The sequence below is a fragment of the Lithobates pipiens genome, unplaced genomic scaffold (assembly GCF_037356315.1).
Source record: "Lithobates pipiens isolate NorthernLeopardFrog02 unplaced genomic scaffold, aLitPip1_a1.2 Scaffold_8, whole genome shotgun sequence".
NCBI lineage: Eukaryota > Metazoa > Chordata > Amphibia > Anura > Ranidae > Lithobates > Lithobates pipiens.
This window is the reverse complement of record NW_027507903.1, coordinates 342,004,588-342,148,766: the sequence shown is the minus strand read 5'-3', so window position 1 is coordinate 342,148,766 and position 144,179 is coordinate 342,004,588. Positions and strand designations below refer to the sequence as shown.

Below are 144,179 nucleotides of genomic sequence, written 5' to 3'. Positions count from 1 at the left end.
ATTTGCACTAAACTGGAAGCGGTGTGGTGGCCTGGCTCCTGCTTATCATCCAGGATAATGTCGTCCTCTTCATTCTCCTCTCCCCATCCACGCACAACAACAGGGGTCCCAGAAAGGTTTAAAGCATGCTCTTCTTGCTCCTCCTCATCCGCCCCGGCACCATCCTCCTCTGACTCCTCTTCAGACTCCTGTTGTTGACTTGTCTCAGATAGAGTAGCCCCCCCTGGGAATTCATACAGCATTGCGACTTCCTCATCTTCCCGCTCCTGCTCCTCCACAGCTTGATCAATGACACGACACAATGCACGCTCCATAAAGAAGGCATAAGGTACCATGTCACTGATGGCGCCATGGCTGCGACTGACCAGTTTGGTGATCTCCTCAAATGGCCGCAGAAGTCTGCATGCGTCGCGCATGAGCAGCCACTGGCGCGGTGAAAAAAAACCCAGCTCCCCAGAACCTGTTCTGCCGCAGAGTTCATACAGGTAGACGTTAACTGCACGTTTCTGCTGGAGCAGCCCATCAAGCATATAGAAGGTTGAGTTCCATCGCGTCGGGCAATCGCAAATATGACGTCTGACCGGCAGATTGTGTCGCTGCTGAATGTCAGCAAGGCGAACCATGGCTGTGTAAGATCTTCTGAAATGGGCCGAGATTTTCCTTGCCTGCCGCAAGATGTCCTGGACCCCAGGGTATTTGACAACGAATCGCTGCACGACCAAGTTTAAGACGTGTGCCATGCAAGGCATGTGCGTGATTTTGCCCTGTTTCAATGCGCTAAGCAGATTGGCACCGTTGTCACACACCACTTTACCAACTGTCAAATTGAGCGGCGTTAGCCACTGATCTGCCTGTGAACGCAAAGCTGAAAGGAGTGCCGGGCCAGTGTGGCTCTTGGCTTCCAGGCACAACAGACGCAGCACGGCATGGCAACGACTCACCTGGCATGTCAAATAGGTTCTGGGGAGCTTGGGCGGGGCAGCGGAAGAGACGCTAGCACCGGAAAAGGAGGAGTCAGCCGAGGAGGAGAGGAGGATGGAGTAGGAGGAGGAGGAGAAGAAGAGCCAGGCCTGCATGCAATCCGTGGCGGTAAAACCAAATCTACACAGGTGCCACGGGTTACATGCTTGACGGCCGTCAGAAGGTTCACCCAGTGGGCAGTAAAAGTGATACACCTTCCCTGCCCGTGTTTGCTAGACCACGTGTCTGTGGTGAGATGTATCTTGGCACCGACACTGTGTGCCAGAGATACATTCAGTTGCCGCTGAACATTGCCATATAGCTCTGGGATGCCTTTCTCTGAGAAATACTTCTTTCCTGGGACCTTCCATTGTGGTGTTCCAATGGCCACAAATTTGCGAAAGGCCTCCGAGTCCACCAGTTTATATGGCAGTAGTTGGCGGGCTATGAGTTCTGACAAGCCAGCCGTCAACCGTTGGGCAAGAGGGTTATCCGGCATCATCATTTTTTTACGCTCGAACATTAGGCCCACGGAAGCCTGCCTTTTTGCAGAACAACGTGAGCTTGGCGTGATGGAAAGTGGAGTGGAGGACAATTGTGAGGAGAGAGGAGAAGGAGAAGTAGAAGACGAGGCTGGACGGTGAGAGCCTGGAGTGTGGCTTTGTGTGTTCCGTTGCTCCCACTGGGCTCGGTGATGGCTGCTCATGTGCCTTCTTAAGGCGGTCGTCCCTAGGTGAGTGTTGGGCTTACCGCGACTAATGCGTTGACTGCAAAGATTGCAGATGGCAACGCTATTGTCAGCAGCGGACACGTTAAAAAAAGCCCACACTGCGGAGCCATGTGCCGGTGTCCTGGGAGCGCCAGATGTGACCGTACATGGTCGATGACTCGCTCCTGATACATTTGCAGTCTGCTTTGTCCCTCCTGTGCAATGTAAGTTATTCCTGCTTCTCCTCCCTATCTTCTGTTCCATATATCCCTCTGAACTCCCCTCCTCTTCCTCTCTTGTGGGCACCCACGTGACATCACTAGACACGTCATCATCGACGTCACCTTCCCCACCGCTATAAGTAGAGATCTCGGAGTAGGCAGCAACCCCGGGGACCAACCTCCTCCTTGGGCTGATCTGGGTACTGTCGTCAGAGTAGCGGTTGTTGCTACCTCCTCTTCCTGATCCAATACCAAGAGTGGCTGCGCATCAGAAATGTCTTGATATGGATCAGAAAATAATTCCTGTGGAAGGTATGTGGTGGTGGTGGTTTTGTTGGTGGTAGTGTCTTTGGGGGTGCACATAGCAGAGAGTGAAGAAGAGGGTGCAGATCGACAGGATGAGGAGGGTGCAGAAGAGTAAGGCTGAGTGAGCCACTCAACCAAGTCTGGTGCGTCCTTTAAAGTAATTGAACGCACCTTCTGCAACTTCCCACTTTGGCTCAAGCCTGTTGCTCCTGCCCTACCCCTACCACCCCTGCAGAAGGGCCTGCCTCTTCCTCTGTCTGTCATTTTTTAAATGACCCTGTGACAAAACTCTCAGGCCGCGTACACACGCGGGGACTGTTCGCCCAACTTTGTCCGTCAAACAGTTTCGGCAAACAGTCCGCTCAAAATTAGCATGGACGGACATGGCCACACACGACGGACGAACAGTTTGCTGAAACCGTGCGCGATGACGTGAACGGCACGTACGACGGGACGAAAAATACGACGTCCTATACACTGCATTATAACTTTCGGCATGTAAATCCTTTCTGAGCATGCGCGGAACTTAGTTTGACGAACAAGCCTACACACGAGGGGACTGTTCGCTCAAACTTTGTTTCAGCGGACAGTTTTTCGGAATTTCCGAAAAACCTTGTTCAGCGGACTGTTCGCTGAAACTGTCCGCTGAAAGCCCACACACGAGCGGACTGTTTGCCGAAACACTGTTCAGCGGACAAAGTTGGGCGAACAGTCCCCGCGTGTGTACGCGGCCTCAGTCCCTATACCAATGAAGGACTGCTGCAGTATAGGGCAGCGGTCAGCAGTAGTGCACCTCAACCTTATGTATTGTGGACCTATACCAGTCCTTATAGAATAGCAGACTGTACCTCACTCAACCCTATGTACTGTAGTACCCTATACCTTACCAGTCCTTATAAGGACCTTTGTGGAACAAGTAGGTTGTGTGTGACTGATTAGCAGACTGTACGTCAGTCCCAATACCGATGAAGGACTGCTGCAGTATAGGGCAGCGGTCAACAGTAGTGCACCTCAACCCTATGTATTGTGGACCTATACCAGTCCTTATAGAATAGCAGACTGTACCTCACTCAACCCTATGTACTGTAGTACCCTATACCTTACCAGTCCTTATAAGGACCTTTGTGGAACAAGTAGGTTGTGTGTGACTGATTAGCAGACTGTATGTCAGTCCCTATACCTATGAAGGACTGCTGCAGTATAGGGCAGCGGTCAGCAGTAGTGCACCTCAACCCTATGCATTGTGGACCTATACCAGTCCTTATAGAATAGCAGACTGTACCTCACTCAACCCTATGTACTGTAGTACCCTATACCTTACCAGTCCTTATAAGGACCTTTGTGGAACAAGTAGGTTGTGTGTGACTGATTAGCAGACTGTATGTCAGTCCCTATACCTATGAAGGACTGCTGCAGTATAGGGCAGCGGTCAGCAGTAGTGCACCTCAACCCTATGCATTGTGGACCTATACCAGTCCTTATAGAATAGCAGACTGTACCTCACTCAACCCTATGTACTGTAGTACCCTATACCTTACCAGTCCTTATAAGGACCTTTGTGGAACAAGTAGGTTGTGTGTGACTGATTAGCAGACTGTACGTCAGTCCCTATACCGATGAAGGACTGCTGCAGTATAGGGCAGCGGTCAGCGGTAGTGCACCTCAACCCTATGTATTGTGGACCTATACCAGTCCTTATAGAATGGCAGACTGTACCTCACTCAACCCTATGTACTGTAGCACCCTATACCTTACCAGTCCTTATAAGGACCTTTGTGGAACAAGTAGGTTGTGTGTGACTGATTAGCAGACTGTATGTCAGTCCCTATACCGATGAAGGACTGCTGCAGTATAGGGCAGCGGTCAGCAGTAGTGCACCTCAACCCTATGTATTGTGGACCTATACCAGTCCTTATAGAATAGCAGACTGTACCTCACTCAACCCTATGTACTGTAGTACCCTATACGTTACCAGTCCTTATAAGGACCTTTGTGGAACAAGTAGGTTGTGTGTGACTGATTAGCAGACTGTAGGTCAGTCCCTATACCGATGAAGGACTGCTGCAGTATAGGGCAACGGTCAGCAGTAGTGCACCTCAACCCTATGTATTGTGGACCTATACCAGTCCTTATAGAATAGCAGACTGTACCTCACTCAACCCTATGTACTGTAGTACCCTATACCTTACCAGTCCTTATAAGGACCTTTGTGGAACAAGTAGGTTGTGTGTGACTGATTAGCAGACTGTACGTCAGTCCCTATACCGATGAAGGACTGCTGCAGTATAGGGCAGCGGTCAGCGGTAGTGCACCTCAACCCTATGTATTGTGGACCTATACCAGTCCTTATAGAATGGCAGACTGTACCTCACTCAACCCTATGTACTGTAGCACCCTATACCTTACCAGTCCTTATAAGGACCTTTGTGGAACAAGTAGGTTGTGTGTGACTGATTAGCAGACTGTATGTCAGTCCCTATACCGATGAAGGACTGCTGCAGTATAGGGCAGCGGTCAGCAGTAGTGCACCTCAACCCTATGTATTGTGGACCTATACCAGTCCTTATAGAATAGCAGACTGTACCTCACTCAACCCTATGTACTGTAGTACCCTATACGTTACCAGTCCTTATAAGGACCTTTGTGGAACAAGTAGGTTGTGTGTGACTGATTAGCAGACTGTAGGTCAGTCCCTATACCGATGAAGGACTGCTGCAGTATAGGGCAACGGTCAGCAGTAGTGCACCTCAACCCTATGTATTGTGGACCTATACCAGTCCTTATAGAATAGCAGACTGTACCTCACTCAACCCTATGTACTGTAGTACCCTATACCTTACCAGTCCTTATAAAGACCTTTGTGGAACAAGTAGGTTGTGTGTGACTGATTAGCAGACTGTACGTCAGTCCCTATACCGATGAAGGACTGCTGCAGTATAGGGCAGCGGTCAGCAGTAGTGCACCTCAACCCTATGTATTGTGGGCCTATACCAGTCCTTATAGAATGGCAGACTGTACCTCACTCAACCCTATGTACTGTAGTACCCTATACCTTACCAGTCCTTATAAGGACCTTTGTGGAACAAGTAGGTTGTGTGTGACTGATTAGCAGACTGTACGTCAGTCCCTATACCGATGAAGGACTGCTGCAGTATAGGGCAGTGGTCAGCAGTAGTGCACCTCAACCCTATGTATTGTGGACCTATACCAGTCCTTATAGAATAGCAGACTGTACCTCACTCAACCCTATGTACTTTAGTACCCTATACCTTACCAGTCCTTATAAGGACCTTTGTGGAACAAGTAGGTTGTGTGTGACTGATTAGCAGACTGTACGTCAGTCCCTATACCTATGAAGGACTGCTGCAGTATAGGGCAGCGGTCAGCAGTAGTGCACCTCAACCCTATGCATTGTGGACCTATACCAGTCCTTATAGAATAGCAGACTGTACCTCACTCAACCCTATGTACTGTAGTACCCTATACCTTACCAGTCCTTATAAGGACCTTTATGGAACAAGTAAGTTGTGTGTGACTGATTAGCAGACTGTACGTCAGTCCCTATACCGATGAAGGACTGCTGCAGTATAGGACAGCGGTCAGCAGTAGTGCACCTCAACCTTATGTATTGTGGACCTATACCAGTCCTTACAGAATGGCAGACTGTACCTCACTCAACCCTATGTACTGTAGCACCCTAGACAGACGAAGTTACCAGTCCTTATAAGGACCTTTGTGGAACAAGTAGGTTGTGTGTGACTGATTAGCAGACTGTACGTCAGTCCCTATACTGATGAAGGACTGCTGCAGTATAGGGCAGTGGTCAGCAGTAGTGCACCTCAACCCTATGTATTGTGGACCTATACCAGTCCTTATAGAATGGCAGACTGTACCTCACTCAACCCTATTTACTGTAGTACCCTATACCTTACCAGTCCTTATAAGGACCTTTGTGGAACACGTAGGTTGTGTGTGACTGATTAGCAGACTGTACGTCAGTCCCTATACCAATGAAGGACTGCTGCAGTATAGGGCAGTGGTCAGCAGTAGTGCACCTCAACCCTATGTATTGTGGACCTATACCAGTCCTTATAGAATAGCAGACTGTACCTCACTCAACCCTATGTACTGTAGCACCCTAGACAGACGAAGTTACCAGTCCTTATAAGGACCTTTGTGGAACAAGTAGGTTGTGTGTGACTGATTATCAGACTGTACGTCAGTCCCTATACCGATGAAGGACTGCTGCAGTATAGGGCAGTGGTCAGCAGTAGTGCACCTCAACCCTATGTTTTGTGGACCTATACCAGTCCTTATAGAATAGCAGACTGTACCTCACTCAACCCTATGTACTGTAGTACCCTATACCTTACCAGTCCTTATAAGGACCTTTGTGGAACAAGTAGGTTGTGTGTGACTGATTAGCAGACTGTACGTCAGTCCCTATACCTATGAAGGACTGCTGCAGTATAGGGCAGCGGTTAGCAGTAGTGCACCTCAACCCTATGTATTGTGGACCTATACCAGTCCTTATAGAATAGCAGACTGTACCTCACTCAACCCTATGTACTGTAGTACCCTATACCTTACCAGTCCTTATAAGGACCTTTGTGGAATAAGTAGGTTGTGTGTGACTGATTAGCAGACTGTACGTCAGTCCCTATACCGATGAAGGACTGCTGCAGTATAGGGCAGCATTCAGCAGTAGTGCACCTCAACCCTATGTATTGTGGACCTATACCAGTCTTTATAGAATGGCAGACTGTACCTCACTCAACCCTATGTTCTGTAGCACCCTAAACAGACGAAGTTACCAGTCCTTATAAGGACCTTTGTGGAACAAGTAGGTTGTGTGTGACTGATTAGCAGACTGTACGTCAGTCCCTATACCGATGAAGGACTGCTGCAGTATAGGGCAGCGGTCAGCAGTAGTGCACCTCAACCCTATGTATTGTGGACCTATACCAGTCCTTATAGAATGGCAGACTGTACCTCACTCAACCCTATGTACTGTAGCACCCTAGACAGACGAAGTTACCAGTCCTTATAAGGACCTTTGTGGAACAAGTAGGTTGTGTGTGACTGATTAGCAGACTGTACGTCAGTCCCTATACCGATGAAGGACTGCTGCAGTATAGGGCAGCGGTCAGCAGTAGTGCACCTCAACCCTATGTATTGTAGACCTATACCAGTCCTTATAGAATGGCAGACTGTACCTCACTCAACCCTATGTACTGTAGCACCCTAGACAGACAAAGTTACCAGTCCTTATAAGGACCTTTGTGGAACAAGTAGGTTGTGTGTGACTGATTAGCAGACTGTACGTCAGTCTCTATACCGATGAAGGACTGCTGCAGTATAGGGCAGCGGTCAGCGGTAGTGCACCTCAACCCTATGTATTGTGGACCTATACCAGTCCTTATAGAATGGCAGACTGTACCTCACTCAACCCTATGTACTGTAGCACCCTATACCTTACCAGTCCTTATAAGGACCTTTGTGGAATAAGTAGGTTGTGTGTGACTGATTAGCAGACTGTATGTCAGTCCCTATACCGATGAAGGACTGCTGCAGTATAGGGCAGCGGTCAGCAGTAGTGCACCTCAACCCTATGTATTGTGGACCTATACCAGTCCTTATAGAATAGCAGACTGTACCTCACTCAACCCTATGTACTGTAGTACCCTATACGTTACCAGTCCTTATAAGGACCTTTGTGGAACAAGTAGGTTGTGTGTGACTGATTAGCAGACTGTACGTCAGTCCCTATACTGATGAAGGACTGCTGCAGTATAGGGCAGCGGTCAGCAGTAGTGCACCTCAACCCTATGTATTATAGACCTATACCAGTCCTTATAGAATGGCAGACTGTACCTCACTCAACCCTATGTACTGTAGTACCCTATACCTTACCAGTCCTTATAAAGACCTTTGTGGAACAAGTAGGTTGTGTGTGACTGATTAGCAGACTGTACGTCAGTCCCTATACCGATGAAGGACTGCTGCAGTATAGGGCAGCGGTCAGCAGTAGTGCACCTCAACCCTATGTATTGTGGGCCTATACCAGTCCTTATAGAATGGCAGACTGTACCTCACTCAACCCTATGTACTGTAGTACCCTATACCTTACCAGTCCTTATAAGGACCTTTGTGGAACAAGTAGGTTGTGTGTGACTGATTAGCAGACTGTACGTCAGTCCCTATACCGATGAAGGACTGCTGCAGTATAGGGCAGTGGTCAGCAGTAGTGCACCTCAACCCTATGTATTGTGGACCTATACCAGTCCTTATAGAATAGCAGACTGTACCTCACTCAACCCTATGTACTTTAGTACCCTATACCTTACCAGTCCTTATAAGGACCTTTGTGGAACAAGTAGGTTGTGTGTGACTGATTAGCAGACTGTACGTCAGTCCCTATACCTATGAAGGACTGCTGCAGTATAGGGCATCGGTCAGCAGTAGTGCACCTCAACCCTATGCATTGTGGACCTATACCAGTCCTTATAGAATAGCAGACTGTACCTCACTCAACCCTATGTACTGTAGTACCCTATACCTTACCAGTCCTTATAAGGACCTTTATGGAACAAGTAGGTTGTGTGTGACTGATTAGCAGACTGTACGTCAGTCCCTATACCGATGAAGGACTGCTGCAGTATAGGGCAGCGGTCAGCAGTAGTGCACCTCAACCCTATGTATTGTGGACCTATACCAGTCCTTATAGAATGGCAGACTGTACCTCACTCAACCCTATGTACTGTAGCACCCTAGACAGATGAAGTTACCAGTCCTTATAAGGACCTTTGTGGAACAAGTAGGTTGTGTGTGACTGATTAGCAGACTGTACGTCAGTCCCTATACTGATGAAGGACTGCTGCAGTATAGGGCAGTGGTCAGCAGTAGTGCACCTCAACCCTATGTATTGTGGACCTATACCAGTCCTTATAGAATGGCAGACTGTACCTCACTCAACCCTATTTACTGTAGTACCCTATACCTTACCAGTCCTTATAAGGACCTTTGTGGAACAAGTAGGTTGTGTGTGACTGATTAGCAGACTGTACGTCAGTCCCTATACCTATGAAGGACTGCTGCAGTATAGGGCAGCGGTTAGCAGTAGTGCACCTCAACCCTATGTATTGTGGACCTATACCAGTCCTTATAGAATAGCAGACTGTACCTCACTCAACCCTATGTACTGTAGTACCCTATACCTTACCAGTCCTTATAAGGACCTTTGTGGAATAAGTAGGTTGTGTGTGACTGATTAGCAGACTGTACGTCAGTCCCTATACCGATGAAGGACTGCTGCAGTATAGGGCAGCAGTCAGCAGTAGGGCACCTCAACCCTATGTATTGTGGACCTTTACCAGTCCTTATAGAATGGCAGACTGTACCTCACTCAACCTTATGTACTGTAGCACCCTAGACAGACGAAGTTACCAGTCCTTATAAGGACCTTTGTGGAACAAGTAGGTTGTGTGTGACTGATTAGCAGACTGTACGTCAGTCCCTATACCGATGAAGGACTGCTGCAGTATAGGGCAGCGGTCAGCAGTAGTGCACCTCAACCCTATGTATTGTGGACCTATACCAGTCCTTATAGAATGGCAGACTGTACCTCACTCAACCCTATGTACTGTAGTACCCTATACCTTACCAGTCCTTATAAGGACCTTTGTGGAACAAGTAGGTTGTGTGTGACTGATTATCAGACTGTACGTCAGTCCCTATACCGATGAAGGACTGCTGCAGTATAGGGCAGCGGTCAGCAGTAGTGCACCTCAACCCTATGTATTGTGGACCTATACCAGTTCTTATAGAATAGCAGACTGTACCTCACTCAACCCTATGTACTATAGCACCCTACACCAGTTTATTACCAGTCCTTATAGGGACCTTTGTGGAACAAGTAGGTTGTGACTGATTAGCAGACTGTACGTCAGTCCCTATACCGATGTAGGACTGCTGCAGTATAGGGCAGCGGTCAGCAGTAGTGCACCTCAACCCTATGTATTGTGGACCGATACCAGTCCTTATAGAATAGCAGACTGTACCTCACTCAACCCTATGTACTATATCACCCTACACCAGGTTATTACCTTACCAATCCTTATAAGGACCTCTGTGGAACAAATAGGTTGTGAATGATTAGCAGACTGCAGCAGAAGGGCAGCAGTCAAGTATAATATTCTTTCTATATTTGGAAGAAAGAATATTATACGTGTACAAGCCTATTACCATACCACTGATACCAGTCCTGAAAAGAACCTTTGTGGACCTAATATAGTAACAGCTACTGATTAAACTGACCCTCACTGCCTCACACACTTCTTCCTGCCTGTCCCTATATAAACTGACAAAACAGAGGCTATTGGAACAATAACTGGAATAGCACTTTTGTGGACCTGATAGTAACAGCTAATGACTAAACTGACTGTCCCTACAGCAGACACACCGTCCTGTCCCTTTCTCTAAACTGACAAAAGACACTCAGGCTGCTGCAACAATCAGTATCACAGCAAACCTATATACACCTAACACCTATACCAGTCCTGAAAATAACTCTTGTGTACGAAATAGCTAGCGATTTGGGTCACTGCAATCTCTCCCTGCTCCACACAGCAACCTCTCCCTATAATGACAGAAGAAAGAATGTAAAATGGCCGCCGGATCAGGTGTATTTATAAGTTAGGGGGAATGTCCAAGTGTCCATGTGCTGTAATGTCTCAATTGGCTGTCCTGTACCCCATGATGGATGTGTCATTATAGGTCAAAGTTCTTTTACACAGAAAACACGGAAGTCCGCCGGGCGAATGGCGGCAATAGTCCGCCGATCGGGCAAATCACGAACAGCCGAAATTCGCCGCGAAACGACCGCCGGGCGAACCGTTCGCCCATCACTAGTCCAAAGCTCCATAGGTACTAGAGCGAGGTTGTGAGCACATTTAATACAGTATTTCAGATGACAATCCCCATAGATCCTTTATGTTGTGTACTGGGGGTCCTGGAGGATGTGATCTCTGAGGAAATAACCAGAATCACAATATCCAGAGCATTGTTTCAGGCCAGAAAGCTAATATTGATGGGGTGCAAGTCAACTTTACCACATAAAACCGCCACCTGGATAGCGCACATGGGGAAGACTCTCATTATGGAAAAGTACATATACAAGCACAGGGGAAGCCCGGGTAGGTTTGAGAGAATTTGGTCCCAATGGTTGGATACACCCAGTTTGAGCCCCAGAGAGCTAGTGATGTCTAGTATTTTACAAGGCCCATGAAAATAACTTGTATATGTGCACTAAACCTAGGAATGCAATATTGTGGTGCTACACTTAGGCGTTCATCTTGTGTAAACATGCTGAGTATAAGCTCTGAAAAGTTTTGTACAATGGAAACTGTTGTGATATATACAATGTCCAATAAAAACCTTTTTGATAAAAAAAAAAGCTCTCTGATGCCATCCTGGCCTCTCCAGTGTTTTTGTTAGGGCTTCTATGGCCCAAAATTGTAACCCCCTATGATCTATCTATTGTACAATAGTCATGCACCACTCAGAAAAGCGGAAGCACTGGGAGACACTTTTTTTGATTTTTTTTTTTTTTTTTAGATAGGAGGTAGGAGGGACCCACTGAGAACGACCTACAAATACCAAGAGGGGGTGCAGAGCAGGAAGAAGGATACAACAAAAAAAAGGGAAGATTAGGGGAAGGTATCTATAATATTAGTGGGATCCCTCTGAGCAAAGAGGAAATAGGGGTACTGGAAAAGGGGATCAAATTTGCACACAAGAAAGCAATGAATACATTTGATATGTATGTAGGGATTCATAGACTGGTAAGAAAATTAACTATTAAGAAGTTCCAAGCAGCTCCTCTCCACCACTGGAATCCACAGACTTGGCGGATTTGGTGTTTGGTGACGACTCGAGGAAATTGATTTCCTGTTTTTACCAGATTCTCATTACCCCCCAGTCCACGGCTAGAGCATACAGGTTGAAAACACGCTGGGAGGTTGATGTTGGGGCCTTGGAGGATGACCAGTGGAGTGATGTCCTGAATGTATCTAGGGTGGTGTCTCCGAGGCTGTCAGATAGGCTCACGCATCTATACATGCTTCACCGCACGTATCTTACCCCTCGCCGCATATCCAGGTTCAGGCCAGACTTTGACCCTGCTTGCCCCCGTTGTGGGGACACCAACAGTTCTTTCTACCACCTCATTTGGGCTTGCCCGCTTGTCCAGGGTTTCTGGGAGCAAGTAATTAAGTTCCTGCATGACCATATGGGCTCCCCCGTTGCCCTATGCCCACGGCAGTGTATCCTGGGTCTTCTTCCTCTTCCTGAGGAGGACAAGTACTTTAGGACATTTTTGCAGGAGGTCCTCTTCACTGCTCGTATGCAGATAGCCTGCTTGTGGCTTAGGCCTACTCCCCCTACGATACAGCAGTGGAGAGGGGCAGTGAACAGTGTCTTACCGTTTAAAAAAGTAATGTATGCCAACCGGGGGTGCCCAGACAAATTTGGTAAAGTGTGGGATGGCTGGATGGAGAATGCGGATAGCTGCTCTGGTTGAAGAACACCTACCATGCCATTGCGGGGCCCGGCCTCCCCTCTACTCCCCTATGCTACCATGGCCTCTTGGGGCATTTGTTCCTGATCACATCAGTTTAAAATGCTTATATGTGCAGCAGTCAAGATGTTTCACTTTTGTATGTCAGACGTAAGATGCTTATGTTATTGGGTACTATGTACATTGGTGCTTGTTGCACCAGGGTTTATAAATATGTATGATGACATTTTTTATTTCTATGCTCAATAAACTTGATTTTGGTTTAAAAGAAGTTCCAAGCAATTAACCCCATTGAGAGAAATACACAAAATAATGAAAATAGAAAATACACTATGCTAAAGAACAATTCTATGTTTAACCCTAATATTTCGAATAATAAATGTGTAGATTTTTTTTTTTTAACTTGTTTGTGAAATAGATAAGAACTACAATCTAGTTCAAGGTTATCTGCTGCTGTTTCTAATAAAAAAGTATAAATGTGCATGCACATTAGAAGTAAACACTCTCTTAGACACGTTCAGCTCGGTTACTTCTAACTTCTGGCTTATTTATGGGCGGTGTCAATATTTTATACAGAAATATACGTCATTGCTATGTCAGTCTAATAGGTACATATCATTGGTTAAAATACAAGAGAAATGGAGAAACTTGATGCTTGAAGTTTGGTTGAAGCTGGTTATGTTGTCACGCCTGCATTCTTCTAACGCATGAGGATGTAGGGTAATACCCTACATCCTCATGCGTTAGAAGAATGCAGGCGTGACAACATAACCAGCTTCAACCAAACTTCAAGCATCAAGTTTCTCCATTTCTCTTGTATTTTAACCAATGATATGTACCTATTAGACTGACATAGCAATGACGTATATTTCTGTATAAAATATTGAGGGTATAGATGCCATCTTTAGTTCCAAACAGAGAGGCAATCTGTATACTACATAATAAGTAAGGAGTTGTATAGAAACTTGTATACACATAAGTAAATAGACATTTTCTGATTAGCAGTATGTACATTACATTCCTTCACAGTCCCCCCTAAAATGGCTATTTTCTTCTGTCCCTCATCTAAAGGTCCTACTCACCTGGCCCATTCTCCTAAGCAAATCTTTTAGGCTGTATATAGAGTTGGGCAGCAACTAGTTCACTACCCCTCTCAATACAGCTGGAGAAGTGCAATCAGGTGCTATCTATCCCTATAACCCTATAGGATTGTGAGATTTTGGACAGAGAGTGACTGTAGAGGAGCGAAGGGCTTGTCATCTTCCATCATAAGAGGGTCCTCTTCTTCTTGGTGGAGAAATATAGGTGTGGTGTTGTCTACAGCAGTGTTTCTCAACTCCAGTCCTCAAGGCGCCGCAACAGGTCATGTTTTCAGGCTTCCCATTATTTTACACATGACGATTTGATCAGTTCCACTGCCTTAGTAATTACCATAGCTGTTTCTTCTGAGGGAAATCCTGAAACCATGACCTGTTGGGGCGCCTTGAGGACTGGAATTGAGAAACACTGGTCTACACCCTTGCTCATTAACTTCTTTACGAAAGGTAGAATACAGCATGCAATCAGGGCTAAAAGAACCAGGATTATTAGTACCGTTACCCCTATCTGGGCGAGCACCTTTTGCCACCCACTCATCCAGCTAAAATATTGATCCCATAGGTCTGTGATACCTGAGTTCGTTTTTTAACTCCAATGACAAATCTTCTAATTTCTTTATAGCTAGAGTAACCTCACCATTTGGGCCAGTATTATCAGGAATGTAGGTGCAACAGGTTCCCTTTTTTCTATAATTTTACAGACACCTCCTTTCTCAGCTAACACCATGTCTAAGGCCATCCGGTTCTGGAATGTCATGTAGGAAGTGGGGGCTAACTGGTCAGCAATTTCCTGGATGGCATCTTTAGTGTAATTCACAAATTTTTGTTGGTTGTAGTATATGTAGTTGATCCAATCTACATTCTTGTTGACAGTTATTATGGGGATCAAAGACTCAAAACCAGCTTTTACCTGATCCCTGGCTTTGAATTCATCAGGGACCCCCCTTGGAACTCCTATAACATGTACAAATGAGGGTCAAAGCTTCTAGGGAGAGCTGCTCGCTTCCTCCTCTGACTAGGTGCTGGGTCAGTGTATGTATCAGGAGTATCTTCTGCTAGGATATGGAGGGGCATAATAACCTTTGCAAGGGCACATTCACCGGTCCAGATTCCCTCTAATCTGGTCCTATGTTCCAAGGCCTTGCCAGCCAGGCATGGTTTTGAAGCCTGTGCCATGCGGCTTGAGCACTCATATAGAAGGGAAATGTCAGAACTGCGCAGAGATGTCACTAACAGGCTAAAAAAAGTCGAGCACATAGTGGAGGACACAATCACCATTGCTTCCCGTTTCATCTTTTTGCATCACATGATGAAAAAACGGCAACACTCTGCACTCTGGGAGATCTACCGAACTTCCTTGGTACCTTTGAACTTACACAAATTTCTATCCCTGAATGGCCATTAAACGCTGCCACCCAAGGCTTTCTTATCACCACAAGCTGGCAACAGCGATCCAAGAAAAATAAAAGCACCAGATCAAAAGCCTCTAAATCATCAGCTGCATGAGAGATTAACTCATACGCCTTGACCAATATTTTTTCTTTTTTCAGGTTCCAGACCTGTACGGTCCCATCTGTTCGTAGTTCGTAGTTATGTTGGGACGATGCTAACCTTCCTTTTTTCTTCCCCAAACAGGTTATTTTATAATGATAAGACTCTCCTCTTGTTAGATGCTGCTTCTTCATTCCCTGTTAAACTACCCCCCCCCCCCCCCCCACAGCATTACATAGATACATGTAGCATTGATAATGAGCCCTGTATATCAGTAATTGTAAGTTACCAGACCCTTGTTTTCGCCCTCAGATCTGTCGCCACCTGCCGCGTCATGTGACACCTCCCCCTGAGCTGCTGCCGGGCTCGCTCTGCTCTCCCTGGATCTGCCATGCTGCCCCTTCTTGCTGCTCATCCTTGGTCCGTCCGAACTGCTCTGCCCCTGCGCCTGTCACCCTGCCAAACACTGCGTGAAGGCCATCCACCATCGCTCGCTCCCCCTCTGGCGCTCCTCCTGGGGGTCTCACCCAAGTGCTGGGGACTGGGGGGCCTGTCGGCCGACTGGCCCCCCACCCGCTGAACCACGCTTTCTTGCTGATGGGCTGGGCTGACCTCCGTGCCCCCCTTGTCTCCACCGTCCGCCCCAAACACCTGCGCCTGGCCGGGGGTGCTGAGCCATGTGCTGCACTGCGTCCATCAACCGCTAAGGCCTGTCCTCTCCGTTTGCCCCCGCCGGTTGCCTTCCTCGCTCCAACCTGGGGTGACCCCCCCAGCCATGCACCGTTCTGCCCACCTGTCTGCCGGCTGCACCCCTTCTGTTAACCCCCGGGCCAGTATCAGGGCTGAAGCGTTCAGGTGGCCTGGAGTAGCTGACCCCCCCGCCATCGCTGCTGCCTCACCTTCCGCTGTAATGGCTGCCACCTGCTGCCTAACCCATTTAGCGCCCTGTGCCCTCATCGCCGCTCTAAGCTGGTCCAGGAGTTCTGTCGCCGCCACCATTTTGTTGGGGGAGAAGCAGAGCGGTAAGGGTGATGTGACCAAAAGCTTCCTCCTCCACTCTGTGACTGCATGTCACTTCCCCTAACCATCTCACTTCCCTAGCCCAGGCTCTGCCCCCTGTTCCTCACCTCTCCCTCTCTTAAAGTGTCCCAACCATTTAAAACGGCAACTGTGCAGTCCAGTACAGTCATGCCATCCCTGCGCCTATTTCTTCTGGCAATTTTGCTCCGGGACTCTCTGGATGGTTCCTCAATGCAGCCACATCTGGTCAGGGATGGCCTTGGTATACTATCAGGGAATTAGTAGATCAGACTGTGCAGACTGCACAGAGGAAACCCAAAACGCATGTAGGTGAAATAATATTAGTGTTTATTATAATAAGTGACAAGAAAGTGAAAACAAAACAGTGCACTAGCAACCACAAACCAAAAACAACAAATAATATATACAATGAATGGGGAATACCAGAATCGTAAACAAAAGCCAGGCCGAGGTCAAACACAGGGGGATCAGTAGATGGCTAAGAATGAGGAACCAGAGGGAAAGGACAGGTGGATGGGCTGCAGAGCTGGGATCCCAGGCAAACAGGAGACAGGAGGGACAGGTCCAGGGTGGGCTCAGGATCGGGAGTGATCAGGTCGGGTCGGATGCAGGCTCAAGGCCAGAGTACAAGCAACAAGGTCAGGGCACATGGAGAGAGCGATACCAAGGCAAGCATGTGTGGGCTTGCTGGGTATTTATAAGACTGCAGTAATTGTCCTCATGTAACACCTGAGTGCAGGAAGTGTTGTCTGCTCCATACTACCAGGATTCATCTGCTGGTGGACGCCAGTACTGTGGCCCAATGATGACATAACACCAGCCGGGAAAGTCTCTCATGACAGTTACCAACTGCCAGGAGACACCTGCTGGTGGACCTCAGTACTGCATGCCAAATGATGGATCTTACCAGCGGACGGACCCTTTCCTGACAATGGTTCCCCTGTGCAGCCACTTCTGGTCAGGGATGGCCCTGGTATTCTGTCATAAACGAGATGTGACCAGAATTGTTTGACTGCGACAGAGTGAACCAGACATAAATAGGTGAAAGTAAGTTTATTAAAGTAAATGAATATACAGTGGTGTGAAAAAGTGTTTGCCCCCTAATAACTGGTTGGGCCACCCTTAGCAGCAACAACTGCAACCAAGCGTTTGCGACAACGTGCAATGAGGCTTTTACAGCGTCCTGGAGGAATTTTGGCCCACTCATCTTTGCAGAATTGTCCTAATTCAGTTACATTAGAGGGTTTTCGAGCATGAACGGCCTTTTTAAGGTCATACCACAACATCTCAATAGGATTCAGGTCAGGACTTTGGCTAGGCCACTCCAAAGTCTCTTTTTTTTTTCTTCAGCCATTCAGTGGTGAACTTGCTGGTGTGTTTAGGATCATTGTCCTGCTGCAGAACCCAAGTTCGTTTCAGCTTGAGTACACAAACAAATGGTCGGACATTCTCCTTCAGGATCTCTTGGTAGACAGCAGAATTCATAGTTCCTTTTATCACGGCAAGTCTTCCAGGTCCTGAAGCAGCAAAACACCCCCAGACCATCACACTACCACCACCATATTTTACTGTTGGTATAATGTTCTTTTTATGAAATGCAGTGTTCCTTCTACGCCAGATATACTTGGACACACACCTTCCAAAGAGTTCCACTTTTGTCTCATCGGTCCACAGAATGTTGTCCCAAAAGTCTTGGGGATCATCAAGATGTGTTGTGGAGAAATTGAGACGAGCTTTGATGTTCTTTTTGCTCAGCAGTGGTTTTCTCCTTGGAACTCTGCCATGCAGGCCATTTTTGCCCAGTCTTTTCCTGATGGTGGAGGCATGAACGCTGACCTTAACTGAGGCAAGTGAGGCCTGCAGTTCCTTGGACGTTGTTATGGGGTCTTTTGTGACCTCTTGGATGAGTCATCGCTGCGCTCTTGGGGTAATTTTGGGCGGCCGGCCACTCCTGGGAAGGTTCACCACTGTTCCATGTCTTCGCCATTTGTGGATAATGGCTCTCACTGTGGTTCGCTGGATTCCCAAAGCTTTGGAAATGGCTTTATAACCCTTTCCAGACTGATAGATCTCAATTACTTTCTTTCTCAATTGTTCCTGAATTTCTTTGGGTCTCGGCATGATGTGTAGCCTTTAAGGATCTTCTGGTGGACCTTACTGTGTCAAGCAGCTCCTATTTAAGTGATGCCTTGATTGTGAACAGGTGTGGTAATAATCAGGCCTGGGTGTGGCTAGAGAAATTGAACTCAGGTGTGGACAACCACAGTTATAGTATGTTTTAACAAGGGGGGCAATCACTTTTTCACACAGGGCCATGATGGTTTGGATTTTTTTTCACCTTTAATAATAAACACCTTCATTTACAAATTGCATTTTGTGTTTACTTGTGTTGTCCTTGACTATTGTTTAAATTGGTTTGATGTTCCGAAACACGTAAGTGTGACAAACATGCAAAGGAACAGGAAATGAGGAAGGGGGCAAACACTTTTTCACACCACTGTAAATGTGAACACACCACCAATACAAACTGAGTGAACCAAACAAACAGTGATAATAAACCGTAGTCAAGCCAGGCCAGGGTCATAAACAGGAGATCAGTAGATGGGGGGGCCAGGAGTAAACAGACAGGGAACAAGATGGAGGGATCAGGCTGCAGGGCAAGGATCCAGGGATACAGGAACAGATACAAACAGGTCCAGGATACAGGAATCAGGGATCAGGGATCAGGATAAAGATCAGGCTAACAGATAAACAGGCTTTAGGTCAGGGCACAAGGACAATACCAGGACAAGCTGTGTGTGCACTTGTCGGGTATAGGGATGAGCCGAACACCCCCGGTTCGGTTCGTACCAGAACTTTCGAACGGACCCCACGTTCGTTACGAACATTAGAACCCCATTGAAGTCTATGGGACTCGAACGTTCGAAATGGAAAGTGCTAATTTTAACGGCTAATATGCAAGATACTGTCCTAAAAAGGGTTTGGGGACCTGCCTCCTGCCCCAGGGGACATGGGTCAATGCCTAAAATGTTTTTAAAAATGGCCGTTTCGGCGGGAGCACTGATTTTACTGACAATGAAAGTGAAAAAAAAAAGTGAAATATTCCTTTAAATATGGTGCCTGGGGGGTGTCTGTAGTATGCCTGTGAAGTGCCACGTGTTTCCCGTGTTTAGAACAGTCCCTGCACAAAATGACATTAAACGGAAATAACACCATTTAAAACTGCTTGCGGTTTTAATGTTATATCTGGTTCCTGCAATATGGTTGAAAATCATTGAGAAAAATGGCATGGGTAGCCCTCCCTGCCCATTACCAGCCTATTTGGGTCTTGTACGCATATTAAGGGGAACCTGTACCCATATTAAAAAAAGGAAATGCGTGTGGCCCCCAGGCCCTATATACTCAGAACAGCAGTATACAGGCGGTGCAAACAAGACAGGGACTGTGTAGGTTTGTTGTGTTAAGTTGAATCTGTTTGTAATTTTCAACTGGTACATTTTTAAAGTGTAGCTCCAGTCAAAAAAACTATTTTTAAGCTTTTTGGAAAACATAGGGAAGGGTTATCACCCATGTATAATTTGTTTTGTCGTCCATCTTTTTTCATCTCACTTGCTGCTGTCTCCTTGCGTTTGCAAGTAGGAGATGTTTGTAAGTTGGATGTTTGAAAGTAGGGGCCTGCCCTATATTCTCTGCAGAAATGGCGGAACAAGGTGTTGGTTTTGCCACAACATTGTAAGCCCTGAAAGTGACTCTTGGTGGGCGCTGGAGCGCCCTGCTGTGAACGATTATATCAAGAATTGTAATTACATGCCATTGTTGAACAGTGGTAGAAAAATTGACCTTTGGTGGTTGTGGTGCTGGTGCCACAACACTATAAGTCCTCACCGTTACTCTGGTGGGCACAGGAAGGGGCCCCCCTGTGAAATATTATATCAAGAATTGTAATTACATGTCCCTGTTAAACAGGGGCAGAAAAATTTGGCCTTAGGCACTGCTGCTGGTGCCACCACACTGCAACCTCTTCCATATACTCTAGTTTTTTTGCTGGAATTAGCCCTGCTGCAAAGCATTGCATCAAAAATTGTACTTAAACGCCCCTGTTAAACAGGGGCAGAAAAATTGGGCCTTAGGCTGAGGTGAATATCGCGGTGTATACAGCGGTCAGGGCACGCAGACAATAACCAGAAAACAGCAGAGATAAAGGGGTATATACAGATGTATACTGTGCTGTGCTGGAGGCACACACAACTTCCAATAACTCCTGCAGATGGCAATTGGGCTCAAATAGAGAACAGCTATGTAGGTGGATTATAGCGGTATGTACTGGGTACAGAGCACGCAGACAGCACGCACTATCTCCTAACACTACTGACTGCAAGCTCTATTATTAAAGATAGATCACTAGCTATATAGGTGAGGTGAATATAGTGGTGTATACTGCGGTCAGGGCACAGACAATAACCACTACACAAGAGAAAGATAGGAAATCAGCCAAAAACGATCGGTGTGTACTGTGTTGAAGGTACACAGAACACCCACTGCTTCAGATGCCAACACACTACACGAGGCCGCCTCAATGGCGGCCTTATATAGTGTGGGGCGTGTACTACACAGCCTGAGCTATGATTGGCCACAGGCATCCTGCCTGTGGCCAATCATGGCTCTCCTCGCTGCTGGCACTGCGATTGGCCAAGCATGCGGGGTCACAGTGCATGCTTGGCCAATCATGAGCCAGCAATGCACTGCGCCATCGCAGTGCATTGTGGGCCGTGAGCGCCACACGAATTTTGACGCGAACGGACCAAGAGTTCGGATTTCACCGAACGGACGAACAGCCAATGTTCGAGTCGAACGTACGTTCGACTCGAACACGAAGCTCATCCCTAGTCGGGTATTTATACTATAGCTGCTATAAAAGTCAGGTGATGCCTAATTGCAGAAGGTAATACCTGCTCCACACTGCCAGGATCCCTCTGCTGGTGGACACCAGTACTGCGGCCCAAAGATGTCATAATGCCAGCAGGGAAAAGCTCTTCTGACAGCTCCAAACTGCCAAGAAGCACCTGCTGGTGGACCTCAGTACTTCCATGCCAAATGATCGATATTGCCAGCAGAGGGAATCTTTCCTGACAGTACTCCCCCTCGAAGGAGCGACCTGCGGATGCTCTAACTAGCCGTTGCTTGGGAAAGTTCATGGCATCTAGCGGGGAAGCAGGCAAAGTCATACCAGGTTGGGCAATAAGTACGTCAAGCTGGATAGCAGACAGAGGAGCCTCAGGCTGAGTAGCAGGCACAAGGAGCTGGGCGGCAGGCATATCGAACTGGGCAACAGGCACATAAAGCTGGGCAGCCGGCATGGGCAGATCAAGGGAGACAGCAGGCACAGGCACATCAAGCGGGGCAGCAGGCACATCATGCAGGAGATGTGGCAGGAGGTAGTGGACACATATTTGGTGTCTGTCGTCTGCTCCACGGACAAAATTATTCAGTTTCATTACTTTCACCAACAGTATTATACACCGGCTAGACTTTATCGAATGCAGAGGAGGGAAGCGCCAATTTGCCACAAATGCAGGGGGGACTGAAGGCACTTTTATACATATGGTTTGGGACGCCGAAAAAGTGAGACCGCTATGGTCACAGGTGACTCCATTTCAGATCATTTCCATATGCCAAATATCTGCTCTCCTTTGAGATGTCTTCTTGGGATCTTTGAGGAAGAGGAGATTAATGTGCACACAAAACTTTTCCTCAGGATCCTGTTTTTTGGGGTGAGGAAACGCATTGCCAGAGGGTGGATACATGAGGAACGACTGACACTAGGGATGTGGAAGAAGCTCATAAATGTCGCATGTGCTGATGTATAAAATGACATATGAGGCTAGAGGGGCTCCTAAGAAATTTAGGAAGGTATGGTTTTGATTGGTTGACTCTGAACATACAGTGGCAGAAGAGGCTGTGTATACCGCCCTACTATGGACTTCAAGAAAATGGCGGAGTCGGATAGCATACAGCGTCTTGTTGGTCAATAGAAATCCCCCTCAGGAAGTCACATGACCCTGTGACGTAACATGTAGGGAAGGCGGATAGTGTGACAAGACGCTGAGACACTTATCGGAGCAGCACGGAGTTGTTGCAGTGCTTTGGATTTTAAAAACTCGCTGTATATAGTTGGTGCACTGAAGCACCCATCAAATGTGCCTGTCACACATATATCTTTTAATAACCATACGGTTTTAAAGGTTTAGGCACTATTTGGTGCTCCTTTTCTCTTGCATACAGTGCCTTGAAAAAGTATTCATACCCCTTACAATTTTCCACATTTTGTCATGTTACAACCAAAAACATAAATGTATTTTATTGGGATTTTTTGTGATAGATCAACACAAAGTGGCACATAATTGTGAAGTGGAGGGAAAACGATAAATAGTTTTCAAGGTTTTTTACTTTTTTTAGCTAAATATCTGAAAAGTGTGGTGTGTATTTGTATTCAGCCCCCCTGAATCAATACTTTGTAGAACCACCTTTCGCTGCAATTACAGCTGCAAGGCTTTTTGGGGATGTCTCTACCAGCTTTGCACATCTAGAGAGTGACATTATTTCCCATTCTTCTTTGCAAAATAGCTCAAGCTCTGTCAGATTGGACAGGGAGCATCTGTGAACAGCAATTTTCAAGTCTTGCAACAGATTCTCAATTGGATTTAGGTCTGGATTTTGACTGGCCCATTCTAAAACATTAATATGCTTTGTTCTAAACCATTCCATTGTAGCTCTGGCTGTATGTTTAGGGTCGTTGTCCTTCTGGAAGGTGAACCTCTGCCCCAGACTCAAGTCTTTTGCAGATTCTAACAGGTTTTCTTCTAAGATTGCCCTGTATTTGGCTCCATCCATCTTCCATTTAATTCTGACCAGCTTCCCTGTTCCTGCTGAAGAAAAGCATGCCCACAACATGATGTTGCTACCACTATGTTTCACGGTGGGGATGGTATGTTCAGGGTGATGTGTAGTGTTCATTTTCTGCCGCACATAGCGTCTTGCTTTAAGGCCAAAAAGTAAAATTGTGGTCTCATCTGACCAGAGCACCTTCTTCCCTATGTTTGCTGTGTCCCCCACATGGCTTCTCACAAACTGCAAATAGGACTTCTTATGGCTTTTTTTCTTGCCACTCTTCCATAAAGGCCAGATTTTTGGAGTACATGACTAATAGTTGACCTGTAGACAGATTCTCCCACCTGAGCTGTGGGTCTCTGCAGCTTCTCTAGAGTTACCATGGGCCTCTTGGCTGCTTCTCTGATTAATGCTCTCCTTTCCTGGCCTGTCAGGTTAGGTGGACAGCCATGTCTTGGTAGGTTTGCAGTTGTGCCATACTCTTTCCATTTTCAGATGATGGTTTGAACAGTGCTCCATGAGATGTTCAAAGTGTGGGATTTTTTTTATAACTTAACCCTGCATTAAACTTCTCCAATACTCATGTTTCTTGTGTTCATTGGCCTTCATGATGCTGTTTGTTCACTAAGGTTCTCTAACAAACCTACGAGGGCTTCACAGAACAGCTGTATTTATACTTATATTAAATTACACACAGGTGGACACTATTTACTAATCAGGTGGCTTCTTAAGGCAATTGGTTCCACTAGATTTTAGTTAGAGTTATTGGAGTAAAGGGGGCTGAATACAAATGCACGCCACACTTTTCAGAAATGCATTTGTATTTTGAAACCATTCATCATTTTCCTTCAAGTTCTTAATTATGTGTAATTTTGTGTTGGTCTATCACATAAAATCCCAATACTTTTTCAATGCACTGTACATACATCAAGCAAACGCTGCCCTTGGGGATACTGTATAAACTGATAGGACTGGAAGGAAAAAATACATTCAATTTATCCTGGGAGACTAAGCTTTGTTTGGCCTGAACTTAAGTGTGAAGTCACATTGTCTGTGGTGAGAACACACCTAATGGGGGAGCACTTGGGCGCATGGTTAGGCACATGCATGGAATGCAAGGAAGCTTAAAAAACGCCACTTTCACTGGAGCAAGTGATTGTAAAAGTTATTTTTTTTTTAAATAACAAACATGTTACACTTACCTCCTCCAATGGTTTTTCACAGAGAGGCCCTGATCCTGCTTTTATGCACCCCCCACACTGGCTCCTCCTCTTCTTGGGTGCACCCTGGGAGAGCCGCTTTCCAAGGGGGAGCGGTCCTGAGTCCTGCTGCTGCTGTGTCCATTGACACAGACAGCAGGACTAGGCCCGGCTCCCATGTCACTGGATTTGATTGACAGCAGCGGGTGCCAACAGCTTCTGCTGCTATCAATCTATCCAATGAGGATCCGAGACAGTGGCTGGAGCTGTTGTGCAGAGAGTGTATGCAGTCCCGCCTTATATGTTGCGGGATTTGAAGTGCTACGGTAATTTTCACTGGCGCTTTGTGCCTGAGCCATGGAGGCCTGATTAGACCTTTGATTTTTTGACATTTAGATGTCTAAGTTTATATTTATATAAATTTAATTTTTACATTTCATAGTGACATTCAGAATCTACCCACTAGGTGTCACTCCGCTTAGTTTCTGAGTGTGTCACCATTGTGGACATTAGACCCACTTCCATTGTATACACTTCGGAAGATGGTGTTGTCCCTGGGATCCTTGTCTCCTTTTTGTGTCTGGACCGTTGTAGTCTGGTTGCACGTTAGATGCCTGGTTATTTTGGCAGGTTTGTCTTGTTTTATTTATTTATTTTATTTATGCTGTTCGATTGTTTATATAAGGAAAGGTTAACATGATTAGGACCCGTCAGTGTGTTCTGTTAGGTCCCGCGAGTCTTTACATTTGATACCGCGCATGTCTGTTAGCAGACTGCGGCACAGAACGAGGCTTGGTCAGGCCACCACTGTATAAAGGGAGATGAAGCAGCGTGCCGCCCGTGCCCCTGGATGACGTAATTCTCTTACGAAACGCATAGGGAAGAGCGACGCGTTGATGTCACCTTGTGTTACTGTTCGTATACCTAGCTGGCACATCAGACTTCAGGCTTTTCACTGATGCAACATTTGTAAGTGCGATAATTTGTTTTTAATATTTTAATAAACCTAAAGGTTTTTACACTATTGGAGCATTTAGGTTTCTTACATGCCATGTATATGCACTCATGGGCTTGATCATCAATGAGGCGATCTGAAGAGTAGCGAATACATTCGGTGCGCTCTGGAGATAAGTTGTGCCTATACTACATGCCTACTTCCCTGATCCTCTGTAATGGGCGATGACGGACATCTTGTAAGTGATACTTTCTATAGTTGGTGGTGGATTCAGGGGTCAAGTCCGGGGGAAAAAAGTGTGGGAACTCCCACCCAAGATCCACTCCCCACCAAAAATAAATAAAAAATGATATGTTCATATGCACGAACACTTCAAAAGTGGTATTTTTCATCCAATTTTCGTATTGTGTGTATGAAGCTTAACTGTTAGTACATAAAAAGAAAAAACAATCCTCAATAAACATAAATACGGTAATTCTCTGAATAATCAGCATTCATTCAATTGTGCTTCCATGCAAATGTGAACATCATGTTCTGATCTTTATTGGGGAATGTTATTTTGTATATAGAGTGTTTATGTGGTGAGTTTACACTTTTCATTGAACAGAGAATGGATAACACAGGGTTAAACGGAATGGTCATAAATTAACTGCACATTATCTGGACAGAATGCGTGGGGAGATATATATTCGCTTTGGGGGCTGCAAACTCTGCAGGGCTCCAACACACACTCGCTGCTATTCCAACCCTTCACATATTTCCACATAAACTTCCCTCCTGGCATTAAACTTTGCCAGGTATTGTGCTCAGCTTACCACCCCAAACTGATGTTCCTCCCTCAGCTCACCTCTCTCCCTGCATGTCCTGTGAGCAAAATAGCTGTGCTCCTCCTCTGGGTTCTCTCGTCATATGGCACTGAAGATAGAGGAGGGGGAGATCCAGCAGGACACACAGAGCAAGTATGCAGGAGACGGGGGGGGGGGAGCGGCGGGAAGGAGCGCATCACGAGAGGTCTGACTAAATGCAATCTCAGCAGGGACCTGATCTACCCGTCAGCTAGCTGTGATTGACAGGTAGATCAAAGAGGAAGCTGTCATGGGGCCCCCTACACTGGCAATGCCTGAATGGTCAGTCCACCCCTGGTGTGCGGCACTTACTATTGCGAGCTGTGTCGGCGGCTGCGGGTGTAGCACCTGCCACACAGCTCGCATACTTCAAAGTCTTGCAGGACGCAGCTGCTAACGGGAACTGAGTGGAAAAAGTACAGGAACTCCGTTCCCATGCGTTCCCACGGGACTTGAGCCCTGGGTGGATTCAATATAGCTTTTTTTCATCAGCTATTGAAGATTCATCGGCATTTGTGGATGGACTTTATCTTTTAAGTTCTGCACGGGTGGATGTCATATTTACTAAAGCTATACACTTATAGACTTTTTGCCTTGTTTGGACATTGAATAATTATGAATTTTTAATTTTTTCATGGTTCACAGGTTTTTCATTTATGCTTCTCTAAAGGTTTATGTTTTGAAATCATACATATATACCGGTTTACTTAATTTATGATTGACACTGAACTATGGAGGTTTTACAATTGGTGTGTTTCACTTATTAATTTCTGGTTCATACCTGTTTAAATTCACAGGTTATGCGCGATTCTATTTTTCTTTTTATGTTTTTCCACTGTATTGGTGTTACACAGGAGAATTGCTGCTTCCATCATACAACAATTTCATTGTTTATAGGTGCATTTATACAGTGGTGTGAAAAAGTGCTTGCCCCCTTCCTCATTTCCTGTTCCTTTGCATGTTTGTCACACTTAAGTGTTTCGGAACATCAAACCAATTTAAACAATAGTCAAGGACAACACAAGTAAACACAAAATGCAATTTGTAAATGAAGGTGTTTATTATTAAAGGTGAAAAAAAATCCAAACCATCATGGCCCTGTGTGAAAAAGTGATTGCCCCCTAAACCTAATAACTGGTTGGGCCACCCTTAGCAGCAACAACTGCAACCAAGCGTTTGCGATAACGTGCAATGAGGCTTTTACAGCGTCCTGGAGGAATTTAGGCCCACTCATCTTTGCAGAATTGTCCTAATTCAGTTACATTAGAGGGTTTTCGAGCATGAACGGCCTTTTTAAGGTCATACCACAACATCTCAATAGGATTCAGGTCAGGACTTTGGCTAGGCCACTCCAAAGTCTTCATTTTGTTTTTCTTCAGCCATTCGGTGGTGGACTTGCTGGTGTGTTTAGGATCATTGTCCTGCTGCAGAACCCAAGTTCGTTTCAGCTTGAGTACACGAACAGATGGTCGGACATTCTCCTTCAGGATCTCTTGGTAGACAGCAGAATTCATAGTTCCTTTTATCACGGCAAGTCTTCCAGGTCCTGAAGCAGCAAAACAGCCCCAGACCATCACACTACCAACACCATATTTTACTGTTGGTATAATGTTCTTTTTATGAAATGCAGTGTTCCTTCTACGCCAGATATACTTGGACACACACCTTCCAACGAGTTCCACTTTTGTCTCATCGGTCCACAGAATGTTGTCCCAAAAGTCTTGGGGATCATCAAGATGTGTTGTGGAGAAATTGAGACGAGCTTTGATGTTCTTTTTGCTCAGCAGTGGTTTTCTCCTTGGAACTCTGCCATGCAGGCCATTTTTGCCCAGTCTTTTCCTGATGGTGGAGGCATGAACGCTGACCTTAACTGAGGCAAGTGAGGCCTGCAGTTCCTTGGACGTTGTTGTGGGGTCTTTTGTGACCTCTTGGATGAGTCGTCGCTGCGCTCTTGGGGTAATTTTGGGCGGCCGGCCACTCCTGGGAAGGTTCACCACTGTTCCATGTCTTCGCCATTTGTGGATAATGGCTCTCACCGTGGTTCGCTGGATTCCCAAAGCTTTGGAAATGGCTTTATAACCCTTTCCAGACTGATAGATCTCAATTACTTTCTTTCTCAATTGTTCCTGAATTTCTTTGGGTCTCGGCATGATGTGTAGCTTTTAAGGATCTTCTGGTGGACCTTACTGTGTCAAGCAGCTCCTATTTAAGTGATGCCTTGATTGTGAACAGGTGTGGCAATAATCAGGCCTGGGTGTGGCTAGAGAAATTGAACTCAGGAGTGGAAAACCACAGTTATAGTATGTTTTAACAAGGGGGGCAATCACTTTTTCACACAGGGCCATGATGGTTTGGATTTTTTTTCACCTTTAATAATAAACACCTTCATTTACAAATTGCATTTTGTGTTTACTTGTGTTGTCCTTGACTATTGTTTAAATTGGTTTGATGTTCCGAAACACTTAAGTGTGACAAACATGCAAAGGAACAGGAAATGAGGAAGGGGCAAACACTTTTTCACACCACTGTATATCATAGCGCAGTTTCTTTTCTTTTTTCTACACTGGGTCTGGGGGAGGGGGAGGTGGGGGGTGGTGCTGCAGCACAAAAGATTTTGCACCTTAATGCATAGAAGGCATTCAGGTGAAAAACCCTGGTTTTGCGCCAGCGTGACCAGTTCTCGCACATCCCTTTGCTCCGTGAGATCCGCGAGAATAATCCTGATGATTTCAGGAATTATCTCCGGATGACGGACCCTGTTTTTCACCGGCTGCTGGCTTTGCTGACCCCTTCTATCAGCAGGCAGGATACCTGCATGTGGCAAGCCATCACTCCGGAGCAGAGGCTCATCGCCACGTTGCGCTACTTGGCGACAGGGAGAAGCCTTCAGGACCTCAAGTTCTCTACAGGCATCTCCCCCCAGGCTCTGGGGATCATTATTCCAGAGACCTGTTCTGCCATCATTCAGGTCCTGCAGAAGGACTATATGAAGGTAAGTTTTATCCTTTAACATCACATTCTATGTATTTCATGATTGCTAATGTCTTGCATTTCTTTCCTCATTCCCTAATTACCATCATTGCAATATGCTCTAATTCATATAATCTGCCCCTTTGTCCTAATGCATATTTGCCTCACTAACTTCCCCACCATGCTCTTCTTGGCCCATAAAACTATAGTCTAGTCACTTACCAATGTCTTTTGACAGCTCCATAGTATTGGTTTCCCCTAAACACCCCCTATAATGTCTACAAATGTTATGTGTGTGCTTCAATTCATGCAGAGTCACTTTTTTAAATTTTTGGGGTTGTGCCAAACTCATTAGGAACCCCCCTCCCCCTAACTGCTAGCTCAGCTGTTAGCAATCCTCTATCTGATGACTTTACCAAACCAAATACACACTATACCTACCTTTTTGATGGTCACATTTATGGATGAATTCACCTAAGCATGTAGTGCAAGGGCCTGCCTCAATACTTTTAAATGCTATTTTTATTTTGTTTTTTCACCTATTAATTATCTTGATATGTAATAGCAGAATGTCAAAATCTGCTTCCATTTTGGTTTCTTTTTGGTATTATGACACTTCTTACCTGTCCGGTGGGCTGCCAATAGTGTAACTAAGGAGGGGCTTTCCAAAGTATCACACATTATTTAGGCATTCAGCTCTCAATCAAGTGGAGAGGGTTACCTGTCCAAAACATCCCCCCTCATTTTTTAGCAAGGGCCCATCAGATGGGTTGGATGGGGGGTGATGACTCTCATAAGGGGACCTTATACTTTAGGCTTTAAATACTCAGTTCCCAAAATGTTATACTAATTTTGAACAAAAATGTTGGTGTCTAATCTGCTTGCAATGTTTATTTGTCAAATTACTAATTTTGGTTCTTGTTTCACTCCACAGTGTCCTTCAACGCCACAGGAATGGCAGACTGTAGCCTCCCACTTTACCAGTCGTTGGGACTTTCCCAATTGTGGAGGAGCAATAGATGGGAAGCACGTCCGCATCGTCCCACCACCCAACTCGGGGTCGTACTATTTTAACTACAAGGGGTTTAATAGTATCGTGATGTTGGCAGTGGTGTCTGCGACATATGAGTTTTTGTATGTGGACGTGGGGCAAAATGGACGGATGTCAGATGGTGGAGTCTTCGCATGGACGGAGTTCTACTGGCGTCTCCAGAGTGGCAGTCTGGGCTTGCCACCCCCAGAGGAGAATCAGGAAGGACTCCCGTTTGTCTTCGTCACGGATGAAGCGTTTGCCCTGGCGAACCATCTGATGCGGCCTTTCCCGATGAGGACCCTCACCCCAGACCAGAGGATTTTTAATTTCCGCCTGTCCATAGCCCGCAGAGTGGTGGAGAACACTTTTGGTATGCTGGCAAGCCGGTTCCGCCTTTTTCTTACACCTAGTCACATGGCGGAATACAAACTGAATCACATAGTGCTGGCGTGCTGTGTTCTGCACAATTTTCTTTAAAAAGTTTCTGTGAACTAACAAGAAGCAGACTTGCTGGAAAATGAAGATAACCTCACGGGCCTTGAACCTGCTCATCCTGGCTTGCCCCCCCCCCCAAAGCGCCCGTGAGGTTAGAACACAATACATGGACTACTTTGTGGGTAGGGGGGCCATTGATATGCCAGACAATGTCTGAGAGGCATTTTCAAAATAAATTTTACTTTGAAACTCCTTCATTTACTGTTTGGCTTGCTTTTAGGTGTCTCCTAGGTAAATTTAGGTTTTTTCTTGTTGTGCCTTTTTCACCAACAGTGCAAACACAAATTATGAGCGAGATGAGGGGACAGTCTCTTCTTCATATAAGCTTATTATGTTGTGGGTCTGCTACACACACACCTTGTTTTTGGTAACTAATGTATGTAGTGCATTACTGACCAAAATCATGCTCATTTTCAGCACCATGGCAGGAAAATGGCATGATTGTCCAAATTTACACATCACTGTGGGTGTTTTTTACTAAAGGCACATCCACTATGCACTACGAGTGCACTGCAAAAGTACACCTGAAACTGCTTTTGGAGTGCAAAGTGGAGTTTCCTTTAGTAAATAACACCCATTCTCACCGCAAACTAAAATTTTACTCCAAATACATGTTTGGCACAATGAAAAAGGAAGCCACACATTGTTGATAATTTAACTTTTTAATACAAGCACATTCACATGTGCGTTTAGAAATGGTTTTTACAACAAACCAAGAAATTGTGTGTATCAAAAACAGACTTTCTGATAAATTTGGTTTACTTAGTGTTTTGGTGTAAACAGGCATGTATCAAAGCGTAAAATACATAACACAGGAACTTACAAAGTTCAACTTTGAAAAGTGAAGATAATATCAGACATGAGTATGTACAAACTGGGCTGATATTGCCTTCATCACATGCTGTGTCACCCCTGGAAAATCTAAATTTGGAAGATGCACACAGTGTGTCAGCATGTGCTATCTCCCATCATGGGGGATCAATGTACATGCTTTGGGGCTGCAACCCCTTCATCTCAGCCACTTTCCACAAAACACGTACATTGATCCCCCATGATGGGAGCTAGCGCATGTTTACACACTCTGTGCATCTTCCAAATTTGGATTTTCAAAAAATACAAAAGTTGTGTTTTAAAATATTAAAACTAAAACCCTAGCTATTTTTTGGTGTTTCACACTCTCCCCAAAACATCAGTGATGTTCTTCATTTTATTTTTAACATCATTGATGCTTTGCTGTATATTTTCCAAATCCCGATTGCATTATCTCCCCAATCAAGATCTGGGCACTTTCACTGGTAAAACGGGAATCTTCTTCCACATCACCTACAAAACAAATCAAAAAAACACACCATGTAATAAAAATATGGTGAGATACATTGATGAGCTTACCGGAAGCTGTGTTCTCCGACACTCACCTGTTGTGCTGACAATTTGCCTAACCTCAACGATCTCTCCTTCCTCCTCCTCCTCCTGCTCCTCTGCTTCTGGTTTTCGAGATTGCCCTTCTTTTGGAGGGGTGTGGTCCCTGGTGTCCTCATACTTGCCGAGTCTTCTCTCCCCTATGAGAATGTAAAAAAAGAATAATAAGCACACAGAGGGCAGAAATAGGAATATGAAACATTGCTTGGAAGTGTTGTACAATTGTGTTTTTTGGCCGAGTTTCAAGGTGAGAACATTATTGTAGACACTTTGTTAAGCTGGAATACTTACCTGCTGAACAATGTTTCTTACAAACGAATGAAACCATGAACTTGAAAGTGGCCCTTTTAAAATGCACAACATGAAATCAAAGCACATGGAGCAGTATGCAAGCAACAATAATCATATGAACACACGACAACTACTTACTTTTTTGAAGAACACGCTTGATCCTTCTGTACTGCTCATGCTCCCTCAGTTTCAGGTCTGACCAGCGTTTTCTCAGTTGATCCATGGATCGGCATACCCCAAAATTCTTCTGAAGACTCTTCACAACTTTATTCATGATCTTGGCCTTTCTGATATTTGGGTTTGGGTAAGGTCCATACTTCCCATCATAGTCGGTCCTGTTCAATATGTCCACCATCTCCAATATCTCTCCAAAAGACATATTTGAGGCCTTAAACCTTCTCTTCCAGGATCGGGACGTTTCAGGCTCCGGGCTTTCCTCACCCTCCTCCTCGTTAGTGGAACTGTGATTGCGCACCTGTGTTCTCTCCGCCATGTGCTCTCCCCACTGCGCCGAAAGCGAAAGGGCGGGGAATAGTCTAGAAAGAACATCAGGGGAGGGCGGAGTTTCACACATGCACACTGTATATAAAACGCAACACGTGTGTGTCGTACGTACGATCTGGGAACAGAGTGAGGCGCGAACACGACGATCGTGCAAACGAAGGTAAAATTTTTAACTTGGTGCATCAATAGACTAGACTGCTTCTATCTAGGCCGATGTTGGGACAAGATTAGGAGGGTTTTTCATGGCATTATTAGTATTTTAGGGTTTGTCTTGTGTTGTGTCTTGCTGACAAGATGGATCCAGTCGGAAACCCAAATTTTATGGGGCTATTCCTCGAACTGTACAAGGAGATGCCCTGCCTGTGGGAGATCAAGAACCAGTTTTATTACTACAGAATAAAGAGGAAGGCAGCGCTGGAGAAACTTCTTTCTTTGGTGCAGATCATGGTCCCCACAGCAGACATGGCCTATATGAATAGGAAAATTGGGGCCATAAAGATTACATATCTCAGGGAGAGAAAGAAGCACCTGGAGTCCTTGAGATCAGGAGATCCAGATGCCGTTTATTACCCCAGGATGGTTTACTTTGACAGGCTGCATTTTCTGGTAGACCAGGGGGTACCCAGGCCACCACTCGACCATCTTCCTTCAAGGCATCCTTCACCCCCAGCTGAGGCTTCCAACGTCCAAACCTGGGCCTTCCAGGCAGCAACATGTGGAGGGGCCCAGCTTGAGACAGGTATTGCATTGTTGAACATATTTCTTGTGGTACATTTAATGATGTTAACTAGATGTTCTTATTGATCAGTAAGTTGTGATTTAACAAAGTGGTTTACATCTCAATGGACAATAGTGTCCAAAAATGATTGGGACGGGAATGAAAAATGCTGGGCTCAGAATGATAGTCTGTTCTATTTGGTAACAATGGTGTGATTGATGAGCAAAAAAATAAAACTATGTCCCATTTCCATACACAGGAAGACCTCAGCCGGGGGGAGGCTGTGGCAAGTGGCAGCCAGGAGGTCGACCAATGCCCTCCTTCTCCTCCTGCCCCAACTACAGGAGCCCAGCCACAGCCTGGAAGGAAGCCTGGAGGGAAGTGGCCAAGGAAGACGAGAGAGTGATGGCCTGGGTTCAGTCTGGTCTGACAGAAGATGCATCCTCTTGAAGAAACACATCCTGGGGACATAAATGGCATCTGATTTTCCTGATCTCTAGGACTTCTGGACCAGACTTCTCTCCCAGAGATATGTACTCCTCAGGCCACCAATTTTTCTTATTCGAATTTGTTCATGTCTGCCCTAGGGGCCAAAGGCTGCACCAAAGTAACAAGTTTCTCCAGCGCTGCGTTCCTCTTTTTATTTTATTGCGACCAAAATAAAGGTTATTTTTGTTTGATGAAATACTTGCGTATGTGTTTTCCTTCCAAAAGGCCAGTTTATTTGTGAGTAGGCAGGTACATTTCCCAAAAAAGTGAAATGAATAACAAGGGGTACCAACACTAAACAACCTCCTGTAGATTAAAAAAGAAAATCTAAAAAATATAATAATGTTGTTGTGGTAAGTTTACACACAAAACACACCCCAAAAAATTGAGAAATTAGCAAACTGTCAAAAAAGGAGATGTTTAGGAAAAAAAAAAAAATGCATCCAAAAAAAAATTTCAAAACAAAAAATTGTGTAGATGTGTGTCCGATCGGAGCAGTTTGTCGGAAAATATTTCCGGCAAGTTGGAAAATTTGGTCCGACGGATACTCCGACGGAAACAGTCCGATGCATACCACACACAGTGGGAATATCCGACAAAATGTTCCGATCGGACACATTCCGTCGGAATCTCCGACCGTGTGTACAAGGGCTAAGGGTTTACAACCCCTTTAATGATTAATGAATTAGACTGTTCATATTTTTTAGAGAAATGTGTTATTAGTTTGTAGTACAATTATTTGCACTGTTAAGCACTTTACTTGCCAATTTGAGCACACATATATGTCAAGCACTTTATTACACCATTGTTTATGAAGGAATAATTATTCACAAAATAGATATTATGTTGATGTTACAATAAGGTTTAATATCAAATAGCGCAACATAATTTATTTTCAAAAAAACAATATACAGTATCTCACAAAAGTGAGCACACCCCTCACATTTTTGTAAATATTTTATTATATCTTTTCATGTGACAACACTGAAGAAATGACACTTTGCTACAATGTAAAATAGTGAGTGTACAGCTTGTATAACAGTGTACATTTGCCGCCCCCTCAAAATAACTCAACACACAGCCATTAAATCATTAACCTATGGCAACAAAAGTGAGTACACCCCTACAGTGCCTTGCAAAAGTATTCACCCACCTTGGCATTTTTCATGTTTTGTTGCCTCAAAACCTGGAATTAAAATGGATTGTTTGAGGATTTGCATCATTTAATTTACAGAACATGCCCACAACTTTGAAGTTTTTTTTTTTATTGTGAAGCAAACAACAAATAGGACAAAATAACAGAAAAGTCAATGAGCATAACTATTCACCCCCCTAAAGTCAATACTTTGTAGAGCCACCTTTTGAAGCTATCACAGCTCCAAGTCACTTTGGATAAGGCTCTATGAGCTTGCCACATCTTAGCACTGGGATTTTTTGCCCATTCCTCCTTGCAAAACTGCTCCAGCTCCTTCAAGTTGGATGGTTTGCGCTTGGAAACAGCAATCTTTAAGTCTGACCACAGATTTTCTATTGGATTGAGGTCTGGGCTTTGACTAGGCCATTCCAACACATTTGCATGTTTCCCCTTAAACCACTCAAGTGTTGCTTTAGCATTGTGTTTGGGGTCATTGTCCTGCTTGAAGGTGAAGAGTGGTATGGGTTTTGCTCAAGAATATCCCTGTATTTAACACCATTTATCTTTCCCTCAACTCCGACCAGTTTCCCAGTCCCGACTGCTAGAAAACATGGTGTTATTTGGTTGATGTGATGCGTTGGGTTTGCGACAGACATAGCGTTTTCTTTGATGGCCAAAAAGTTAAATTTTAGACTCATCAGACCAGAGCACCTTCCTCCATACATTTTGGAAGTCTCCCACATGCTTTTTTGCAAACTCAAAATGTGCCAAAATTTCTTTCTTCTGGCCACTCTGCCATAAAGCCCAACTCTATGGAGAGTACAGCTTATTGTCATCCTATGTACAGATACTCCAGTTGCTGCTGTGGAACTCTGCAGCTCCTCCAGGGTTACCTTAGGTCTCTGTGATGCCCTCCTTGGCTGGTCCATGAGTTTTGATGTGCGGCCGTCTCTTGGCAGGTTTGCTGTTGTGCCATGTTCTTTGTACTTCTCAACAACAATGTGCCTTACTTGTTTGGAGAGGCAGTGTTTGTTTAGTGGTGGCTCTTGCTTAGGTGTTGCAGGCTCTGGGGCCTTTCAAAAAGGTGTGTATATGTAATGACAGATCATGCGACACTTAGATTGCACACAAGTGGACATCATTTCACTAATCATGTGACTTCTGAAGGTAGTTGGTTGCACCAGAGCTTTTTATGGGCTTTATAATAAAGGTGAATACATACGCACATGCCAATTACCAGTTTTTTATTTCTGAAAAATAGATTTATGTATATATTTTTGTAATTTTACTTCACCAACTTAGACTGCTGTGTTCTGATCCATTACATATAATTCAGATTAAAAAAACATTTAACTAAAGGCTGTACTGTAACAAAATAGGTAAAAAGCCAAGGGGGTGAATATTTTTGCAAGGCACTGTAAATGTCTAAATTGTGTCCAAAGCGTCAATATTTTGTGTGGTCACAATTATTTTCCAGCACTGCCTTAACCCTTTTCGGCATGGGGTTCATCAGAGCTTCATTCACGGGTTGCCACTGGAGTCCTCTTCAACTCCTCCAGGATGACCACGGAGCTGGTGGATGTTAGAGACCTTGTGCTCCTCCACCTTCCGTTTGAGGATGCCCCACAGATGCTCAACACCGTGGGTGCAGTGCAGTGTACCTGCAGCTTTCCTGGGTTTGCTGCTTTAGCCATAGACTTCAATTCTATCCTGCAGGCTTGGTGTGCTTTCAGAACGTGTGCCACACCTTCAGGATATAATAGAAGTTTATTGTAAAGTGCAGCTAACACAGGAAAATTGAAGATGCGCTGCACCCAAGGTGCAGGTAAATGGCAGCACATCAGTGTGAAAGCAGCGTTATGGGGGGCTCAGAACAGTTAAAGGTTAATTTACATTTATAGTTTGGGGGATGGTAAAATCCCATAGTTAAGATGTGTTTTTACCCCCCCCCCCCCCCCCCGCCACCCCCTTTTAGCTGTAGTGGCCAGGGATGTACGCATGTTGGAGCCGCAGCAGGCGTTATATGCCCTGTCATGGTGGGTGGGTGTAGCAACTGCCATTGTTTTGCTTTCTCACCTCCTGCTTGGACCCTACAGAAGCATGCAGTTGCGGGGCGCTTGCGTAGTCGCCCTATTTACTTGAATAGGTCAAGATTGGCATGGTAGCACCCACCAAAAGCAACACGGTTTAATTCCAGTAATAATAAAAGATTATTCCTGCGCTACCACTGATAGAGACTAAATGAAGGAACCGCTGCGTCCACCAAGATGGATCAAACCATATCCACTTAGTACAAAAATAAAGGGTGTGTACACCGCACACTCAGGTGGGCAATGGCCCCTTACCTTATGGCAGTGTTTCTCAAATCCAGTCCTCAGGCCCCCCCAACAGGTCATGTTTTCAGGTTTTCCATTATTTTTCACAGGTGATTTGATCAGTTTCACTGCCTTAGCAATTACCACAGCCGTTTCATCTGAGGGAAATCCTGAAAACATGACCTGTTGGGGGGGCCTGAGGACTGGATTTGAGAAACACTGCCTTATGGTAAGGAGACAATCACATATAAGTAAGGGTCCCTTTAAGGCTCTTTTCTCCAGATCCGCAAGCTTAACTTCTCCTTTTATTTTCTTATAACTCCGTGGAACCCAATGAATCAATAAAGAGGAGGTACCATAGTGTAGTAATTTCACATATATCAAATTTATTAAAAAATAAACATAAGGTACTCACACACTATTTCATTAAAATCAGCCTGTATCCGACGAGCAGCGAACTCGTGTCTGTGCACAGCAACACTGAGCGTCCGTGAATTTTTAATGTATAGTCCTTCTACTATCTGAGACCATCTCCCCACTGAGTTAGGCAGATAAGGAAGGAAACTAGATATTCCCTTGATTAATAATTTTAGTAAGAACAGCGCAACGCCAACACACCCTTTATTACAGTTTAATTCCAGCTGCGGCGTGTGTACACCTTTGGCTGCTGCCTCAGCAGCTAAAGGCGGTAATGATTGGGGGAGGTAAAACAGCGACTCAACTGCAGGGCTTTACTGCCCCCCAACTTTATGTCTGAATGAGCCCTAAGGGCGCCGCTTCTGAATGCTACTAAGGCCTCATTCACAAGTGCAGTAGGTACTGCTGCTCTTCTGAAAAGCAATCCAAGTGTGTTTGACAGGTGGTGAGGAGGTGATATAGCCTCCGCACCACCTGATTTAAACCAATGATTGCCATGCAATGCACACGATTGGGGACATGGTAATACAGCAATTAGAGGTTTAAATCAGGAGTGAGTGAGTGGGTAACACTGTGCCCAGTGATCTTTCTTTCATAATCTGACTTCTCCCATGGTCATGTAGATCTCCACCTCTTTTAGCACTTCCTGCTTCCCGCCCGGCCTTTATTCAGCTATAGGTGGTTCAGTTATGCTGACTGGGCCTCATATAACGTCCAGAAGGATAACATGCCGGCGTGCGCAGTGTGGTGATCAGTGGTGCTGTGTGTCATCTCCGATTGTGGTAAGGAGCCTCTGATAGAGGCTCCTTACCACGTGATCAGCTGATCACAGCGTGAACCAGGAAGTGCCCGTAAGTGGCTTTCCTCAGTTCGCACTGATGGAGAGAGCCGATTGGTGACAGCTGCGCAGATAATTAGCACATTGATTATTAGCACAGCCCCCATGAGAGGTGCCACAACAATGCCAATCAGTGCCCATTAGCTGTCAGTCAGTGCCCATCAGGAACGCCTGTCAGGGCCCATCACAGTGCTCATCACAGTGCCAATCAGTGCCCATCAGTAATACCTGTCAGTACCTCATCATCAGTGCTGCCCATCAGTACCATCTATCAGTGTCCATCAGTGCTGCCTGTTAGTGCCACCTGTCAATGCCCATCAGTGCCACCTATCAGTGCTGCATATACGTGCCACCTATCAGTGTCCATCGATTCTACATATCAGTGCCACCTCATCAGTGCCTGTCAGTGAAGGAGAAAACAAAATGTTATAACAGAAATGAAGAAAACATTTTTTCCCCCAAAAATTTCTTTTTTCAGTTTGTTTATCGAAAAATAAAAACCCAGTGGTGATCAAATACCACCAAATAAAGTTCTATTTTAAAATTTAGTTTGTGTACAGTGTTGCATGACTGCAAAATTGTCATTCAAAGTGAGACAACGCTGAAAGCTGAAAATTGTTCTGGGCAGGAAGGGGGGAAAGTGTCTGGTATTGAACTGGTTAAGGTTGCCTACCCCTGCTTTAAAGCACTAAAAACACTATACATTCACTCAAGCTGGCCATGCACTAATCAAAATTTGCCCAGTCCAACATGGATCATTTGACTTCTGTTAACTACTTCAGCCCCGGAAGGATTTACCCTTTTAATGACCAGGCCATTTTTTGCGATATGGCACTGCGTTATTTTAGCTGATTTGCGTGGTTGTGCGATGTTATATCCAAAAAATTGTTTTCCCCCACAAATAGAGCTTTCTTTTGGTTGTATTTGATCACCTCTGCAGTTTTTATTTTTTGCGCTATAAATAAGAGCAACCATTTTGAAAAAAAAAAGCAATATTTTTTACTTTCTGCTATAAAACATATAAAATATAAAAATATGTAAAAAAAAATATTTCTTCATCAGTTTAGGCCAATTTGTATTTTGCTACATATTTTTGGTAAAAAATTTCTCAATTAGCGTATGTTGATTGGTTTGCTCGAAAGTTATACAAACTACAAACGTCTACAAACTAACGGTTAGATTTAGGGACTTTTTATTTTATTTATTTATTTTTTTAATAGCAATGGTGGCGATTTTTAGCAGGACTGCAACATTGAGGCAGGCAAATTGGACACTAAGTGTTACTTTTTGGGGACCAGTGACATCAATACAGTGCTCAGTGCTAAAAAAAAAAAATGCACTGATCACTGTATAAATTATACTGGCAGGGAAGGGGTTAACATCAAAGGCAATCAACGGGTTAAATGTGTCCCTAGGGAGTGCTTTCTAACTGCGGGTGATGAATGCACTAGACAAATAGAGAGATCTGTGTTCCTGATTAGTAGGAACACAAGATCTCCAAGATCTCTCTCTTTGTCTGTGACAGAATGACGGTCTGCCTTGTTTACATAGGCAGACCACCATTCCGTCATTTCCCTGAACTGGTGGGCCGCTGTGTCCAATCCCAGCGTGAGCAGGTCACCGGCGGTGCTCGCATGCGCACCAGACCAGGGAGCACAGACAACGTACAGGCACATTGTTTCATGCAGCTGGACCGCCCTGCCGCAGTATATGTGCGGTGGGCGATCCGGAACTGGTTAATCAGCAGCTGCAGGTATTAATCAGTGCATTCAGCTGAAGGATAATGTTTCCATACTGTGGAAAAGGTCACCTATATATACCTGCTTGATTTGTATTTCTCAGTTGACAAGTTGATACCAAGAGCTAGAGATTTAGCATCATTCTTCGGCTAATATGAATCAGTGAAATGGAGGAATGTGCCTATGTACATATCTTAATCCTACAGTAGAAAACACAGGCACCATATACCTTTGGAAGATTGGACACTGGAAAGCATTTGCGATAACTGGCATTGAGTCTTTCATATTGCTGTAGAGTAATTTTGGCCCATTCCTCTTTTCAGAATTGCTTTAATTCAGCCACATTGGAGGGTTTTCCAGAATGAACGGCCTGTGAAAGGTCATGGTACAGCATCTCAATTGAATTTAAGTCGGGGCTTTGACTAGGCCACTCCAAAACCCAAATTTTACTTTGTTTGAACCATTTGGAGGTGGACTTGCTGTTGTGTTTCTGATCAGTGTCCTGCTGCATAACCCAAGTGTACTTGAGCTTAAAGCAGTTGTATACCCGCTGACACTTTTTTATTTATACCCCGTAAGGCAAAAGGCATAATGATCTAGTATGCACCGCATACTAGCTCATTATGAAATACTTACCTTAGAACTAGGCGACAGCATCTCACCTGATCCATGCCGAGGGATCTCACCCGATCCACGCCAATGTCTTCCGGGTATCGTGGCCCCGGCCAGCACAGCGCATGTGTGTGGGAGACTTCTTTCCGCCAAGGTCCGGTGTCTGCCAGGCTTTCAGCCAAGAATTTCCTGTGTGCATGCGCCACTGCAGTCAGCGGCACATTGCGTGGGGAATATCTCCTAAACCATTAAACCATACAGGTTTAGGACATTTTTTTTTACCTACAGGTAATCCTTATTACAGGCTTACCTGTAGGTAAAAGTTACAAATTTGACTATACAACCACTTTAAAGCAGAGTTCCATCCAAAAATTTAACTTCCGCTTTAAGTGAAGCAGCATGTAATTTTTTTTGGGGGGGAGTGGATACTATTTTTAGGGTGAGCCAGCTCCCCCTTCCTCCTGGGCTGAAAGGAAGATCACCCCCCCCCCCCCCATGCAATCTCCTAGGACATGTTATAGGTCCCAGAAGATTGCCCGGCCAATCACAACCTGCAGCGCCGCTCACGCATGTGCAGTGCATGCTTGGCTGTGAAGCCACAGCTGGGCGCCCACAGTCCCAATGCCGGCGCTGAGGAGAGGAAGGGGAGAGGAGTGAGACCCGCATAGGCCCGCATAGCTGGACCATTGGACAAGCGAGTCTCTGATTATGAAAAGTCAGCAGCTACACTTTTTTTTATAATGTTGTTAAGTAAAGTAAAGTTCTGCTTTAAGGGGGCAATGCTACCGTGTTTCCCCGATAGTAAGACACCCCCGATTGTAAGACGTATCGGGAGTTTCAGAGGGGTCAGCTAATATAAGCCGTACCCCAAAACTTTCGGGGAAACACGGGGGTATTGCCGCCTCCAGTGGCGTACTAAGAGTGGGGCGGGGGGTGCGGGCCGCACCGGGTGCCACACCCTGGGGGGGGTGCCAGGCCAGCGCCCTCCCCCTCCGACTGAAGAGACAGCGCCGTTCTGATCAGTCTCGGGCAGCGGCTGTCACTCACAGCCGAGCAGAGTGAAGCCGCCTCCCCCTCCTCTTGTATGGCTACACAGTGCTGTCCATGAAGGAGAAGGAGGGGGAGGCGGCTTCACTGAAGCCGCCTCCCCCTCCTCCATACACAGCACTGTGTAGCCATACAAGAGGAGGGGGAGGTGGCTTCACTCTGCTCGGCTGCGAGTGACATCCGCTGCCCGAGACTGATCAGAACGGCGCGACGCAACCACAGAGAAGGGGATTATTGCGCCAGGTCCCGGATCACTGCCGACAGATGTCACTGGCTCTGTGTCCTCCCGGTACAGGTCAGTGCTGGTCATACAGAGAGAGACCAAGGAGGGGGAGGGGGAGGGGGGGTGTGAAGAGATTCTCTGCAGCTCTTATTATGTAACCGCAAGATGCAGCTGAGGAGGACTACAAGTCCCAACATACCGGGCTGTGTGGGCTTACAGTTCTCCTCTGCTGAGCATAGCAGCTTTGTATGCTTGGACTTGTAGTCCTCCATAGTGCACCCTTGCATCCTGGGACTTGTAGGCCTCCTCTGTAGTACAGTGCAGCCTTGCATGCTGGGACTTGTAGTCCTCTGTAATGCAGTGCAGCCTTGCTTGCTGGGACTTGTAGTCCTCTTCTGTAGCGCAGTGCAGCTCTGCATGCTGGGATTTTTTTCCAATATAAGACATACCCCGAAAGTAAGACATAGTGGGGCTTTTGGGGATAAAAAGAAAGTAAGACACTGTCTTACTTTCGGGGAAACACGGTATACACATTTTAAAGTGGTCATACTTTAAAAATACAAGTGGTAAAGTTCCCCTTTAAGTGGCTTGTCTTATCCATGAAATTGATACAATCTGTTAGAGAGCTGAAAAAGCTGTACTTTTGAAAAACAACAGACTTGCTGGCTGGTTCACCAAATAAAAAGAGAAGAAAGAGACCCTAAAAAAAAGAAAATCCAGCCACCACAGCTAAAAAGCTGCAATATAATATACAGTGTAGGTGATATGGTATAGAGAAGGAGCCCAACCCAAATTCTTAGGTGCTAACTCCACTTTCGTGGGGAAAAAAAATAGCATATAACAAAAAAAATATAGTGTATACAACTGTGACAAAGTCATATTGCAATTGGATGTTATTAAAAATGACCTTTTGATCTGCAGCCACTGTAATTTTCTGAAAATGTAATGCAATATGGCTACCTGGGGGTGTTCTGTACACAGAATGTCTGCACTAAGATACAAGCCAGGTTTCAGGCATCCCCTGCAACTAAAATGTAATTTTTGGTGAGATACTTCCAATATGAAATCACATCAAAAGGGATGCAGGTCCTTTCTCTCATTAGTGCCCTGCAGGTAGTGATAGATGAACTTTCGACGGGACATTTCAGGAACGTGAACCGAGAAAGTGGCCAAAAGTTCGCGAGCCGTAAGGTTCGTGGCAGGCCCCATTGACTTTAATGGCAGGCGAAACCTTAAAAACCTCCAGGTCATATTTTCAGCCACAAAATACTTACTAGCTGTGCACACATAGTCCCACAACATGGACACTGACAAAACAAAAGTATTAAGTGAATCTGGGATCGACAATGGCAAGCATTCTTTTTTTATCTGTGAAATTTTGACAATTCAGGAGCGCATGAAGGCCATGGAGGAGAGGCAAGGTCAGGGCAGGCTATGAAGGGGGTGCAGGAGATGATCAGTGCCACAGTCAGGGCAGTGCAGTCCTGTGCCAGTGTCCCAGTGTGCCAACCTGTGCTTGAGCCCCTCCCTCTGCCCGGCCCTTACCCCCACCTATGCAGGGCTCCACTGCAGTGGTCCGGAGATGCCAGTCCAGTGCTGATCCTCAGCCATGGTGCTGGCACTGGCTGCTGATTGGCTTCTCCGCTGCTATCTCCCTCACTGTCTGAAACCAGCACCATGATAGAGACTGAGCACTGACACCAGCACCGTGATAGAGAGCACTGACACCAGCACCGAGATAGAGAGCACTGACACCAGCACCGTGATAGAGAGCACTGAGACCACACCAGCACCGAGACAGAGAGCACTGAGACCACACCAGCACCGTGATAGAGAGCACTGAGACCACACCAGCACCGTGATAGGGAGCACTGAGACCACACCAGCACTGTGATAGAGAGCACTGAGACCACACCAGCACCGTGATAGAGAGCACTGACACCAGCACCATGATAGAGAGCACTGACACCAGCCCCGAGATAGAGAGCACTGACACCAGCACCGTGATAGAGAGCACTGACACTAGCACCGTGATAGAGAGCACTGAGACCACACCAGCACCGAGATAGAAAGCACTGACAGCACACCAAGTGAAGTGAGCCAAAGGTAGAAATAAAGGTAAGTGTGCTAGATTATATAAATCGTTTATAGAGTTATGCATATACATGGTCTACTTGTCACATGTGTTGAATTCCTCCGAGATCCATGCCTTTTTATAAATGTGAGGTAGTCAACGCTGTCGTGAGCTAGGCGAGTACGCTTATCGGTCACGATCCCCCCTGCTGCGATGAACGTCCTTTCGGACAGGACACTGGACGAGGGGCAAGCCAACAGTTCCATTGCAAATTGGGCAAGCTCTGGCCAGAGGTCAAGCCTGCCCACCCAGTAGTCCAGGGGTTCATCACTTCTCAGAGCATCCACATCGGCCGTTAACCCGATGTAGTGGGACACCTGTCGGTCTAGGCGTTCCCTGATGCTGGATCCGGATGAGACCTGTCGATGGGTCGGCTGAAAGAATGATCTCATATCAGAAGTGACCAACACATCTTCAAACCGCCCTCTTCTTGCAGGCGCTGTTGGATTGGTACCCGCAACTCTTTCTCTGGGAGTGGGAATTCCTCTGCCAGTGCACGCAAAAGCAGAATGCAGCATTTCTCGAAGCAAGGCCTTGAAGTGCTCCATTCTGACAGCCCTCTGTGATGGTGGTAACATTTCTGCCATTTTGTGTTTGTACCGGGGGTCTAAGTACGTTGCCATCCAGTACTGGTCCTTGACCTTTATACTTTTTATACGGGGGTCCCTGTTAAAACAGTGGAGCATGAAGGTCCCCATTTGCACTAAACTGGAAGCAGGGGTGGTGGCCTGGCTCCTGCTCATCATCTAGGATAATGTCGTCCTCCTCGTTCTCCTCTTCCCATCCATGCACAACAACAGGGATCTCAGAAAGGTTTAAAGCATGCTCTTCTTGCTCCTCCTCATCCGCCCCGGCACCATCCTCCTCTGACTCCTCTTCAGACTCCTGTTGTTGACTTGTCTCAGATAGAGTAGCCCCCTCCGGGAATTCATCCAGCATTGCAACTTCCTCATCTTCCTGCTCCTCCATGGCTTGATCAATGACACAACGCAATGCACGCTCCATAAAGAAGGCATAAGGTGACTGACCAATTTGGTGATCTCATCAAATGGCTGCAGAAGTCTGCATGCATCGCGCATAAGCAGCCACTGGCGCGGTGAAAAAAAAACAAGCTCCCCAGAACCTGTTCTGCCGCAGTGTTCGTACAGGTAGTCGTTAACTGCACGTTTCTGCTGGAGCAGCCTATCAAGCATATAGAAGGTTGAGTTACATTGCGTCAGGCAATCGCAAATAAGACATCTGACTGCCAGATTGTGTCACCGATGAATGTCAGCAAGGCGAGCCATGGCTGTGTAAGATCTTCTGAAATGGGCCAAGATTTTCCTTGCCTGCCGCAAGATGTCCTGGACCCCAGGGTATTTGACAACAAATTGCTGCACGACCAAGTTTAAGATGTGTGCCATGCATGGCACTTGTGTAATTTTGCCTTGTTTCAATGTGCTAAGCAGATTGGCACCCTTGTCACACACCACTTTACCAACTGTCAAATTGAGCGGTGTTAGCCCCTGATCTGCCTGTGAATGCAAAGCTGAAAGGAGTGCAGGACCAGTGTGGCTCTTGGCTTCCAGGCACAACAGACACAGCACAGTATAGCTCTGGGATGCCCTTCTGTGAGAAATACTTCCTTCCTGGGACCTTCCATTGTGGTGTTCCAATGGCCACAAATTTTCGAAAGACCTCCGAGTCCTCCAGTTTATATGGCAGTAGTTGGCGGGCTATCAGTTCTGACAAGCCAGCGGTCAACAGTTGGGCAAGAGGGTTATCTGGCGTCATAATTTTTTACGCTCGAACATTTGGAAGCCTTCCTTTTTCCAGAAAAACGTGAGGACGGCATGATGGAAGGTGGAGTGGAGGACAATTGTGAGGAGAGAAGAGAAGGAGAAGTAGAAGATGAGGCTGGATGGTGAGAGCCTGGAGTGTGGCTTTGTGGGTTCCGTTGCTCCCACTGGGTTCGGTGATGGCAGCTCATGTGCCTTCTTAAGGCGGTCGTCCCTAGGTGAGTGTTGGGCTTACCACGACTTATGCGTTGACTGCAAAGGCTGCAGATAGCAACACTATTTTCAGCAGCGGACACGTTAAAAAAAGCCCATACTGCGGAGCCATGTGCTGGCGTCCTGGGAGTACCAGATGTGACCGTACATGGTTGATGCCTCGCTCCTGCTACATTAGCAGTCTGGTTTGTCTCTCCTGTGCAATGTAAGTTCCACTTGTTTCTCCTCCCTATCTTGTGGGCACCCACGTGACATCACTAGACATCATCGACGTCACCTTCCCCACCGCTATAATTAGAGATCTCTGAGTAGGCAGCAACACAGGGGACCAACCTCCTCCTTGGGCTGAGCTGGGTACTGTTGTCAGACTGCTGAGTGGCGGTTGATGCTACCTCCTCTTCCTGATCCAATGCCAAGAGTGGCTGCGCATCGGCAATGTCTTGTGATGAATCGGAAAATAATTCCTGTGACTCAAGCGGAGGGTATATGGTGGAGGTGGTGTTGGTGGTAGTGTCTTTGGGGGTGCACACAGCAGAGAGTGAAGAAGAGGGTGCAGATCGAGAGGATGAGGAGGGTGCAGAAGAGTAAGGCTGAGTGAGCCACTCAACCATGTCTGGTGTGTCCTTAGACGTAATCGAACGCACCTTCTGCAATTTCCCACTTTGGCTCAAGCCTGTTGCTCCTGTCCTACCAGTACCACCCCTGCGGAAGGGCCTGCCTCGTCCTCTGCCTGTCATTTTTTAAATGACCCTGTGACAAAAGTCTCTAGAGAAGTGCAATATATGTGGAAGAAGGTATATAACACCCCGCTTCAATCTGTCATTTTGGGGGCCACTGGTCTATCACACCAGTTATAATACTTTTTTCTAATTGTGTTTGTCACGGTTTGTAGTATCGCTGCAGAACCGCTCAGCAGTCACAATGCTGCACAGTGGAAATGCACTATACTATGCTTTCCATATTTGAAAGTATTTTATACATGTATTACACCCCTATATACTGCACACCAAATAGTACACCTATACCAGTCCTTAAAAGGACCTTTGTGGACCTAGTAGTAGCTAGCTAGTAGCTAGTGAATTGCAGACTGTCCCTGCTCCAAACACCAAACTGTCCCTCCCTACACTGAGAAACGACAGCTTCAGAATCGGTCAGCAGCACAGCAGTGCAGTATAATATGCTTTCTATATTTGAAAGAAAGTATATTATACGTGTTTTACAACCCTATATACTGTACACCTATACCAGTCCTTAAAAGGACCTTTGTGGACCTAGTAGTAGCTAGCTAGTAGCTAGTGAATTGCAGACTGTCCCTGCTCCAAACACCAAACTGTCCCTCCCTACACTGAGAAATGACAGCTGCAGAATCGGTCAGCAGCACTGCATGCAGTGCACTATAATATGCTTTCTATATTTGAAAGAAAGTATATTATACGTGTATTACAACCCTATATACTGTACACCTATACCAGTCCTTAAAAGGACCTTTGTGGACCTAGTAGTAGCTAGCTAGTAGCTAGTGAATTGCAGACTGTCCCTGCTCCAAACACCAAACTGTCCTTCCCTACACTGAGAAATGACAGCTTCAGAATCGGTCAGCAGCATAGCAGTGCAGTATAATATGCTTTCTATATTTGAAAGAAAGTATATTATACGTGTTTTACAACTCTATATACTGTACACCTATACCAGTCCTTAAAAGGACTTTTGTGGACCTAGTAGCTAGTGAATTGCAGACTGTCCCTGCTCCAAACACTAAACTGTCCCTCCCTACACTGAGAAAAGACAGCTGCAGAATCGGTCAGCACTCAGCAGCACAGCAGTGCACCATAATATACTTCGTATATTTGAAAGAAAGTATATTCTAAGTGTATTACAACCCTATATACTGTACACCTCTACCAGTCCTTAAAAGGACCTTTGTGGACCTAATAGTAATAGCTAGTGATTAAACTGACTGTCCCTGCTCCACACAGCATCCTTTCCCTACACTGACAAAAGACAGAATGTAAAATGGCCACCAGATCAGGTCTATTGATAAGGTAGGGGGTATGTTGAATTGTCCATGTGCTGAAATGTCTCAATTGGCTGTCCTGTACCCCATGATGGATGTGTCATGGGTCAAAGTTCTTCACAATGTAAACGCATATGTCCGCCGTGCGAACAGCTCCAGAAGTCCGCCGGTTTGGCAAATCGCGAACAAAATTCGCCGCCAAACGACCGCCGGGCGAACCGCAAGGCCATCTCTACCTGCAGGTGCCCCAGCTGATTGATAATTATAAAACCACTCCAATTAGTTTTCATTTTCCCACATGGGCACAGAGAAACACACAGAAATTTCTTCAGAATAACAAAAGGAAGGAATCTGCAACAAAGGTCATTATAATCCTTGTAATGTACATAGATCACGGGGGGGGGGGGGGGTGTTTCTTCTCAACAATAGTGGCGTTATGCTTTAAGCACATCAGCCCCAGAAGGTTTTACCCCCTTATTGATTGGGCCATTTTTTGCGATACGGCACTGGGTTATTTTAACTGACAGTTGCGTGGTCGTGCAACGCTGTGCCCAAGTAAAAGTTATATCCTTTCTTCCCCACAAATAGAGAATTATTTTGGTGGTATTTGATTACCTCTGCGGCTTTTATTTTTTGCACTATAAACAAAAAAATGAGCGACAATTTTGAAAAAAAAACAATATTTTTTACTTTCTGCTATAATAACTATCCAATAAAAAAATATAAAAAATTGAATTTCTACATCAGTTTATGTCAATATGTATTCTGCTACATATTTTTGGTAAAAAAAAATCCCAATTAGCATATATTGATTGGTTTGCACAAAAATTTTTGTGCCTAAAAACTATGGGATACTTAGGATAATTTTATGCCATTTTATGATTTTTAGCGGGACTGCGACATTGAACACTAAGTGACACTTTTTGGGGACCAGCGACATGAATACAGTGATCAGTACTAAAAAAATGCACTGTCAGGGAAGGGGTTAACATCAGGGGCGAGCAAAGCGTTAAGTATGCTCCTGGGGAGTGATTTCTATCTGGGGGGGGGGGGGGGGGGTGGACTGGAGGAAGAGAGACATAGATTAGCAGGAACACAAGAGATCTTTCTCCCTCTGTGACAGAATGACAGTTTGCCTTGTTTACATAGGCAGACCGCCATTCTGCCTCTCCTACAAACGATCAGTGGGTCCCGGCAGCCATCGGACCTGCTGATTGGCTTCCACTGTGTCCAATTACAGCGGGAGCGTGGCTCACGTGCCCCCAGAGCCAACATCAAGAAACAACGTACAGGTATGTTGTTTCTTGCCCCTTAGGGTTGCCACCTTTTTTTCAAGTCAAACCCGAACACTTTTGTGGTGCACAGCAATTTTTAGTATAAACTATACATATATTTTGCTACTAAATAACATTTCTAATCATATGAAGTTAATAACAAGAGTCCCCCTTTACATCAGAATCCACAGAGTTCCCCTTTTACATCTGAACTTGCAGAGTTCCCTTTCACTGTAAGGGGGGGACTCTGCAGACTCTGATGTAAGGGAGACCTCTGGGGCTTCTAACATAAGGGATGCTCTGGGAACCCTGATTTAAAGCGGGAGTCCGCAGTTTTTTTTGTTTTGTTTTTTAAAAGCCAGCAGCTACAAATACTGCAGCTGCTGACTTTTAAAATAATGACACTTACCCGCCCAGCGCGCCCGCGATGTCGGCACCATCTTGGGTATGGGAATCAGGAAGTAGACCCTTGTGGCTTCAGTTCCCGGTTCCCTACTGCGCATGCGCGAGTCGCGCTGCGCAATAAGGATGGTCCCCGCTGTCTCTGGGATCCGTGTGTTTCCCATCAGGCAGCGGGGGACCTTCGGAAAGGGGCGTGGATTCTGCGGAAAGGGACGTAGCTTCTGCAGAATCTACGCGGGAAGTGGGTGCAGATACCTGTACTGTACAGATACCTGCACCTCCCTCCCCCCTGAAAGGTGCCAATTGTTGCGCCGGAGGGGGGGGGGTTCCAATGAGCGGAAGCTCCACTTTAGGGTGGACCTCCGCTTTAAGGGCGAACACTGAGAACTCTGATGTACGAAGAGGACTCTAATGTAAGGGGAAACACTACGGCCTCTGGTGTAAAGGGGAACTCTGATGTAAGGGTGCTCTGAGAACCCTAATTTGCCTTATTGTACTTACTCAGAGGCAAGAGAGAGAAGGGGGGAGACTTCAGTCACAGGCAGGGATGGATGGATGGTGAGCCCACTCACCCCTTGGCAGTCAGCACCAGATGGATCTGAGGCTGCTGGACTTCAAATTTCTGGCTCCCACTTTCCTTTTCTGAGGCACAGCGCTAGGGATTGGAGTGTGGGCAGACACAGAGAGGTAGGGGTGGGGTGGAAGAGATGCAGATCGAGCCCTCTCTCCTCTTCCATCTGTATGTGTTTGGGGGGGGGGGGGTGGTTTGTTAGTGCTGGCTTTAGGGACTGTGAAAGAGTGTAACAGACACTCGCAGCTGAGACAACCACTACCAGCAATCCTGCTGAAAAGCCATAGTCCAGTCTAAATAATGTGTCCGGGTTTCAGACAGTCTGAAACCCGGACACATGAACCCAAAGCCGAACTGTCCGGGTGAATCCTGGACAGGTGGCAACCCTATTGCCCCTGGGCCGCAGTATATGTGCGTTGGGAGGTCTGGAAGCGGTTAAACAACCTAATGTCGAGAGAACACCAACCCGGTAGTCAAAAAGCAGGAAAGTACATAAAAGGTGGGTGTTTGCCCGCGGTCTCTGGATATATATTCTAACATCAAATATACACAGATATATCAAAAATAGAAGTTTAACTGGTGCAAAAAAAGGTTGCTAAAACAAGAAATACATCCATAGGGCACCAAGAAGCCCACATATATAAAAACAAATATATGAGAAGCAGTCAGGTGTAACGTGGAGCTTTCCTACATGTTTTGTGGTACATGAAGAAGTGGCCTGTACCACGAAACATGTAGGCACGCTCCATGTTACACCTGTTTCTCATATATTTGTTTTTATATATGTGGGCTTCTTGATACCCTATGGGTGTCTTTCTTGTTTTTGCAACCTTATTTTGGACCAATTAATCTTCTATTTTTGATATATCTGTGTATATTTGATGGAATATATATCCAGAGACCGCCGTCAAACGCCCACCTTTTATGTACTTTCTTGCAATATAAAATATGTTTGCTTTTGGGTTTTATACAGCTTTATTAGTGCCATCGTACAACATGAGGCTTTCACACAAAGGCAATGTTCTGTTCCCACATGTAGCGGCTCCCTATCCCGGAATCAGGAGGAAACGCTGTGAGTCCTCTGGGCCGCTACATGGCGCTGTGGCCGGTTTGTATCAGATTGTAACTTCCTGATCTGCACGTTCCTGTGTGGCCGTGAAGATAGAGTGTCTGTTCCTGTCAGGTTGGTGCTCGATTAGTTGTCAGGCTGTGTGTGAGGATTGGTTTCTATAGAAGGGCTCAGGCAGAGTCCTGTGTGCTGGTATAGATAGGCTGGCTGTGTTATACCGGTGTCCCGGGGATAGCAGTGTGATGTGTAATGATTCCCTGTACTTCCTATAGGAGGTAGAGCCGGATTGTCCTGTGTGAGTCATTCCTGCTCTATACAGGAGCCCCAATACACACAGCTCTTCTAAATTCTATGATAACCATTGGCCATTCCTTCCCTCTTCTCTGAAACATTTAAATAAAACAAAATCCTAACTTTAGAATGCTACAAACAGCTTCTATTTTTAACCCCTTTTGGGCACCTAGGTCTGTACAAAAATGGCCCCGGGTGTCCCAGATCTTGTGTACCAACCTCCAGCACAAATCAACGACAGGCAGCGGCTCTATGCTGATCATCGCACAGCCCATCGTTTTGCATACAGGTGTGGTTGTGCCATGAACTTTGTGTCCAGGGTTGTTCATCTGTACCTGTATGTATGTATGTATGTAAACGATCGGATGTGCCACGAGCTTTGTGTCCAGGTTTTTTCATCTGTACCTGTATGTATGTAAACGATTGGATGTGCTATGAGCTTTGTGTCCAGGGTTGTTCATCCGTACCTGTATGTAAACAATAGGATGTGCCATGAACTTAGTGTCCAAGTTTGTGCATCTGTACCTGTATGTATGTAAACGATCAGATGTGCCATGAGCTTTGTGTCCAGGGTTGTTCATCCATACCTGTATGGACGTAAACGATCGGATGTGCCATGAGCTTTGTGTCCAGGGTTGTTCATCCATACCTGTATGGACGTAAACGATCGGATGTGCCATGAGCTTTGTGTCCAGGGTTGTTCATCCATACCTGTATGGACGTAAACGATCGGATGTGCCATGAACTTTGTGTCCAGGGTTGTTCATCCGTACCTGTATGTATGTATGTATGTATGTAAACGATCGGATGTGCCATGAGCTTTGTGTTCAGGGTTGTTCATCTGTACCTGTATGTATGTATGTATGTATGTATGTAAACGATCGGATGTGCCATGAGCTTTGTGTCCTGGGTTGTTTATCTGTACCTATGTGTGTAAACGATCAGATGTGCGATTACCAGCATAGATCATTTCCATTTTTATTAGTTTATTGCCATCAATTATTGATTTTAGAGCAGTGTTTCTCAATTAAAGTCCTCAGGTAACCCCAACAGGTCATATTTTCAGGCTGTCCATTATTTTGCACAGGCGATTTGATTGGTTTCTCTGCCTTTGTAATTACTATAGCTGTTTCATCTGAGGGAAATCCTGAAAACATCACCTGTTGGGGATACTCGGGGACTGTATTTGAGAAACATTGATATAGAGGACATGGTGCTGCACCTTTTCAACCACTTGCCCTCCAGAATGTTTACCCCCCCCCCCCCCCTTCATGATCAGGCCACTTTTTGCAATACGGAACTGCGTCCATTTAACTGACAATTGTGCGGTCATGCAATGTTTTACCCAAACAAAAATGATGTCCTTTTTTTACCCACAAATAGAGCTTTTGGTGGTATTTGAACACTCTGTGGTTTTTATTTTTTGCGTTATAAACAAAGCAACAATAAAAAAAAAAAAAAAAAAAAAAAAAAGCAATATTTCTTACTTTTTGCTTTAATAAATCTATCTCTCCCCCCCCCCCCCCCCAAAAAAAAATGTCTTCCTTAGTTTAGGCCGATATATATTCTGCTACATAGTTTTGGTTAAAAAAATCGCATTTAGCGTATATTGATTGGTTTATGCAAAAGTTATTGCGTCTACAAAATAAGGAATTGATTTCTGGCATTTTTATTATTATTATTATTTTCTTTACTAGTAATAGCGGTGATCTGCGATTTTTAGCGGGACTGTGACGTTTCGGCGGACAGATCGGACACCTAACTGACATTTGTGACACTTTTTTGGGAACCAGTGACATTATTTCAGTAATCAGTGCTAAAAATATGCGCTGACATTGTACTATGACACTGGCAGGGAAGGGGCTAACATCAGGGGCGATCAAGGGTTCCCTGCAGGTGTGTTCTAACTGTATGGGAGATGGGCTGCTTGGGGAAATGCACAGATCTAGCAGAAAGACAGGATCGGTGTGATCTCCCCTGTCAGAACAGATTTGCCTTGTTTACGATCACCACTGCAGTTTTTATTTTTTGCGCTATAAATGACAATTAAAAAAAAATATATATATTTATATATTCTACTTTCTGCTAGGTTCACACCTATGCGGCTGTGTTTTTTATGCATTTTTGCATGCAGTTTTCATGCATTTTGTGTTTTTTACATTTGTTTTCTCTTTAACCAATTGCCGACCGCCGCATGTACATTTACGTCGCCCTGCTGCGTGCTCCGTGATTTTGCCCGAGGGTCCAGCGGACTCGATGTTCTCCGGGTGCCCATGATCATTTCATAAAGAGGCAGAATGGGGAGATGCCTATGTAAACAAGGCATTCCCTGTTCTGCCTTCACAGGAAAGAGATCTACTGCTCCCTGTCGTGTCACTTGTAGCCCACCCCCCCCCGCAATTCGAATCACTCCCTAGGACACACTTAAAGTGGAGTTCTGCTTAAAAAAATAAAAATAAAAAGTCAGCAGCTACAAATATTACAGCTGCTGACTTTTAATAATCGGACACTTACCTGTCCCAGGGTCCCGCGATGCGGAGGAGCGAAGCTACGGTCGTCTCCCCCTCCTCTCTGCAGTTCCGGCATTGTAAGTGTGGGCGCCCGGCTGTGGCTTCACAGCCAGGCACCCACTGCACGAACCACGCCACACATACCATGACTGGCTGGGCAATCATCTGGGACCTCTGACGTGTCCCAGATGATTGCCGAGAGGGAGGGGGGAGATGTGTGCCAGGAGGAAGTGGGAGCTGGAACCCTCTGAAAAAGAGGGTATCAGTCCCCCCCCCCCCAAAAAAAATGACATGCCAAATGTGGCATGTCAAGGGGTCACCTTCCTTAAAGCGGAAGTTCAATTTTTTGGGTGGAACTCCGCTTTAACCCCTTCACACCCCCTAGTGGTTAACACCTTCCCTGTCAGTGTCATTTACACAGTAAGCAGTGCATTTTTATAGCACTGATTGCTGTATAAATGTCAACGGTCTCAAAAGTGTCTGATCTGTCTACCATAATGTCACAATCACGATAAAAATCGCAGATCGCCACCATTACTAATAAAAATGCCATAAAACTATCCCCTATTTTGTAGACGCTATAATTTTTGCGCAAACCAATCAATATACGCTTATTGCGATTTTCTTTGTTTCTTTTACCAAAAATATATAGAAGAATACATATTAGCATAAATTGAGGAAAAAAATAGCTTTTTTATATATTTTTGGGGGATATTTATTTATAGCAAAAAGGAAAAAAAAAAAAAAAAAAAAAAAAAAAATATATATATATATATATATATATATATATATATATATATATATATATATATATATACTTTTTTTTGTAAAAACCGCAGAGGTGATCAAATGCAACCGAGAGAAAGCTCTATTTGTGGGACAAAAACTTTTTTGGGTACAGCATCGCACGACCGGGTAATTGTCAGTTAAATTGACGCAGTGCCAAATCGCAAAAAATGGCCTGGTCGTTCAGCAGCCAAATCTCTCGGGGCTGAAGTGGTTAAACGCACTGTAAAGCACACTGTATAAAGCTGGTTGCTAAAGAGGGGGGGCAGGAAGCCAGCCGCCACGTCTCTAATAACCGATGAGTCATCAGCTGTCAGTGGGGGTCCCACTAAAAGCTGAATTGAAAAAAAGAAATAAAAATTGCAGGCAAAAAAATTTGCAAAAAACAAACAAACCACGGTGCTGTATGGATTCGGAGGGGATCCCCACGCCAAAATAAAAAAAAAAAACGGCGTGCCCCTCCCCAAGCTCAATACCAGACCCTTATCCAAGCATGCCGCATGGCAGGTCAGAAAAGGAGCATACCAGGTCGCATGCCCTCAACATGGGGGATGGTGCTTTGGGGCAGGGGTGGCCCCCCACCCCGAAGCACCTTGCCCTCACTCATGTTGATGAGGACAAAGGCCTCTTCCCAACATCCCTTGCCCGGTGGTTGTGGGCGGGGGGCTTATCGGAATCTGGAAGGACCCCCAGATCCCCACCCTCTATGTGAATGGGTATTGGGTACCCCTTTCCATTCACCAAAAAAGCAGTGAAAAGAAGAAAAAAGACAAGAGCTATTTTTTGACAATGCCTGTATTAGTAAAATAGCTCTGAGCTGCCGTCTCTCCCGCTGTCGTTGCCTTTTCTCTGCTGCTGTTTTCTCCCATGCTGTCATTGTCTCCTTCCTCCTCCTCATGTCATCACTGCCACCATCTTCTTCCTCACCGTCGCAGGTTTCCTGCTAAAAAAACAAACAAAAAAGCTGTTCTTGTTGCAAAGCTGTGTTCCTCCGTTGTTATGTTCCCCACTGTCCGGCTCCTCTTATATAGGCATGGGGAGTGCCCATTCAATGATGTTGCCCGGAGAGCCTACCCCTTCTGACATGTGACATCACAAGGCAAGTACAATTGCAGGAAAAGTAATTGGAAAATTGATTCCCCCATCAAGCCAGTTAGGGCTCTTTCACATGGGGTGGGCTCCACCAGTGGATTGGCCTGCTCAGCGGGGGATCTAGATCGAAATTCAGCTGGTTCTTGCTGAACTGGACACATTTTGATCTGTCTGTGGCCAACGTAAGATAACTGAATTGTTTTACACAATAAGACCCCTTTCACCCTGAGGCAGTTTTCAGGCATTTTAGCGCTAGAAATGTCGATTGTAAAGCGCCTGAAAACTACCTCCCATGCCACCCGAATGTAAAAGCCTGAGTGCTTTCATACTGGGGCGGTGCGCTTGTGGGAAGTTCAAAAAAGTCCTGCAAGCAGCATCTTTGGGGCGGTTTGGGAGCTCTGTATACAGTGCTCCCAATACGCCCTGCCCATTGAAATGAATGGGTAGCTCTTCGGAAGCACTGAAACACGGGTGTTTTTAACCCCTTTGACCGCTAGTGGGGGTTAAAAGTGCCCCGCTAGCCGCGAAAAGCGCCACTTAGCCACTTTCTGCCCGGCTTATAGCAAAATGACAGCTAGGCAGTGGTTCAGTTATCCTGACTGGGTGTCATGATGTCCAGCAGGATGATGGAGGCTCTTTAACACGTGATCAGCTGTTTCCAATCACAGCTGATCACAGTGTAAACAGGAGGAGCCGTTTATCATCTTTTCCTCACTCGCATCTGACAGTAGAGGAGATCCGATGGGGGGGGGGGGGGGTCTGTGCTGATAGTTTATTAGCGCAGCCCCTCTGCGAATGCCCACACTGGACCACCAGGGATGCCCACCACACACATGGATGACCAGATATGCCCCCCCATGGCGACCAGGAATATCACACAGTGTTCAAAATATGCCAGTCAGTGCCCACTACTAATGCCTGCCAGATGTCTCCTCAGTGATGCCTATCAGTGCCACCCATAAGTACCCATCAGTGCAGCCTTTCAGTGCCGCCTATAAATGCCCATCAGTGCTGCATATCAGGTGCCGCCTATTAGTGCCCATTAGTGAAGGAGAAAATGTATAACAGAAACAAAGAAAAGCGTTTTTTCTTCAAAATCTTCAGTGATCAAATACCATTAAAAGAAAGCTCTATTTGTGGGAACAAATTGATAAAAAAAATTGTTTGGGTAAAGTGTAGCATGACCGCGCAATTGTCATTCAAAGTACAACAGCGCTGTAAGCTGAAAATTGGCCTGGGCAGGAAGGGGGTATAAGTGCCCAGTAATGAAGTGGTTAAACAGCGCTAAAGCGCTGCTAAAACGGCCACGGCCCCAGTGTGAAACTGGCCTAAACAGGGATATGATTTGTTCATATTTCATGCCTGAGGTTTACAACCACTGCTAGAAATAAACACAGATATAGACAGAACACAAACTGCAAATTGTTAAACGTACATATTGTGTTGATCTTTATCCTCTTCTCTTTATATATTGGAATACACAAGTGAAAATACTAAGTGGAAAGATCTGTCTTTGACTTTTAAAAAAAGAAACATTTTACACCAACTTTTTATACTAGGATGGCAAGACATCAAACTGGAACTGATAATAAACGTTGTCCCCAGAACACAATTGAGATGTAAAATTTCATTTTCTCCTTCTGGGAGCCTTTGTTCTAGTGACCACTGTTCAAGCTGGGTGTTATCCTCATTTTGGGGAGATTTTCTCTTTTCCTGTTTGTGTCTCTGACACTATAAGTGCTTTCAAATGGGACATAGACAGCAATAAAAACCTGACATAGGTTCTCCGCTAAATCTAGAAGAAAATGTTTTGCCCGAAGTTCCTTTTTTATAACTCAAACGCAAGACAAAGAGCAGCAATGATGTAGGAAAAGCATAATTCCTTTATCATACTAAACCAGCAAAACGGCATTAATATTTGCTGTAGATTTTAAAGTGCAATGCATATTTGTCATAGGCTTATGAGCATAACTAACTGATTCTCTTTCCATTACTGTCACTAGATCCAGAATGGCTTTGTGTTTCTCTCAGCTTCATGAAGAATTCCTCTAGTTAGTCCTCAATATCCTTTTCAGTCTTACATCTAACATCCCGAGGTATGTTTTGTACATTTGAAGCCAGTTATATAAGGTAATGAGAGCTCTAGAGTGTTGTGAATCATTTTGCAAGGCTTTCTATTTTATTTATTTTTTCTTAAAGCGAAGTTCCAGTCATTTGTGTGTTTATTAAAAGGCAGCAGCTACAAAAACTGTGGCTGCTGACTTTTAATAAACACACACTTACCTGTCCCATGGTCCAGCAAAGCACCCCAGCAGTTTTCTTCCTCTCTCCTCCTTCGACGGGATGGGCATTTTTACTATGGGCACTCACCTGTGACAGCTTGCGGCTTCACAACCGGGTGCCCACTGTGCATTCACCAGCGGCTCTGTGATTGGTCCTGAAGTCTTCTGAGACCTGTCCTGTGTCCCAGAAGACTTCGGGAGGGAGGGGGAAGCATAACTTCCACTTCCGATCGCCTAAGATGACCGGAATGGAAGTGACTGCGGGTACCTGTCAAAATCGGGTACCCGCGCTCCCCCCTCCTCCTCAAAACCTTCACCATCAGGCGCTGGGGAGGAGGTCTTAAAGCGGAAGTTCCACTTTTGGGTGGAACTCCGTTTTAAACCTGTTATTACAATTTACACCCCATGAAAAAAAAAATGGATCCTGCTCCTTTAACCACCTCATTACTGGGCACTTTCACCCCCTTCCTACCCGGGCCATTTTTCAGCTTTCAGCACTGTCACACTTTTAATGACAATTGCGTGATCATGCAACACTGTACCCAAATTATTTTATTTTCATTTTTCTAATCACTGCTGGTTTTTTATTTTATTTAATTTTTTAAGAAAAAAAAAAAAAAAAGGTTTTCTTAGTTTCTGTCAAATTTTGTAAATAAGTAATTTTTCTCCTTCACTCGTGCTCTAAGAAGGTGGCACTGATGTGGTGGCACTCTTATGCCGCACTTATAGGCGGAGCTGATTGGCACTGATGGGCTGCACAGATAGGCAGCACTGATTTGAACTGATGGGTACAAAAAGGCAGCACTGACTGGCACCAGTAATGGGCACTGGTTTGTGTCACTGATGGACGCTCATGACAACTGATGGCACTCTTGAGTATTAGTTGGTAGCACTCATGGGCATTGATTGGTGTCACTTCTGGGGCTTTACTGTAATTGGGGCAATGATCATCAGTGCCCTGATTACATTCCCTGTTCTCCCCTGCGAGGAGATGCCACTGATTGGCTCTCCTCACCGCACACTGTGTCAGTGCGAGGCGATGGGAGCGGATTACTGGCATTACTTCCTGTATTTACATGTGACTGGCTGTGATTAGACACAGCCGATCACATGGTTCAGGTGCTCTTTAGAGATCGGGGTCACACCGCGCACCCCTGCGTGCATATGAGCGGCTGTTTGGGTGCGCCGCCATATGACGTCCACCCAGAACAAGAGTGCATACTACCACATTATGACATTAATCTGCAGAAGGACCAGTTTATTTTTTTGTTTGCTATTTTTAATAGCACTGCGTGTACACAAATATAAGTGTGCATGGAGGCCCCACAAGATGTTCCTTAGGCCCGCAATTATGAAATCGGTGCTACAAACAGGAGAGTTTCCCCCTGCATTAGTGGGGACGTTTTTCCTTTTTTTTTTTTCATTTTCAAGTGGACTTAAAGTGGTACTAAACCCAAACATTTGTTATTATTCAGCTTATTAATTTGTAGATTTGAAGGCTGCATTTGTTTTTCCTTTCTAAGCTTTCTTTCTTTTTATTTTCACCTAGTGATCCTGTCAGTAAGTCCCTACTTTTTCAACAAAACAAGCTGTCCTGCAGCTGTAGTAGTTACAGGTTTGGGACAAACCATTTAACACTGACTGGGGTGTATACAATGATCAGCTAATGTTTTATTTATGTAAAACCTTTATCCCAAAAAGTACAAAACTGTTGCTGTAACTACTTAAAAATTGTGAGTTGGAGTTTGGCTTCAATTTGTTTAGTGTATTTAAATCTGCTAGTACATCAAACACATCTGCTACTCTCTTAGATTGACAATGCTGATGGCCAAAGGTGCCTCTATTGCTCCCTCATCCAGAGTGTAGTCACGCTAATACAGGAGGTGTGTTACTGGCCAGATCACCAGGTGAAAACAGATGTTAAAAACTAAAAAAGAATGCAGCCACGACATCTAAGGTTGTTATAAGGATTGGTATGCTGCAATATAATACATTTTTGATTTTGGGTTTATTATTGCTTTAAGTGTACCTGTGGGGAAAAATAGAATGTGTCCTGGCTGGATTCCCAATGTTCTGTGTATGTGAGCCCATATAGCTTCCCCTTCAAGAAAATCCAAAACTACGTGGTATGGATGTGATCCAACCACTTTAACAAACAATGGGATTTGTACTTAACCACTAGGTGTCCGTGCTATAGCCAAAAGACGGCTGCAGCGCGGACGCCAATTGCCGGGAGGCCGTCCCTGGACGTCCTCCTGTTTACTTGACACAGCCAGTCACAGATCGCTGTAAACGGCCAATTACAGCAGCAGTTTACAGTGCGATCGGCGTGCCCAATGAGAGATGATCTCATATGTAAACATATGAGATCATCTCTCATCGCCGGCTTTCCCTACTCACACAGACAGTGTGTGAGGAGGGAGAGATAAGCGGCTGCAGCGGCCGTAAGTAGATAAATAAATAAAGGCTACACCGGCGGTTGACGCCGCCATATCTTCCGTTAAATAAAAGCCTGACTTGTCCTGTTGACAACGCTCAGATGCTTAGGGATCCAACGGATAAAAAAATTGGAATTCCTATTAAAAAACGTTTTCTCCTTGGCAGGTTCAGTAGCTCAACCTGCCGTGGCAGCAATTGTAGTCTGCCAATATTTAAAAGACCATGTTAAACGGGTGCTCAAAGTTTTACCTGAAAAGCAAGCTCGGGGTTTGGCCAACCTACCAGTGGCTTTGTGTTTTGCTGTTGAAGCTATCGGAGATTCTATTCTCCAGACCTCTTGCCTTACGCTTGGGTTGGTACATATACGTAGAATCTTATGGTTGAAAAATTGGTCAGCCGAATCACCATGTAAGAAACTCCTGTCTGGATTTTCTTTTTGTGGTGCAAGACTGTTTGGAGAGGATTTGGACAATTTATATCCAAAGGATCTCTAGTGGGAAAAGCACCCTTTTTACCAGTCAAGAAAAGGAGTAAACGTCCCTCCTTTAAACTGGCTCTTTCTCCAGTGCCAGGGGCATCAGCCTCCAGGCAGTTATGACGGCTTCCTCAGTCAGCCTCAAAGGTTAAAACTCAGAGTCAACCCCAGGGACAAAAGAAGTCCTGGGGGAGAAGGTCTTCAAAACAAAACGCTAAGGCCTCCTTATGAAAGGGCGCCCCCGCTCGCTCGCATGGGGGGGGGGGGGGGGAGACTGCTAAAGTACTCATGGCTCTGGCAGGAGGAATTTCAGCACAGATGGGTGATCTCCACAATGACTCTAAGTTACAAACTAGAATTCTGAGAATTCCCTTCTCCTGGTTTCCTCAGATCAAATGTACCCAGAGAAAAAGAAGTCTCTCTTTCTAGCTTTGGTGCGACTATTCTCGCAAAGGGTTATCGTGGTATTTCCCATGAAAGAGCAGAGATTGGGGTTTTATTCAAACCTTTTCAGACCCGTTCTAGATCTCAAAGCTCTAAACCGATTTCGAAAAGTACGGTCCTTCCGCATGGAATCAATTGGGTCGGTAGTCTCCATCCTACAAGGTGGAGAACTTCTGGCGTCAATAGACATCAAGGATGCGTACCTGCATGTACCTATTTTCCCTACTCATCAAGAGTACCTGCGTTTTTGAAGTAGAAAAACGCCACTTTCAGTTTGTAGCTCTGCCTTTCGGGCTAGCTACTGCACCTCGGGTGTTTACAAAGATCTTGGCCCCTCCTCTGGCCAGATTAAGAACCCAAGGTATAACGGCAGTAGCATACCTAGATGACCTGCTCTTGATAGACTGGTCAGTAGCCCGCTTGGACCAAAACTTGGTCACCACAGTCAGCTACCTGGAATACCTAGGTTGGGTCCTCAACTTAGTGAAGTCTTCTTTAAAACCAGAAAGAAGACTAGGGAATTTGGAATCTGATCATAGATACAGCCCAGAAGAGGGTATTTCTACCCCAAGCAAAGATCTGTTCCTTAAAAGAACTGATTCAGGTAGTCAGAGCAAAGAAGGGTCTTTCTATTCGCCTTTGTATGAGGCTCCTGGGGAAGATGGTGGCTTCATTCAAAGCAGTTCCCTATGCTCGGTTTAATTCGAGACTGCTGCAAAACAGTATCCTGTCAGCATGGAGCAAGAAGGTTCAGGCGTTAGATTTTCCGATGCGTCTGTCTCCCACAGTGAGTCAGAGCCTCAGTTGGTGGTTGATACCCGAAAATCTGCAAAAAGGTAAAATCCTTTTTACCAGTTACCCGGACAGTGGTAACAACAGATGCCAGTCTTTTGGGTTGGGGGGCAGTTCTGGATCAGTCGACTGTCCAAGGGAGATGGTCCAAGACCGAGAGGACCTTACCCATCAACATTCTGGAGATCTGTGCGGTGTATCTAGCCCTTAAAGCCTGGATGCTCAGGTTACAGGGTTTCCCTGTCAGGATCCAGTCTGACAATGCCACAGCAGTGGCTTATATCAATCACCAAGGAGGCACCAGTTGTTCAGTTTAGAGAGAATTAAACCAAATCTTGATCTGGGCAGAAAAGCTAGTGCGTGTATATTGGCAATTTTCATTCCGGGGGTAGAGAACTGGCAAGCGAACTACTTGAGTCGTCGGCAGTTAGACCCAGGGGAATGGTCTCTTCACCCCAATGTCTTCTTGGCTATATGCCAGAGATGGGGGGGGGGGTTCCGGATGTAGATCTCTTGGCATCCAGGTTCAACAACAAGATTGACAACTTTGTGTCAAGAACGAGGGATCCTCTTGCATGTGGGACAGATGCATTGGTAGTTCCGTGGCATCAGTTCTCTCTGATTTATGCATTCCCTCCTATTTGGCTGCTGCCGCGACTTCTTTGCAGGATCAAGCAGGAAAAGAAGTTGGTGCTTCTGGTGGCTCCAGCGTGGCCCAGAAGAGCTTGGTATGCAGAAATAGTGAAGATGGTGCTAGGCTCTCCTTGAACCCTACCATCACATCCAGACCTGCTATCCCAGGGACCAGTATTCCATCCTGCCTTACGAACGCTAAATTTAACGGTTTGGCTATTGAAACTCACGTTCTGAAGAAATGTGGGCATTCAGGCCCTTTGATTTCTACATTGATTAATGCAAGCAACTCCGCTTCCAAAATGATTTATCATAGAGTCTGGAAAGCATATGTCTCCTGGTGTGAACCCAGGGGTTGGCACCCGAGAAAGTATGTCATAGGCAGAATCCTTGAATTTCTGCAAATGGGGTTAGAGATGAAGCTGGCCTTGAGTACCATCAAAGGTCGTGTCTCTGCGTTATCAGTTCTGTTTCAGCGTCCACTTGCTTTGCATTCTTTGGTCCGAAGCTTTATACAGGGGGTAACGCGCCTTAATCCAACAGTTAAGGAGCCGCTAAACCCCTGGGACCTGAATTTAGTTCTGTCAGCATTACAGAAGCTGCCTTTTGAACTGATATGTCAAATTTCCCTCATCTGTTGACAAGGAAATTCATTTTTCTGGTGGCCATTTCTTCTGCCAGAAGAGTGACAGAATTATTATTATTCAGGATTTATATAGCGCCAACAGTTTGCGCAGCGCTTTACAATATGAGGGCAGACAGTACACTTACAATACAAATCAATACAGGAGGGATCAGAGGGCCCTGCTCGTTAGAGCTTACAATCTAGAATTAGCGGCCCTCTCTTGTAAAGAACCGTATCTAATAGAGCACAAGGATAGAGTGGTGTTATGCCCTCATCCTAGTTTTATACCGAAGGTGGTCTCAGGTTTTCATCTAAACCAAGATATTGTTCTGCCTTCCTTTTTTCCAAATCTCTGTTCTACGGAAGAGAAGTCACTACAGACAGAATTAGCGGCCCTGTCTTGTAAAGAACCATATCTAATAGAGCAATCAAAGCCTATCTAGAAGCGAGTGCTCAGGTTCGCAAAACGGATGTTTTGTTTGTATTGGCATAAAGTCCTAATAGAGGACAGGCAGCGTTGAAATCTACCATTGCTAAGTGGAATCGACAAGTAATTGTTCAAGCTTATTGTCTGAAGCAAAAAGTTCCCCCTTTTAATATCAAGACGCACTCCACTAGGGCTATTAGTGCTTCGTGGGCAGTGCATCACCAGGCCTCCATGGCTCAGATATGCAAGGCCACAACCTGGTCATTAGTCCATACATTCACCAAATTTTATCAGGTGGATGTGAGAAGGCATGAGGATATCGCCTTTGGTCTGATTACACCCTATGAGAGGAGGATAATATGGCGCTCGCTGGGAGTTTTATTTTTTATTTATTTTTTAATAAAAAATAAAATAAAAAAGGAATAATTTAGAATGCAATGAGTTAAAATATTAAGTGAACAATAAATCGTGTCTATATAGCAAGCGTATATGGATTTATTTGTGTGGGTTTTAAATGTATCCACACACCAGTGTCCCCGATAAGGAGTTCAGAGTCTGTGTAGATCATCAAGGTGGTCTGTGTGGAGGGTCCATAGTACAAGCTGTACCTTAATGGGCTGACAGTCTTAATGCAAGAAGTAGCTCTATGAAACAATAAATAGAGAAAGAGACGGCGCCCTCTAAGTGCAGCAATAAAGTTAATCAAATTTATTAAAAATGGTTTAAAAACACTCACATTAGATTAGTGGTGTAAAGGCACATCTTAGATACAATGTTTCATCCGTATGTCCATAGGCACGACTCACAAGGCTGTAGTACAGGATTCTAGGGCTGAAACGATTAATCGACATCATCGATAATAATCGATAATGAAAATCGTTGTCAACGATTTTCATTATCGATTAGTCGGTCCGCACCATGTGATCCGCGGAGCGGTCCGTGGCTGCGGCCTTAGGAAAGGCCGCGGCTTCGGCCTAGCTCCGGAGCTGGCGGCCATCTTGGCACACCCGGCGGCAGTGTTGTATTGTAACCCCGTCACTTCCGGTGCGGCTCTGTTGTAGTGTCATATTTTGCTGCCTATCACAGAATGCTACGGAAGTGACGTTGCCGCCAGAAATTGCGTACTGCGCATAGCGTTCCAAACACTCGCGCCGTGCGTTCCAACATAGTTTCGGCAATACAGTTCAGCGAAACCATCACATAATGTTACGGAAGTGACGTTACAGACAACACAAACACTGGGCCGTGCGTTACAACACTAATACTTCCCTTATTACCTAGTATTATTTACCAACCATGCTGAGCTACGTGCCGTGTTAGGTTCTGCATTGCTGGGACTTGTAGTGCCTATCCTGAGCTACATGCTTCAATGTTCAGTGTCCTCATCCTTACAGGGGGATAAGGATGAGGACACTGAACATTGAAGCCCGGGGATAGGGATGAGGACACTGAACATTGAAGCACGGGGATAAGGATGAAGACACTGAACATTGAAGCCCGGGGATAGGGATGAGGACACTGAACATTGAAGCAGGGGGATAAGGATGAGGACACTGCACATTGAAGCCCGGGGATAGGGATGAGGACACTGAACATTGAAGCACAGGGATAAGGATGAGGACACTGAACATTGAAGCACAGGGATAAGGATGAGGACACTGAACATTGAAGCACAGGGATAAGGATGAGGACACTGAACATTGAAGCAGATAGCTCAGGATAGGCACTACAAGTCCCAGCAATGCAGAACCTAACACGGCACGTAGCTCAGAATGGTTGGTAAATAATACTAGGTAACAAGGGAAGTATTAGTGTTGTAACGCACGGCCCAGTGTTTGTGTTGTCTGTAACGTCACTTCCGTAACATTATGTGATGGTTTCGCTGAACCGTATTGCCGAAACTATGTTGGAACGCACGGCGCGAGTGTTTGGAACGCTATGCGCATGCGCAGTACGCAATTTCTGGCGGCAACGTCACTTCTGTAGCATTCTGTGATAGGCAGCAAAATATGACACTACACCGTCACTGAAATAGCTGACGGCGGCCCTTTACCGCGCATGCGCCACTTCAATGCTATTAACAGCACATGCGCAGGATATTTCTTTAGCGGCAGAGAAAAAGTATGGACTGAAGCGGGCGGAGACTTGCGGGCGGAGTTGGACAGATAACAGAAAAAAGGGGGTTTGCGCTATGGATAAGCTGCAAAAGAACGGTGGATATAAGAGGGCTGCCACTACCCCAGGCTCGCAACAAAAAGTTGGAACAGTATACCAATGTTATAAATACAGGTAGTAAAAGCGCTCTACTCTGATGTTTTATAACCCCAGGAAATGTAAATTATACAAAAATTAAAATGAAATTAGTGGGTGTGTTTTTGTAAAATCTGTGCAAAGTGCAATGTGCAAATCTTGTTAATTATTGTATCTGCACAATTTAAATTCAATTGTGAAAAGCGTTCTTTCATATATATATATTTTTAATAGTATTGGCTTTTTTATTTAGTCATTGTGCACTCTGAGATATATATTCATCACGTGGTATAATTTATAGATCAACATTTGATAATTGATTCATTTTTACATTGTGCGTTTATTTTTCATATTGTGCGTTTTTTTTTTTCTTTTTTAATATGATTTTATCCGATTAATCGAAAAAATAATCGGCCGATTAATCGATTATGGAAATAATCGTTAGTTGCAGCCCTACAGGATTCGCAGCGTCTGACTTTATGGTCGATGGATATTGGCTTTAGTCCATTCCATGAAATTCTTCAGAGTGGGCAGAAAGATTGAGGTAATGCTGGTCACTGTAGTGCCCTTGATCAAATCTTTGGGGGGGTCAGTGTCCTCAGGAGACGGGCTGGGATAAGCGGCGCTTCAGAGCATGCATGCTCCTTCATCAGGCTGTAATAATGGTCATATAATGGAGGCAAATTTAAATGCTGAGTGGGAGGGGCGTGGGGGGTGTGTGGTGACATAAAATAAAAGGGTATATATCATGTCATGTAAGCAGAGATATAAAGAGATGTCAGTGTGTATTAACTGTGTGTATTAAATGCAGAGCGTGCACAGAAGCATTACTAGCATGCCGAGATGCGGCATGAGTGTAGCTATAGCGTGCCGTATGGAGGGGGGTTGCCGTGGAGATGGAACAAGGGCAGTGGCTGGCGAGGGGAGACATAGACACAAAGAGAGGCGTCAAGTTGCGCAGACTGTGAAAATATTTAATCTCTCTGATCATAATCTATCAGCTTCTGATTTATCCTTATTAGCACGAGGCCTCACCTTTTCCCCGACCGCCTTACCTAATTCGTTTACTTTATTTCTAGATCTTAACAGATTTGTTAGAAACATCACCATAAAACGCCATTTTAACATCCAAAACAATAAGAAATACATAAAAGATGGAATGGCAGCCAACTCTGATAACTCCCAAACAAATCGCAGTACCAATGTTGATATCCCTGCTTCCTTCGGATCACCCGAACTCCAAGCACTTGAACAATTGGAAGAATTGTACAATGACGATGACCCAATACATCATCATGATGATGATCTCGCAGACTTCCTAACTCAATACCTACCCCCCCCTGCAACATACCAACTTCAAACCTAAGTCTATTTTTTACCCCACTTTTTCCAAAGGGCCATATGTTCAAACTTTTTATCAAGTTGTCTACTCAGACATGCTAAAGATGTGCCAATCATCCAAATCACAAACTCGCCCCTCATCCAATCTAACCTCTGCAGAACGTACGTCTCTCAAATCCCTTACTGACAATAAATCCATCATAATCAGACCAGCTGATAAAGGAGGTAGCATTGTAGTCCTAAATCGTACCGACTACATACAAGAAACAACCAGACTCCTCTCCGATACCTCCACTTACAAGAGACTACATAGAGACCCCTTACCAGAATTTATGATAGAAGCCCACCTGATCATCGATCGAGCTACTAACGATGGGGTCATCAGTACTGCCGAAGCTGCCTTCCTTAAACATGATTTTTATCAAAGACCCTATTTTTATTATCTACCAAAAATTCATAAGGACCATGTACATCCCCCCGGAAGACTTATAGTGGCAGCAATGGATAGTGTCACTAGTTATTTCTCCATCTATCTTGATCACTTTCTGCAAAACATAGTCCAAAACTTACCTTCATACATCAAAGATAGCACTCGCTTATTGAATACTTTGCAACCCTACTCTTGGGAGCCGACTTACCGTTGGCTCTCTCTTGACGTTGTGTCCTTGTACACATCTATTCCCCATGAAATTGGGTTACAAGCCATACAACATTTCCTCAGCAACGAACCACAACTTAATCCCACCAAAATTCATTTTGAATGGAAATACTAAAATTCTGTTTAACACATAATTATTTCGAATCATATGGGAATTACTATATCCAAACAAAAGGCACAGCTATGGGGGCAAATTTTGCTCCCAGCTATGCCAATCTTACAATGGGTCTCTGGGAATCATTATACATACATAAAAATAAAAATAGTCATCATCTGGGATGGCCCTGAAGGCCTCATCCCACCTTTTTGTTCACCATTGTAATAACAATGACATGGGTTTATCCTTCACCTCTGTCACAGATGGTGATACTTTGGCATTCCTCGATTTGGAACTGTTCCATAAAAGTAACACTATCTATGCCCAAAACTACACGAAACCTACCTCTGGAAATTCTTACCTACATTTTGACAGTTGCCACCACCCAAAATGGCTAAAAAATATCCCAAAAAGTCAATTCTATCGTCTCAAGCAGAACTGTACATTAAAACAAGACTTTATCTCCCATGGTCAAACTCTGATAAAAAACATTCAAAGACAAAGGTTACCCCGACCAAACTGTCAATGAGGCCTATTCATATTACCTAGATAGTTTTACCCCTGAGACATGTCCTCATGTATCACTTCCTACCGATACTCGCAACACCAACACCGCTCAGCCGATAAGATTTGTCACTAAATTCCATAACAGGTTTAAGACAATGGAAAAGATCGTCAAAAGACATTGGTCTATCCTACAGGAAGATCCTCATCTTAAACACAGTCTAAGCGACAAACCGGTCATTACCTACAGACGTGCCAAAAACATCAAATCACAAATAGCACCCAGCAAAATCAATAAGTCCGGTCCTCAAGCTAATACCCTTACTACTTTCTTCGATATCAAAGGCATGTACCAATGTAAAAACCTCTATGCCTCACTTGTGCTCATCTCAACCACAAACAAAAATATTTTTTTCATAAGGGGAAACGATATCCCATTTCTGAATTCTTTAATTGCAGTTCTGAGTACGTAATATATTGCCTTACTTGTCCCTGTGGCCTACTATAGGTAGGCCGCACTATACATGCACTTCGTAAAAGATTTGGCGAACATCGCAATCTAATTGAGAAAGGAAAGGATAAACATAGTGTCCCCAGACACTTCAAAGAATATCATGAACAATCTATTATAGGTTTACGTGTCTGAGTGATAGAATCTATTCCTTCAACATTTCCAGTCGCTGAACGTTATAAACGTTTATGCGAAAGAGAAAATTACTGGATATATAAATTAGACACTTTAGCTCCTGGGGGCCTAAACGAGGGAATCAAAATATATATATATATATATATATATATATATATACAATATTCTCTTATGAAATACATGTATTTATTCATTTATACATATCTTTATTATATATTTATATATTTTTATACTTGTGTGATTCCCCCATTTTATGTAAGCCCCCAATCCCTCTTTTTCCTTGTTCAATAAGTATGAATTTAGATTTCTGTATGCATATGTCTACATTAATATGGTGACTTGAACATCTATGAGGTCTATTGTACCGATCTCCCTTCTCACATGCGCATGGTTTCACAGGCGTCTATTTACCCCAAACACCGTATTGCTCTTTTTTCCTTCTTCCCCCTTCCCCCCCCCCCCTTCTTTTTATAATTTTTTTTTTTTTTTTTAACCTTTATTTTTATTCTTATTTTTATTCCTATTTTTATATTTATTTTTACTTTCATTTCTTTATTTTATTTTCTTTTTTATTTATATTTTTATTTCCACTTCATTTCCTTATTTATTATTTTTTATCGACATGCACATATATACTTAATCCTTTGCCCACCCATTCTTTGTTTACTCTTGTTTTGTGTCTCTTAATACTGTCTCTCTAAGTGTAATTTTCTTAATTTCCTCCATTTTTTTCCCCCATCTATCCCATAACTTAATTCTTAATGTTCAATTGTTGTCATGGCCACTGTAATGCTTTCTTTCTGTGTTTACCGAGTTCCCTTGGCGCTACCGCGCATGCTCCATTCCCATAGTTACCCCCTTCGCTTTGTCCCTGCTCCCTCGCTCCTATGTATCTCCCGCCGCCTTACTGCGCATGCCCCATTTGCATAGCTACCCTCCCTCCTCTAGCTGACGTAACCTAATTACGCACACGCCGCACAGGGAATCCCCGACGGCCACTGCGCTTGTTCCATCTCCACGGCAACCCCCTCCATACGGCGCGCTATAGCTGCACTCACGCCGCATCTTGGCATGCTAGTAATGCTTCCGTGCACACTCTGCATTTAATACACACAGTTAATACACACTGACATCTCTTTATATCTCTGCTTACATGACATGATATACACCCTTTTATTTTATTTTATGTCACCACCCACCCCCCCACGCCCCTCCCACTCAGCATTTAAGTTTGCCTCCATTATATGACCATTATCATAGCCTGATGAAGGAGCATGCATGCTCCGAAGCGTCGCTTATCCCAGCCCGTCTCCTGAGGACACTGACCCCCCGAAGATTTAAACAAGGGCACTACAGTGACCAGCACTACCTCAATCTTTCTGACCATCCTGAAGAATTTCATGGAATGGACTAAAGCCAGTAACCATCGACCATAAAGTCAGACACTGCGAATCCTGTACTACAGCCTTGTGAGTCGTGCCTATGGACATACGGATGAAACATTGTATCTAAGATGTGCCTTTACACCACTAATCTAATGTGAGTGTTTTTAAACAGTTTTTAATAAATTTGAGTAACTTTATTGCTGCACTTAGAGGGCGCCGTCTCTTTCTCTATTTATGATTACACCCTATGTTGTGTGGTTCCCCTCCCCTCAGATAGCATTGCTTTGGGACATCCCATCAGTAATTACTGAGTCTCTGTGTCCCGTGATGTATGAGAAAGAAAATAGGATTTTTATAACAGCTTACCTGTAAAATCCTTTTCTTTTGAGGTACATCACGGAATACAGAGGTCCCTCCCTTCTTCTAATACACTTATATTGCTTTGCTACAAAGCTGGGGTACCTCCAGTAAGGGGAGGGGTTATATGGGGGATTGAACTTCCTGTCTAGGGTGTGCCAGTGTCCAATCACCTAGTGATACCCCATAACCCATCAGTAATTACTGAGTCTCTTTGTCCTGTGATGTACCTCAAAAGAAAAGGATTTTACAGGTAAGCTGTTATAAAAATCCTATTTTTTGTTTTCAGGCCTGGATAGGCTTTAAATGATTCGTGCAGAGCGCAGACAAATATGTAGTCTCTCTGCAGCTTTTTGTGCCAAGTGGTTGCATATTTGCATGCGATAGAGCCAAAGATGTGCCGAGAGCGTGCTCTTGGCAGTTACAGGCAGCTAACTGAAAGCTCCAATTCATGTGACAGCCAATCACGGCGGTCACGTGTCCATAATCCCCACCAGGCCTCATGGCATTTTAAAGCCCTGAAAGGGCGGGAAGGCGCTGGCTCTAAGGGGTTAAGGAAAAACCAGTCTCTGTAGACCAGGTTCAAAAACTAAGAAAATCACCTCTCCTATATACCAGTTCCTCCCTGTACACAGCAAAAAAAAAAAAAAAAAATATATATATATACGGTAAATATAATATATAATTTATTTTATTTTTTTTCCACAAAAGTGAGTACACCCCTCACATTTCAGTGAAATGTCACAGTACATGTTGGCATTCACGGTTCTCTCAATAAGCTGTAGCTCCCACCACCACGCTTGACTGTAGGCAAGGCACACTTGTCTTTGTACTCCTCACCTGGTTTCTGCCACACACGCTTGGCACCATCTGAATCAAATAAGTTTATCTTGGTTTCATCAGTCTACGGGACATAGTTCTAGTAACTCTGTGTTTGTCTTTAGTCTGCTTGTCTTCAGCAAACTGTGTGCAGGCTTTCTTGTGCATCGTTTTTAGAAGAGCCTTCTTTCTGGGGCGACAGCCATGAAGACCAATTTGATGCAGTGTGTGGCGTATGGTCTGAGCATCGACAGGCTGACCCCCCCCAACCCTTCAACCTCTGCAGCAATGGTGGCAGCACTCATATGTCTATTTCCCAAAAACAACCTCTGGTGCACTCAACTTCTTTAGTCGACCATGGCATGGCCTATTCTGAGTGGAACCTGTCTTGTTAAACTGCTTTATGGTCTTGGCCACTGTGCTGTAGCTCAGTTTCAGGGTCTTGGCAATCTTATAGCCTATGCCAGTAATGGAGAACCTTGGCACCCCAGATGTTTTGGAACTATGTTTCCCATGATGCTCAACTGCAGTGTGCATGAGCATCATGGAAAATGTAGTTCCAAAACATCTGGGATGCCAAGGTTTGCCATCACTGGCCTATGCCATCTTTATGTAGAGCAACAATTCTTTTTTTCATATCCCCAGAGAGTTATTTGCCATTAGGTGCCATGTTGAACTTCCAGTGACCATTATGAGAGAGTGAGAGTGATGACACAAAATTTAACACACCTGAGACCTTGTAACACTAATGAGTCACATGAAACCGGGGAGGGAAATGGCTAATTGGGCCCAATTTGGACATTTTCACTTAGGGTTGTACTCACTTTTGTTGCCAGCGCTTTAGACATTAATGGCTGCGTGTGGAGTTATTTTGAGGGGACAGCAAATTTATACTGTTATACAAGCTGTACATTGACTACTTTACATTGTACCAAAGTGTCGTTTCTTCAATGTTGTCACATGAAAATATATAATAAAATATTTACAAAAATGTGAGGGGTGTACTCGGTTTTGTGACATTCTGTATATGAAGAAATACTGAGTCGACTTCAGTGATTTAAAAGGGAAAGGATCTCCTTAAACACCTTCACCACCCCAAAAATCAAACTGAGCATTGGAAAAAGGACACCCTTATAAATTCACAACTTGGAGTCTCTCCGTCCTCTAAAATAAACTGCGTGTGCACCCAAAATTAGAAAGTGCTCTCAAAAATACCCAACATGTTTCACCCTTTAAAGGCCTTTGTCAGGGGTGCTCAAATGAAATAAAGATGAAAACAACTTGAGGCATTACAATTGTATTTCTGCCAAATGTATTGAAAGTGGTCTTTCCTTTTTTCGAGGCACAATGCCTAAATTGACATATTGCTGCCCACATATAACAGGGGCATTTTGAAACATGCATAACACCTTCTCTGCTGCAATTATAAAAGGAATTGATTTTAATCACTTGTCTGTCCTTCAGATTTACTAATCCCTTCACCATCGGTATAGAGGCTTTGCAATGTCCACATCAAAAGCTTCCTGATGGTTTCTCTGGTAGCCAGGTGGGAATTGAATGTGCCACTGAATTATTTTCTAGATGACTGTGTACCAATAAATATCTGAAGTTTTTTCCCCTCCTGTAAGTGATTATGGGGTTTATTGGAAGCACTGCAGACATATCTTTATCATCATCAAGGACATTCCAATACCTTCTTATTATACTGAAAATCTACTCAGATTGTCTGGAATATGTACCTGTAATGCACATCCCAACTTTGAGTGTCATCATTTCTCTTCTTGGGGCCCAGTAGGGATTCCCTGTGACTGTCCTTCACCTTGTTATAAAATTTTATTAGGTCCCACATCTTGTAACCCCCTCCTCCTGAATTGTTCGATCAATTGATTACTCTCAGCTCTGAATGCTGCCTCAGTTGAACAATTCCTTTTGGCACGCATCAACTGTAAGTTGATTGCATTCTCCCAGAAACCAAACCTCAGTTAAAATGGAGCAGAAAATGCAATAGTGTAAAATCAATTACTGATTAAAGATAAAAATCAAACAAAAATTATTTACATGAAAGGTAATCTGGTGAGTTGGTCAGTTTTAGGTGGAGGTGTGATCATTCACTTAAATTGAGTAAGGTGAAGAATGTATTATTGAAGATTCACTGAATATAAAAATGACTATTATCTTGTCATAAAAAGGACTTTTGTAAATGATTTATATATTTCTATATTATTTTGTTGTACATGTTTGTATACTATATTATTAATATTTCGTGTTTTAGCATATGCACATTATATCACTAATGGTGGTGAGATGTGTTGATTTATCTATATGAAACAATGCTGACTGCTTGTGCATTTGGACCAGGGCAAGCTGTTATGGTATGAACCTTTCCAGGCTATTGTCCAATCCTCAGGTAGTCTTCTGTTGGAGCTAATTGTAATGTTGTAATTGACTTGGATAAAACAATGTGTCTTTCTTACCTATACTACTCATATTCATCTTAATTGATTTCTGGAGGTTTTGATTATTTAAAAAAAGCTGGAGGCTAAAGCTGAATTCTCGGTGCAGTTTTTCTGCATAGTTACATTTGTCCAGCTTTCACCAATGTAAGTATATATCTTCAACATTAGTAGGATCATTGTGGAAGTGGGGAATCACATTAGTTGTCAGCCTGATCTCCCAGATCCTGTGCTGAGTGGCTCCCCTTCTGCATAGTGCAGACAGGGGTTGCTTGCGCAGCACAGCAGTCATTCACAGAGTGCCCTGTATTTTTCTCAGTAAATAAATACAAGGCATTTGTTAATTGAACAAGAAAGAGATCTCACCATCTGTCCTCCCCACCTCTTCCAATCATAGAACACTGCATTCATTGAAACAATACATGGCATTCTATGAATGGTGGCTGTGATTATGGAGCAACCCCTGTGTTTACTATGCAGAAGGGCAGCTGGGGAAATCGCTGTACTAGCACTGCTCACTGCTATAGAATATGAATACTTACAAGCTGGATCAGTCTAACTATGCAATAAAAAACATACCTGGAGTTCAGCTTTAAATTAAGTTGTTGTTTTTTTGTTTTGTTTTTTTTGCTTTCTGATATCCTGACTCTTGGTTATAAAGAAAGATACATACTCCCACTATGGTGCTATTCTGGAACTTTGTGTAAAGTGTATTAGCAGGAAGGGTTATCAAATTTTCACTTTACTGTAAAAAACATTTAAAGGGTCAGTTCACCCAAAATTGATAATTCCGTTTTGGTAGATGCTGAAGGACTAAACCACCTACCGATTTCTTGCATTGCTTAGGGACTCTATAGGGAAGGTATATGTTTTTTAGTTCCTGGCTCTGCGCACCTGCTCTGGTCAATATGAAGGGTTCTCTTTCTACTTGTTGATTTTTCTCAAAGCGTCTTTTAGGACAGCACCTGGAGAAAGTGTAGCTCCACCCAACTCCCCAGGAAATACTTCAAATAATTCCTTGGCATATCTTAAACCAAACATGGCTTCAACCATGGTTGCCAGAAACTTGGAGCACTGGCTAGAGCATTTGAAGCAGCACATCGAGGGAGGTACCTCCCGAGAGGATCTGTTGGATACCATCCCAGTACTGTAAGGGCAGTGGGATATTTAGCGGATGCCTCAGCGGAATCAATCAGAATGTCCGCTAGGACTTCAGCCCTGATAAATTCAGTGAGAAGGGCGCTCTGGTTAAAAACTTGGTCTGGGGACTCCATTTCTAAAGCGAAGCTCTAGCTCTCCTTTTAATGGGGGATCTAATTTTTGGCTCTGACTTAGAGGCTATTTTAGACCGCAGACAAAAGGCGTTTCTGGCAAAAAAGATGATGACTCCTTTTAATCAAAAATAATTTTTCTCTTATATTCACCGACTGACACAGCTCCTCACTTAGCCATTGGGTTGTTACGCCCACCTTTAGGAGAATACTAGGCATTACATGTTATGTAACACAGAGAACTTTCCAGTTCCGCCCAGGGGGCATGGCAGGCTGGACAGCCCTCCAGCCTGCCATGCAGTCATCAGTTTTATTTTGCCTAGTGAAGGAGAAGGACCTAGGAACCCTGACGGGCCCATGAGTCTGTGTTTTTTACTGCAGAAGCTTGGCTTTTTGCGCAAGTTGATAGATTCTGTGATCTGCTGTCAACAGCCGGCTGGGTGACAGGCTGGCTACCCTTATCCTTGTAGTCTCCCCAGTCTGGCCGTCAAGTGTGTCCATGCCAGAGCTCTGCGCTGGGTCTGCCACGACGAAACCTCAGCTCCTGAGGTGGTCGTGAGCTTTTATGCTCTGGGGCACACATATGACCAAGCTACTGATGTCTGCATCACAGTGTGCCGGGCCAGCAGCCACCCTGTACGGGTCTGTAATGGAATGTCTCCCAGCTCTTCAGGCCTGGTAAGTAAAGCTCTCCCTGCCTCGGTGGGGCTGAGCAGCTGGGCATTCCCTGGGAGGTAGATTCGGGGGTCCCTCACTTCTCTCCCTGTCCCTATCTTCCCCCCCTCCATGTGGGGGATGCTGCAGAGCTGTGTGTGTCTGTGCAGGGGCTCTCGGGGTGGGGGGGGGGGTTGCCCTGGCTGGCTGTGTCCTGGGTCCTGTTTTTCATGTCCCTAGAGGTTATACTGGACGTTGGTGGCCATTTTCTGGAAGCCTGAACACGTTTTTCAGTGTTCTCTAGCGACAGCATGTGCTCTGGCGGCCATTTTCCCTGTGTTTTATGTCCTTATGCTGGATGCTGGGCGGCCATTTTCTTTGAGCCTGAGCACACTACAGAGCGGTTTCAGTGCCATTAGCAGCTGCTTCCACCGACACAGAGCTGATTCCTCTGCACCTTGGAGCCAACAGAGACTACAGGCACTACCTGCTGGATAGTGCAGAACCACTCAGGGTGGTGAGTCCTGCGGGAAAGAGCCCCTCAGTCAGCAGCAGTAAGGAGGGTGGGACTGTCACTGTCCTAAGTCCCCTTCAGGTGGCAGACGGGGTAGGGTCAGCATGACTTCAGAAACTGGTGTTTCTTCCCCCAAAATCCAGGCAATTGCAACCGGGTCGCCTGCGCAGTGCCCTTGGACACCTTGTTGGCGGTCTTCAATTCGTTCGTTGCCAAGATGGAGGCGGTGCGTGGCTGCAAAGATGCTATAAAGCGGCACCTGCTTCCCCCTCCTCTGGGGAGAGCTCTGACGCAGACTTGAGTCCCGCTGAGGCTGGTGACCCCTGCTCTGTCGTTTCAGATGACGCTGACCAGGACCATTCGGACAGTAAGGATGAGTCCTCGTTTGGGTTCGTGCTCGACAAAGCACTTGGAGCACTTATCACAGCTGTGCGTGATACCCTGAAGATTCAGGAGCCAGCAGATTCCTCTGCTGAGGTAGTGGTCCCTTTTGGATCCCGTAAGCCGGAAAGCCAGCCGTTCACCTAAGGTGTTCCCGTATCTGACTTATTTTGACAAGTTTACAAGAAATGGGGTCGCCCGCAATGGACCTTTTCGGTACCCAAATGCATGACGGCACGTTACCCCTTTGAGGAGAAACTTCTCAAAAAATGGTCAGCTCCTCCGGTCGTGGACCCTCCAGTATCCAGGTTAAACAAAGTAACAATGATCCCGGTGGAGGGCACTCCTGCATTTAAGGATCCCACAGACAGGAAGGCCGAAGCAGTGGCTTGTTCCTTGTTTACGGTTGTGGGGTCAGCCGTGCGTCCAGTACTGGCATCCGCACTTGTGTCACTAAATGAGTGGGCAAAACTGTTGCACCGCAAATTGGGAGAACAGGCTTCTCCTGTCTGCGTGGAACTAGTGGACCAACTAGTGCAAGGCCTTAAGCACATTTGTGATGTGGCCCTGGATACTCTTCCTCTGTTATCCAGGGCTTCAGTGTCAGCAGTGGTGCTGAGGCGCCTGATTTGGTTGAAATACTGGTCTGCTGACCAGGCATCCAAAAGAGCCCTGATGGATCTTCCCTTCCTTGGCGACTGGATCTTTGGAGCCTCCTTTGATGACATTATTAACCACTACAATACAGGGCACTTTTGCCCCCTTCCTTCCCAGCCCAATTTTCAGCTTTCATTGCTCTCGCAATTTCAATGACAATTGCGCGGTCATGCTATGCTGTATCCAGATTAAATTGTTATCATTTTGTTTGCACAAATAGAGCTTTATTTTGGGGTTATTTATTAACGACTCCGTTTTTTATTTTTTGTGATATAAGCAAAAAAAGAGCGGAAATTTGGAAAAAAAACTATTTTCTTTTTTCTATTTTAAAAGAAATCCAATAAAATCGAATTTTGTCATAAATTTAAGCCAAAATGTACTCTGCTACATGTCTTTGGTAAAAAAATTTGGTTAAGTGTATAATAATTGGTTTGTGTGATCACGGACATATGTACGCAAATGATCATGTACATATGTGTGCAGGTGATCACGGACATATGTGTACAGATAAATCATTGGGACATGTGATTTTAGTGGGACATATGTGGTGGTCATGTTTTTATTATTAGGGACATGTGTTTTTATTATTTGGGGACATATGTGGGGACATTGTGTTTATACTGTGTGGTGTGTTGTGTGTTTACACTAGACTGGTGATCAGGGAGTAAAAAGCTGTAAAAACAGCTCATACTCACTGATCATCAGCCGTCTGCAGCGATCTGCTCTCCTCTCCTCAGCGATGACTTCCGTGTGAGGAGAGGAGGAGCCGATTGCCTAGCAACCGGCTGTTTGTTTACATCACATGACAGCCGTGATTGAACACGGACGTCATATGATCAGGAGGGCCAATCACAGAGCCCTCCTGCCGATCCGAGATGCGCCGTGTCCGGGTGACACGGGCGCATTGGGATCGTGCCGCTGCATGGGCACGCGATCCCCCTACTTCTGATGGACGTTCAGGAACGTCCACTCAGAAGTAGAGAGCTCCCACCCGGCTGTATATGTACATTGGCCGGGTGGTAAGTAGTTAAGAATGCCACAGGTGGTAAGAGTACTCTACTCCCACAGGCCAGGAAGACTAAGGAGCCATGCCGTAGGCAAGGGCCCTCTTTTTCCACTCGCAAACTGCTTTTCTGTCCGCCCGGAGCTTTGGGGCTTCGGTTAAATGTCCCCAGCCCGACAGGATGACCATGGAAGGACAGAAACGTCCCTGGAACAGCAAGCCTAACAAGCCTACGAACAAAAGTGCTACCGCATGAAAGTTTTCCCCCATCCATGACTCAGGTGGGGGGTCGCCTTCGGGAGTTTGCAGCCCGGTGGTCCTCTCCACTGTCTGACCAATGGGTCTGTGATCTGATTATCTACGGCTACAAAATAGTTTCTCTCTTGGCTGCAAAACAGATTCTTCCCCTCCAGCATACCCATTTCCCCGGCTCGCCGGGAGGCCCTCTTGGGGGCATTAAGGAACCTGCTGAATCGCGGGGTGATTGTACCTCTTCCGGAATCTGAAAGTTTCCAGGGGTTCTACTCAAACCTGTTTGGAGTTCCCAAGAAGGAAGGGGTACTTCCAATCTTGGATCTAAAGGCCCTCAATCACTTTGTGAAAGTGCAGAGGTTCAGAATAGAATCAGTTCACTCAGTAGTCGCTGCACTCCATCAAGGGGACTCCCTGGCATCCTTGGACATCCAGGATGCCTACCTGCACATACCCATATGCCTCCGGTATCAAAAGTTTCTGCGGTTTGCAGTCGGGGAAGCCTACTACCAGTTTGTGGCTCTCCCTTTTGGGTTGGCATCAGCCCCCCGAGTCTTTACCAAGGTATTGTCTCCAGTTCCACAGCTGCCGCAGCGTGGGATCGCGTTCGTGTGATATCTAGACAATCTTCTCCTGAGAGCATCTTCCGCATCAGAATTAGAAGAGGATGTGGCGATCTCCATGCAGACCCTGCAAGAGTTTGAGTGGCTGTTAAACCTAAAGAAGTCGGTGGTAGTACCGACCCAGCATTTGGAGTATCTAGGCTTGCTGCTGGACTCCAGGGAAGCAAGAGTTTTTCTTCCTTCAGACAAGCTGCTGACTCTCAGAGCCACGGTAAAACTGCTGATGAACCGCAAACGGTCGTCGCTTCGCTTCTGCATTAGAGTCCTGGGACTCATGGTGGCCTCCTTTATGGCAGTACCATATGCCCAGTTCCACACCAGAGTTCTGCAGAAGGAGATTTTGACAAAGTGGGACAAATCTCTGTTGTCCCTGGATCAACAGATCCAGATGAGCCAGTTAGTCAGAGATTCACTGATCTGGTGGCTGAGGTCCCCGGTGTTTCAGTTCGGGAAGTCGTTCCTGCCTCTAAAATGCAGTGATCGCAACGGACGCCATTCTATCCCGCTGGGGTGGAGTGATGGGGGTTCAGTCAGCTCAGGGCCTCTGGTCGATGGAGGAATCCAAGTTGCCGATCAATCTGCTCGAACTGAGAACGATCAGGCTATGCCTCTCCACATGGTCGATGAGACTGCAGGGGCGTCCGATCAGGATCCAGTCAGACAACACCATTGCGGTGGCATACGTCAATCACCAAGGAGGAACAAGAAGCTCAGCCACCGCATGGGAGGTCGCTCACATACTTCAGTGGGCAGAACGACATGTACCGGGCCTGTCGGCCATTTACAACCTGGGAGTGGAGAAATGGCAGGCGGACTAAGTCGCCAGATGCTCGACCCAGGAGAATGGGCATTTCATCCGGAGGTTTTCAGGCTACCGCGCCTGCGGTGGGGCACACCAGATGTGGATCTTCTGGCTTCCCGTCTCAATTGGAAGGTGCAGAGATTCGTGTCCAGGACAAGAGATCCGTGGGCAGACGCATGAGACGCGCTGGTGGCTCCGTGGGATCAGTACCAGCTGATCTACGCCTTTCCTCTTCTGAAGCTGTTACCACGTCTGCTCCGCAGGGTGGAAGTCAAGGGGATCCCAGTAATTCTGGGTGCCCTAGATTGGCCTCAGCGGCCTTGTTACGTAGACCTAGTGCGCCTGGTGGCAGATGCCCCATGGCGACTGCCGCTACGAGAGGACCTTCTGTCTCAAGGTCCGATTCTCCATCCTGCTTTACCATTGCTGGCCTTAACGGCATGGCTATTGAGAGCCAGATGTTGAGGAACCGGGGTCTGTCGGACTCGGTGATCCCCCCCACTATGTTGAGAGCATGGAAATCATCCTCTCGGAAGATATATCATCGGACCTGGAAGGCTTACATCTCCATGTGTGAGGAGAAAGAATGGCATCCGTGCTCCTTTTCTATATCCAGGATCCTGCTGTTTCTTCAGCAAGGAGTAGACCAGAAATTGGCATTAAGTACCATTAAGGGGCAAATTTCTTTTTTTTTTTCCAGCAACTCCTGGCGTCTCACTCATTAGTGAGTAACTTGGTTCAAGGGGTGCGACATGTAGTCACTCCGGTGCGTCCTCCGTACCCCCGTGGGATCTGAACCTGGTGTTATCGGCGCTTCAAAAACCGCCATTTGAAAATATCGGGGAGATTCCCTTGTTGACTCTTTCCCAGAAAGTGGTCTTTCTAGTGGTCATCACATCAGCCAGGAGGGTTTTGGAACTGGCGGTCTTGTCCTGCAAGTCGACCTATCTGGTTATCTACAAGGATAAGGTGGTGTTGCGTCCGCAACCGTTTTTTCTGCCGAAGGTGGTCTCGGCTTTTCATATCAATGAGGACATTGTGTTACCATCTCTGTGATCTAAGCCGACAGGAGGTGGCCCTTCACGCTCTGGACATGGTTTGGGCTCTGAAGGTATATTTGTCTGCCACGGCTCCCTTCCGGAAATCAGATTCGCTGTTTGTTTCGGGGGCTGGTCCAAAGAAAGTCATGGCGGTCTCGTCGGCCACCATTTCCAGGTGGATCAGACAGATTGTAGTGCAAGCCTATGCCTTGAAGGGGCAGGTGCCCCCTTTTCTGGTCACGGCCCACTCCACAAAGGCAATCGGGAACGTCTTGGGCCTTCCGACACCAAGCGTCTGTTGCTCAAGTATGTAAAGCGGTGACCTGGTTGTCTGTCCACATGTTTTGGCCGCAAAGTTTGGCAGGCGGCCGTATAAGTTGCAATTGCGTATGCAATATTTAAATTTTGTCCTGTTTTTTCTATAAAAACGCAGTATTGTTAAGTTAATGCACTGTTGCATTACATTCCGCAGGTTTTTGGTGTGGTTGTGGGTAGTTACTCATGTTGAGGGTACCCTGATTTTGTGGTGGATTCTTCCACGCACTGTTGTTTTTTGTGGGTAAAGTTTCACTAGTTCCCACTTGCCATGGTGGATGAAGTTTTTTATGCTGTTTTCCCACCCCTCGTTTGGCACTGCTTGAGAGAGGAGCTGTGTCGGTCGGTGAATATAAGAGAAAATATTTTTTTTTTTTTTTTTTGTACTCGCTGTAAAATCCTTTTCTCTGTAATTCACCGACTGACACAGCACCCGCCCCTCCTCTTTTTTTTTTTCTCTTTACGTTTACGGCTTGTTGACATACTGATGACTACATGGCAGGCTGGAGGGTTGTTACCCAAGGGACTGCCTCCTGGGTGGAACTGGAAAGTTCTGTCTGTTACATAACATGTAATGCCTAGTATTCTTATAAAGGTGGGCATAACAACCCAATGGCTAAGAGAGGAGCTGTGTCGATCGGTAAATTACAGAGAAAAGGATTTTACGGTGAGTACTGCCATTTTGGTCTATCCTCTGCTCCGAGAATCTTCACCGGGTCATGGCGGAAGCCTTGGCGCCTCCTGAGGATTCAGGGAATCATGATAGTTCCATACCTGGACTATCTGTTTCTATTCGCCAGCTCAAAAGATCAGCTGCTGGCGACTCTGAACAGAACAAAATACCACTTGCAAGACCTAGGTTGGATCCTGAACGAGGAGAAGTCAAACTTAATCCCTTCACAAGTGATAACATTTTTGGGTTACAGCATCAACAAAGGATCTTCTTGCCGGAAGAGAAAAAGGAAAAGATCCTGGGGGGGGGGGGGGGGGGCAATAAAACAGATCCAGACAAGCTCGCCAGTAACAGTACGGTCAGCAATGTCGACTCTGGGTCTTCTAACATCCTCCATTACGGCTGTTTTCACTCAAAGGATCTGCAGCAAGCGATTCTCCAAAATTGGAGGCACGAAGAACCCTTGGAAAAGAGGTTTGTGATTCCCACGCAAGTGAGTAGAAAATTATGGTGGTGGAGGAACCAGTTAAACCTAAGCGAGGGCCTACTTTGGGTATTTCCTACCTCCCAATAATTTTAACGACAGATGCAAGCTCCTGGGGGTAGAGGGTTCATCTGGAAGATTGTTTTGCCCAGGGGCTCTGGACAAGTTCAGATGCAAAAAGATCACCCAGTTGGAGGGAGCTGAAAGCAATTTGAACCGGGCTTCTCTGGTTTCAGGAAGAGAGCAGGGATCAACACGTTCAGGTCTTGTGCGACAATGCCATGGCAGTCGCCCACGTAGCAAAGCAGGGAGGTACCAGGAGTAGGGTTCTCCTGTCCTTGGCTTGGGAGATCTTAATCTGGGCAGAGAAGAATCTTGGGGTCCCAGTCAGCCATACACCTGAAAGGAAGCTTAAATCTCTGCAGGGTGACTTTCGGAGCAGGAGAACAGTTTCGGAATCAGAATGGAGTCTAGACTCTGAAGTTTTCCAGAATCTAATACGGGTGGCTCCCTTTTGGCCCAAGAGGATTTAGTTCTCAATACTCCTGAAACTAGCAAGGGAACCCCATTGGATGTTACCCCTATGGGACGTTCTTCTGAGCCAGGGACCCATCTGGCATCCAGACGTAAGCCGGCTCAAGTTAGCAGCCTGGTTTCTGAGGAGCAGATCCTAAAGAAGGGGGTCTGTCGGACAAATCAGTTTCTATGCTGTTAAACAGCAGGAAAAAAGTCACGAGATATTTATTTCAAGGTTTGGAAATGCTACAACTCCTGGTGCGGGACAAAGAAGTATTTGCCGCAGGAGAAAATTCCATCCTGGAATTTCTTCATGACGGAATGGAGAAGGGGTTAGCGGTTAGCACCTTAAAGACACAGGTGGCTGCGTTTATCAGTTTTTTTGGAAGTACAGTTATCAAGAGATCCATTAGGTTCTTTAAAACAATGGCTAGGTCAAGACCAGCACCTATATAAAAAAAAAAAAATGTCCAAGTTGGGACTTGGCAGTGGTCCTGCAGGGGCTAGCAGGGAATCCTTTCAAACCTCTAGAGGAGGCGCCAGTAAAAATTTGAACTCTGAAAACGGCCTTATTAGTAGCAGAACCCTTCACCAGGGGAGTTGGTGAGCTGCAAACTTTTTCCATAATGGCACCTTTCCTAACAGTCTTTCCAGATCGGATAATCCTGAAGGTGGGCCCAGGCTTTCTTCCTAAAGTCTCTTCCGCCTTTCATCGTTCTCAGGAGCTGATTCTACCAACATTCTGCACATCCCCAGCCAATTTTAAAGAGGAAAAGTTCTATACGCTGGATGTGAAGAGATGCCTAATGCATTATCTGGAATTGACCAAACAATTTAGCTAGTCAAATTCATTGACAAAGTCATTGTGCTGTTCTCAGGGACACATAAGGGACAGCATGCTTCCAAGAGCTCAATAGGAAGAGGGCTCAGAACAGCCACTGAGGAAGCCTACAAAGTCTTAGGGCAGATACCACCAGAGGGTATCCAAGCCCACTCAATGAGGGCAGTGGCAACATTTTGGGCTGAGAGGGCTGGCACCTCTCCCAACCAAATCTGTAAAGCCACAACGTGGACAAGTTTCACTACGTTCATCCAGCATTATAGATTAGATCTAATGTCAGCCTCAGAGCAGGTCTTTGGCCGTAAGGTCCTACAAGCGGTTGTCCCACCCTAGAGTAAGTTTATTGCTTATCCTCTCCAGGTGCTGTCCTGAAAGATGCTTTGAGAAAACCGGTGACGGTATTTCTAGAAGTCTTTCAGGACAGCAGCTATTACCTTCCCTAGTGGTTTCCAATTTGACTTGCACTTTTTTTATTGTATGTGTATATTTTGTTTTTGTTTCAAAATTCAGTTTTTCAGTATGGCTGGGGGTTTCTCGTTTATGACTGAAGCCATGGTGAAAGGGGGCTGCTTTTAAAAGGAATTATTCGCAGTGTTTCCTGGAAAGTTGGGTGGAGCTACACTCTCTCCAGGTGCTGTCCTGAAAGCCTTCTAGAAATACTGTCACCGGTAAGTCTAAGGATTTTCTTTTTCTTTTTTACAAATACTGCAACAGGTGAAACCAACAGTTGTTGGCAGGAGCACCCAAAACTTTCAGCTTGACAGGAAAAGTATCAGGAATTTAGGCTGGGATTTTTTTCTTGTAGGGTATTCAAGTCATAATAAACCAGGGTTTGATTTAGACAACCAGGTTTTGCTTATAACTAAAAAAGACTTTTAAAGAAAAATTCTACTTAGAGGTAACTAGTTTTGTGTGAAGGGGAACTCTATTGCCTTAATTGGGAGATTATAATAAGTATATACAGTATAGTATTGAAAACAGAAATGCATCACTCTAAAGTTATTAAACTTGTTATTGCAAGTTTTATTGTGAAATTGACTGTAATTTAGATTTTTCTTTTAAACTGACGTGGTTTTTAAACTTAATGATGAAGTGATTTTATTCTGTGTGTTTTATAGTAATTGCAACTTCACTAAAATTAACATACTCTGTGTGATGACCTTCACAGATAACCAATGTCCTCTGAAAATCAGGAGGCCCAGGAGGATGAACTGCTAGCTCTCAGTAGTATATACTCTGAAGATGAGTTTAAGAGAGCCGACACTGATCCGGGAGGGGAAATCCAAGTGTGTCTGGAACTTCCTCCAAATTTTAAAATATCTGTTAAATGTAAGTCGGATAAAATGCACCTAAAGTCCATTATGTAACTGACTTCAAAATGCTGTATTCTTACTTTTGAAAATTTGATCATATCCCCAAGTCCATCCCTGTAGCTCCAGTTTAAGCATTTCCAGCTCTTTATAACAGCCAGTGGGGGGTGGGGAATAAATAATCTCCTTGCTGATTGCAAAACATCTCCCATGGTACCTTCCAGTATCTCCAGTTACAGCCATATAAATGGTGTCCAGAACAGTGGGCACCCTTTATATGTGCATGTTCAAGGGATATAGCTGGACACTGGATGGTTTAGACTTCAGCTGTGCAGTCAGCCCATCAATTGCTTGATTACATTCTCTAAGGCCTGCTTTTGGAACAGTAATCAAGGGAATGATAGGGACAGCACAGCTAAACTCTGTACTATCCAGTGGCCAGTAGGGAGAAAAAGGCATGTCAAAGGAGATGTGTTCTTTCACTCTGGCCTGATTCATTACTTACACTTGTAGTCCCTCCTTTTAGTGTATCTAAATGCTTGGCTACAAAAGGGGAATATTGAGAGCAGAAAGAATTGTTGAAATATGGATATAGGAAATTAATGAAAATCTCTGAACGATTTATGGGGACTATATTTACACATAATTTTATAGAAACCAGATGAAACAATTAAGAATTGAACTTTTGAAGCATGAAAGTAAAGTGGACCATGCCAAGATGTTGCTAATTATTAATCCTGTTCAGCTGCTATCGAATTGAGGGACCTCGATCAAAGATAAAAAAAAATGAAAACCGACAGTGCTGTATTCAGGTGTATATAAAATGTAAAAAAAATTGTTAATCTCCAATATATAACAAACAAGTGATATTTACTTTAAATATTAGTGATTCTGCAGTGATAATAGCATGTAAAAAAATAAATAAATATGAAACTTAATTTAATATAATACAACAAATAAACATATTCAAAAGGACCAAACAAAAAGAAAACGTGTGTGCATGTCAAAAATCTCCTAAAAATTTGAAAAAAAAACAAAATCAGTGAACAGACATTTCCTTCTAACAGGGTGCAATGATCTGTAGCTCCCTAATGGCAGGTTTCCACACTCCTCAAATCTCAGTACTCTGTATCGATATAGTGATCAGCGGGCAGGCATACTTTGCAGGGCGCGATCCTTCGCTATTACCTATCAGTATCTCCAGGAAAGTGCAATTATATGGAAAAGATGTGCAACATAACATAAAATCCTTTTTAAAATCCTTAATTTATTAAAATCACAGTACACTCATATATGGAAGTGTCTACCGACACAGGTATATAAGTGTAGATACATATATATATATATATATATATATATATATATATATATATATATATATATATAATTTTGATTCGAGTTTTTTTAGGTTGGATCACTGGCACTTTACATTTTGCGATATACAGTGTCTCACAGAAGTATACCCCTCACATTTTTGTAAATATTTTATTATATCTGTTCGTGTGACAACACTGACAGTAACCAGTATGAGAGAGTGAGTGAGATGGCACCAAATTTAACACACCTGCTCCCCTTTCACACCTGATACCTAGTGGCACTAACGAGTTCGGACATTTTCATTTAGGGGTGTACTCACTTTTGTTGCCAGCGGTTTAGACATTAATGGCTGTGTGCTGAGTTATTTTGAGGGGACAGCAAATTTACACTGTTATCCAAGCTGTACACTCACTACTTTTCATTGTAGCAAAGTGTCATTTCTTCAGTGTTGTCACATGAATAGGTATATTCAAATATTTACAAAAATGTAAGGGGGTGTACTCACTTTTGTGAGATACTGTAATTGATGTCAATGTATCATTCATTTGTTTGATTGTGGATTAAGAGTTTTTAGTTATCATAAGGTTGGAGTCTTAGAGTTAATTAATTGATTTTAAGTAATCATGAGTAAATAGTGTATTTAAATGATGCATGATGACGAACATTCCACTGCCCCGTGAACATGTCTAACGACGAAACGGATGTAAGGTGTGCTGCTTGGAGGTATCGTCACCACGCTACATCAGGTGTCTGCTTGCGGCATTGATCCGGAGCAAGCCCGTATATGTATCTACACTTATCCGTGTCGGTAGCCACCTCCATATGTGAGTGTACTATAATCTTAATAAATTAAGGATAAAATCATTTAAATTCACTAATTATTTAGTCATGATTACTTAAAACAAATGAATTCACTCTAAGACTCCAACCTTATGATAACTAAAAACTCCTAATCCACAATCGAACAAATACATGATAAGTTATTGACAACAATTATATCGCAAAATTTAAAGTGATCCAACCTAAAAAAAACTCTACTTTAAAATTCCAAATATATATATATATATATATATATAATGTGTGTATCTATCTACGCTTATATGCCTGTGACGGTAGACACATCCATATATATGTGTGTGTGTGTGTGTGTGTGTGTGTATATATATATATATGTGTGTGTGTGTGTATATGTATGTGTGTATATATATATATATATATATATATATATATATATATATATATAATGTATGTATGTGTGTGTATGTATATATATATATATATATATATATATATATATATATATATATATATATATATATATATATACTGTGTCCATATATATATATATATATATATGTGTGTGTGTACTATGATTTTAATAAACTAAGGATTTTAGAAAGGATTTTATACTACGATGCGCTTATTTTCCATATCAATGCACTTTTCTGGAGATGCTGATCGGTAATAGCGAAGGATCGCTGGGATTATTCATTCCGTATCCACAGAGCATTGCGCCCTGCAAAGTATGCCTGCCTGCTGATCACTATAACAATGTGGAGGAGGGTGGAAACCTGCCATTAGGGAGCTACAGATCATTGCACCCTGTAGAAGGAAATACCTGTTTGCTGGTCAATCAAATACTAGCCACTAAACAAGCAGTGGAGGATTAGTCACTAGAAGCGGTGTTAGTAATAATAAGGATTACACTGTTTTTTGCCACACTTGGATATATACAAATTGGAGAATCATAGTGTGGATTTTTAGATGAACACATTTTTTGGACATATGATTTTATTTGCTATTAGTACACTTCATTGATATATTTTTTTTTTTTTTTTTTTTTAGGAGATTTGACACGTGCACACGTGTTTTATTTTTTTTGGTCCTTTTGGATTATTTACTTGTATTATATTAAGTTTCATCTTTTTTTTTTTCTTTTTTTTTCTTTTCACATGCTATTATCACTGCAGAATCACTGGGTACTAGTATTTAGAATAATCATCACTTGCTTGTTATATATTGGCGATTGACACATTTATTGGCATTTTATATATGCCTGGACACAGCCCTGTCCTTTTTTACTTTTTGAACTTTGAATCGCATTGTTTTTTTTTTTTTTAACATGTATTCTTTTAAAAACATTTTACATGTTAACAGTGTAAAAAACAATCGTCCCTCTGCACTTTGCTAAAGGTAAGAAAGCACTCAATTACAAGAGAGAGACTTCCAACCATCCAATAATGCACAAAATAAGTAAAAAAGTTTACTCTAATGTAGTCATTGTGCCTATTACAGTCATAGGCTAGGTACACACTTAAAGTTTTTTTTTTTTCGTTTAAACCAGCGGGCTGAATGAAAAAGAAAAATGAGAGGTCACCATACTACCTAAGCGTTGTTAGTGCAGTGACCTCTGCCGCTGTGCTATTGTGTTTGGACAGGGGGACTGCCCCTGCGACAGAACACACTGAGCCATTGGCTGCCAGCGCTGATCGGTTGGTGGACAGATGCTGGTTTTTCAGCAAGGCTGCTCAACAGAAACCAGTTGTAAGACCAGCTTCTGTCAGACAGGTAGCTGTACACACTGTTTGAATGTTCAGATCACGTGTACCCAAGCTTAGTAAAGCCTAAGATTAAAGATAAAACAAGTGAGCATACAGTAGTCTATACATAATGACAGGCAATCATGCACACATGCATAAACTGTATTCAAATAACCCTTGTAACCAATAATGGCATTTGTTTCACAAACAAATTGATAAAATGCTGCACTGACCACCCTTTGTATTAGGGAACTTCTTTACTTTCCAGCAGTTTGAGGGGGCATTACACTGAGCACCAGTTTATGGATGCATTTCTCCACTGGCAACCAATGTATGGGGGCACTACTCTACGTGCCACACAAGTAAGGTAGCGCTACACTTATCACTATTGTCAAAGGGCTCCTTTTATTTTGACCACCAATATAAAAGTGTACTTTTCCATTGGCCATCAGTCTCAAAAGGGCACTAGACTTATCACCAATGTAAAGGGGCAATACACTAACTCCAAATGTAAGATGGCAATCCACTAATTACCTCTGTAAGGAGGCACTGCAATAACCACCAATGTAAGGGGACACTTCTACACTGGCGAGCAATGTGAGGATGCACTACACTGATGAGCAATGTAAAGGGGCACTTCTCTACTGACCACCAATATAAGGGGGCACTAACATGAAATAAATAAAGCAGGATTTTTATGTACAAGCATACTCCATCTTGGGGATCCTTAGTCTCTGCCACTGACATTAGAGCTTTTGTTGTAAATTGTTTAATTTAGGTGTAATGAAATTTTAGCAAGGTGATAGTATTCTTTCCATTGCAATCTTTTTATATAACAGACTTTAGGAGGTAAACGCCTAGTAGCCTTGTGATGTGCTCTCTAGGTTCTTGCTGCAGTGGATTAAACAGATTAACCACTTTCAGACTGCCCGCCCGCTTTGTACTGTGGATGGACAGCATGTATAGGCACAGCGACATACTGGTACATTGCTGCCTGTTTTAACCCCCCCCCCCCCCCCCCCTCTGAAACCCGCTGTGGGCTCTGTACAGAGGAAAAGATTTTCTCAGGTAGACGGAACAGAGATATTTAGTAAAACAAAATCCTCACTCATTACACAAATTAACACTCGTTAGATACACATTTAACCTTTTGACTACTGAAGATGTTAACATCTTCCCAACGAGTGTCATTAGTACAGTGATAGTGTATAGTATGATCACTGTATTAGTGTCACTGGTGATTAGGCATCAGGCATCCCCCCCCCCCCCCCTCATTCCCACCCAGAGGCTGCAAAGCATTTAGAATGTTGTGGAAAAAGATTGCCAGCATCTCACAACATGAAAGTCGATTTTTGAAGTAAGCTTATATTCGATTGTCAAATATAACTATTGTTTTTTTCACTGATATTACAATGCTGATATTATAATATGAAACTGTTTGCTGTATGCTACCATAGATTTCCTTTGGGTTCACAAGGGTTAGGGCTGGGGGGAATAAGTTGGTGACTCTGTCACCATGGGTCCCCCTCCATCACTACAGCACGCAGCAGCTTTTGGAAAGAACCATGATGCCCAGCACGGGACACACTATTGCAAACCCTGAAGTGTCTGCTAGCAGTGGCACACAGGGATGATGAAGATTGCAAATAACTCACTTGTTGCCTGTCTGAGAGGTATGTATTTATCTTATTCTATTGCAGGGAGCAGCTAGATGGGGTACAGGGCCCGAGATCTGAAACCTGGGACCTCTGCAGTGTCTGAGTGTAGCTCTTCTCGCTGTGCTACCTGAGATGTTAGCTTCCTGCCTTATCCCATGGACAATCTTGCCTTGTATCTTGCTACAGGTGAACCTTGAACTCTTTGCCTCCTCTTCCCATGAACTTCCTGATTTAAGCCATGTCCCCGCACCTCCTGTTTGTCAGATTTTTGTGCTGTCTCCAGCTGATATCTTTCTCCTTTGCATACCTGCTGCAATCTTTATCTGTGTTACCACTCGTTATTGACCCTTGGCTTGCGTTTTGACTGCTTCCATTTGATCCCACCCAGATACCCGTGACTGTGCTTTTGGCTTGTTCATCGACTACATATCTGCTTGTTCCTTATCTGCTTCATTCGCTACCTGACCGTGGCTTGCTCTCTTCTTGCTGGGGCAAAGCTGAGGGCCACAACCTGGCATTAGCATACAGCTAAATCCATCTCCACCATCAGGAGCTCTGGTGAAGACCGGTTGGTACTTAGACCTCGCACCTTGGATAAGCCTCGCTAAGCAAGTCTGTTTGTGTATCAGTCCAGCTGACTACTCATTAATCTCTCAACATCTATAGCTATTGGCCTCTGAGCCTGACTCCAGACTGGCAGGGGGTTTGTTATACTGTATGTTATACACATTGCATGATTTTTGGCAAACTTCATTTCCAGCTTTTACCTCCTGCTGCTTGAAAAGAGTTGTTGTAAACCCATCCCACAATCAGGATGTTGCATCCTTGGAAGATTTCTATACGCATACAGCTTTAAGAACACCCCAGTTCCCTTGTGTATAAGGTAATGACAGTCATTAAGTGTCACAAAGGCTAAGAAGTGTACTCTGAAGCTAAATTAGCCAATTCCGCAGAAACTGCATGGATTTCTTTCTGTGTGTACTACTCTCTGTTCTTCAGAAGCCATTCTAAAGGCCAGCTCCTGTGGAATGGTCATGTTGGAAAACCGGCATTCAATCAGCTCTTGCAGCCCATAGCTGCAGCACTGATCTGTGTAATCTGACAGGAATGAGGGAATTCCCACTGCCAGAATACAATAGAGTTGCAAGGGAGTTCCCTGCATCCACATGCTTGTGTGTATGCAGGGATCTGTCATTTTGTTTTCATTCAGCCTGCTGGTTGTATGAGAAAAGTGCTGCACAAGTATACCATGCAACATGTGGAAGGAAGTGATTTGGCTGGCTTATAATGAACAATGGTCAGCCTTCCCCTTGTGACACAGCTAATCATGCTGGAAGATGTAGCACTGTAATGACATTGTATAGGCCTGGTACCTGGAAGGGGGATTTCTGCTGCGGTTGGATACCCATTTATGAGTAAATTGATAATTTGACATTATATTATCTGCTTATTATAGACTTCCATTTTTTACCTTAGAAACAGTAACCCTTTAATATATTGTTATAGAAATACCTGTATAAATATGTTTCTTAATGGCAAGTAAAAGTTTTTTTCTTCCCAGTAGACAGACTTACAACCAAACAAGAAAATCCTGCATTTGATAGCTTATAAGGTTATTTTTATTTTTTTTTACATTTAGCCAACTCTGCAGCAAACAGTATAGTGGAGAGCTTTGAAGGAACAGTTTTATTTCTACCACCAATCGTTTTGAACTTTGAACTTCCTCCAGGATATCCCTCCACTACCTGCCCCATATTCACACTCAGCTGCAAGTGGCTTTCATCAAAACAGGTAATATATTTACTTTTACTTTTTGTTTCCTTTTTGAAAAATCTGACATTATGAGTATCTTGGATTTAATAATTATGTAGCACATCCTGTGATTGGTTAATGTTGAGAACATAAAGAATTTGTCCAACTCTGTAATGGAAAAATTTAAAAAGCCACAAATATGAGAAATTAACCTTTTTAATTGCCATTTTAACCTGTATGTGTCACCTTGTGCATCTGTACCAAGGCCAAACATTCCAGGGTATGTAAACTATTGATCAGGACCATTTGGGTGATTTCTGTTATAATTATGATTTAAAAAGAAGCCAAATAACTGTGATAATAAATGGCTTTATATGATCACTATGCTTAAATAAGAGTTTTTTTTGGCATGATTATTTTCAATATCCATGCCAAAATTTCACGATTTCTACCAACTGTATACTGCTGCATATACTGCTTGTTACACTTATACTGCTATAAAATAAAAGCATGTTCTAATACTTTTGTGCTCCATATTTCAGCTTACGCTTTTGTGCCAGCATTTAGACGATTTATGGGAAGAAAACAGAGGATGTGTCGTTTTGTTTGCTTGGATGCAGTTTCTTAAAGAGGAGACTCTTGAGTACTTGAACATAAAATCACCTTATGAAATTCAACTTCACAATAATGGAACACACACCTTGATGAAGACCCATGAAAAAGCAAGTCACTGCATAGCCACGCCTGAAGAGGGAGCAGTTGACAGACGTGCTATCCAAGATGTCCAATCAGTGTCTGCCCTTATCAAACACATATTGAATTTTAATGAGAATCAACAAAAGAAATGTTTTGACAGCAAACCATTCTTATGCAATATCTGTTTCTCTGAGAAGCTAGGCAGTGAATGTACGTACTTTAAGGACTGCAGTCATGTTTACTGTAATAGCTGTCTTAGAGACTACTTTGAAATTCAAATCAGGGATGGAGAGGTCCATGCACTTAATTGTCCTGAGCCCAAGTGCACATCAGTCGCTACACCTGCCCAGGTAACCTGTTTATTTTATTTTTTTTAAACTCCATATTTAGTTAGCCATGGTTTATGAGCTGAGGTCAGTTGCTATGACATGGCTACGCCTAATAAACCTGCATGCAGAGTACATTGAGTGGAGAAATACAAAAGCTGCCTAGAAGTTACAGGGCGGGCGCTGTGATACTTCATCAGTTCCTTGTGCTTGGCCTTGGGATCTACGGTCACATGGTCAAGGATATGGGATGCACAGAGAACTGTCACTGTATCATGCATCCTGCAACTTCCTTGTGCAGCTCTGCAATAGAGAATCAAGCATTTCTTTGCTTAGTGGACTCTGCACTCGATTCACTGCTGGTGGTGGGGGACCAGTCAGAGGCACAGCAAGCATTAGTTCACATAAATGCTAGTGCCCAGAAGATTCACACTGTGAATGCTCTAGGCTAGGCTAATGAAATCAGTGGAATGGCGCTGCCTGAATGTGAATGTTCTGGTCACTACTATGCAGTCAAAGAAGGTTGACGTGCATACTGAAAGTCATTAACAGTCCATTGCTTATTTTTCTTTGCAATTTACCATCAATAAGATAGGAATGTCTATTGCTCTGCCCAATACATCCAAGAAAGCTGTTTGTATTATTAGTCATCACATTCCACTTCTTTAATGATTGATGTATTGTGGACTGTATCTAAAGCTTACAGCTTGCAAAATTTGTCTATTTGGAGGAAACATGTAGGCCTCATGCACACTGGAGCTCTTCAAAACTTTTTTCTCCTGGCAGCAAAAACGCTCCCAAGTTGCATTTTTTTAATGTTTAGAAGCGGCTATTTATTTCATTGGCCAGAATATTAATTTGTCCCAGGCAGCCCTCCCCTCCCATCCATCACAGGAGCCTGTGTGTGGGTGTGACATCACTTGGGAGGGACGGGAGAGGAGGGAGGAATGAGAAAGGGCCCTGAGAGTAGCTTCTCTGAGCTACTCTGCACGAGGTAATCCTTTACTGGCCACCCTGTACTATTCTCTCCTGCCCCCCCCCCCATACTATTCTCTCCTGGACCCCCCCTATATTATTCTGTCCTGGCCCCCCTATACTATTTTCTCTTGGCCCTCCCTATACAGTTCTCTCCTGGACCCCATTACTATTCTCTCCAGGACCCCCCCCCCCCCCCCAGACCTTCAGACTTAAAGAGGAACTAAACCCTGATGGGTTTACTTCCTCTTTGATTCCCTGCAAAGTAGTCCATTATGTGTCACTTGTAAAAACGAAAAAAATGCCGCGCTTACCTAAAAGCCCAACCACCAAATATGTTCTAAATATTGTAAAGCTGCAATTATTACGATGTGACACACATCAAAAGTAAGCATAAAACAAAAATATAACTGCGCTACCCCACAACTTTAACCTAACAAATACTTCACATATACACTACCAAGGACCTATAATCCCCAGTAGCGGTTTTCATACACATAAAAATAAATTATTCTATATAAACACCATGTGACTAGTGTTAAATAACTTGCTAGAAAAATCACAAATATATATATAATAAATGGTAAGAAACCTGCAATCCTAATAAAAAAAAAATATCAAATAAATAAATAGATTCATTATAAGATATCAGATGAATAAATAAAGTGCTCCAAAAGAAATAAGTGCAACAATTCATAAAACTACACAAATAATGTGCTCAATAAAGTGCTCAAAAAAGAAAAGAAAAGTGCAGGCAGTCCATAAAGCTGGAAAATGATTCTTCCAAGAAAAGTTCACATGGAGACAGGCTTCCTTCACCGCCAATGTGCTGATAAATAGACCAAATGCACGCTTACCAGACCAAAGAAAAGTTCAGGCTTATAATACAAATCATGTAAAGACCATCGGAATGGAACAGCAACAGCCCCCTCCAAAAACGACCTCCACTGACAGTATCTCTCACAGGGTACAGGGTACAGACCAGAAAAACTCCCATAGTGTAAATCCACATAAAGGCCAGTTTATTATAAAAATATGTAACATACTCACAAGCGAATATATAAAAACAGCGTTAAATGCCGGCCGGCAAAACGAGCGCCCAATAGTTCCTGTCACGTGATGGCGTCAAGACGTCGAGACCACCCTACACACGTTTCTTCATATGTGACGTCGTCTGGGGTGTGGGCGACGCGCTGACGCATCACGTTAATATACCAACAATACACACCAAGCCTCGTTCTGAGCTGAGGGGAGGAAAACCGGAAATAAGTTGCATAAACATGGCAACCGCATGTAACCTCAAATGACATCTTAAATGAGGGCAAACGAAGCTAGCAGCAAACCGCCAGCAAAACAAACGAAAATAAAAAACAAATAAAAGAAAATTGCAAATAATATAAAATATAAAATAAAAAATGAACAAAAGAATAAATAAAAAATAGAATGGAAAAAGCTAGTCCAATGGTAAAGACTAATATATCAAAAACAAAGCAGACCCTGTATATCAGAGCAAGGGCAGTATATTAAAACACCCCAAACCCTGTTGGTCCGCAGATATATAACAAAAATAAAGAAAAGTAATAATACTAAATGAGGTAAAAATGAGGAAAAAATTGGATTTAAAGAAGAAAAAACTTCCTATCCTCCCACCAACTCAAATCGAGTTAACAAAAATATAATAATAAAAATAATGAATAACAGTAATATAAAATCCTCCCAAAATGTCAACATGTTGACCTGTAGGTCAAAGTGGTTTGTAAGGGTTTACAACCACTTTAAGGCTAGCACTGAAAGGAGACTAAATCAGCTTTTTCTCTAGAAAATGACAAATATTTATCTCTCCTTTTTACTGGTTCTTTTTCCACCCAGGAAATTTTAATTTTGAATACAGACCCACTTTAATAGTGCTTGTGTATTTTCACAACAGTATACTGATAGGTGTTTAGATGTGAGTTGGAAGTCGGTGCATAAATATTTTCTGAAGCTTAAGGGTCCATGCACACTGGCTTAATCGCTGCTTCTACAGGAGTTTTGCGTTTTGCCCTCAGAAGCAGCTATTATCCTATGTGTCCACGCACTTTAAGCACTTCAGCCCCGGAAGAATTTACCCCCTTCCAGACCAGAGTACTTTTTGCAATTCGGCACTGCGTCGCTTTATCGGACAATTGTGTGGTCGTGTGACGTGGCTCCCAAACAAAATTGACATCCTTTTTTCCCCACAAATGGAGCTTTCGTTTGGTGGTATTTGGTCACCTCTGCATTTTTTATTTTTTGCGCTATAAACATAAAAAGGGGCAATTTTGAAAAAATGCATTATTTTTTAATTTTTGCTATAATATCCCCAAAAATTTTTAAAAAATTTATTTTTTTCCTCAGTTTAGGCCGATACGTATTCTTTTACATATTTTTGATAAAAATAATCACAATAAGCGTTTGATTGGTTTGTGCAAAAATGATAGCGTCTACAAAATAGGAGATGGTTTTATGGCATTTTTTTTTTTTTACTAGTAATGGCAGTGATCAGTGATTTTTATCTTGACTGCGACATTATGGCGGACACATTGGACAATTTTGACACAGTTTTGGGACCATTGGCATTAATACAGGGATCAATGCTAAAAAATTGCATTGATTACTGTAAAAATGTCACTGGCAGGGAAGGGGTTAACCACTAGGTGGCACTGAGGGGTTAAGTGTGTCCTAGGGAGTGATTCTAACTGGGGGGAGGGTCTGTGTGTGACATGTCACTGATCAGTGCTCCTAATTACAGGGAGAGCTGGACAGTGTCACTAGGCAGAACGGGGAGATGCTTGTTTCCATTAGCAACTCCCTGTTCTTCCTCACCGTGAGACGCTCATGGGTATGCCTGCGGACATCGATTTCGTGGGACCCATGATCACGGTCACAGAGCTCCCAGCTGGCGCAGGCCGTGAGCTGCCTCTTAAAGGGCAAAGTACAGGTACATTAATCTGCCTGTACATTCCTTTCTGCTGCAGTATAACTGCGTGAGGTGGTCCAGAAGCGGTGAAGACATTTTAGAGGCATATTTTAAGCTCAGTGTTTAGAGGCAGGAAAAAAAACCCTTCTGGTTTACATTTTTGATTGCAGCTTTCTGGTGGAAAAAAAGCTAAACACGCCTAAACATGTTTACAAAAACACTGTGTATGAGCGTTTTTTTTTTGTAAGCCGGGGTGTGCATGGACCTGACATAAAATAAAAATAACTCCCAAGAATTGTACCTGTAACAAAAAATAAAATAAAAATATTCTCAATACTTACCTTTGCCGCTGTGAACGCAGGCAGAGCGCTCTCTGTAAGGTAGTAATAGTCTGCAGAATTATGGGAGTATTGATCCCTAGGTCCCCCACAATTTTCACTTGTTTCTTCTGCTGATCTCGTTTTCACTCCTATATCCTGTAATGGATCCTGTCCTCTAAATAGCTGGTGGAAGGGCTCAGTTTGCAATAAATAAGCATGCAAAATCAGGAAGCAGAGTGCTGAAAAATGGAAAGGGGGCAGAGCTAACTTCTGGCTTCACCTTCCCCTATAGCTATGCAGAATTTTTTTGGCTTCAGAGGGGTGGAACTACAGCTACAAAAAGATCATTTTATTTTTAAAGGATACGTTTATCGATTCTAAAATGTTACCTGTTACACTATGGTTGCCACCTTTCCGGGATTCCCCTGGATAGTTTGGGTTTTAAATCATGTGTCCAGGTTTCAGACCACCTGAAACCCGACACATTATTCAGACCAGACTCTGGCATCCCAGCAGGGTTGCTGCCTGTAGTTGTCTAAGCCAAGAGTGTAATGTGTTCTCAGTGTTCCCCCTTAAATCAGGGTTCCCAGAGCATCCCTTAGGTCAGAGTCCCCCCCGGTGTTCTCCCTTACATCAGTCTGCAGAGTCTCCCCTTACAGTGTAAGGAAACTCTGGAAGTTCAGATGTAAAAGGGGAACTCTGTGGATTCAGGTTTAAAAGGGGAACTCTGGGGACTCTGATGTAAGAGGGATTTCTTGTGATTAACTTCATATGATTATAAAGGTGGGTGCAAAGTAAAAAAAAAAGAATAAATCATATTTTTAACCTGCAAAATCATGTGCATTTATTTTGGGGCTGTTACTGATTAAAATTTTCGTGTCCGATTAATCATTTTTAAAAAAAAAATCAATTAATCAACTAATTTCGATTAATTATAACGCACATACAGATCCAACTACTTTTAGCTGATCTCCTTGCATTGCAACTCTGCATTAGTCAGTGGTAAATGTGGTATACACTATATACAATCACCCGACACTAGTTAGTTTCCACAATCCATGACTTAACTTCACAGTTCACACAAATACGTTTTAAATTCAAACAGCACTGACGTAAGTAATTTTTTTTCCACAGTAGCGTGACAATCCCTCCACCTCCGGTCTAACTAATCACTCTCACCTTATGGCATGGACCCCTGTGCAAACAGGTGGTCATGCAAGCGGGTATCAAAAGGGTTAACACGGACCATAAACTTCTCTCACGTCTCCTTAGATCATTAGGTCATGGGTAGAAAGAAAAGATCTAAGTGCTCACTGCTTAAGTATAATATTTCATTTTTGTGTTCAAACACAAACTACTCACATGAAGATGATAAAAACACAGCATGTAAATCCGGCAATCGTGTTAGTTCCGTAGGGCAGCAGCAGGTGGCGTCATGTGTAGCTCCTCCCCAGTACGTGTTACGTTAAATCAGAACTTCAATGTCACCGGACTCCTCCCCCCCTTCCCTTCGTTAGAAGATGGAGGCACTTGGGGAAGGGGGAGGAGTCCAGTGACGTAGATGTCTGATGTCACTGGATCTCCGACGGAACTCCCCGAAGACCCGGAAGAGAGGTGAGTACCGATCAAAAAAATTAATCAATTAATCGAGGACTTAATCTTACTTACTAATCTTACTATTAATTTCCACAGCCCTGATTTATTTATTTCGTTTTTTACAAAAGGTAAATTTAGCCTATAATCCACAGTTTGAACAGAGACAAGTGCTACATTCACAAAGATTTAATACCCCCTTTTAATTTCCGGTGATAGATCTTCCTTAAATCAGTAGTAAACCACAACTTTAAAAAACAAATAAAAACCCTGCAAGACATGGCATACTAGCACATTATGATATATTTAAGTTAAAACAAAACCCTCCCGTGGCGTGTTGTCACTGCTGACAGGACTTACATCTTTACCCCATCCTCCTTTCAGGTGCCCCGGCCGTCTGATTAGCTAAGCCAAGATGACGTCACTCCGGGCACCTGTGCGCTGGCCGTGGCATGGAGCTCTGAAGGGACAGCACGCGGATGCCGTCCCTGCAGAGCACATGCACCTGTGATGTTACTGGCTGCATGCAGTGTGAATACCTCCTAAACAGTGCAAGTTTAGGAAATATTCACTGTACCTACATTTGAGCCCTATTATAGGCTTAAGTGTAGGTACAAGTCAAACAAAAGACTTTACCACCACCTTAAAATGCTCTTAGTATTTCAGGTTCTGCATTTTATCGAAATGGATGCATTATATGGAGACAGCTGTATTGACAGCTTCTAAATGGTACAGGTAGCAAGGTAAATAAGTAATATAAACTATACAGCTAATCCAAACGCCACCATGCATTACAATATCCAGTCTTTCAGAATAAAGTTCAATTGAAATTGTATTCACTATACAATTGAATCTGTCTGCAAACCTAATTTTAGTAAATTGTATTGTGATATACCCAGAGTATCTAAATTGTAAACAACCTTTGTAAAGGAATGAAATATGCATAAACGGTTAACCTCCCATTAGTAAAGATATAGCACATATTAGGCATTAAAGCTGAACTCTGGGCACAGAAACACTAAATATATACCTAAAAAACACAAAAGATTTAAATCCAATTTGTGTGCCAAATGCCTTTGCCAGCCCAGGTATTCCCTTGTAAAAGTAGCAGTGACATCATCGCTGTGTTACACTTTTCCTGTGCAACCCAACAGGTCCACCACTACAAGTTGCCTACAGAAAATGATAGAAGGGCAGATACTAGACCAGTCACACTGTATATAGACAGAGCAGCAGTGACCGATTCTAGGAAACTTTGTGAAGACGTTTTTTGCATGTTGGATTTCTGCACAGCTCTGAAAAAAATACACAATGGAAAATATAGGAAAATATAAATGGCTCTTATACTGAGACAATATTTGTTCATCCCAGATAGAGATGCACATTAGGACATTTAGAAGCAGAAAAAAAAAACCCGCTGGTTTGCATTTTTTGAGAGGAGTTTTCTGGCATAAAAAATGATAAATGTACGTGCCTAAACGCGTGTAATAAAATCACTCTATATGAGCATTACTTTTTTCTGCTTAGGAAACTGGCATTTTTTTAAGCCCAGTGTGCATGGACCCTTAATATTCTGTGAATATTGTAAATGCAGAATCTCAACACAGTTGACATCAGTACTCCATAAAAGTGTAAATGTGTGTACTTTGCAGGTAAAGATGCTGGTGGGAGAACAATTGTTCAGTCGTTATGATCGACTCCTCTTGCAATCTACTTTGGACTTGATGAGTGATGTTGTTTATTGTCCTCGCCCAAGCTGTGAGACCCCTGTAATGCAAGAGCCAGGGGATCCGATGGGTATTTGCTCAAGCTGTCAGTATGCCTTTTGTACCCTTTGTAGGATGACCTACCATGGAGTCTCCCCATGCAAGCTAACAGCAGGTAGGTCTATGTTGGTTTTGAAACAAAATTAGGATATCTTTAACCACTTCAGCCCAAGAAGATTTTACTCCCTTCTTGGCTGCACTTTTTGCAGTTCGGCACTGCGTCGATTTAACTGACAATTGCGCGGTCGTGTGACGCTGTACCCAAATGATGCCTTTTTTCCCCCCACAAATAGAGCTTTTCTTATGGTGGTATTGGATTACCTCCTGCGGTTTTTATTTTTTGTGCTATAAACATAAAAAGAATGAACATTTTGAAAAACAAAGCAATATTTTTTACTTTTTGCTATAATACATATCCCCCAAAAATATATAAAAAAACATTTTTTTTTCCTCAGTTTAGGCCGATATGTATTCTTCTACATATTTTTGGTAAAAAAAAAAAGCGTATATTGATTGGTTTGCGCAAAAGTTATAGCGTCTGGCATTTTTTTATTTTTTATTATTAGTAATGGCGGCGATCTGCGATTTTTATCATGACTGTGACATTATGGCGGGCACATCAGACATATTGATACAAGGGTCCTTCTTTTCTGGTTAAGAGCACTAAGATGTCAGGGATTTACAGAGAAAGTAAGTTATGCACTAGGCGCTTACATAGTCCATCAAGTCCAATCCGTGTGTGCGTTTTTATGTCAATAGTACATAGTATATATCTGTATGTTGTGGTCGCTTTAAGTGCTTATCTAATAGTTTTTTGAAAATATCTATGCTCCTTGCTGAAACCACTGCTTGTGGAAGAGAATTCCACATCCTTACCGCTCTTACAGTAAAGAACCCTCTATGCAGTTTACGGTTAAACCAATATTCTTCTAATTTTAGTGAATGGGCGTGAGTCTTTTCAAATTCCCTTTTGCGGAAAAATGTTATCCCTATTGTGGGGTCACCAGTACGGTATTTGTACATTAAAATCATATCCCCTCTCAAGCGCCTCTTCTCCAGAGAGAATAAGTTCAGTGCTTGTAATCTTCCGCATAACTATGGTCCTCCAGTCCCTTTATTAACTTTGTTACCCTTCTTTGGACTCTCTCCAGCACATCCTTCCTGAAGACTGGTCCCCAGAACTGGACGGCATACTCCAGGTGCAGCCAGGCCAGAGCCTTCTGGAGTTAATTCCCTTTTTAATGCATGCCAATATTCTGTTGGCTTTGCTTGCTCCCTCTGTCATATGCTGTCCCCTCTGCTCTCTCCCCCCCACCTTCCACCTTTCTCCCTGTAATGTGCCTTTGTGTCTGTCTCGAACCCCCCCCACTGCTATTGCTTGTAAAATAAAATCATAACATTTTCAATGCCAGCCTCTCTGTTAGAGGCTGGCATAGCACACTATGTCATTATTTTTACAAAATTAGTGTTGTAAATACCTAATTTGAGCTGTCTTTAGGCCAGTCACGTGAACATCATGTATTAAAGAGGGGTTTATGAGTATATTATTCCTACCTTGCTGAAAGCAAGAAAAGCCTTTTCCAGGGAGATCTATCATTGTACCTGGAAATTCTTTTTTGCCTGGTGTAAAAACAGCACTTCAGTCCCAGAGATTACACTGTAACTCTGTTCTTCCTAGAAATAGGTCTTGACAATAACTTGGCCTTAAGCAGGCTTCTGAGGTCAGGTCTCAGCCTTGTCCATTATTTTTTTTAAACGCCTCTGGCTTCATTTACGCTAGTAAGAACCTTTTTTTCAAGGTGTATCTCAAATTAAGCTTCCCCTTGTAGCATTCCTTGCTTCTTTGGGATCTCATCTTGCTTCTCTCTGTTTAGCAGAAACCACCGTTTGAACCTATGAGGCATATTTCACTAAAAGATTTCTAATGCAGAGTAGCCTTTTTTTGGTCACTAACATGTCTACCAAACATGTTTCTGGCAGTCATTTTCTGAATAGCTCCTCATATTTCACAATGACAATGTCTTGCTCCCAAAGCCATCTTTTCTCCCAAAGATGATTTCAGCATTCCACCACAATGAGAACATTGTCCTCACCTTCTTATGCCCTCCTTCTAAGCATCCAAATTAAATCTCTCTACAATGCCTGGACATAGTCGGAGCCATTAGAGTAGACGTCAAAACTACTCCTCTGATCAGACGAATGCATTCCCTAAAAGAAAAAATTATATTAAAAATTCATGTGAACAAAATAGTGAAATCAAATTACAGGTGCAGCAACATTTAAAACAATCGAAATACTAAATTCAACATATAAAATAAAGTGTGCAAACCTAACAAAACTGTGAAAGTTATCTTGTATCATAAAGTTCACATAATGATGATAAAAAAATATATTGAATATCTTTATATATTCCAACGCAAAAAGTGGATATCCGTATAATCAGCAGTGTGTTCTTATAATTTCATAAAGGGAAAAAAGGAAGAAGATTGGCCTCTTACCAGACAGGGTGGATCCCAAATTATAGGTATCAAAGTTGCTTATTATGATGTAACCACCTGCAATATTCCACAATGTTGGCTCCCAGGTAAACACGACTTCCTCCCGCTGTAATGATTGATCCACCAATGATCAAGGATTAATGTGCAAATACTTCCCAATCCTTTGATAGGTCAGCTCAGTTGCTCTCCAGCATATGTGGAATTCAAAGAAGTATCACAGATGCTTTTCCCTGTAAGAAACATTGACAGAGATTCTCCGTTCCTAGTCCATAATTCTTACAGGGAAACGCGTCGGGTAGAGTAGTGATCTGTGATGTCACCCCACATTAGCCTGCAGAGTAAATTCCACAGCTGTGTTTTACTTGGATTTTTTAATTTGTTCATGGATGTGTAAATATTTGGAATAAATACAAGTATTTTCTACTAAACTATTAAATTTCCCCTTCTTTGAATTCCACATATGCTGGCGAGCAAATGAGCTGACCTATGGAAGGATTCGAAAGTATTTGCACATTATTCCTTGATCACTGGAGAGCTAATTGGGGGGGGTAATCCGTATATTATAACTGATCAAGAGGGTGTGTGGCAGAGTTCTGGTGTCGGAACAATACCTTTCAAAAATAGTGAGAGATTGGTCAAAGTTCTCAGGAGGGGGCAGTGATTTTAAAAAGTTACGGAGTTGGAAAGCTTTCCATAAGTTCAGTTGAAAGGGGCCGGCAGGGTCTCTAAGGGCAGACAACGGAGGCCAGTGTCCTGCTATGAGGAAGTGAGTGGATTGAAACCGTCCTGACTTCATGAGATTCCGGAAAGTTACGTTGGCACAAGTCGGCACACAGTCCTTCAAAAAATGTACAGGGATGGCATAATTCCTGGGGTTGCATAAACAGAGCGGTGTGATTCGCAGGGGGCCAGTGCAGACTAAAAAGTCCAACCCCGGTCAGGACATAGTACAGCGATGGAGGTTGGGGTAATGTATTTCCTGACAGGGTTCCATAGATGTCCTACCGGTGATAGGTGTAATTGTCCAAAGATTCCCTGTGGGTTTCCTGACATCTTACCTGGAAAAGTGCTAGTTAGCCTGTAAGCAGGGGTTGGATAGGCCAAAGGGGTTCATGCAGCAGGAAGGCACAGTGACCATAGAGCAGGATGACCATCATGGGGGTCTAAGAAGAGCCCCGGAGTTCTCGCAGGTCTGGGAGCCCCAGGATGTAAGTCTTCCTTGTCGGCTTTGTGCACAAGCCCTGTGGGCGGGTAGGTCAGCCAGGAGAGCTCAGGGACAGTCGGGCAAGAGGATCCAAATGTGTACGGGGCCCTCTTGAGTGTTGTGATAAGACAACCATTGGAGGCAGATACAGCGGGGGAGCAGTACGCCATTTCGGCAGCAGTGGATCAGCGGGGTGTTGGCAAATGACAGTCAGTGACAGGAGGCAGGGGAAGGACAAGCAGAGACAGCACATTTAGGACTCACGTGTCTGTTCCATAGATGGAACTCTGGGTCGTCTCCTGGATCACTAAGGGAGTGCCTGTGAAGGGCCCCAGGTTGAGGCAGGACCCGAGCGTCCTCCGGGGTGGATAAATGTGAGCCAGTCAGGAATCTGCATGGGATCCGCTTTCAGAAAGGAGAAAAGATCTGTTGGGTCCCCCGATACACGTAGGGTGAAGGACGTGGTGGCTCTCTGAAAAATCACCGCCAATGGGTAGCCCCATCGGTGGGCAGAGGTGGCTCTCTAATTAGGCAAATAAGGACTAATTGAAGAGCTGCCTCTGCTGACAACAATGCCGCTGTGGCGTTAAGCTCCGGCCAGCAGCGGGTTAACATTGCCTGTGAGCTCTACGGGCAGGCAGTGGAGAGAGGGGACAGAGCATGGCTTTGTCTTGGGGAGGAGAGGGGGCCAGCGCTGTGTTGTCTGGAGGAGGAGATTCCAGCAACCAGAGCACAATTGTCGCTGCTCCAGAGACACAGATCGCGCGCCCCCCCCCAGCTGTCATCCCCCACCACTGGAGTGCTCAGCGGAGCGGTCCCCACACACCCTGAGGAGGCATCTGGCGTGCAGTGGCAAGGAGAGGAAGGTACTGCAGAGGAGGCCTCATGAGCGCTGTATGTAGCCGATGGAAGGGAAAGTAGGAGAGAAGAGGTGTCCGGGCCGCCCCTGTCTGGGGCTGTCAATCAGTGCGGGGGGAACTAGGGCTCCAGCTACAGGGAGAAGCACAGCTACCATGCCACAACCCCTTTCAGCAGCCAGCCACCACCAACATGAGAGACAGCCAGCCTCCCCCATCCATGTTCCTGCAGCATCCCTCAGCCACAGCCAGAGATTGGTCTTTATATCCACTCCCTGTCCCATCCCCTCGACTCCCTTCTTCCAGATCATGTGTTATAGCAAGGACAGCTCAGTCCTGTGCCAGTGTCCCAGTGTGCCCACCTGTGATTGGCAGCCTCTGACCCCTCCCTCCACCCTGCCCTTACCCCAGCTTATGCAGGGCTCCACTGTGGGGGGGGGGGGGTATGGGAGGTACAGCCATGTTGGGCCAGGGGCTCCGTATCCTGCGCGACACTGCCTGCTGATTGGCTTCTCCGCTGCTATCTCTTTTACTGACACCAGCACCAGGCTAGAGGGCGCTGACACCAGAACCGGGCTAGAGGGCGCTGACAACAGGACAGATAGAGAGCGCTGACACCAGCACTTTAAAGCTCTTAATATATGTAATTTATACCGTTAATTTTTTTATCGTTTGCATTATTTTTCCCATTATGGGCGTGAGTGGGGCCTCATGTCTAGGTTTTGCCTAAGGCCTCACAAAGCCTAGAGCCGCCTCTGGCAATGGGTGCAGCCTTGTTGCCTCGCTAGGTCCACTATTGGTCGTATCAAGGCCATGTGTTGCAGCGTTGCCCGGGAAAGGTCTGGTAAGATCTTGATGGAGGCCCTATCAAAGTCTACATCTCCGTGTTCACAAGCTTTGCGGACAACGGTGTCTTTTTGTGAGTATTGCTGTATCAATTTTGTGAATGATGGCCGTGCCAGTTGCCGCCAGGTCTATAGCGCACGTAGCATCCAGGAGACCCAAAGCCACAGGTTGTTACAGCGGCTCCGGTCCTCCTAGGTGCAGCTGCAGGGTTACTGCTGAATCCGTGTGTGAGTCCTGGGAATCTTCCAAGGCAGTCACTCTTTGTTCCAAAGAGGACAGTGAGCTTTCTTCCGATGATACCTTGGCTGAGAGAGACTGTACATCGTCTCTGACCGCATGTATGTCCCTTTTGGGGAGTTTCCTCCAGCCGGATGAGGATGAGGGCCTCAATGTCATTTTTGGTCAGGAGAGTCTGCAGCAAGGCCCGGATGTCTTGATCCAGGCGACTCTCGCAAGTATATTATGAGGGGTCTGGCATATTTGGGCGGAAAGCTGCGGGTGTCTCCGGTATGAAATCTGAGGCGTTAGAAGGGCAAGGAGATGAAGGTTGAGCCTGTAAGGTTTGAGCCTCCAGCATGTGTCCTTGTGGAGCCACCACTGTGGTGCCTGGGCAAAGTCTTTGTAACTTCACGAAGAAATGGTGTAATTCACCCTGTGGAGTGTTGGAATTGTTTCCCCCGGGTGGACGATCTGGTTCTGTGTCTTTTGGCCGATAGCATTTCTGTAAAAAACAGGGGTGAGAAGCCGGGATGGGCAGCTGGTAACCGGGAGCTCGCAGAACACGCATCCTCAATATATTTTTTATCATCGCTATGTGGACTTTATGATACAAGATAACTTTCACAGTTTTGTTAGTTGCACACTTTATTTTATATATAATTAATACCATGTCTAGTTTTTAAAAAACTAATTAAATATTCTATAGTTCTTGGTAATCATTCTTTAATCCAGTGTTTTTTTTTCTATGACTTATTTTCAGAGAAGCTGCTTGCATTGCGTGATGAATATTTGGCTGCAGATGAGGATGGTAAGAAATTTCTGGAGAAAAGATATGGGAAGCGAGTACTCCAGAAGGCAGTGGAAGAACTGGAGAGTGTGGAGTGGCTAGAGCAGAACTCCAAGCCCTGTCCTCGCTGTGGAACCTACATTCAGGCAAGTGTCTGCAATCTGACAAAGGCATACAGAGCAGACTGGAGAAGTCATATATCCTTCTTCTAAATTCCCTTACATTGTCCTCTAGCTTATAGACAACAAGTCAACTAACTTGTAAACTTAGACCACACGAAGAAGCAGAAAATGGCAACCATTGTGTAGCAGCAGTGGTTATAAAAAGTCTACACACCCCTATTATAATGTCAGGTTTTTGTGATGTAAAAAAATAAATGAGACAAGGTAAATAATTTCCAAACTTATTTGACCTATAAACTGTACAACTCACTTGAACAACAAACTGAAATCTTTTTTTTTTTGGAGGGGGGGGGGGTTAAAAAGAAAAAACTAAAATGTGGTTGCATAAGTGTGCACACTCTCTTATAACTGGAGATTCAGCTCTGTTCAGATTTAAGCAATCACATTCAAACTCATGTTAAGTAGGAGTCAGTACACACCTGTCATCATTTAAAGTGCCTCTGATTAACCCCAAATAAGTTCAGGTGTTCTATTTGGTCTTTTGTGACATTTTCACATTGTGGCATCCTACACCAACCTCAGAGAGCTTCCAAAGCATCAGCGGGATCTCACTGTTATAAGGTATCAGTCAGCAGAAGGGTACAAAAGAATTTCCAAGGCATTAGATATACCATGGAACACAGTGCAGACAGTCATCGTCAACTGGAGAAAATATGGCACAATAGTGACATTACCAAGAACTGGACTTCCCTCCAAAATTGATGAAAAGACGAGAAAAAAAAATGGTCAGGAAGGCTGCCAAGAGGCCTACAGCAACATTAAAGGAGCTGCAGGAGTAGCTGGCAAGTACTGGCTGTGTGCTACATGTGACAACAATCTCCCGTATTCTTCATATATCTGGGCTATGGAGTAGAGTGGCAAGATGGAAGCCTTTTCTTACAAAGAAAAACATCCAAACCTGGCTAAATTTTGCAAAAACACACCTGAAGTCTCCCCAAAGCATGTGAGAAATCGTGTTAAGGTTGAAATTTTTGGCCTTAATTCCAAAATAAATGTTTGGCGCAAAACAACACCATACCCACAGTGAAGGATGGTGGTGGCAGCATCATGCTTTGGGGCTGTTTTTCTTCAGTTGGAACAGAGGCCTTAGTCAAGGTAGAGGAAATTGTGAACAGTTCCAAGTACCAGTCATAATTGGCACAAAACCTTCAGGTTTCTACTAGGAAGCTGAACATGAAGAGGAACTTCATCTTTCAGCATGACAATGACCCTAAGCATATATCCAAATCAACAAGGAATGGCTTCACCAAAAGAAGATTAAAGTTTTAGAATGGCCCAACCAGAGCCCAGACCTGAATCTGATTGAAAATCTGTGGGGTGATCTGAAGAGGGCTGTGGACTGGAGATGCCCTTGCAATCTGACTGATTTGGAGTGTTTTTGCAAAGAAGAGTGGGCAAATATTACCAAGTCAAGATGTGTCATGCTGATAGACTCCTACCCAAAAAGACTGAGTGCTGTAAAAAGGTGCTTCAAGAAAGTTATTAGTTTAACCACTTGCTGACCGCTGCATGCCGATATACGTCTGCACAATGGCAGCGGTGGGCAAATGTGCGTACCTGTACGTCCCCTTTAAGAGGCGGGGATAACAGGCACGTATCCCCGCCATGTACAGCAGTGATCTCTGTCGTGAGTTGAAGCCCGCCCCCCTCCCCCCCACAGTTAGAATCACTCCCAGGACACATTTAACCCCTTCATCGCCCCCCTAATTAAAAAAAAAAAAAGTATAATAAAAATGCCATAAAACTATCCCCTATTTTGTAGACGCTATAACTTTTGTGCAAACCAATCAATATATGCTTATTGCAATTTTTTTTTTTTTTTTTTTTTTTTTTTTTTTTTCACCAAAAATATGTAGAAGAATACATATCGGCCTAAACTGAGGAAAAATAAAGTTTTTTTTTTTATCGATTTTTAGGGGATATTTATTATAGGAAAAAGTAAAAAATGTTTTACTTTTTTTTTCAAAATTTGCACTCTTTTTCTGTTTTATAGAGCAAAAAATAAAAACTGCAGAGGTGATCAAATGCCACCAAAATAAATCTCTATTTGTGGGGAAAAAAGGACGTTAATTTTGTTTGGGTGCAACGTCGCACATTCGCGCAATTGTCGGTTAAAGCGATGCAGTGCCGAATTGCAAAAAGTGCTCTGGTCGGGAAGGGGGTAAAATCTTCCGGGGCTGAAGTGGTTAAGGGTGTGCATACTTATGCAACCATATTTTCTTATTTTTTTTTTTTTTTTTTATTTCCCTCCACCTAAAAAATTTCAGTTTTGTTGTTCAACTGAGTTGTACAGTTTATAGGTCACATTAAAGGTGGAAAAAGTTCTGAAATTCGTTATCTTTGTCTTGTATTTTTACATCACAGAAAACTGACATTTTAACAGGGGTGTGTAGACTTTTTATATCCACTGTAAGTAATGAGCAAATATGGCTGCACACATTGTACACAGATAATGTCTGGCCTTACACAGAAACAAGGTTTCTAAATTAGTAGCACAGAATAATATAATTATTTATATCAAACATGACAAGCTATAATGAAACAGTGGGCCAAATTGGGAGGACGTAACTTTTAGGGGGGTCATTTTTATGACTACTGATGGCCACACCTACCTCATTGCAGAAAGATATTATGGTGCTTTGGATTTTAAGCTATAGTAAATATTGTAATTTACAATATTTAAAGAAAAAAGTATGGTCAGGGGTGCACTTAGTTCTGTACTCCTGTGACCCAGATTTAGCTGACAGCAGTCTAAAGCCCGCTGTCGGCTGATTTCACAGTACTCTTCCAGGCTCTGCAGATATCCTGACAATAATGTCAGAATCCACCAAGATGCCTGACCTACAGCTGGCTCAGCTCGCTGCTGAGAGCCTGGACCAGTCACTCCCACCTTCTCCACAGCCCAATCCTCCATTGAGCACTGGAGGGGCAGAGCAGAGAACCAGTCATTGGCTCTGTGCTCACTGAAGACTGAGAATTAAGCGATCAGCAGTGACTGTTCGCTCAGTTCTCAGTGTAGACACATTACAGGTCCCAGAAGACTACAGGATCATTTGCAAGGCACAGCGCAACTCACGCATGCACAGTAGGAAACGGGCTGTGAAGCTGCAAAGCTTCACTTCTGGTTCCCCTTGCTAGAGATGCCAGCACCTGCACCCAAAGCCGATTGAGGAATCGGCTCTGGGCAAGGAAATTGTGGGATACATGGACAGGTAAGTGTCCTTATATTAAAAGTCAGCAGCTATTTTTAGCTGCTGACGTTAAATGTTTTCTGAAGGAGCTCCTCTTTAACCAATTGTAGACGTAGGGCAGGCATGTCCAAAGTCCGGCCCGCGGGCCAATTGCGGCCCGCGGTCCGGTTTTGAACGGCCCGCCTGGTCTTTCTCAATGTATTGTGCTGCAGGATCAGGGCTGTCAGATCAGCCGATCCCCGGCACTGTGAGAAGCTCCGTGAGCTTCAAAAGTGAAAGTAAAGTGCAGAGGATTGTGCTGTGCTCTCTGCTTCCCCCTACAGTGCAGTACCTGCTGAATGAGGAAGCTGCAAAGGTACTGTACTACAAGCTAGATTAGTGTTAAAAAGGCCTTTATTCATGTGTGTGTATGTGTGTGTATGTATGTGTATGCATGTGTCTGTATTTGTGTGCATGTATGTCTGTATGTGTGTGTGTATGTGCACATGTGTCTGTATGTGTGTGTGCACATGTGTCTGTATGTGTGTGTGCACATGTGTCTGTATGTGTGTGTGCACATGTGTCTGTATGTGTGTGTGCACATGTGTCTGTATGTATGTGTGTGTGCACATGTGTCTGTATGTATGTGTGTGTGCACATGTGTCTGTATGTATGTGTGTGTGCACATGTGTCTGTATGTATGTGTGTGTGCACATGTGTCTGTATGTATGTGTGTGTGCACATGTGTCTGTATGTATGTGTGTGTGCACATGTGTCTGTATGTGTGTGTGCACATGTGTCTGTATGTATGTGTGTGTGCACATGTGTCTGTATGTGTGTGTGCACATGTGTCTGTATGTATGTGTGTGTGCACATGTGTCTGTATGTATGTGTGTGTGCACATGTGTCTGTATGTATGTGTGTGTGCACATGTGTCTGTATGTATGTGTGTGTGCACATGTGTCTGTATGTGTGTGTGTGCACATGTGTGTGTGTGTGTCTGTGTGTGTGTGTGTGTGTGTGTGTGTGTCTGTGTGTGTGCGCGCGCACATGTGTATGTGTGTGTGTGTGTGCACATGTGTCTGTATGTGTGTGTGCACATGTGTCTGTATGTGTGTGTGCACATGTGTCTGTATGTATGTGTGTGTGCACATGTGTCTGTATGTATGTGTGTGTGCACATGTGTCTGTATGTATGTGTGTGTGCACATGTGTCTGTATGTGTGTGTGCACATGTGTCTGTATGTATGTGTGTGTGCACATGTGTCTGTATGTATGTGTGTGTGCACATGTGTCTGTGTGTGTGTGTGTGTGTGCACATGTGTCTGTGTGTGTGTGTGTGCGCACATGTGTCTGTGTGTGTGTGTGTGCGCACATGTGTCTGTGTGTGTGTGTGTGCGCACATGTGTCTGTGTGTGTGTGTGTGCACATGTGTCTGTGTGTGTGTGTGTGTGTGCACATGTGTCTGTGTGTGTGTGCGCACGTGTCTGTATGTGTGTGTGTGTGTGCACATGTGTCTGTATGTGTGTGTGTGTGTGCACATGTGTCTGTATGTGTGTGTGTGTGCACATGTGTCTGTATGTGTGTGTGTGTGTGCACATGTGTCTGTATGTGTGTGTGTGTGTGCACATGTGTCTGTATGTGTGTGTGTGTGTGCACATGTGTCTGTATGTATGTGTGTGTGTGTGCACATGTGTCTGTATGTATGTGTGTGTATGTGTGTACGTGTGTGTGCACATGTGTCTGTATGTGTGTGCATGTGTGTCTGTATGTATTTCTGTATGTGTCTGTAAGTATGTGTATGTATGTCTGTATGTGTGTGTGTGTGTGCACATGTGTCTGTATGTATGTGCATATATGTCTGTATGTGTGTGCGGCGTGCATTTGTCTGTATGTGTGCCTGCATTTGTGTGCTTGTGTCTGTGTGTATGTTAGTTTTAATCCGGACCCCCCTCCCCCCATTCTTATACCATCAAAACTGCTTTTGTAGGGCTTGTGTGTGATATTAGCCAGGACTGCTGCTCCTCTGAAAAGCAATCCATGCACAGATCTCTTTTCAGAGGCATTTGAATGGCGGTAAAGAGGCATTATGTTGCCTCCTCACCACCTGTTTTAAGCCCGTAAATGCAACATCTGTGTGGCTGTGTACTGTGTGTAGGGCAGCCCATTAATTTCAATGGACTTCCCTACTCACAAAAATGCTGGGAAAGAAGTTCCCAAGCTTTTTTTTTTTTTTTTTATTGCACTGCACCAAAAGCACCCTACATTTTCCAATGTGTGGGGTACCATTAAGAATTAACGGTGCCCCCTAAAGTGCAGAGCATTCGTCTGTGTGTTGGGAACGAGTGCAACAAAGGCAAGAGAATTCTTGTTGGGCAGTGTATTAGTGCTCGGATGGACACACTTGGACCGAATTTTCAATGGTTCAAAGAATGTCAGGCAAAATGGTCGGCCCTCAGGCATGTTCACTTCATCAAATCCGGCCCACTTTGAAAAAAGTTTGGACACCCCTGACGTAGGGCATATGTAGCATGACCAAAAAAATTAATCCAGGTACACATAGTATATTTAATACAAAGAATATGTTAATACAAAGTATGTCCGTTCCAGCAACCTGAAACGGTTTATTAAATGTATCTTAATTCTACAGTTCAGGACACAGTTGATTCTTAGACCATGAGTTATGTGCCTACCCATATAATCCTGCCTACTCTGTAAGGCTCCAGTCTTTTGTTATTGTCTTTAGGTGATGTCTCCTTTTCCTTTTGGAGAAGACTTTTTTTTTCCTATTTTTCATTTGTTTTCCTCCTTCAACTGACACTTCTATCAAGATTCAACTGCTTATCACCTCATGGCTCAGGGCTCACTAGCTGTTTTTGGATCGGTTGTTACTGGTTCTTAGGCATGGTGGGTGTGGACATTTGCAGAAAAGATGGGTGCCAGTCACTTTTAGAATGCACAAAGTGAGTTTATTGCTCACAACAGAAAACAATGTGGGAGAGAGGGTTAGGGCACAGGACACCCTAGGACAATATGCAAAAGAAGATCAGCTGCCTCCAAAAAAGCAGACAGCAATACAAAACAAGGGCCTTAGGCCTGCGACCAATGCTCTATACCTACATAGCCACAGCTGTCTCCTATAGCAACAAAACTCACAGCACCATGCAGAGTTTCCTTAGATTAGCTCCTCTTGATGATTTCCCAGCCTCTTCACAGTCCCCGACTCATGAAGAGTCACCTCTGGTACTTCATCTCAAATCTCCATCCTTCTCCACATGCTCCCAGGTAACAAGAGGTTCTTGCTCTCTGGCAGATCCTCCCCCATGGCCTCAGGCAGCGACAAGGTTCTTTCTGGCTGAGCACATGGCTAGGCTACACTCTTTCCCAGCATGCTTAATAGGACCCCTACTGAGGAAGTCCACACCCAGGACACAAGACGCAACGTGTATGGGAGGAGGAGCCTGATCGCTTCTGTCATCCCACGGCTAACCTTGGCTACATGGCATCTAGCTGATCTAAGTGTACAAGCCTTATTCAGCTGGCATGGCTTAAGTGCCATTCTTGTACGTGCAATCACACCTTTTTATTGTGAATACATTTTACCATACGGAGAGCACTAGATGTATATTTTGTTTTCATATACCGTCATCCCTTAAAGAGGAAGTAAACCCAGATGGGTTTTTGCTCCCCGCAAAGCCTGTAAATGAAAAGCATAATGTGCTAGTATGCATCACATACTAGCCCATTATACAAAACTTACCTGCAAACGAAGCCTGCACTTAAACCCCGGGAGATTTGCCTCCTTAGTGACCAGGCCAATTTTTGCGATATGGCACTGCATTGATTTAACTGACAATTGTGCATTCGTGCGACGTTGTACCCAAACAAAATGGACGTCCTTTTTCCCCACAAATAGAGCTTTCTTTTGGTGGTAGTTTATCATCCCTGCGGTTTTTATTTTTTGTGCTAAGGACAATTTTGAAAAAATATTTTTTACTTTCTGCTATAATATCCAAAAAATAATAATTCTCTCTCAGTTTAGGCCGATATTATTATTATTATTATTATTATTATTATAATACAGGTTTTATATAGCACCCAACAGTTTGTGCAGCGCTTTAGAACATGATATGTATTCTACATATTTTTGTTTAAAAAAATCGCAATAAGTGTATATTTATTGGCTTGTGCAAAAGTTATAGCGTCTACAAAATAGGGGATATATTTATGCCATTTTTATTATAACTTTTTTTTGCTAGTAATTGCGATCTGCGATTTTTATCGGGACTGCAACATTGCAGCGGACAGATTGGACACTTGACACTTTTTTGGGACCATTGACATCTATAAAGCGATCAGTGCTTGAAAAAAAAAAAAAAAAAAGGCTGATTACTGTAAAAAAAATTTAATTGGCATAACACTAGGGGGTGATCAAGGCGTTAAATGCATTACCTAGGGAGTGTTTCTAACTGGGGGGATGGGACTGCCTGGGGGAGGAGACCGATCGTTGTTCCTAAGCATTAGGAACAACTGATCAGTCTCCTCACCCCTGACATAACAGAGATCTGTCTATTTACATTGACAGACCTCCGTTCTGTCTCTCTCTCACAGGAGTGATCGTGAGTGGCGGGCGGACATTGTGACCACCAGGCACACGCATTGGCTCTGTCATCGACCCCCTAGTGCTCTTAAAGCGGCCCACGTCCAGTTACGACAGCTCGCCCAGGGGAGCCAAGCTGCCACAGTGTAACTGCGGCGGCTAGTCCGGAACCAGTTAAAATAGAAATGAAAGACAAAACATTTTTGTATAGATATAAAAATACATTATAAATGCCTTTTTTCCCTTTTTTGTAAGTGTTCACATTCCCTCTGTTCCCTCTGTTCTCAGCTGCATAAGAGCTAGGGGGAGGAGAAACAGCAGTACACTGAGCTGTCTAGTAAATTTCTGTGCAGCAGGGCATGTCAGGATAAGTCTGATCATTGGAAGAGAGCACACACTGAGTTCCCAGCATAGCTAGAGAACTGTCCACGGTGTGTTCTGCTTAGTGTAGTCAGTTTTTAATAGGAAAGCAGAGGGACTGACAGGAACATCAGGGATTTCACATAAAGGAAACCTACAAAGCGAACAGGAGACCTTCTTTTATACAAGTACATGGTGCAGCAGACACATAGCAGGAATATGAAGTTTTGGGGTAACACACGCTTTAATAGAAAATGCAATGTGATGGAGTTTCTTCCCCATCTTCCCTATCTATGTACAGTATACTTTAATGTACTTTGGTTTCCTGAACTCGCGTTCAGGTGCATGCTGCCACTGGCACTCTTCAGTTGCATCTCCATGCGACTATCCCTTAGGTTTAATTGGTAAGCTCTTTTGGGAGAGCCAGTATCTGGCTTCCCCACTCTAGGTCACTGAAAGTGTATTCCTGTGCATGCTGAGGTTAGCTCCATTTCATGGACCTCATTTTTGTCTACAACACTCAGACTCTGCCATTAGTTTTAATATGCCCTCCCTCCCTGTATTATTGTCAAGGATTATCAGGTTACCGTTGATAGGTCTTATATATTCTCTTCCTAACACCCTGTGTTCATACTCATTGTGCACTCCATTCTGCAAGATGTTGGCCCCTGTGGGACCTTCCTCAGGTACTTTTGCCTATGTAGAGCCTTCCCTTTGTGCTCAAAGGGGTTACTTTTTTTTTATAAGGGCCTCTGTAATGGGACATTCTTCTCTCCATTAACCCTAATAGCTGTAATTCTGCCTTTGCTCCCCATGCATTCTTCCTGAGGGCCCCTGGATTTTCTTATGCTATATAGGGATGACGAAGCCTGTCCTTGCGTCCATGGGTCTCCTTTTATTGCCGTTTGTGGGATTTCATCCTCCCTCCTGGTGTCCAGCCTTAAAGGCATGTCACACACTTATGATTTGCCTTATTGGTGGCATGCCATTTACTCCATTGCAAACTGACCCCTCTTCTGTTCTTCACAGAGTGGTGCCTCTTTTTCTTCAGAGTGGTCCCTCTTTGCGATTCCTCCTTCCTCTCCACCTGGCTGAGCGATCAATTTGCCCTTCTTCTAGGATTTTTGCCCTCAGGAAATGAGTCACTTCCCTTCCTGAACCAATTCCTCCAAAAGGTTGGGGTTTTTTGGGTTCCTTACTGCAAGGGTACAGGGCCACTGTCAATTTTTCTGTTCCTGTTTCAAAGCCATTTATGTTGATTGCACAGTACAGGACACAGGTAACTTATTCATACACCATAGGTTAATAGGTGATTGGACACTGGCAAGCTTGTGAGAACATGATTTCAGGGGCGCCTCCATTATAACTCAACCTCACTCTGTGAGACCTCAGTTTTGTACTAGTGCGTGTAGGTGATGGACCCCTTCTTCCCAGAAAATTATTTTTCTAAAGATTTTTCAATCATCTTCACTGACAGAAGCAGGGTATCCAGATCAGTGCAACTTTGGGAAACGTACCTGGACCCTATGCTGTGGGAACAGCCTGTAATGTTGCTTTGGGCACTGGATCTTGCATGAGGTGCTTACCATGACACTTGGTGCAGGGCGTTGAGTAAGCCGCAGGGTGCTAGGGAACCCAGTCCCTATTAACCCCTTTGGGGGTATGCCTACCATGGAAGATGAAGCCTGTCCACAGGCTTCAGCATTGTCGGTTTTATACACAGTTCAGCATTGTCAACAGGTAAGACAGGGCAACCCTGTATTTTTGACCGCTAAAACAGGGCTATGTTTATTAACTTTATGGTATGAACTTTTCAAACTTGGCGCTTAGCTTTTTTCACTCAGAATTCAGTCTCAGGTGGATGACCAGTTGTGACATCACACCACTGGTCGCACACTTCAAGGCAACTTCTGCCTAGAGCCCTTATAAGGTACTCGGGTGCTTCCTCCCGCCATTAGGAATCGGTCTACACCTGGGTTACCATGTATTCCTCTGGACATACTAACCCTTTCTCCCACATACTACTTTGTGAGTACTCCACAAGGGAATGCCCTCACTGGTAGCTATGGCAGAGACCAGGCAAAAGGGAGCCAAATCTGAACAGCAGGTGAATGTTTGTTGTGCTGAAGGCCTGCTCAACATTCAGCCTCAGAGTGACAATATGTCCCTTGCACTGGAGCAGGAACTGGTCTTACCACCGGCTACAGCATCTAATTTTAGTTCTCTTTCAAACACACAACAAGCCTATTTGATAAAAGCAGAATTCTCTGCATCTACCGTGTTTCCCCGAAAGTAAGACAGTGTCTTACTTTCTTTTTATCCCCAAAAGCCCCACTATGTCTTACTTTCGGGGTATGTCTTATATTGGAAAAAAATCCCAGCATGCAGAGCTGCACTGTGCTACAGAAGAGGACTACAAGTCCCAGCAAGCAAGGCTGCACTGCATTACAGAGGACTACAAGTCCCAGCATGCAAGGCTGCACTGTACTACAGAGGAGGCCTACAAGTCCCAGCATGCAAGGCTGCACTATGGAGGACTACAAGTCCAAGCATACAAAGCTGCTATGCTCAGCAGAGGAGAACTGTAAGCCCACACAGCCCGGTATGTTGGGACTTGTAGTCCTCCTCAGCTGCATCTTGCGGTTACATAATAAGAGCTGCAGAGAATCTCTTCACACCCCCCCTCCCCCTCCCCCTCCTTGGTCTCTCTCTGTATGACCAGCACTGACCTGTACCGGGATGACACAGAGCCAGTGACATCTGTCGGCAGTGATCCGGGACCTGGCGCAATAATCCCCTTCTCTGTGGTTGCGTTGCGCCATTCTGATCAGTCTCGGGCAGCGGATGTCACTCACAGCCGAGCAGAGTGAAGCCACCTCCCCCTCCTCTTGTATGGCTACACAGTGCTGTGTATGGAGGAGGGGGAGGCGGCTTCAGTGAAGCCGCCTCCCCCTCCTTCTCCTTCATGGACAGGGGGGAGGCGGCTTCACTCTGCTCGGCTGTGAGTGACAGCCGCTGCCCGAGACTGATCAGAACGGCGCTGTCTCTTCAGTCGGAGGGGGAGGGCGCTGGCCTGGCCTGGCACCCCCCCCCAGGGTGTGGCACCCGGTGCGGCCCGCACCCCCCGCCCCACTCTTAGTACGTCACTGGAGGCGGCAATACCCCCGTGTTTCCCCGAAAGTAAGACATATGTCTTACTTTCGGGGTACGGCTTATATTAGCCGACCCCTCTGAAACTCCCGATACGTCTTACAATCGGGGGTGTCTTACTATCGGGGAAACACGGTATGTCACAATTTCTAGGACAGCTATCCTTGTCCGGGCTCAAAAACGCCCTGCCTCTTCTCCTACTTCCATTTCTCTACCAAAGTCAGACCCTGATATGCTGGTCCTAGATGACACTGAATTGGAGGGGAATGAAGATAAAGTAGAGGCAGTGATGGAGGAAGCTGCAGAAGATTTCTCTTCCCCACACTCGCTATATTGAAGAAGTGTCCCACAATTTGCTTGCTGCGATTGAAAAGCTTGTTGCCTCTGTACGCAAAAATCTTGCCATTTTACAGGTAGACTCACCTCTGTCTTGCCATGCCCTTTCAGCACACAGAGAACTATTAAGCTTTGCAAAACATCCCCTGTTCATGAACAGAGTGAATGGACTGTCTACGATGACTGGGGAATTCCTGAAAGGATTTTTCCGCAGCTATAAGTTTTTGCTGAACTCTATCAAGTTGAGAAAGAGTTGACCATACAGTATCTGTCCTAAACAAACATCTCACTATACCCAAAGGTCAATTCAGCTGCCTCATGACTTTGGCTAGGAAGTAAACTATATATCTGTTTTACAGCTCATTCATCTCCAGTATCTTGATCTAATTTCTCTAATACAGGTCTTTCTTATAAAATGAAAGTTCCTCCTCTGTTTATTTTCACTTCCTTTATTTCAACAAAAATCCTGCAGTAATATTCTCTGTAAGAGTCCTGGGTAAGAAGGTTGCCTCCTTAGAGACAATTTTTCTTTTCTGAGAACTATAGCTGACCTTTTAACAAACCTCTATCCCCCTAAAACAAGAAACTCCTTGTCTAGATGGATTACCACTTTAAATAATAGTGGAGAGGCAAAAATGTTCCTCCTCTTCCTATATACAGTATTTGCAACATTCCCTTTATCAGACAAAGGGACTCTCTGGCTAGGTAGCAAATCTCCCTATCCTTGAGTCAGGGAATGTCAGGGAAGTCAGGGAATGTAGTCAAGAAGTGTGACCAGATTCTCCTACAGCACCCTGGAGTTCAACGTGGTCAAAATGTCTGTCTTTCCAACTCTGAATGTTCCGCATTTGGAGGGACACCAAACCATGGTACAGTTTGACAGTGCCACCATACTAACAATCACTCATCGAATCATGACTGGTTTAACTGCCTATTTGCGTGGATAACTGCTCCAATCGACATCTTAAGTGTAAAAAGCTGACAGGTGGACTTTTTCAGCCACCACCATCTGGACCAAGAAAAATTGTATTTTCATTCAGACATATGCAATATATTTTGCCAAACGAAGATAATTCTGGAAGTACTCGCCCTAATCCCCAGTTGCCACAACAAGTGAACTTTTCTTGTTCTAATTCTATGAATGCTCTGATTTTAGCCTTGGATATTCTAACTATTCCCTGCTCTATGTTCCGGCCACTCATGTCTTTCCTCCATTCAGCATTCTGCTTCCCTTCTCTATTATCTAGCGTGTGAGAGGAATACAGTAATCTCAGATACCTCATTGGTCCAGAACATCTGGGTACGGGAACATCCTCAGGCTTCTTACAGAAGACCCCTGACCTCTTCCCTTTTACCTCACGATTCTTCAGGCACCTTTCACACTTGCGCGGCTTGGCCTGCGACTTGGGACTGCAAAGTTGCATAACAAGTCATATCCTATAATTTCCAATGAGTAACATTCATATCTGTGTGACTTAAAAGTAGTCCTTGCACTACTTTGGTCCGACTTTGATGCGACTTGAGGTCCATAGACCTCAAAATTACACAGGCATTGCTTCAAGTCGCATGCGCAACTTTCAGGTCCTACAAGTGTGAAAGGGGCCTAAGAGTTGCTGAAACCCAGATCCAAATGAATAGAAGGATCTCTGATTCTGTTACGTCCTGCTCCTAAGCATCCTAAGGACATTCCTCTACATTCTTTCACTGTTGTCAGAATTATTAGAGCATACCGTAAAGTGGAGCTCCACCCAAAAGGGGAAGTTTTGCTTTAAGTACTCCTCCCTTGCCACATTTGGCATGTAATTTTCTTTGTAGGGGGGCAGGTACCCGCTCTCACATCTGCTCAGACCACCTAGGCAATCTGAGCAGAAAGTTCTTCTCTCCTCCTCCCTCCCTGCAGTCTTCACAGGTCCCAGAAGACTGCCGGACAATTTAGGAGGCATAGCCCGGCTTGTGCATGCACAGTGGGCACCCGGGTGTAAAGCTGCAAGCTGTCAAACCCGGGTGTCCACAGATGAAATGTCAGCGCCAGGGAGAGAAGCCTGTGGGAAGGAACAGCTTGGGTGAGCATATCGCTGTATCCGGAGACAGGTGAGTGTGTGGTTATTATTAGTTTTTGTAGCTGCTGACTTTTAATAAACACAAAAATGGCTGGCGCTCCTCTTTAAAAGATATCTCTTTTTCCAAAAAAACACAATTCTCTTTATTTCCATCAGCCATCACAAAGTTCATTCTATTTCCAGACCCACCAGGTGTGCTTATACTTGAAGGATACACCACCTTTTGCACTATTATACACACTCCACCACAATCGTTGGAGTATTCCTGAGCTTTTAGGCTTAAGCCTCTGTCACCCAACTCTTTTTAGGCTGTTACCTTGTCTTTTGTTCCTACATTTAAGTTAGCAGCTACATGTTTTGCCTTTTCATGCTGTAGGTTTCGACCTCAGGGTACTTCCATCACCACTCTGAACATTAAGTAATTTTTCACCTCTATTATTGTTGAGCCTGTTGGCGCAATTCTCTTGCATGGTTGTTGCCTGCCCTTTTATTTATTACTTGGGGATGTACCATGGTGTATGAATACGTTTTTTTGTGTCCTATACTGTACGATTATGAGAAGAGAAATTTTGAGTACAGTAAAGGACAAGTGCCAACCTCCCTAAATTCTCCTTGTTGCTCTGCGTTGCTTGCTACAAAAGTGAGGAATCACAGAGTGGGGTTTGCGCTTTAGGGGTGGCATTCCAGGGGGGGGGGCGTGTCCTTAAAAGTTTGCCAGTGTTTATTCACCTGGAGGTACAAGCATATAACCCATGATGTATGAATACGTTGCCTATGTACTGTACTCTACTGTTTACAATACTATTAAAACCTCAAGGTTCCCAAAAGAAGAAAAATAACTGATATTAATGCTGAGTTCCTCCCAAAAATGGAACTTCCACTTTAAGTGCTGGTGACCCCCTGACATGCCACATTTGGCATGTAATTTTTTTTTTTGGGGGGGGGGGGGCAAGTACCCTGTTTTTAGAGGCACCCAGCTCCCACTTCCTCCCCTGGTGCTGTGGCACCAGAAGGAAGATCACCTCTCCTCCTTCCTCCCTTCAATCTTCTGAGACACGTCACAGGTCCCAGAAGATTGCCTGGGCCATTCACAGCGTGCAGCTCGGGCATAAGCAGTGTGCGTAAGGCTGTGAAGCCACAGCCGGGCGCCCACAGTTAGAATGCCGGCGCTACAGAGATGAGGGGGAGTGGAGTGAGGCTTTGTGCGCCCACATGACTGGACCAAGGAACAGGTGAGTGTCTGATTATTAAAAGTCAGCAGCTACACTTTTTGTAGCTGCTGACTTTTAAATGGGTGGAACTCTGCTTTAACATAGACAGTAGGGGAGTCACCGGTAAAATATCAATAAACTGACCGAAAAGAACAATAAGAATAAAACGGAAAAAAATACCCACTGTATACACAAAAATACTAAACTTTAACCAATATGAGATTGCGGGAGAGCTACTGGGTGTACTGGGAACACAATATAAGTACAGCCACCCTACCGATGCTTTGGGATGCTTATCAGGCATACACTCGGGGAGGGTTATTAGCAAAGTTAGAACGGACACAGGGCTTGTATTGGAAGAAGCAGAACAGAAAGCTCAGGCTCTGGAATTCAGTTATGTACAAAACAAAGATGCAGCGACATTGCACGCTTTGCAATCCTTGTATAAGGAAATCTCAGTACTACATGGTATCGCCACTAGAAAGCTCATTCTGACTCAAATTTAGAGGATTTTAGAACAGGGAGAGAGGATGGGTAGACTGCTGGCATGGTTGGCTAGGGAGCGCTCCACTACCTCACATATTGCTAATATTAGAGATGACAATGGCGATTTACAGTTTGACCCTCTGGGGATTAATGCCTGATTTGCCTTTTGTGTCCCATAAGAGAACAGTGTCCATAAGTGGTGGATACAATTATTGCAGCACAGAAGCACTTCCAGCACAGTTTCATTCTTTAGATGTGTACATAGAGGTCAAACAGGATAATATCCCAAATACGATAAATAATTCCACGTGCGATCACCAAACAAAATTGTATCCACACACCAGGCTAGCCATAGTCCAAAATTAAGGTAATTCTGTATGCTTTTCAAGGTCCATGGATATTCTGATCCAGATGGGGAGCCAACACCCAAGAGAGGGGGTGTGGTCATGACACACTACCTGACCAGTTTCACTGGTATAACACCAGCTACATCAAAAGCAGTAAGTGGTACTTACTCCAAAACTGGAAATCCTAAATAGGACACTGGAAAATGCAGTCTCGCCCTCCCTCCCACAATGGGCAGAATTGGCATAGTGATGTAATCACGGAAAAGAGCATATACACGCCATACATGATTGTGTCATCGCACACTTTTGGGAGATTATGTCACTATGCTGTTTCCACCCATTGTGGGAGAGTGGGTGGAATGACATTTTCCAGCAGAAACAATAAGTTGCAAGCAATTTTATATTAAAGTGCAAAATACTCAAGCGCTGGTGTGGTGAAAAAAATAATAGTAATAAAGTAAATAGTATAAAAACTGCACTAATAGCAGTGATCTCTCACTTCTACAAATTGCAAAAAAACTATATATATATATATATATATATATATATATAATTAGTGCGCTAATATAAATACTCAGTGCCAAAAATCTCCCAATATTCTTGTGACATAAAATCAATAAGTGTGAATACATTAATAATAAATATTAGTAACCGTGTATATAAATAAATTAAAATTAATTATTAATTACTAACAAATTCCATGAGTATAGAGTAAATAAATACCACGTATACAGCATATATAGTTATTTGCACCTGATAAAAGTGATAGATCAAGGATATACTAGGATACACCTCTTATACCTAAACTGCGATCAGAGCACTCACAAACAGTAATGGTCACAAGAAGCAAGATGAAATAATCCAGGTGTTTTAACACTCAGTCCCATATATATTGTCCACAGACACCATGCCAGAAAAGATTTCACTGCTGTCCCGCTATTCCGTATGTACTGCTTTTCTCTTGATCCTTATTCTTTAACTCTTATTTGCTATAAAAAAGAAAGAGACGGGAAATAGTGTACTACTGCAATATATAGAAAAAACTTTGTGTGCACTCATCGATACACTCACAAAACCGTTCCGGTCAAAGCATAAGATAGCGGCAGAAAGTCAGATTGCACTCTGCCGCTAGTAAAAAAAAAAAAAAATTAATAAAAATGCCATAAAACTATCCCCTATTTTGTGAACGCTATAATTTTTGCGCCAACCAATCGCTCATTGCGATTTTTTTTTTTAACCAAAAATATGTAGAAGAATACATATCGGCCTAAACTGAGGAAAAAATTTTTTTTTTATTTATTATAGCAAAAAGTAAAAAAATAATGCTTTTTTTCAAAAATTTTTTTGTTTATAGCGCAAAAAATAAAAACCACAGAGGTGATCAAATACCACCAAAGAAAGCTCTATTTGTGGTGAATCGCAAAAAGTGCTCTGGTCTTAAGCCAGAAAAATGGTCCGGGGCTTAAGTGGTTAAAAGAGAAGTATGGAATTTTTTTTTTTTCTTTTAAGAATCATACTTACCCAGGTGGATGCAGCATTGGTCCGATGCTGCATCTTTCCCCTGTTTGTTCTAAGACAGAAAAAGCGAGCAATCGGAAACCGCTATAATTGCTTGGTTCTCAGAGCTCCCATGAGCACAGTGCTGATGACTGTCAGTCACCGCTGTCTGCTATCCAACCCCCCCCCCCCCTTGCTGCAGCCCACTAATGGTGCCAAATTCGTACGAAAATTCTTAGATACAATTTTCTTTCAAAATACAAACTGTGTATGGCCGGCATAAGACAGGAAGTGTGTTACAGACTGGATCACCAGAACAGAAAGCCTTTAAAAAAAAAAATGCAGCTACTACATTTAAGGATTGCTAAGCTGCAATATATAACATTTTTGCTGTTGGGTTAGATAGGCTTTGAAGTGTAACTAAAGGCAAAACTTTTTTTTTTCTAGTTTTCGATAGAGTAGAGAGGAATTAGAACCACTTTCAGTTTCTGTTGCTGTCTGTGCCCCAGTTAGAGAAGATTACCCTTTCTATTTGTCCTGTTCACCAATATACTGTAACCGAAAGTGAAAGTAAACAAAAGTCCAACATTTTGGGTTGTCATAAGAGGAGAAATCTTCCAATGGGGCCACTAGCTCTGGTGACACACTGGGATTCCCTCACTTTGAAGGGATTTCTACTCCCTGATTTGGCTATGAGACACAAAGTGAAATCTGCCCGATGGGACACAGATGGAAGAAAAAAAACTGAAGGAGAAACCTAGGTTCCTGCTGCTGTCAATCAAATGCTGTGAGGAGGGAGCAGAGGGCCAAGTCATGCTGTGTGTATGTGTCTATAGATGGAGGGGATGGAGCCCACACATCTGTCCCCATAGCAAGGGGCTTGCTATGGTGGCAGACAGAAGAGGAGGAGCCATGGTTGCCAGTGGGGACCCCAGAAGACAAAGTTCAGGGTCGCTCTGTGCATGTGTCTTCAGGAATACTTTAAGCACTTACTGAGCTCCTTAAGGAAATTACAGTTCTAACCTCATGTTTTCCCCTGTTGTCATTCCCGAACCAGTAGGGCTGACCTCCCCCACCTATTATAGCCAGGCTGTGACAAGCTTTTTTCTTTGCATGAGTCTCTTCTACATTCCTGAATGGTTATGTGATGCAAATCCAGGTCAACATTCTGGAGAAGGTTGCAGAAATTTTCACATATCTCTGGCTGCCTATGCTTATGTATTTTTCTTACACTTTTATGCGGTCTTCATATGTCAATGACTCCATCTTTCTAATGTGGCCTTATTGCAAGTAGACTGCTAGTGTATGGTTAGATTTTAGGTAATTTTGTGTGTTTGTCCAAGATGACGAAGTATTATATATGTTTATTTTTTCCTACAGAAAATTGATGGGTGCAACAAAATGACATGCACTGGGTGTAAACAGTACTTCTGCTGGCTGTGTAAGAACATGTTGTCCAGAGGAACTCCATACGACCACTTTAATGACCCTTCTTCAGGCTGTTTTAATCTGTATGTATATATCTTCAGTTTAAGTTGCTTTTGAATAATATACAATGCTAGTAGTTTTTTCCCTACCATGTCTAAATTTTATCTGCACACCAGATTAAAGAGGAATCGAACTCTAGAAGTTGTGCCCAATAAAGGAAAAGCAAAGGGCTTGTCACTAGTATTGTCTTTCTCTCTGCAGTTGATCTTTATCCATCACTGAATTGCATGTCTTGTTCTGTACTGTCTCTATGTGGGGCAGCCATTCTGGTAGAGGCACGGCTTTGCTTCCTTCAGTTAGAGCCTTAAGCAAGCTCAACAGTGAGCAGCACAGTAGTGACGTCACCAAATCTCACTCCATATTTTGTAAAACTAGCAGTCAAAGATAGCAGCATATTACTATCACACAGTAGATATACAGCTACGAGGCTGTGGACACAGAAGTACCTCTTTTGTCTGGAGGAATTCCGGACAAAGTGGACATTTTTCAGGGTACTGCTTAAGCACAACTAACATTTCTATAAAATCCCCTAACCATAGCAAATCTTAGTTTTTGAGCTCAGTTTTACTTTAAAGTTTGTCTAAATCAGGGTGGATTCAAATCAATGAATCTCTTATTTAAAAAATCAGAAATATCAGATTTTTTTTTTTGTCACAGTAACCATGAGATAAATCAAAGTTTATGAATATACTTTTATTCAATTTTCGCTAAAGAGTACACTTCGTGCACACAAATACTATATAATAACGTTTTTTCTGGTAATGTATAAAAGATGAGTTTGTGTCACGTAAAAAGATACCAAATATGTCAAACATCAAAATTGCATGAAAGCAGGACACTATGGCATGCAAAATTGTCCATAGGCAAGGCTTTAAAAGCTTTTACAGCTCATCAGTTTAGAGTTAAAAGTGATTGCTGGCCCTAGAATTATTTTTCTCACTCTGGCATGACAGGCGATACCTAATATATTTGGAACAATTGCCGTTTGATTGCAATTGTGCACCCAAATTGCTCATTTGTGCTCGTATGTGTGTGTGTTTTTTTTGTTTATTTTTTAATTTGTTTTATTAATTGATCAGCCTATTCCCTGGCCATAGCAGCTGAGATTTGGCAGCTCTGTACCTGAAAGTGCTCAGATCGGAACGCTTCCAGGTTCAAACCTCAAATAACAAATCAACAAATTGATTTCTTATTTCCCACTGCTTTCAATCCTGACACAGCCTGTGATGCTCCTGGCACCCAGGAGAGACAGGTAAGCCCAGGACACATGGCTGGGGGTGGGAGGGGGGATGGGTCAGACAGCAGGTACCCCACAATATAGAAATGTTTGGGAGGCTGTAAAGAATCACTTCTAATACATAGCTGGCAGAGAAAAGGTGAACAATCTTCTGGCTGGGAGTTTGTTTACACACCGGTTTAATGTTTAGGCCAGCAGCAGCCACAGGATTAAAACAGGCCTAAATCAATAAACCGTTTTTCTTTTTCATCCATTGAGGGAAACACAGATTTATTATATATCAGAACTAGGTGGATGCTGCCTTCCTCAGATGGGGTAATCCAAAAGGAACTACAAGAAAAACTGAAATGGAAGGTGCGCACACCTAGTGCATTACCAGAGATAATTTAATAAGAATTTTTTGTATAAAAGTGGGTACTCACAAAATGCAACTGACAAAAGGCCATAAACACAATGCATGGACATGCACAGAACATGGGGTACAGCTGTCTGGATGCTTCAGCTAAGTAGTCAAGTCTATCTTGTATGAAGTGATCATTAGACCGATAAGGGGGGAAGTCTTGTCATACAAGATAGACTTGACTACTTAGCTGAAGCATCCAGACTCCTTGGGGACACCAGTATCTACAAAGCTGTACCCCTTGTTCTGTGCATGTCCATGCACTGTGTTTATAGCCTTTTGACAGTTGCATTTTGAGAGTATCCACTTTTATACAAAAATTTCTTATTAAAATGATCTCTGGTAATGCACTAGGTGTGCGTGCCTTCCATTTCTGTATTTCTTGCAGGTTATACTGCAGCCTACAGGAGGATTGGACACTGGCCAACTAAATTGTTGGCCAAACCATTATAACCATTCCTACTTTCAGAATGCCTCTGTTTTTTGCTAGTGTCCTAGGAGTATTTTCTTTCCCTGAGCTCTGCCTTGTGAAAGACTAACCTGTTTTTATCCTAGAATTTTTTCACAGCTGTTTGAGTGTTCTCTTTTGTAGCAGTTATCTTGCGCAGATCTACCTCATTTGCTTGAGTCATAGGGTGCCATTATTTCTGGTTCCCATTTTTACACGGTAGGGATTATTGCTGTGGGACTGAGCACTGTTGTAATCTGCTGGGTGGAGTGTCACATTTCATGCTCTTTCCTGCCATACAGAGTGAAGGAGCATCTCCCCACTGCTGCTATTGTTTTAAAATAGTTACATAAAAATGTGATCTTCATTTGCAGCCTGAAGTCAAGTTGACCTATGCTCTTAAAGTCTATTGAATTTTTCTTTAGCTCCGTGGGGTGTGGCTGGATCCTATGCCCTTTTTTTTTTGTTTGTTTGTTTTTTTTTTTTTAATGGTCATAGAAGATTTTGTGACACAAATCGCCAGGTTTGCTGACATTGAATGCAGTGTCCACAAGTATACTCCCACACCTTCCCCAACAAGTTATGTACCTGATTTGCCCACAGCCTTAGTGGATTCTATTCTATAGTCAGCAGTGATCCTTGACTGATGAACTTGCCCATCGAGGAGTTAGTCTACAGCTGTTACTCTGAAATTAATAGAGTCCATTTTGACTCCTAATGGCAAGATCAGCCATCTTCCTCAGCGGATAAAGCCAAATAAATGCTAAATGTCCCTTTTCAGGGGGAGTGTCTAAGATGGCTCAGGGAGCGGACATATAATCGTGCGGCTCCGCTGACCGGCTTATGAATCCTACAGTTGGAGAGGTGCAGGAGTGAAATTCGGTGTCTCTCTCTTCTTAACAACGTGGGTCTGGTGGGTATGCATAAGGGTCGCAGCACTGGTCCTGTTCGCCTGTACAAAGGCTCTAAGAAGAAACCAAAGTGAAGTGAACCTCCTTCAGCATTACAACCCACATCATGGCTTTGCAAACGGGGGCGAGAGGGCACTGCAGCTGAGTGCTTAGCAGACTACCAAGCTCTGGTGCAGGCAACTAATGCCTGTCATGCTACAGTGACTGAAAAGATAGATCATGTCTATTTGAAGCTGGGCTATATCCACAGGGATATGGATACCTTTCGAGGATGCTTGACAGAGGCGGAGCAGTGGATCTCGGTGACGGAGGATGTGCAGAGGGGTCATTCAGCGGACATACATACCCTCAAGGTAAAGGTGAAGCATCTTGAATCCTGCACAGAAGATGCCAAAAATCACAATCGGCGTAAAACAACCTGCACATCCTGGGCTTACCAGAGGGGTTGGAGGGTGCAAACTCAGTTTTTACTGAAAATCTCCTGCGACAACTCCTGCCTAATGTTCGATTTTCCTCTCACTTTCCTGTGAAATGAGCTCATCACAACCCACCCAACAGGGGACGCTCTGGGGCATCACCTTGTACATTTATTTTTAAGTTGCTGAACTTTCATTATCGAGATCTGGTACTTAGGGAGGCCCGGACCTCCGGAGAGCTGCGATACGAGAATGCTAAACTTATGGTGTTTCCAGACTACTGTGTGGAGTCCCAGCGCCTCAGTAAGACCTTTGATAATGTTCGCTCCCAGCTGCGAGACAAAAACATTAAGCACAGTATGCTATTCCCAGCAAGGCTCAGAGTCCAAGATGGTGGACAAGTGCGGTTCCTCGCCGGAGGAAGCAGTCAATTGGTTGCATACGGTCCAAAGGGCCTAAAAAAGGTTCCAGTCATTTTCCTGTAACTTTGTGTTTATCAACGCCCAGATGTCTTCTGTCTGTCTCCCTGCCAGCTGAGGGATCTCTTTTCGACACTGGGTAAAGTAAATTATGCCTTTTGTTATCAGATATATGCTAGTATGGGGTCCTTTAGTGGGGGAACTACTACAGATCCTGAGGTTCTTGCTTTTGGGAGCTGGACCCTCCCTTCCCTCTATACACCCCCCTCCCCCCCTTTTTTTTTTGGCAGACCTCTGAGACACTCGGATACACTGATAACTTCTTTGTTTGTAACGTTACCTGTTTCTTCAAGCCTTGTACCCCCAGTAATGCTGCGTGACCTGCACCTTATTTGGATTCCCGGATGCGCCTTTTTGAAGACTCCTTATCCTTTTTGTTTTGTTTTTAACTTTGTCTTTTCTCATTTTGGCAACGGACCCTTTGCCTCTTGAGCACATTGCTCCCCAGGGGTGAAGTTTCACCATGAACAGTTTGGGTATTTGGGCCTCCCTCATTTTTAAGGGGGTTGGCGGGGAGTGGGGATTTTGGACTTGTGTTACCTGTTTTTATTGTTTTCCTGAAAATGCACATTTCAGATGACGCTTTGATGCACAATGTATTATTGGTATTCAGGTTTGGGCGCTGCCGCTCCATCTGGGTACGCAAGTACACTGAGCGCCTAAGCAATAATTCTTATCTCATGCTTCTATGGCTAATTTGAATGTAGTATCATGGAACACACGAGGGCTCAAATCTCCTAAGCAGTCCTTGGTGTTCCGCTTCCTGAAGGATCATAATCCTTGTGTATTCTTCAGGAAACCCATCTGATGGGCGGTAAAACACTCAGCCTTAAAAAACCCTGGATGGGTTTCATTATCATTCCAGCTATTCTAACTTTGCCAGAGGGGTGGGTGTTCTAGTCCGGAAGTCGCTGCCCTTTCAGTTATTACATTTGGAATTGGACCCAGATGGACAGTACGTGCTGGTACATGCTGTGATTGATGACCTGGAGTCTACCACTGTACAAATTAACTTATAACAGCAGAAATTGTCCCAAGAAGTTTAAAAAGGTCTGGTCCACCTGGATTGATGCTCATGGACTTGAGTATACACCAAGATGCTGGCCCCCCAGTATTATCCCTACAGTGCTTTGTTGGTATTCCTCTTATAGGATACTTAGATGACCTGTTAAGGGAACAGTCAATGAGAGCTCTGTTGGACAACATGTATCTGACTGTTCAGATGTTAACAGCAGTTCAGGTGGTCCTGAAGCTTTTATAAATCATTGCTGGAACTGATATATCGGTTGGAGTATCTGTTTCTAGACCTGAACATATTTCAAACCAGAAAGGGAAACTTGAGACTATCCTATCTATAACTCTTGGTTCAACCTATCCAGTCCAGAAGCTGTCTGACTCTCTGCTTTTGCATGGGGTATTGGGCCTGATGGGAGCCTCCTTCCAGGCAGTTCCCTTTGCCTAGTTCCTCACCAAATATCTGCAACACAGAATTCTGAATTTGTGAGACGAGTCTTGTGCCATGTACACATGGCCAGACTTTTTCAACAGCAAAGGTCAGACGGAATGAATCAGTCAGACAATTCAACTGTGTGTGGGCTTCATCAGACCATTGCTGTCGAAAAATCAGACTGACTAGATTTAGAACATGTTTCAAATCTTTCCGATGGACTCCAGTCCGGTCGGAAAAAAACGGCTTGTCTGTATGCTAGTCCGACGGACGAAAACCAACGCTAGGGCAGCTATTGCCTACTAGCTATGAACTTCCTTATTCTAGTCCGGTCGTACGCCATCATGGTCGAATCCATCGGACTTTGGTGTGATTGTGTGTAGACAAGTCAGTTTCGGTGGAACTCCATCGAAAAGTCCTTCAGAGTTCATTCTGACAAAGTCTGGCTGTGTGTACACAGCTTAAGATTTTGCCAAGGACATCCCTGGTTGGGTAGCTCAGATATCTAATTCTGAAGTTGGGAAAGTTCACCCTTCCTGTTTTTTGGAAGATCCTCACAATGAACACCAGCCTATTGGGCTGCAGAGGAGTCCTGGGATAATAGGAGGACACTTGTCTCCTGATAAACGTGCTGGAGCATTGGGCAATTTGGCTTTCTCTGCAGCATTGGACCATCCTACGGGAGGGTTATCTAAGGGATTGCTGTAGAAAAAGAGGTAGTTCAGTTCTTTTTGTGGGCATAATTTCAAGTTCCAACCTTGTCAGCCATGTACATTCCAGAGGCAGACAGTTGGCAGGCAGATTTCCTTAATTGGACCCAGGTGAGTGGCCCCAACATCCAGAGGTGTTCGAGGTGGGGGATGTCAGGTGTGGACCTCCTGGCCTCCAGGCTCAGCAACAAACTAGATAGATAGGTTTGTATCCAGGCACAGGGATCCTCTAGCAGAAACAGTAGATGCTCTAGTGTCTCCATGGGATCAGTACATCCTGATGTATGCATTTTCTCCCCTAAAGCGTCTTCCTCGGCTGCCCTGTAGGATCAGGATGGAGGGCATTGTGGTGATCCTTATTGTTCCAAATTGGCAAAAGCTGAGGGGGCAAGACTCCTGGCAGATGCTCTGCGGACACTGGCATATTATCGGGATCATCTGTATCTAGGGCTGATTTTTGCTACTTGGTTGTTGACTTTGTGTGGCTGTTGAAGTCCAGGTTCTGAATTCTATTACAACTGTCCTCCTCTATGTCATGGGTTTCCTCATGGCAATATATGTTTTTGATTATTGTTTCAAAATATGTATTACTAAACTCCTTAGATGGGCTATTAAACCAAAGGTAACTGCGATGTGGAACCACCACACAGGGACAGCGGAGCGGAAACCAATACACTGTCAATGGTCACAGGCCCAAGTGTTCACTACAACTGTGTGGATTGCTTGAAATAGCAGTGATATTTTTCTAGAACTCCAATGTAGGAACGGACAGTTTTTTTGTGGCAAGTATGTTGCCAACAGGAGGGACTGAAGGGAAAGAGACAGGTGGGCAATATTGCTATCTCGGCCTTTGAAGACTCATTCGGCCAACAAGCCTTGGAAGTGGCAAGCTTATGTGAATCATCATCTGCATATTAATGAATGTGGCCAGAGACTCAAATGGGATTTCAAAGGAATTTAGTTAGCCAGGTGCCACCCCCTTCAGAATGTATAAATTGTATAAGAAAATCCTTAGTCAGTCAGATCAGCCATTTTTGAAAGACAATATCCTGTATTGCTTCTGGCTCTCCCTGCATGCTTGTAAAATAAATATCTTCATTTTTTTAATTTGGCTTCAGCAGTCAAAGTTACTGAAACCCCTTGAGTTTTGTGGTTTCCCTTATAGCAGTGACATCTGAGTTTGTGACCCCCTACAATGTTGAATACTAGGAAGCCTACTTTAAACAAGGTCTGTCATTGAGGTGGTGTGCATACATCACCTAGTGTGAGTCTCTGGGCTCCCACCCCAGGAGTTTCTCTGTGGGAGGACTCATCTTCTTCCAGCTGGGTCTGGACCAGTGTTTGGCTCTTAGCACTTTCAAAGGTATAGTTTCCACTCCTTGATTAAGCCTTTTCTACCAGGTGACTGCCACGGAGCTCTCTATCTGTTCCCCAATAACTTTGTGATACTTGAATCTGGTTCTCTCAGAAACCTCTGTTTGAAGCCGATAGAGCAGTGATGGTGAACCTTGGCACCCCAGATGTTTTGGAACTACATTTCCCATGATGCTCATCTACACTGCAGAGTGCATGAGCATCATGGGAAATGTAGTTCCAAAACATCTGGGGTGCCAAGGTTTGCCATCACTGCGATAGAGACACTCTTCTCTCTGCTCTCACATACAGCATTGTTTTTCTTGTAGCCAGCACTTCTACAAGGTGAATGAGATGGTGGCCTTATCCTGCAAAGAGTTATTTTTGGTTTTGCAAAGTGATAAGTTGGGGTTGCGGCAAGAACATCCTTCTTGCCTTAGCCTCAATCTTTCATCTCAACTAAGACGCTATTCCTCTGTCTCTCTGTCCTTAAAGTGGATCTGCGCCTAAAAAAAAAAAATATTAAAAGCCAGCAGCTACTAATATTGCAGCTGCTGACTTTTTATAAATTGACACTCACCTGTCCCAGGGTCCAGCGATGTCGGCGGCAGATGACGAGCGATTGCTCGTCTCTCTGCTGCCCCCGCCGCCATCCTCTGTCAGGGAATCTGGAAGTGAAGCGTTGCGGCTTTACTGCCCGTTTCCCTACTGCGCATGCGCGAGTCGCACTGCGCGTCTCTTCTGGTCCCCGCTGTGTCCTGGGAACTGTGTTTCCCAGAACACAACGGGGGCGGGGCATCTGCGGGGTTTGCGGCGGTCTGTCCCGGAAGTGGGTGCAGATACCTGGATTATCCAGGTAACTGCACCCCCTCCCCCCTGAAAGGTGCCGATTGTGGCACTGGAGGGGGGGAGGGATCAGATTAGTGGAACTTCCCCTTTAGGGTGGAGAACCGCTTTAAAGAAAAGGAAATATCCCTTCATTATTTGCACATATTTTGGGCTGTGCAAGTCTATCTCTCAGCCACTGCTTCTTTCATAAAGACTGATTCTTTTTTGTCATTTTTAGTTGGCCCCCTCAAAGGGGCAGACCAGCTTTTTGTTCCACCATCTTTGGGGGGCTCAGACAAATCATCATTCAAGCTTATGGTCTCAAGGATCAGGTTCCATCCTTTCCTGCTTAGGCCCAATCTAATAGGGCTGTGCAACCCAACTGTCTCCCGGATTTGCAGGGCTGCCACCCTGTCTTCCCGTTTGCATGTTCTCTAAGTTTTTTCCAGGTGGATGTTTTGGCCACATCTGATGCCAGCTCCAGTTCTATAGCCATCTTTTTGAGCTGCAAGCAGTCACCAGTTTTCTTCGGTTTTCTTGGGCCTGTTAGGGCTTGTTTATATGAGCTGTTTTCTCTAAAAAGCGATCTTCAGTGGATCAATTTTCAGGTAGGTTTAGGAGCAGTGGTTGCCAATACTGCTTCCTCTCAAATGCCTGTTTTTTTAAAACCTTTTTTTGCAGCCAAATGGGCATTTTGAATGGGAATATAGTGCTGATGTTTGGCTCACAATTGTGGTGTGACCACATTCACTCAGAGGTCACATTTGATGGTTGTATTGCTGCCAAACACAACCTGTTGTAGTAATGTTGCCACAGTTCAGACGATGACCATGTTTTAACTTGTGGCTGAACAGTAAGGAGACAATAAAACAGTGGCTCAAATACCTATTTTTACTTCACCCAGGCCCTGCCCATGTAAACAAGGCCTCAGTGTTTCTTTGCTGTGTTTCCCACCCCTCATTTGGACTGCTTTTGCATGTCCCAAAGGTTAAAGACTCCCTGTGCAACTCAATGGACAAGAAAGCACAAAGGGATTTTTGTACTTACCGTTAAATTCCTTTTCCCAAGTCCAAGTTGGGAGACACATGTCCCACCACTCTGTATTTATGATCATGCTCTTGCTATTGCCTTGCTACAAATCTGAGGCATGCTGGTTGTAGGAGGGCTTATCCTGGGCTGATCTACAGTTTGCAAGTGTTCAGAGTCCCCCTTTGGCAGCTGTATAATCCAAAATGTAAACACTTTGTGTCCCTCAATAGACTCCAAGAAAATAATTTTACAGTAAGTATAAAAGTTTTTTTTTTTTTTTAAACATACATCACAGGAAACAAAAGTTCTAATCATTGACTACTTGGACTATGCTGCCACCTTCAAGTGAATGAACACTAGCCAAAAAAAGACAAGAATATCTGCTCAGGCATAACCCCTCCAAGCTCATCTAAGCCTCAGTTTTTATCTAGTGTCTTTAGGTAATGCTTTCTCTGAAGATCTCAGTTGTGTACTCTGTTCCCATGATTTCTATTTTGTTCCTTACATCCCTTCTAGAGCAAAGATAGGCTTTATCTAGGTTGGTTGCTACCGCCAGCTGGCCAAGAGGAACCAGACCCTGCATGCAAAAGCGGGGACAGTGTGTAATGTCTGTGGGGTGGATCCTGTGGGCAGAGATCTCCAGTGTATCTGGTGATCTTGCTGGCAGATGGCTATATAGGTTCAGGCTAGTGATCTCCCTGAAGGGATGTAAAGTCTCAGAAGGCCCTGCACCTCTGTGATGAGACTGGGTCTGCTGGCCCTGCAGTTATGAACATGATCAGTGCCTCTTCTTATAGTGGAACGATGTGTCAGTTCCTTGGGCAATGTTTCCTTGTATTAAGGCATTTCCAGACAGTTTTAAAGGATTAACATATTGTAGTGGTTGAGTGCAAAATGGACAGTCTGGCACAGTGCACATGCATAATTAAGTCCCTTGAGGGAGAATGTGGCATTGGGGGAAATGACTCTATATGAGGAAGAAGTGGAAGCTGTGGAATCCCCTGTAGACATAGAAGGGGGTGCTGCTTAGTACAGAGACCAAACCTCAGTAAGAATGCTTAGTTGTTTATAAGACCAGATCTATTCATGTTTTTCACAGTTAAAAGATGACTGACACGTGTTTAATATAGAATGGGGACATGTGAGGTACTGGGAATATTATTACCCCTATTGTGAACAGGTTAGTGATTGATGAGAGTTAGCTGGTAACAAAAGCATGAGGGTAGTTATGTTTATAGGCATTATATATGTAGGTACTGTGCAAGTTTCTCATTGAGGGAGGATAGCCTTTGGCTCCTTAGCAATAGGTAATATACATTGAACAACAATAGTAGGGGTGAAACTGGGACTAAACTTTGTTCCTTTGCAGTCAGTGTCCACTACCAGTTTGTATTTGCAGCCTGTATCCACCTCTTCTCAAATCTTTCTCTCTTCACTAAACTTTGGTCACTCATCACCCTTTGGCCAGCATAGACATACTCATCTTGAATTCAAACTATCATCCACATACTAGATAAATATAAAATACCCTGGATGTATTTTAAAATGATTTAACTTGGATGTTCTGGGTAAAGCCTTTTTAAGATGCTTGCTGACAGTTCTGAGGCTTAAAAAGAGAATTGTGTGATCTGAAAAAAAAAAAAAAACACTCTTACCTATATAGCTGCCAACATGCAGTTGTGTCCTGGTGGCTCTACACTGAGAACTGAGTAATCAAAGATCGCAGTTCACTCAGTTCTTGGGTCCACTCTGCGCACAGAGTGGTAAGTGTCAGTCACGCACTCTGCTTTGCCCCTCCAGTGCTCACTTGAGCACGGGGCTGGGGAGGCGGCAGGAGTGGTTGGCTCAGGCTCTCTGAGAGGCTGAGCCAGTTGCAAGTCCAGGCATCTGAATGGATCCTAATGTTAAAGTCAGGATCTCTTCAGAGCCTGGACTGGCTGAGTGGGCCAAAGTGCACTCCTCTGATCCCCAGGAGAAGTACAGCCAAAAGAGCTTTGGACATACTTTTTTTTAACTGAGTACACTATCTGGATTAGTGTAGCATCATTGAAGAGTGGTATCCAATTTAGGCTGTAATTCAAACCTACTGTCAAAAATCTGATTAATGGAAGATGATAACCTTACTTCTGTGTATATTTCAGCTTGTTTCGTGGAGTTGACATGGATCAGGATTTTTTTGACGAAGAAGACTGACGTGTAGGAGATTGGGGATTCAACCAAAAAGTCACTTTATTTGCACAGAAAAGAATGTAGTTCATATATAATATTTTCACATGACTACAAACGTTATTATAATTGTCCCAATTAGTCTAATTAAAGGAAAAAAACAAAAAACACTGGAATCATCTGATAATTGTAGAGGTTTCCCTTTGTCTTAAAAATGTGTCCTGATGACTTTAGAAGATTTTGGCCTTTTTTTCAAAGCAAAGTTAACCAATGACAGACATAATTATTTGTTTTATGTTCTAAAACAAGCATTAAAAGTTATATTGGTTGCACTTAAAGGATAGACAGGCAAACAAAAAATCATTAAACACTGCACTTTATTGTTGCAAGTGTCTGAAAAAAAATACTGTTTTGCCAACAGAATTCACGTTCCCTTTCACATTTCTATTGCCAATTGGAAACTTTAGGGGATGAGCTTACAGGGCAATGCATTTCTTCTTTTAGATTTTTACAATCAAAAGACAGTAAACAATGGAAAGTATACATATAGTCCTCATATGAAGCTAAAGTACAGACATTTTACCTTTTCACTTTGTTTGCCTCTGCCTATCAAGTGCCTTTTCACTGTTAAAAAAAAAAAAAAAAAAAGCCTTTTACAATTGAACCTGGCTTTGTCATACTGGTGTAGATTGTTTTGTAGTTTCTCCTTTTTGGGAAATCTTGTTTCTGGTCTGCTTTTTATATTTATATTACTAAAGCATATCAGTAAAAATCATCCTGCTCTTACCCTACTACTAAATTAGGGATGGGAAGCAAGTCATTTTGTCAGTATAGAGCCCAATTTGGGAATTGTGTGACTTCTATAATAGCACGTTTTGAGTAAATGCGGCTACCGCTTAGGCGAACCTGTTAATATCAAACCTATACTGACATTGGGAGTTATTTACTAAAGGTAAATCCACTTTGCACTACAAGTGCACACTACAATTACAAGTGCAAAGTGCACTTGAAATTGCACTGAAAGTGCACTTGGAAGTGCAGTCGCTGTAGATCCGAGGGGGACATGCAAGAAAAATAAAAAAAAGAATTTTAGCTTGCACATGATTGGATAATAAAATCAGCAGAGCTTCCCCTCATTTCAGATCTACCCCTCAGATTTACAGCGACTGCCTTTCCAAGTGCACTTTCAAGTCACTTTGCACTTGTAGTGCAAAGTGGATTTGCCTTTCGTAAATAACCCCCACTGTCTCTATAATAGCAGCAGAGGTGCCCAGGTCTATACAGGCTGTGAACATTGCCAAGTGCAGAAGATGCTGGGGCAGTGTACAGTGCATCCACGCTGCATCTGTCATGTATGTACAGGGTATTTTTTTTTTAAGTAGAGGGGAATCCTTGCCATATCTTGAAGTGAAAATATAACTACATTTTAAATGTAATTCTGAGCTATGCTTTGCCATAGCTCTGCCACCCTAAAAACCTATAGGAGCATTGTTACTGATACCCTGTTTCCCTGAAAATAAGACCTGGCGTGATTGTCTGTGATGGTTGCAATATAATCTCTACCCCCCAAATAAGCCCTACCCTGTTTCCCTGAAAATAAGCCCTACCCTGAAAATGAGACCTACAAGGACTTTAACTAGGGCTTATATTGCAGCCATCACTGACAATCACGTTGGGTTTTATTTTCGGGGAAACAGGGTAGCTTAGGCACTTTCATTGGTTTGTGGTGCAGGGTGAGATTTACTGTATATATTTTCAGCTACTGACATATTTGAACCTACATATTTTCACTTTCTGTTTTGCCTGAAGCTAACCTCTGTTTAAGTTGTTCATCACATGCTCCGTTTAAATCTTTAGAAGTTCATCATGAAAACAGACAGAGTTTTTACTCACCTCTTCAGTTTAGCTGCTTTTGTATTTGCTTTCCTCAACATTATTGATCTGTAACTCATTAAAACAGAATGGGTGAAGAAACGCCATTACCTGTTTTTTGTTTTCTAGTTAGTTCCATATAATGCTGTCAACTGTAAATTTTCATGTTGTTGAAAACCATCAGCCCTTCAGATTTTGTCACTTGATGTTGGGCTACAAAAAGAATCAAAATGATCCAGATGGTTCTGGGATGGGTTAGGTGTCCGGTATAAAATAATAAGATCCTATATTTCCATTGTTTCTTCCTAACCAAAGCGAAATAAAACTACTTTTAAAGCTAACTCATAGTGGTATGTTCTCAATTCTTTTATCTACATCTAAATAAATGCATAGCTCTTTGTGGTAAGGAATCACGATTACACTACTTATTTGGAAATGTTTGGCTATGAAGCAGGCTACATAAGAAGGGAGGTTGTATAATAGGATTGTTTGTACTCACCGTAAAATCCTTTTCTCTGTAATTCACCGACCGACACATCTCCTTTCTGTAACAAATGGGTTGTTAGCCTTATCACTAGGAGAATACTAGGCATAGTTGTAACACGACACTCAGAACTCTTAGTTCCGCCCAGAGGGGCGGTCGCTCAGGCTACAACCCCCCACTCTGCAAAGCAGCCTCAGTACGTCAACAGCAGTATAACGTAAACATAAAAAGGAGGGGCGGGTGCTGTGTCGGTCGGTGAATTACAGAGAAAGGGATTTTTTACGGTGAGTACTAAAAATCCTATTTTCTCTTATATTCACTGACCGACACAGCTCCTCTCTGTAACTAATGGGACGTCCCCAAGCAGTGGCAAAACAAGGGGTGGGAAAAACAGCATAAAAACTTCATCCACCATGGCAAATGGGAACTAGAGAAACTATACCCACAAAAAAACAGCAGTGTGTGGAAAACCTCCACAAAAAAACAGGGCATCCTCAACAGGAGTTATCCCCAAGACCGCACCAAACTGCAGAAGTAATGCAACAGTGCATTAACATAACAGTACTCCGTTTTTTATAAAAAAAACAGGAAAAAATAGCCATTGCATATTCAATTGCAACTACACGGTTGCCTGCAAAACTTTGCGGTCAAAACAGGCATCAGCCGATGCACGCACGTCTACCTTGTAGAACTTGGTAAATGTGTGGACAGACAACCAGGTCGCCGATTTACACACCTGAGCAACAGACGCTTGGTGTCGGAAGGCCCAAGACGTTCCGATTGTCCTTGTGGAGTGGGCCGTGACCGGAAAGGGGGGCACCTGCCCCTTCAAGGCATAGGCTTCTACTACAATCTGTCTGATCCACCTGGAAATGGTGGCCGACGAGACCGCCATGCCTTTCTTTGGACCAGCCCCCGAAACAAACAGTGAGTCTGACTTCCGAAAAGGAGCCGTGGCAGACAAATACACCTTCAGAGCCCTAACCACGTCAAGAGCGCGAAGGGCCACCTCCTTAGGGTGTTTCGGCTTAGGACACAGAGATGGTAATACAATGTCCTCATTGATCTGAAAAGCCAAGACCACTTTCGGTAGAAAAGACTGTTGCGGACGCAACACCACCTTATCCCTGTGGATAACCGGATAGGGCGACTTGCAGGACAAGGCCGCCAGTTCCGAAACCCTCCTGGCCGATGTGATGGCCACTAGAAAGACCACTTTCTGGGAAAGGGTCAATAGGGAAATCTCCCTGATGTTTTCAAATGGCGGTTTTTGAAGCGCCGACAACACCAGGTTCCGATCCCATGGGGGTAACGGTGGACGCACCGGAGGGACTACATGTCGTACCCCCTGAACGAAGGTACTCACTAAGCAGTGTGATGCCAGGGGTTATTGAAAAAAGACAGCTAAGGCTGAAATTTGCCCTTTATTGGTGCTCAATGCCAATCTCTGGTCTACTCCTTGCTGGAGAAACAGCAGGATCTTAGATATGGAAAAAGAGCACGGATGCCAGCCTTCCTCCTCACACATGGAGATGTAGGCCTTCCAGGTACGATGGTATATCTTCAGAGAAGATTTCCGTGCTCTCAAAATTGTTGGAATCACGAGTCTGACAGACCCCGGTTCCTCAACACCTGGCTCTCAATAGCCATGCCGTTAAAGCCAGCAATGGTAAAGCAGGATGGAGAATTGGACCTTGAGACAGAAGGTCCTCTCGCAACGGCAGTCGTCAGGGAGTGTCTGCCACCAGACGCACCAGGTCTGCGTACCAAGGACGCTGAGGCCAATCTGGGGCAACCAGTATCACTGGGATCCCCTCGGCTTCCACTCTGCGAAGCAGACGTGGCAACAGTTTCAGTGGAGGAAGGGCATAGATCAGCAGGTACTGATCCCACTGAGCCACCAGCGCGTCTGACGTGTCGGCCCACGGATCTCGTGTCTTGGACACGAATGTTGGCACCTTCCGATTGAGACGGGAGGCCAGTAGATCCACGTCTGGTGTGCCCCACTTCAGGCACAGCAACCTGAATATCTCTGGATGCAATGCCCATTCTTCTGGGTCCAGCATCTGTCGACTCAGATAGTCCGCCTGCCAGTTCTCCACTCCTGGGATGTAAACAACCGACAGGGCCGGTACCTGTTGCTCTGCCCACCGAAGTATGTGAGCGACCTCCTGTGCAGCGGCTGAGCTTCTTATTCCCCCTTGGTGATTGGCATACGCCACAGCCGTGGCGTTGTCTGACTGTATCCTGATCAGACGCCCTTGAAGTCTCATCGACCCATGTGTAGAGGCACAGCCTGATCGCTCTCAATTCGAGCAGGTTGATCGGCAACTTGGATTCTTCCTTCGACCAGAGGCCCTGAGTGGCTGAACCCCCATCACTCCACCCCAGCCGGATAGACTGGTGTCCGTCGTGATCACCGTCCATTTCAGAGGAAGGAGCGATTTTCCGGACTGAATCACCAGGGATCTCAACCGCCAAATCAGTGAGTCTCTGACTGACTGGCTCACCTGGATCTGTCGATCCAGGGACAACTGAGATTTTGTGCCATTTTGTCAAAATCTCCCTCTGCAGGACTCTGGTGTGGAACT

The 144,179-nt window shown here is 44.1% G+C and overlaps 1 protein-coding gene across 4 annotated transcripts; it reads left to right on the top strand.

Annotated features, from left to right (window-relative positions):
* The first annotated feature begins 52,019 nt into the window (after window positions 1-52,019).
* RNF14 (ring finger protein 14) lies at window positions 52,020-141,445 on the top strand. Of its 4 annotated transcripts, XM_077473139.1 has the most exons (9): window positions 52,020-52,102; window positions 58,671-58,763; window positions 86,489-86,649; window positions 93,785-93,936; window positions 94,440-94,943; window positions 102,398-102,626; window positions 108,896-109,068; window positions 127,701-127,831; window positions 139,208-141,445. In XM_077473139.1, the coding sequence occupies exons 3-9, from the start codon at window positions 86,496-86,498 to the stop codon at window positions 139,257-139,259; spliced, it is 1,395 nt and encodes a 464-aa protein (XP_077329265.1). In that variant the 5' UTR covers window positions 52,020-52,102; window positions 58,671-58,763; window positions 86,489-86,495; the 3' UTR covers window positions 139,260-141,445. The 4 variants fall into 4 exon arrangements, with proteins under 4 accessions (XP_077329265.1, XP_077329266.1, XP_077329267.1 ...); XM_077473140.1 differs by lacking the exon at window positions 58,671-58,763 and having other exon boundaries at window positions 52,056-52,102; XM_077473141.1 differs by lacking the exons at window positions 52,020-52,102; window positions 58,671-58,763; window positions 86,489-86,649 and adding an exon at window positions 92,213-92,331.
* The last annotated feature ends 2,734 nt before the right edge of the window (window positions 141,446-144,179 follow it).

Coding starts and splice junctions, on each gene's coding strand:
- RNF14 (XM_077473139.1), top strand. CDS start 86,496: ATGTCCTCTGAAAATCAGGAGGCCCAGGAGGATGAACTGCTAGCTCTC. Junction 93,937..94,439: donor AGTGGCTTTCATCAAAACAG/GTAATATATTTA, acceptor TCCATATTTCAG/CTTACGCTTTTGTGCCAGCA. Junction 94,944..102,397: donor CAGTCGCTACACCTGCCCAG/GTAACCTGTTTA, acceptor TGTACTTTGCAG/GTAAAGATGCTGGTGGGAGA.